The 117,353-nt window shown below is 39.3% G+C and overlaps 5 protein-coding genes across 5 annotated transcripts; 3 read left to right on the plus strand and 2 right to left on the minus strand.

Moving 5' to 3' along the window:
- Positions 1-1,579: 1,579 nt before the first annotated feature.
- On the plus strand, positions 1,580-53,378 carry FRS2 (fibroblast growth factor receptor substrate 2). The gene is made up of 7 exons (XM_014879743.2): positions 1,580-1,700; positions 34,699-34,804; positions 37,191-37,282; positions 39,122-39,308; positions 42,342-42,500; positions 43,310-43,473; positions 45,725-53,378. Exons 3-7 carry the CDS (start codon positions 37,217-37,219, stop codon positions 46,673-46,675), a joined length of 1,527 nt encoding a protein of 508 aa, XP_014735229.1. The 5' UTR covers positions 1,580-1,700; positions 34,699-34,804; positions 37,191-37,216; the 3' UTR covers positions 46,676-53,378.
- Positions 53,379-55,018: 1,640 nt separating this feature from the next.
- Positions 55,019-65,580, plus strand: CCT2 (chaperonin containing TCP1 subunit 2). The gene is made up of 16 exons (XM_014879730.2): positions 55,019-55,152; positions 55,931-56,005; positions 56,472-56,537; positions 56,636-56,747; positions 57,559-57,635; positions 58,337-58,449; positions 58,998-59,200; positions 59,392-59,492; positions 59,571-59,698; positions 60,116-60,219; positions 61,711-61,830; positions 62,399-62,527; positions 62,613-62,716; positions 63,673-63,772; positions 64,482-64,623; positions 65,259-65,580. The coding sequence occupies exons 1-16, from the start codon at positions 55,150-55,152 to the stop codon at positions 65,287-65,289; spliced, it is 1,608 nt and encodes a 535-aa protein (XP_014735216.1). The 5' UTR covers positions 55,019-55,149; the 3' UTR covers positions 65,290-65,580.
- Positions 65,581-67,495: 1,915 nt separating this feature from the next.
- LRRC10 (leucine rich repeat containing 10) lies at positions 67,496-68,332 on the minus strand. Its single transcript, XM_014879095.2, has one exon. It carries the CDS (start codon positions 68,330-68,332, stop codon positions 67,496-67,498), a length of 837 nt encoding a protein of 278 aa, XP_014734581.2.
- Positions 68,333-72,470: 4,138 nt separating this feature from the next.
- Positions 72,471-82,329, plus strand: LOC106855233 (cathepsin E-like). Its single transcript, XM_014879715.2, has 9 exons — positions 72,471-72,993; positions 73,172-73,349; positions 75,337-75,454; positions 75,938-76,056; positions 76,512-76,711; positions 77,375-77,497; positions 78,425-78,569; positions 80,963-81,061; positions 81,151-82,329. The coding sequence occupies exons 1-9, from the start codon at positions 72,938-72,940 to the stop codon at positions 81,328-81,330; spliced, it is 1,218 nt and encodes a 405-aa protein (XP_014735201.2). The 5' UTR covers positions 72,471-72,937; the 3' UTR covers positions 81,331-82,329.
- Positions 82,330-83,686: 1,357 nt separating this feature from the next.
- On the minus strand, positions 83,687-104,426 carry BEST3 (bestrophin 3). The gene is made up of 9 exons (XM_014879668.2): positions 104,275-104,426; positions 102,506-102,600; positions 101,711-101,944; positions 95,629-95,783; positions 94,856-94,933; positions 94,302-94,454; positions 90,976-91,056; positions 89,547-89,698; positions 83,687-87,622 (listed from the first exon to the last, which is right to left on the minus strand). Exons 1-9 carry the CDS (start codon positions 104,424-104,426, stop codon positions 86,734-86,736), a joined length of 1,989 nt encoding a protein of 662 aa, XP_014735154.2. The 3' UTR covers positions 83,687-86,733.
- Between the last annotated feature and the right edge of the window lie 12,927 nt (positions 104,427-117,353).

Here is a 117,353-nt window from a genome sequence, read left to right on the forward strand (position 1 = left end):
GAAATAACCCAGAAGAAGAGACACATCAAAACTTTGTTCCTGCTCATCCAGACACTGCTGAAAAGACTAGGGAAAAATTGCAAGGGACTACACGTAGTTGAATGTGCACTAACAGATTGGGATCAACAACTGCATCTGAACAGACTTTAGGGCAAGTCCTGTGACCTGAAGATCATAAGGAATCCTGCAGATGTTTAAGAAGAGCCGATTGCTTTGTAGCCTGTTGGTATATTATGTTTATGGCATACGATCACATACTGTACATTAGATGACAGTGTTTGCTACATGACCTTACCTATTACATAACTCAGATATAGAAAAATCCCATTTGCTCTGCTTTATCCATCTAGTCCTCTGGGTCCTGACTCACATGCACAGGAGTCAATAGCTGCAGTGGTACAAATGCTAAACCACAGCTGTGCTCTCTCCACCCTTTTCCTTCTAGGTATTACCACATTTCTAGTATGTCCATCTGAAGAAAACTTCTGCATGGACTTCAGCTTTTTCAGCTCTCACACAACCTACAGATTAAATGAATATTAGGATAGCAGAGTATTGTGATCCATTTACTTTCAACATTTCTGCTACAAAGCAGTAACTGTCCAGGGAAGGGAAGAAAGTGAGCAACTGTGAGAGCAACATTTACTATTCTCCTTATCATGAGGTAAATGAAATAGAGTCAAAAGAGGAGTTGCACAACCCCTGAGAAAGTCCAAGACATAGACAGACCTGTTCTATGAAGCAACTTGGTGCAAGGCATTGTTTGGTGAAGAGTTCAGAAGTTAGATTACGACCAAAGCAGGTGGATAACAAGACGAGACAAAGCTGAATTTTATGCAGGCTGCCGGGTGCTCTAACTGTGAGCAGTGTGTTTCTGTGTATGTTGGGACAAAACCTACACATTCAAGATTAATTGTAGACTACACTGTCTTCTGGTCCAAGACTAGTCACACATATTGGCCTGTAAAGAGGGAGCAGACACGGTGACACGGAGGTAGCGAGAACATGAACAAATGTGTGGGGTTTTTTGCACTGGCTAACAGGAGTGTTAAGCATTTCCACAAACCTGCACAGGTGTGGCACCTCCTCTGGTTCTCGTTTCCAACATTAATTGTGCTGTATCTGTGTTTTTAAAGTGTACAGCTCCTGTCTTTGCATTCAGTGCCATATAGTGCAACCTTACTAACACAGCCCAAATCCTGTAGGCTGTATGTGAGGAGCCACCGCGGCAGTGACACCGAGCGCTACAAAAGCTACGGCAAACCGAGCCAATCTTTCCCAGAGCTGAGCGCGCGATTACAGCTTTAATATTTTGTATTCACTTATTTTTTTTAAACATGGGGAACCAGTAAGACACACTTCGCGGCCGCCTCGCTCCCCGCCGGCCCCCGCGCCGCTCCCGGCGCAGCCCCGCGGCCGCCCCGCCGCCCGGGCGGTACCGGGGCCAGGGCCGGTGCCAGGGCCGGTTCCGGGGCCGGTGCCGGTGCCAGGCCCCGCCGCCCGCCGCGGCTCCCCGGGCGCTGCCCCGGAAGACGATCGCGCCGCGCTCCGGAAGCGGAGCCGGGCAGGGTCCGGCCCAGAGCGCGGCCCTGTCGCTGCCGCGGTCGGAGGCGCAGTCGTGCCCCGGCCCGACGCGGGGCCGCCGTCTCGCCCGTCACAGGCGGCCCGGCCCGGCGGCCAGCGCGGGGCTCATGGCCCAGGTGGGTGCTGGTCCTCGCCCCCTCCCCCGGCTCCTTCCCGCGGCGTGCCTGGCCGGCTCCGCTGCCGCCCCCTCCCAGTGGAACCCCCCGGGCCCCGGAGCAGCCCCTTGTGTGGCCTCCTCCCGCGGGAGCCGGGCTGGGACGCGCCCCGCGGTAGGACCTGCTCCTCCTTCCCCGTGGGTCCGGGCGCGGGAGCCCGGTGGCAGCTGGGCCCCCGCGGGCACGGGGGGCTCCGGCCCGGGGCTGTTTCTGGGCGGGGAAGGCCGGGCACGGAGGGGGATCGCTGCCTTGCTTTGGGGCTGGGGCGGGAGCGGCGGTGGACGAGCGGAGTGCGAGTTTAGAAACAAAAGACGAGGCGATAAATTTGTCCCTGCTGTGGCTATGTTGGAGGCAGGTCTGGCGCGGGGAGCGGTCCCGGCTTCCTGACCGCCTGCTCGTTGCTCGGCGTGTCTGATGGTTGTGTCTCATCTCGTGTCACCTGTCAAGCCCTCGCACCTTCCTCTAGGTCAGCTGCGTCCGTCACTTGCCTGCCAAGACAAGTGCGTTTGCTATTTCATATTGCTGAGCAAACCTGGGGGGCTTTCGAGGTGCGAGCCCTGAGATAATTGAGAGCGGGTTGGGACCCGTGGACAGAGCCTGCCAGGGGAAGGGAGTCCCCCAGGCTCTTGGAAGGGGTGCTGTGTGTATGAATGAAAGCGATACCGAGCTCATTTCCTCGACATTTTAAACTGCCCTTCCTGTGACTTATCGCTACACGTAAATTTAGCAAGGATAGATCTGAAGACACACAGACGTTAAAAGGTGTTTCAGTACTTATTTGGCTTGAGTGCTCGTCTGAACTTGAAATTTTTGAAGAAGATTGCATGTTTTTGCATCTTCCTGGTCACTGCATCTTGTTCAAAGTCATTGCATAAGATATGATAATCATGACTAGAAATCGCTAGAAATGTTGTTGGACTGTGATTTGAAAGTAATGCTGTTATTGCAATGAAGAAATAGTGTAGAAATCAAGACAGATTTTAGTAAGTGTTGAAAAAGTTGCCAACTGTTGTTTGATGTTAATATTTTTAACAAGCATTTTATTTGTGACTTTTAAATATTCCTGGATTTTTTTCTTAACTTTAAGGCCTAGTGACAAAATGATGTTTAGTGTAATGAGCAGAAAGAGTTCTCTGAATAAGTCTTTAAAAGTGTTAACATTAGCAATAATTCCATATCATGAACCTGTCATTTAATCTGTTCTGCTAATTCTACAGTATATTTGTATTTATAATTTTTAAAGATTTATTGCTCTGTTAAAATTGGCTTGGTATTAAGATATCTGGGTTCAGATCCAATAAGCATTGTGGTTCTTTGTTTAAATCAGCAGAACTGCCAGGGAAGTTCATTGTCTGTTTTCCTTGGTTAGCAAGTGCATTTGAACAGCGCATCTGTCTATGCCGGCTTGAAAGGAAACCTGTATCAGTATAAACCACCAGTTTAGGTCCAAGCTAAAGAGAATGAAATTAAGAACCTTATGCCTTGACTAGAGTCCCTGAGTTTATTTACTTCCATGTCAAGAATTCCTTGAAAATGCTTGTTGAAACAGTGTGCCAGCAGTTGTATGAATTTATGGTTAAATAGCTTTTCAGGATTTTGCTCACTTTCCAGTTCAGTGTTTTGTCTCAAGTATTGGTGGTGAATTGTAGTCAAAATAAACTGTTCTTCTCTAAAATTTTTATAGGCAGAGTACTTTGGAACACTTTTTCATCATACAAGAAATTTCTGTTAAAGGGAAGATCAGTTGTCTTAAAAAATGCTGCTGTAGGCAGGTGGTAGTCTGTGGAAGAATCTAACTTTATAAGAGAGTTTCATTAACTAGAAAAATACAATGTATGGCACTTGGGAAGACTGGTTTTCAGAAAAAAGCATCTGATTCTGCACTTCAGTTCTTGAACTATAGTGTCAATATGTCTTACCTTTTGAATTGATATGAATATATTTATTTTCTTTGTTAACTGGATGAATGTAAACATACATTTACTTTGCATGGAAATAGTTCTCTGCTAAATTTAACAATTCAGTTATAAATTCCATTGTTCATAAGTTAAAAAGATCGTGCTCTGTACTCCTACTTATGATACTTAGTTCAAAAGTTAGCTTGAAAGCTACATCCATGTTTATTAGATGTCTGATTATGACCTCATTGAAACTAATTTTGTTCATTCTGTGATCATTGGGACTTGTACTTTAAGCTAAACACCTTTTTGAATAATGGATGAAATTCAAGCCTGAGTAGAGATATTTGTTAGGTCTGTTGACTTTAATCACTAGAACCATCTAAACTCCTTGTATGTACTAAACTATGGTTAAGGTAATACTTAACATTGCTGCAATGGTTTTATTCCATGTATGTTCTTCTAATGCATGTATATGAGGTCATTTAATCAGTGATGTTTAAAACCATTACCTGGTAAAACTATCATTAAGTTAGAGAAACTAACGCAGTCTCTCTGTTTTATTGAATATGAAGGGTGGAAGTGGTTGATGTAGTGAACTGGCCTCACTTCTTGCTTCTTGTGCCCAAGTAGACTATGGCTGCTTAGGTTCCTACAAAGATTGGAATAAGGTTTAATCTTAGAAAAAAAATTATTAAAATAGTCACATTCAGCTGTGCAGGCAAGTTGAAATTTAAAATGTGGTGATGTCTGAGTGTTTCCACAGCATCCCAAGCTGATAGAAGTTGGACCTTCCACCTTCCCAGCATCCTTTCTCCTCTTCCTTCCTTGTGCTGGTAAGGATTGCCCTGGGAACTGGTTCAGGAACCTGTACTGGCTTAAAATTAGCAACTTTATTTTTTTTCTTGGTAGAATTAGTTTTCGGTTGACTGGCACCCTGAACCGACTCACCGGACAGTTGCCAGTGGCTGTGTGAGTGGAGGGCTGGGATCCCAGAGAGGAAGGGCAGGAGTGGCACACCATAGGCCTGGATCTGTGATGTTGGTGTTGCAGGACTCCAGCCTTCGACCTACTACTCCTGCTTTGCATTGGCATACAGCTGGCACAGACCAGCTCCACCATTGAAAAACATGGTCCTGTTTGCTTCCACCCTGCTCTGCTGCTTCCTCCTTTGTGCAGGCAAATACTTGTATGGCTGTGGTGAGCTGGGCTGAGGGTTGAGCTAACCTGGGGGAGGGGCAGGCAGGGAAGGGTTCGCTTTGAGCTGGATCAGTTTGCTGCACAAACATTTGTGCTGGCGCAGAGATGGGGATGGAAGCAAGCAGTAAGGGGAGCAGGGTGTGTCTGTTTCTTTCGGTGACAGTGACACATTATGCCAGTTTAAAGTATATTTGATACTGGCCTAATTCTGTGAAGTTAAGATAGTACAGCATTAAGAGTTTGAAGACATTGTTTGGTTATAGTTCATGGGAATATTTACATCTAAGACTCCCTAAACTAGGGTAGTGTGTGTCTGATTTCCTTCTGTGCTTTGAAGGAGTTTGGGGAAGAATCTGGCCTTTCTGTAGTAACTAATAAAAAAAAACCATGGTACCTATTGTTTCATAGAACTGGTGTTCATCAAATTACTGCACAAATGAATTTGTTCAGCATGTATACTGAATTTTTAAATTTAAAAGACTTAAATAAAGAAAGTTAGTGATCAGAGTGTCTACTACGAAAATGGCAACGTATTTTGCAGTAACAAGAAGATAAAGAAACAGAACAAATCTATGAAAATTATGAGGCTGATGAAAGATAAACATTCTAACTTCACACAGTTTCTGGGGAGGCAGTCTGTGACTTCAAGTAACAATAATGGTTAGTGGTTTGCACAGTCCGTCTTATTCAGCTTATCATGGAGGTTGTAGTTAACGTTTCAGAATATGGATAGGAATTGATTTTTATCTTTCTTTTTTCTTCCCTAATACCTGTGAGAATTGTAGATACAGTGTCCCCCATTCGTTTGTCTTTCCTTCTCTGCCATAGGTTACCATACGTAATAATCCGTTCTACCAGAGAAGCCATATGCAGTGTTACATGCTTTAGGCATAATCAGCCATTCAATGGCCAGTATTAGCTCAGCCTACCTTCACTGGTCAGTTACCTTGATTAATTTTTCCCAAAGTGGATTAGTGTGCTCTTACATGATTCACTCTGTTGCAAGTCTCTATGGGTGGTAGTCTTTCTTTGCTCAGTGGTGATGAGTAACTGGGCAGTAGCTACTTCTGGAAGAGATGACCTATCTGCAGCTCTTAAGTAATGTTTTCTGTAAAAATGTGATGGGTTTTATTTTTGTCTGCTGCTGCTTTTTTATCAAAACGATTTGAGGAGCTGTTGGCTGAAAACTACTGTCCAGAGATGTGTAATTTCATGTAAGGCATGCAGATGGTATTTAGTTTGTGTATAAGTTGTAGAACAGCAGTTGTAGTAGACTTTCAGTTTTCCCCTCCTAAACATCATCTTTTGCTGTTGGCCCTTCTGTGTAATCAGTGCTAGATGTGACGAATCTTTTAAAACTGGTGATAAACAGGTGTGTGGTGCTTTCTCATATAAGTATGTGTGCATACAAATGTCTGAGTATGTATGTCATGTATTCTCCAACTATAGTGCACTTTTCAGAGCTTCATCTTCACTGCATCTGGCAGGTTGGCAACAATCATAATGGTGAATTGAGTTCCCTCTTCCTGCAACCATGGGATTCTCCACAATTTCAGTTTTCCCCTCAAGCCTTAAATGACAACAGAAATAATTACCTCTTGGCTTAAATAAAAAGAACTAATAACTTATTTCTGATGTTTATACAATAAAAATTCATGATTATTGCATGCTTGGGTCTGACTATATGCATTCTTCTCTAATTAGTGAAAATGACATTGTGATTACTGACTGTTTCCTTCTCATGTCTTAGAGTACTTTAATTTCATGTTTTATTTTGTTCTTTTTCTAAAATGCTTTTACATCCATATGTGGGGTAGTGAGATGAGAAGGTCCTTGTCACAGGAGTGATATGTAATCTGTCACTGACTTCTCAGGCAGTCTAGGGTAATCCCTGAACTTTTTACTTGAATCTCAGTCAACAAGGTAGTACTAGTATCTGTGTTAGGCAGTGTGTTCCTCTCAGATACTGCAGGTGTAAAGTCATTGTGTTGCATGTCATTGCAATCATACCTGACTGTGCTGCATGGGCTTTATTTACTTCAGCTTCTAGAATCAGCCAGTTACTAGACCTGCTGTTTGTTCTGACAGAACTGGGGTTTTTGTGTTTGTTTTGTTTTTATTTTGTTGTTGTTTGTTTTTGTTTCTTTTTTTAAACAGATGTTTAGGTTCTGCTTTGGCTGTATAGAAACACCTCTGCGTTGGTACATTTTTGGACCAGGATTTAAAAAAAATACCCTAAATGTAGGTTTTAAGCTTATCTGCTTTCTTTCCTTTATTTATGATAAACATGTATCTTATGGAAAGGATGCTCAAATATATCTTGCTGTTCAACTTTTTCTTGTACACGTGTTTCTTACTTTTCCATTGAGAAAAGTCTAATTCACAAAAGCCGTATTAATTGTCTGTGCTTGTAGCAAATGTAAAATACTATCGGGCAGTTGGCATAACTGAGATGGTGATAGCCTGTTATGTTAGTATGTGTGCCCAAGTCAGGATAGACTGGAGCCCCATGTTGTCAGTCTGAAGAAATTACTCTTTTCCTTGGCTTTTCTTCATAGTGATTTTGGTCCTGGCAGGGTTGAGATGCTGCTTCTGTCATTCACACAGAGTGATGGTTTCTGTAAACCCCTGATCTGTACTGGGTGCTGCTGACTCAATGGTGAAAAGTTGCTTTAATTTCCTGCCTTTCCAAGGGTAAAATAAACACTCCATCCCATATACCCGTATTCCTGTGTTTCTAATGCAAGATACAGATCTTTGATCTCTCATGAGAGAGATCAGTTTAAAATAGTGTTGATATTTTCACTGTTCTGTCACTGCTGTTAAAGAAGTTAAATTATAGTAATTCTTATCTGCTGGGATTGCCCACCTTGACACAGATGAAGCATTTGTCTTCCACAAAGATTTTCTGAAATGCTTTGCACAGGGATATTATCTTCCTATGTGATAGTATGACACTTGGCACCATATGCAGATGGGGGCATTTCATTCTTACTATTACTTATTGGGCAAATATGATTGTAATAACACTACTGGTTGAGAATCATAAAATATGATTTGAAAGAGACTCAACTGTGTGGACATTGGAAAGATATTCATCATCACAACACTAGATGAATTTCTGAGATGAAATGTCTTTTTTTCATTACTTGCAAGATGTTTGACAGGGTGGAGAGTTGACTGGATTTGCCATGCTTTAGGACAGTGAGACATTTTTCCCTAATGGAGATTTTGAAGCAGTTGCTTTAAAAAGGGAACTCTCACTTTTCCTGTTTTTCTCCAGCAGAAATGCAAACTATAGTTTATATTTAAACTTGAAGTGAGAGATGAACGATCTAATGCTGTGTTCGATCTTGGTAGCAATGCTGAGCTCGTCTGAACTGACAGCAGTAGCTTTTTGCTTAGCAGCATTGCAGAGCAAAACTGAGTTGACTATGCAGCAGTTATCCTTCAGACATGGCTAAATTTTTCAGTCTATTTATGAGTATCAACAAACACTTTGTGCATACTTTTGCCATGCATTGAATGCTTCTATTTTCCTTTAATTTAGCTTAAAACTAGTAATGGAATTCCTGAGGTTTTGAAAGGAATAGCTCTTGGCAAGCATAGGGTTTTGAAACCAAAGGCAAATTAAGATACCAGGCAAACCCAGGGAGGGCTACTTCTTCAGGGCAGTATGCTAAGATTCTTCTGACATCTTAGCAATTTTTTTTTTTAATCTCTTTGAATCCCTCCTTTAAAGCACAGTTGTTGTTGTTTTTCTTTTAAGAAAATCTTAGTGAAACACAAGAGGACTTTTTTTCCCCCTTGATGTCACTCAACAAGTTTAGCCTTTTTTTGGGAACCATTACAGGTAGAGGATATTAGACTACTTTCTTTCTAGATTTCTGTATTTTTCAGTAACTTCACACTGACTGCAGCATGTAGCTAGAACACAAATTTTAGTTTAAATAAACTTGCTTTTAAATCACCACAAAAATTGAAAGTAGTTGCTGTTGTGCATCTGTCAGGTGGTACAACAATGCAATTAAAAAATTAAATTTAAATTTTTCAAGTGCAGTTGGACTTTTTATAAAATGTGTAACTAAGCTGCTTTAGGCTTGTGGGAATGAGAGGACATGATGTAGGGAAACTTGCCTGCCTGTCACAGCCTTGACCCTCTCCTGCCTTTGTGGTGCTATTTGCTGCAAGCATCTTCCCACTTTTGCACCCTCTTCCCACTAATCCCAAAGTGTGCAACGTTCATAGAAATTTCTGCATCCCCAGTATTTAGGGTTGCTGTAAACTTTGTAGAATTTTACGGCTCTTTGTGTGTTTTCATTCAGTCCTGCATTTCCTTTAAGTGTTTTTTATCATCATAAACATTTTGAATGTTTCAGAGCTCTTTATCTTCTTTCTCGAACTTAACTAATTTGCCTGCTATTTGCAATGCTGCTAACAGTGTAATAATCCTCCCTCACCCAGGGTGGGCACTTGCTTGGGAATTGCCCTTTCTTTTTATTCTTCTCCTTGAGTCCACAGTCATGTTTTATTCATATACTCCTTCCTTGTCCAAATAACATTTTCAAGACCACATTTTCTTTTTCTGTCTTTGCAAATGAAGTTTCTGTATCTGCCATCTGGAGTACTTCAAGTACCTTCTCCCTCTGCTGATATTTCTCTCTCTGCAATCTGTTCAAAATACAGCTGCTACGATTTTTCAGTAGTGTGACTGCTACTTTCCTCATCAAGCTAAAACTGGCTTATTGTCTTTGAACTCAAAGACCCGCGTCTTGTATTTCTGCATCATAGTCTTTTGCCTTGCTACTTTTGGCACTTTAATCTTTTTTTTCTTATCCTCCCCCCTCCTCCACTCCATGTTTTTACTCCATGTCATATACTTGGATTTACAAAGCTTCCGAGATGTTATATATATGTTAATACTATTACAAGAGAAAATTACTTCACCTCTGACCTTTCTTCTTGGGTATTAGAGCATCCTGTTGTCTCTTTGCTTATACAGATAAATAACATTTTAAACTATGTAAGCAGACAAGGATACATGCCTTTGGATCTTTTCTTATAGGTACTTGGGAAACGTATGTTACTGCATATCTTTTAAATTTAATTTATTTGCCCAGTGATTTTACTTTGGAGTAAAGTGCAGCGGTGGCACACTTTAAAATCTGTGTTGAATACAATGTCATATTTTGTGGACATTCAGTATCATGTGTGATTTCAGTTAGTTTTCTACACTTGGCAGGTTTCTATGGTGAGCAGATATGATCTGCAGCTTTTATTGAAAAAATATAAGAATGAAATTAAACTGGCAAAGTAATATTAAGTGCTATGTCATATACTTATTGCAGAACTAATGCTAATATTAACAGTAATAATTTTTTTGTTGTTGTTAATAAAGAAAGCCAAGTCACTCTTAAATATTTTTCCATGTTTCATGAAGCTTTGGTTGCAAGGTTTCTGTGGCTTGTGTTTTGCATTTTGTTTGTAATTTTTTTGGTGGTTTATTTTGGAAAAAGGTTCTGTGGCTACTTGTAATTTGAGATTTTTGGCTGGTATGAAAAAGCAAACTAGTTATAATAGATAAAATAATAAATTTTAATGTATAGCATGCTGTGTGTGTCTTAGAAATGTTTTAAGATAATATAGTTAAAACATTATAAATCGCTTCTGTGTCATGGCAGCAGCCTTATGTTTTCTTCTCTTAAAATCTGCTGAGTAGCCTTTCATAGCTTGAAATTTAGAATGCAGTGTATGTGTTGCTCATCAGTTTATATTGCCATAAATGTAAAAGGACCAGAGTAGTGATGGCTAGAGTGTTAATTCTGTCAGCTACACCAATATTAGTACTAAAGTAAGCTGGATGTTTCCTGTCAGACTATACTGTATTTGTGCAGCTAGACCGGACAAGTCTTAAATTCTTAAATAGTTGTTTGCTACTTTAAGGCTACAAAAAGCATTTAATTGGCAAATATTCAGATCGCAGTATGAATGTGAATGCTTGCCTTCTTATCTCTCTGATAGGTATCTCTTCATTTGCTGTGCAAGTTTTAGGTGATGGTATTTAGTTCCTGAAAGAGCTTCCTCTGCGCCTGCAGAAGCTAATATTAAATCTAGTCCAATAAATTGTTTTCTAAGCTTGAGCTTTGTGGTATTTATTTATTATATTAACAATATTGTTGTCCCTATAGTTAGAGAAATTCTGAGTAATACATGCCAATTGGTCAGTTCTTCTACTTCATTCCTAAAAATTGCTGGACTAGAAAATAATGTGTTGAGGAAATTAAAAAGGGAAGGTGCTACATAGACCTCAGATGAACTATTTTATTTTTTATGTTTTCTTCACTCTTCCTTTTTTTTTTTTTTTTTTTTTAAGTAGAGAGGTGAACCTTTCTTGTGCACTACTTATATTCTCCGTCCCTAAGTTCCAGAACTTTTTCTTATAAGAGGTTGGGAGAGCATTTCCAGCTTGTCCTGTGGCTCTGTAGTTCTAGAGCAATGTGTGTTTTGTCTCAGAGGTACAACATATACCAGAAACTTAGATAAGCTTCTAGTTTCTGTAGGACTCTTTGGGTTTAAGTATACATTATGACTCTTATTTTAAAATACTTATGGCCACTTAGGGTCTTGAAATATTTCTACTAGTAAAGTGCAACGAAGTGCTCTTCAAAATGTAAAGTTCCAAGTTATTTATCTTGGATTTTCTTTGCCTACAGTGTTATGTTGATCATCTGACCTTCACAAATGTGTTTTCTTTTATAATGATTTTAGTCCCAAAGTGTCAGTACATTTGCTTAATAAATATTTATTTCTTTCTGCTTAGAGTTCATTATTCTGTTAAGTCCGTATTCACTAGTGTTGTAGAGCACAACTTCATGTATGTCTGCTGAATTTAAATTTACTTCTCTTAAAGAGTTTGTATTTTTATGTCAGCTGTAATGTAGAATTCTACTTGTTAAATGGATGTAACTTACTAATTGTAAATAGTATGGTTTTAAAACAGTTTCATATCAAAGTGAAAAGCAGTTTAACACTATCACTAGTATCACGTTAAAACTACCTCTCTGAAGGTTTGATTGTGTCATTAACTATCAGTTTAGCATTACTGGTTATAAGCTCTCCATAGGAAGGATGTTTTTGTGAAGTTGGAGGATGATGTCTGAAGAGAAGAAACATGTTAAACTGAGGCCTTCAGGACAGACTGAAGTACTTAATGATAAGTGGTGTACTTTGGGGAAAGCTCTAAGTAACGATTAGAAGTTGACTAGCAGGAGATACTTTATGCTGATAAGTAGAGCCAGAATCAGTTGTTATGTGACATGCCAGACTGCTCTTGCAGTGATGACTGAAAGCAGTGATCCTGTTCCATTGGTGCTGACTTCTAAAGCGAGCAGTGCTGTGAGGAGAGTGCGCTGGATTCTTAGCAGTAGTGTCCTATCATACTGTATTACTGAGCTTGTAAAATAGTTACACTTCAGGTTTATTCTGTATGAAATATTATTATTGAGTGTGCTAGGGAAATGCACCTTCTATAATTTTGGCTTCAAACCAAACAAGGATGTATCACAGAAGAATGCTTCTGATAATGGAATAATAAAGTCTAGCAGTGGTGAACAGTAGAAGTGGTTTTTTACGTAGTTCTTCTAACAGTAAGTATTGTGATCTGACAGTGATTTCTGAGAGATCTTGGTTTACATTCATTACAAAGGCTTTCTATGAATTAATTCCAATACCAGACTATTTCAACGAGGTCACATAATTGATTACCTTTCAGTGTGAATCAACTGTTTTGAAGTGGGTAGTTATAGGAAACTTTAACTACCTAGCAGCAGGTAAAAAGAACCTAAAACTAGAAAGAATAAGGGACTGTTGTCTTTGAAATACAAGGCTAGAATTGTGAATAAAATGCAACTAAAAATGTTACCAAAAATGGTAACCAAAAATGTTTGATGTTAAATTTTATTTGTTAAAAGCTATTTGCCGAGCTACTGATAGGCTAATCCTAATAACAGATTTTATTTAAACATTTTTGGGCTTCAAATCTATATTAGTGAATATATTACTCTTATGTTAGTGGTGAAAGTACAACCATTGTTAAATGGAAATTTGGCAAAAATCTCAGAAATCTAGAAGCTGGATATCCTTTATTCTTTGCTAAATATTGTATAATTTGGGACCAGAGACTTTTTTTTTTTTTTTTTTTTTTAATATTTTAATACAAACACTTTATTTCCAAGGCTTGAAAGCTTTGTGCTGGTGCAGATGCACAGGGAGTAGATCATCCCCCCTTTCTCTAACTGGATTTTTAATTTATTTGAATAGCACAGTTCTGTCCAGCAGCTGTACACTTGGGTGAAGTGTTAACAGCTAAACCGGATATCGGTAGGTTTGGGATTTTAAGTCAGAAGTTATGGTAGCATATTTTAGGGCAGGTAGTGCACTTTTTTCTGTAGTTAGTTTTGCAGTCCTTTTGCACATGCATGATTAAACTATTTGTAAATGGGTGTAGAGTATGGCCTTATGGTAATTTTTGTTTGTTTGCTTTAAGAGGCCATTAAGGTGTAAACTGCAGCAGTTTAGCAGCTGATTCTTGAGTGGCTCAGTGTTTGTCTCCTGAAAAAGGTGGGGATTTTGGTGGGGGGTTGGCACCTAGTGAGTACAGTGAATTTATCGGCTGGCTTCTTGGTGATGGTGGTTGCTACTTCCCAGAAATTCATTTTATTTCCAAGAAAACGAAATGCTTCTCTATGAAGTGTGTGCATTTACAGGCACACATTAGACCTGTGTCTAATATAATGAATTGTGCTAGTGGGTTTTGTGGTGCATTTCAGCTTTTCGTATGGATTTTAAGCATTATTTATAAATTATTTTAGTGCTTTTTTTAACTAACAAAGCTACTAGATGTGCTTCAGCTAAGGTCATATTTCACAATTGATGGCATAAATCTATAGCAGTGACTTGGCAGAGATTTTAAACACTTAAAAATGTAATGAGACTTCTGAAAAGTGTCCACTTTTCCCTTTTTCCCTAGGGAAACTCTCAATCGAGTCATGTATAGTACCACACAAGTAGCAGACTGAGTTCGTAGAATCCTATGATTGCTTCTTGTTCCTTAGGCTATCTGATGAGCATCAAGGAAGCCTAGATATGCTCTTGCTTCAATACTTAGTAAGTTACAAAAGGCTAAAATTAAAATAACCATACGAATTTGTTCTATCCAGTTTGGTTGCAGTTCAGTGAATATAACAGACAAAGTGTATTGCCTCAGCAGTCAAGAATTAATGCAATTTAGGTTGAATAATAGAAAAATTACACCACTGAGGTTAATTGATTCATGCTGCTGCTGTATGGGGCTGTTAGAAAGGGCAGAGTTAACATGCTCATGGTCCTGTTTGAAGGTGTATTAGGGCTGCCTGCAAAAGTCACTGCTGCAGTAGGAGAATTTGTATCAGCCTGCAGCACTAGGCAGGTTTCAGAATTTGACAGCAGCCCTTGCATCATACTACAGGCTTTTACTAGCAGGCACAGCAGAAGCAAAGTATGAATATAATCTTCTTGTGGTTCTATCATGTATTATTTAAAGGCTTTCTAATTGCTTCTTTTTTCTTCACTACATTTTGCTTCCCTCTCACTTGAGACATTACACGTGTATATAGGATGATTGAAATAATGTAAATTAAAAGTCCTCCTTCTTAAATAGTATCCACTTCGAACTAAACCAAACAGTTTTCTCCTGCTGTAGTTTAGGGAGTAATGTACAGAAATCAAGCTGCATATTCAGATAGTTGACATAAATGGGTTGGAATTTATGAAGAAGTGTAGGGATGTTAGTTTACTAATATTGAAAATGTTCAGAGTCAAGTAATTTACTTGGAGTTATACAGTAGTATCAAAGCACATATGTTTACAAACACAGTAATAATTAGCTTCTTTTAATGATCAGCTATTAGAGAGAACACATCCAATTCAAATGTAGAAGTGGACTTGTGAAAACTTGCAGCATTTCGCATAGGTGAGCAGCCTAAAGGTTGGTGGGTTAAAGCAGAAGTTGTAGGAGCTGGGCAAGATAAGGTAAGGCAGTGAATCAGCACAGGGAATTGATGTGGGAACTGATAAAGAAAGGGGACATGAAATCAGTTAGGAAGAAGCTTGATTTTGGGGAATTTTGTGTGCTTGCTTTAATTTATCCTAATCCCGCCTATTACATATAGAATTTGAATTACGATGTTTTACTGTCTTAGCATTAGCTAATTATCATGTTTCTTAGTTCTAAATTGTTTTCAAAATACCTGCAATATTTTTAGTCAGGGATAAGAGGCTTCTGTGCTTTTGGGTGTCTTCCAGTGTATACAAAAGGGTTGCCCTAAGTGGATAGTGTATCTGGGATTAAAGTACACTGTGAGTAGCATAATGATTATTTCACACTGTTTTTGTAACTGCATCTAAACTTCCATCAGTTCTTTTCTATTTCTGTTCTAGAAAATAATGCAACTTTTGCAGACTTTATTGTTGGGTTGCAGTTTCTGTAACATACTGTTGTTGACTGGTTTCATTATTGATGATAATATGTTGCTCTGACAGAAATTTGTGTTTTGTTTACTTGTACAGTGTTAGACACACCATTTTAATTTGCTTTAGAATTTTTATATTAACTTTAAAGTACAGAGAGAAAGAATGGGAATCATGGTTTATCTTGGATATCCAAACTTGCTTTGGGACATTACTGCCAAAGGCAATTACTCTTAGTGATTATTATGTTTACGAAGTTGTTATATTTTCTCAAACCACAGTTCTTGTAAAAGGATAATTAAGTTAAAGCTTGGGCTATTCTTTGCAGATTCTGTGCCAGTGCCAAAATATTTTCAGACAATACATAGTTATCATTTCAAAGATATCCTTTTAACTTGCAAGTTAAAAGCTGAGTAGTGTAGTAAGTTTTTAAACTGGTATTCAGTAAACTAGGACAGTAGTAAGTGTAAGGAGAAAGCAAATCATTTATTTTGCACTGTCATTAGAAACCAGTTGTGAAATGTGAAGGCTTAAAGTTTATGTTCTTGCTCTGAATTATTTTTTCTCCTATTTATCTTTTGCAGATGGGAGGGCAAAAATCTTTCAATTTGTAGCTATGCTTGGTGAATACTTTAGTGAACAGGTTTAGCAAATGACAAACTTCCAAAGCTTTCATGCTGAGTGTTTATGCAAAGTATAACTTAAAACTTGGTATCCGTAGTTGACTTCTTGAGGAATTATGGGAATGACTTCCATCAGTCAGCTGAAATGGCTTAACTGTCAGGAGCTTAGTCTTAGCTTGTACACTTAAATGAGGTTTTGTGTTCTTATTTTAAACAAAATGCAAAATTAAGTTCACTTCTGTAAGAAAACAAAATCTGTACTGGCTAAATTGTCACCAATCCTGTTCTTAAATATTTAGGAATTTTTGAAGCTGTATTTGTGCAGAATTTTTGACACTTACACTGCAGTGTAAATGGAAGTTAGAAATAACACTGTTAGAAGTTGTAAAATACCAAGAATCTGCATGTATAAGTCTAGATTTAATAAGTCTTATCGATACCATTTTTGATGTTGCAACTGAAATACTGTACTTTTTATGTATAAAGCTTCCCAATTTTTAAGTAGATTTACACTTTGCACATAACTTCGCCTTTATATGAACTTAGCTTTGCATAATGTATGTTGAAAGAAAGCAGTTTCAGAGGCTACAGATGGATTTCTTTTCCCTTAGATTTTCTGTAGGATTCTGGAGAAGTGATACACAGGTAAATTCATTTTAGCAAATTCTGGTAGTATTGTCTTAGATTATAATGAAACTTTATTTTCATGACAACTTTAAGATGTTTGAAATGTGACCCGCTGTGAAAAAAGAAGGGTCTGATTTCTCCTTAGGCATCCTGGCCCAGCCTTCCTTTTGTTGGCACTGGTCACAGTGTGGTCATTTGATCTGCAAGAGCAGTGCAGTCGCTGGGATGGAAGCTTGTCTGGCTAATCAGAATATGGCCAGAGCAGGAAAGATGATGTCTTTGGTGCTGTCACCTTAGATCAGCTGAGGGGAACACCAAATAGCATTCTGAGAAAAAAAAAACCAACCCGGTTAACTTAAAATATTCCACCTCACAATGACTCTTAAATTTATAAAAGTAAAGCTTCACACTACTTGATAAACATACAACTGTTTTCTATACATGTGAGGAAATGATACACCCTTGTTATGAACTGACTTTGTATTGCTTCAGAAACATAGGCTTGGTTTTAAAAGAGATGATTTTTTTTATTACCTCTTACCTCTTATTATGTCAGTTCTAGTAGACTAATTGCAGTAGAGAAAATTACGACTTTTAAAAATAATTATTTTTGGCGTTTTTGGGGGCTTTGGTGTCAACATATAAAGAAGAACAAGTGGAGTAGGACATAGGTGTGTAAATATTAGTATTGAGTCATTTGGACTTCCCTGTGATTTCACAACAGTGGTAAAAAATTAGTTGTTTTTTTTCAGTCAAGCAGGCAGAGGTTGGCAGTGTAAAAATTTATGGAGCAGCCCAACTTAATCTTTAGTGAGAATTACACAACTGTTTGACTACCAATATTCACTGTTTGGACCTTTTTTTTTTTTTCTTTTAAAGTTGTACATCATCTTAAGTTACTCCCTATATGTAACTAAAGTCAAATGCTGTGGTTAAAGTACTTCTTATAGTGAAAATTATATTGAGTAGAATACAGCTGAATTTCTTCTGTTTATGGAATTTTTATGTCCTTCTTCCTACCTCCCATTAATTCCTGTATCACATGTACTTAAATATGGCTTCTGTGACACACTTACTGTCACGTGTTTGTTTGTTTGTTTGTTTGTTTTTTATGGAAGAGAATATTTAAAAGAAACTCAAAACTTCTAAAAGTTTAGCTTTAATCTTGAGTATAAGGTCAAAAGAGCTTTCACAGTTTCAACTGTTTGAAAGCTGTCTGGCTGTAATGGTCAAATCTTTGACAAAGAACGTTGCCCTTATTAACATGAACTTTTAGGAGTAGAAAAGGCACACATTTTCTTTTAATCTTTGTATTTCCTTTTCAGGTTAAATACTTCTTGGTACCTGCAAAGTAATTGAACTTTTGGGTACGTTCTGCCTAGATTAGTGTTATCCTTGAATGTGCAGAATATATTGAAAAGCAGAATTATTTGGGATTTCTCCTCACTTTTAAATTCAGAATGATTGAAAGATTACTACAAGAAACTTAAATTTTTAATGTTAACTTGTAACTTTTCTGAATGTGAGGGGTATTATTATACACAGCTGTTCATCACTTATTTTCTCTATTCTTCCCAGAAACATCCTATCTATCCTGGTTTCATGAAAACACTAAAAACTCCAGGTTTCTGGGGTTGCAGTGAATCAGTAGGAACCTTGTGGTGTTAATTAAATGTTATTAACAACATCTGGCTTTGCTATTTGTACTCCTTTTTTTTTCTGTATAGACTAAATAAGCAAGTCCACTTCAGTATTTTGAATTTGGAAGAATCCGTTTCTAGTAGTTGATGATGTGGCTTTTAAGAATGGCTTGGGAATAACTTTAAGGAATAACTTGGAAAACACATTTAAATTTTAATGGCATCTCTTAATGGTTTATATTGTGTATATATGTAAATTTTTATGGGAAAATGCAGGGTGTGGTATACATGGCTGTGCTATTGTTAATTTGGTTGTTTTTAAGTGGTGATTTGAGGGGACTGTCTCTTAACTCAGTATGAAATGATAGTTTTTCTCTTAGTTCTCACAGATCTGGTGCAACTTTTTGGGGATCCATCTTGAATTTTACAGGTGGGAGGATTTATCTGGCTAGCACAGGCAGCAATAGCAGTGGTGAGATGGAGGCACAGGCAGGCAGTTGGTGCCTTGGAAGTTTATAGAAAGCTCAAAGAGACTATTCCTTTTTATGAAGTGAAGACCAACAACCTTTTTCAGAGTTAGGAGAGCAAATACTGGATTTGTGTATGGTAAGACCACATGTACAGTCTGCCCTGCACTGGGTAACAGGAGGTTCTGGTGTGTAGTAAAGCTTTAGAAAAGAGAAACTGCATGCTCAGGGACTCTTCCTCTGTATCACCATGCTGATGAGTACAAATGATCACATCCTTCTGCTAGTTTATTGTGTAGTTTGGGTAAGGATTGAACTTTTTTACCTGGAATAATTCCGTGTATTTTGGGAGTAGGTAATTAATAGATATTTCAATACAAGTAATGACCAAAGTTTTTTTGAACCAGTTAAGTATACTTGCTGGTGTGTTTCCAAAACATGCCTATATCCAAAACTACAAGTTTGTTGGACCACTTGGGCAGATTGATGAGATAATTTTTGTGCATTTGGTCATCCTAAAGATTTACAGTGTAATCCATACTGATTAGTGATCAACTTCATTTGCCATGCAGTAAGTTTTTTGAAATGTTTGATGGGTACACGTTCTGTTCACTCGCCTTTTCTCTTTGCCATGTAGGCTTTGTATTATTAAGCCTTCAGATTGTAAGGAAAAGTTAGGCTTTGTGACAGAGTGCCTCTTTTACCTTAGCATGTATGAGCAAAACTCTAAAAACAGTTACAGAAAATATTCTAAGTACTTTATTAATATGTAATATTTAAAATGTTTAATATTTAGGACGTGATTGAGTCTCCTAAGTATGGACCTTTGGACATGCTAGTCGTATTATCTCTAAGAACACAGTTTCTGTAAGAAGAGTAAACTAATGGCACCGCATGTATTGAGAGTCTCTATTTCAAGGTGTTCCACCATTATGTTTTCTTCCCTTGTTTTGTGAACTATTGCAGAGAAAGTTTTTAAACATAAAAATAAAAAAGTAGATTTGTCAGCACTGTGCTGACTGTAAATAAGGTGTAGCTATAGATTCTTAGGAAGGTTTGTTTAAGCCAAGTTTACTGACAAACTGTACACTTTCCCCTTTAAAAGCCTGTGCCCATCAAATATGTGTTTGGTGCCTTTATAGTTTAGGGTTAGAAGGGTTATAAGCAGTACATCAGGTAATACTTCTGTAAGTGTAGAATCGCACATGAAACCCCCTCAAAACTTGTATGCAGATTAAGGATGAAGTACAAGGCACTTAAACTGTATTGTAAGCATAACAATGTTTTAACATAATTGAAATCAATCTGCTCATTGCCAGTTCTTGGATGGAGAATATTTTCATTGCATGGGAACAGACAAAAGCTGTGCCATGAAATGGGGAGGCCAGTTTACACTGGTGGAGGTGTTCCTGTCGAGGAACTGTGGCTGGACTTAAGAGTTTTTTGTCTATTACACTGTATGTAATGATCAGCTGCAATCACATCTCCTATGATAGCTGCAGTATAAATATTAGGGCAGCTATTACCAACTGTTTTTTAGAGTACTGTCTAAATGGGTAAAATAGGCATGCAGAACAAGAAAACTACAATATATAAGTGATTGTAGATTGACAGTAATGGTGGTAGCAAATTCCCAGATATGAGCTAGGAATGAGCTGAACAAAGAAAATGGAGAAAGAGGCAGATAACTGAGATGAGGTGTCGTGAGAGGAGAGGGTGCAAGGAATTGAGATGAGGACTGTAACAGAAAGAAAACCTCTCAACAACGTAGGTAAGACCATCAGTGAGCTGTACAGAGATTCTTTCCAGTGTCCTGGAAACAAAAGGTCTGGCCTTAGTTGCCTCTGGTCGTGCCACCTGGCTCCATCTGACGCTGTCTCCACTGGACAGAATAACTGGCAGTGTGGTGATTATTACTGATCACCCTACTGATTTACTAAACCCCTCTAAGTTGGTACAAAAGGGTCAGTTGTTATTTTCGGGGTGTTTGCCAGCAGAGGTGTATGTGGAGGTGAAATGCTATAGAAAAAACGAGAAAAAGTAACTGAGGTAGACAGAAAAGGAACAAACACTATGTTCAGTAATCATGTTTTATGGGTCAGTTGTCATATAAAATTGTTACCTGAACTGTTTGCTGCTGGAAAATCTCCTCTTAGGGAGTCCAGTGATATTTTCTCCTTTAGTGAATAGGTGAAAGTCATTAGAAAAGATACCAAAAAAAGTCATTAGAAAAGATCAAAAGTACCAGTTATATTAATGAAACCTAAAAGTTTACACTTCGAACTTTGTAGCTTTGCTACATAGCAAACATTGTCATTTTCCTATCCAAACATCCACATACTTTTAAAGTATTGATGTTCATTGGTTTTATTTCCATGGTTCCGTTTTTTAAGATCCTCAGTAATCACTTCCATAATTTATGTCAATCTAGTATGTCACATGGTGTTATGCTAGAATTTAGTTCTTGCCAGGAATATATTTCAGCATGAAGTTCAAATGTAGTTTTTATTCTGAAGCTGCTTTTGAAAGTCGCTAAATATCGGAGAAAGGGTTGTTTTGTTTTTTTTTTGGTTGGTTGGATTTTTTTTAATGCCAGTGTTTATTCTTTATTATAAGTTGCTTAAGACTAGCATGCTTGAACCTATCTTGACTCCTTTGTGTTCTGATAAGACACCACATCTCACCCATTTATTGCAAGCTGTTAACTTTCCACCTAATTATGTATTCCAGAAAGTTTTTTAACCTTGATCTTGGAGCTCTTCAAGACATCAAAGCTCCACCAGTTTTCTTGTCATCTTATTGCAGACATTAATTACCATGTATTTATTCTGTGTTTAATTATTTGGTAATTTTTATAATTATTGGGTTTAAAAGATTTTTTCATTTTCAAACATTCTATCAAGTTATCTCATCTTGAAGTGTAAACTTTTTTTTTCCCATGTAGCCAATAATTTTTGTGTGTAAATATTTATTAACTGTAATTTCTAATCCTAGAACTTGTTTAAGATAAAACAGCTCAGGAATCTGGTAATATCCCATATGTCTTATACACAAGAGAACACCTCAAAAATGACTGCATTTCTTCACACAATAAAATACATTGGTCTCAGGTGGCAGGGTGTTCCGCAGAAATTACTTTTAAATTACTATATTTTGTTATGATAACTACTAAAAGCCAGCCCTCTCTGTGGACAGTGGTAGTTCAGTGTCACTGGTTTAGACTTTTTGTGTATCATTCCTTGGACTTCCCTGGGCAGTTGAAATGTGCTATAGGGAGTGAGAAGATCCTGTAACTACTTCACAGGGGTTTGAATATTAACAGTGATAAGAAGCAATTTCCCTTATTGAAAAAAAATCTGATAAAATATATAGTTCACTGCAGAAATGCTAATAAGCTGGAGTAGAGAAATACAAGGGAAATCAGTACTTTATGTATGTTACTTCTTTGAGTTTGCACCTAGACAGTGCTTAGTAAGTCAGTTATCTGTTGGATTTGGTTTTTAGCTTGCATTCCTCTGTACTTGAAATCTAGTTTAAGATGTTGAGTCATGTATAAATACTACATATAAAATACAAATCCAGTTCTTAGAATTGAGCGAATTAGAATAGATTTTGTTTCCTTTCCACTCTTTTCTAAGTAAGTGCCAGCAAGCTTTATGGGCTTGTTATTTAAATGGGATTTGTACCAAGTCATATTACATTTCATGTTTTTAAACAAGTGGTGCTGGTTTGCTAGAGACTGCAGGGTTTTTACCCACAAAGGGCTATACCTTCAGCACTTGAGAATGACTGGGTTTTGTGTCCTTTTTGGGCAGACTTCTAATACTCTGATGCAGCAAATCGACTAATTGAACTATCTAAACTAAACTTATCTATCCTCTTCTAGATAATTGTTGTGTTGGACTGGTATCCATTTTGCTTGCTGTAACTGCTTTAAAATTAAGCTCCAAGTCCTGTGGATTGATCAGAACCATAAGTTTCTTTTAATTATTCTGTTAAAAAGAACCTGCCTAAATCTTTATTCTTCTTTATTCTGTCCTTTCTTTCAAGTTTTTTGACTTTTCATTGACAGTAAGATGTGACTGATTACTTAATAGGAACATGGAATAAGTAACTACAAAGATGTATCTGTAGGCATGGTTTCAAAGAACATTTCTTTGTGGTGCTGTCGGTGTAAACAGTGCCAGCCCCTGACTTGTATTTGAGTGTTCATGTGGTGAACCTTATCAGGAAGCTGGTCCAGGTTAAAAAATAGCTGAGCAAGGAAAACAATGATTATTTTTACCCAGAGCAAATATGAATTTTGAGTGACCTGCTGATGTTTGGAAGTGATGGGTAACTGAAAAAATATTTCTAGAAAGGAAAACCTGAGACAGATGGAATTCAGGTAGGTATGAGATTTTATTTCTCAGTTGCAATAAATAGTATTTTACATACATTTAGGTAGAGATGTATTAGCTGGCGGAGGAACGTAAGTCAGTTTATCCCCCTTGCAATTCTCCAGTGCCTTGAGCTGCTTGAACTGCATGGGAGAATAGGAGGGATGGAAAGATGAAATGAACCTTGGCATTGCAAGCTTCAGTTTGAGGATTGCTGGTTTAGGAGATGGTGGCTAACTTATGAATAGGGACACTTCATAAAGGAGACAACTCATCTGCTTTAGCCAATACTGCCTCAGAATCGACAACTCACATGGAGGTCTGCAGGGTTTTCAGAGCATCAGTATTCTGTTTGTTTTGGTTTCTTGTTTGCAAGGCCTTTTTGAAGTTTAATAATAAAAAAATTAACAGCAGAGCTACTGTTTGGACCTTATAAGCTAATGTGCTCTGCCAAGTGGTACCAGTTCACTATCCATTAAATAGCAGAGCTGGCATACAGTAACGAGAGTGTGATCGGTTTGAGTAGTGATTTGTGAAAGAGAGTATCATATAAATATGAAGAATTAATGTAGTGTACTCTACACATGCCGGTGCCCTGGCTTCAAATGTATATGTTTTTCACTGTGGAAGTTCATCAGGAAAAAAGCACAAACTGTGTAGCTGTGGAGGGTAAATTTTGGTGACTTCAGTTCCAAGTAAAGACAAGACCCTGTTGTGTAACTGATAGCATTTTTAGAGTGCTGTAAGTGCTGTTTTGATGTAGTCGTGGTTAGTAATGGTAGTAAAGTTTTGGCATCTTCGGCAGTTTCTAGAATTAATTCTTTATGAGAGAAAATGGGCATTCAATAAAGCCATCAGATGCTAACAAAATGGATGGGCAAGGGCAAGCTTGTTCATGCTAGCTATAAATCAAATCAGTTTGTTTTCCATATGCAAAAGTTAGAGCTTTAGTGTGGTATTTTAAACTACATCAACCTCTTTTTTATTATCTAGAAGTTACAGAAATTTGCAGCACAAAAGATTGAGTCATAAAATAATACAGAAACATATAGCCAGCATGAACTCATATGTAGAGATTACCACTGAATGCAGTTGTAGAGAAACAAAACATCTGTATGGAGCCTTTGAGGGCTATAGTGTTTCTGGTGATATTTGACACTCCACAGTGCTTGAAATTCCCCATGGCCAAGGAGAAGAGAAGGTGTGTGAGGTTTGTCTGAGGTTGAAACTTAAGGCTACTGTGCACTGGGAAAGTTCAGGGCACTTCTTTAGGCCTTTCATTTAGGAGGCTTTTTAAAAAAAAAAAAAGGGTTGTGTCACTCTTGCTTATTCAGTCTTCATAGGTACTTATGAATCCAAATCTTGGATATGACTGCTTTGTGAGAGCATGTAGTGCACACATTCTGGCATCATAGTTGTTGATTAGAAAACATGCATGTATTATGAAAATGAAAATCCAAAAAGGTTGATTTTTATCCTTAAATATCTGCCACTTACGACAATAGATAATTTCAATACAAGAAAGTGAATATGATTTTTCTGTGTAGTCGAATGAACCAATGCTTCTAAATGTCATGTGACACACAAAGTTGACAGTTTAATCTTAAAAACCTCCCACAGAAATTATTTTCTAAATGATACCTATTCAGACTTGTTAATAGAAGGAATCTTATGGAAGGACTTGTTGAAACAGAAGTGTATACATATATATACACACACACGTGTGCACACACATACTCCTAATGAATATATATATTTATTTATTCTCTCTGGTGAGGAAAGCTTCATTTTGTTGTAAACATCCTTTCTTCAAAATGGGCACCTTCACCGTACAAACAGTCTTTCAATCTAAATATATGGGACAGTAAAGTGTCTGAAGGTTAAGCTTCAGTAATGTCTTGGGAAGAGTTAAATTTTACAAAAAGAAGAAAAATTTTATTTTTTAAGAAAAAATAAATTTTATTCTTAAGAAAAGATTTTTATTTTTTTTCGCCTTTTCCCACCATCTCAAATGCTGTCATCCCGGGCCATACTCTTCCAGGAAATAGAGTTGGTAATAGAAATTCTGAAAGATAACCCAGGGAAAAAAATTAATTATTTAATAGTAGCAAATAATGAAGCTTACAACTGATGTTATTGAGGAATCGAGAATTGAGGGTTTGCAAGCCATATGTTCCTTCTTATAATACAAATTATTATGTGGAAAAGTAAAAGAGAGAAAATAGTTACTCAGGCTAACTTTGTAATGAAAGCAGTGGTTCTATGACAGTTATTTTTCCATAAGAATCAGATATTTATTTTTATCTTTTTAGGAAGAATGGCATAACAAAATTCAGTGCAAGATCCTATGGTAGGGCAAGATGATATTTGTTTCTCTGATCTTAAAGTTCCCTGAGATGCATTCTCTGACAGATTTGATTTGTTTGCACTCTTGTGTCCACTTGCTTACCATGCAGCTGGACTTGTGCCCAGGTGGTTTAGCCAGGATCCTTTGTGAGTGACACAGGATAAGAAAAAGATGTAAAATCTTAATGACATCTCTGGCATCCTTATTGACTGGTAATGTCAAAATGATTTTTGCACGGTCATGATGTTTTAAAATCATCATGAGATGTTGTGATATGCTCTTCTCGATCTTCAGCTTCTATGAGTCATAGGAGGGGTATCTGTTAATTTTCTGTTTTATTTATTTCATATGTTTTAAATATGTGTTAGTAGTCTGTTTTGGGGATGTGGTAACAGGAAAAGGAACAATATACACAGTAAGATGCAAACTTGTGTTAGGCTGCAGGGTCTTCCAGTGACTGTTCTGATCAGGCCTTGCTGCTGGGAGCACTCCTGTGGGAATGGTGCTCTTCCTTACCAGGGCAAGCTGAGCTTTAATCTTTGTCCTGCTCCTTGTTCTGCTGTGTAGATATTGACATGCACATGCACACACTGACATCCACATTTCTGTTGATACATATTCTCCCAGTATTACTTTTGGAGAGCTATCTCTTTAAAATACTAAAAGGACAGTTATAGAAAGCAGACAGTATGGATTCTATAAAAAGGTACGTTTATTCTTTGTTAGAACAAAATGGTGCCTGATCTTAACAGTTGTCAAATGTGATGTAAATCATCCACAACAGAATAAAGCTTTGTAAGGCTCTGTATTGAGAGAACTAGGCTAATACAGGCGTTTCTGTAGTGTTTCAGCAGTGATCAAGAAGGACACATTTTCTAAGACCCTAAATGGAGCTTTCTAAAAACATGGAAGTATAATACAAGGAAGTGGACCTTTTAGGGGTGTTAATTCTAGGGGACTATGACTAAAGGTTGTTTTGTGTAATGAAACTTTGCTCTCCGTTGTACAGGTAGATCAAACTAGTTTTTTTTAGTAGCTTCCATCTCAAATAGGAAAATAATTTTTAGGGCATAGATCAACTATACTAATGGGGAGGGTGTTAAATCACTAACAAAGAAGTAAGTAAAATGTAGTTGTTTATTTACATAAAATTGACTGTAAGAGATTCAATAATGAAGAAAATAATTGCAGAATTGTGATTATAACTGGATTTTACTTAAATCTGCTGTGCACATCCTAACAATCAGAATTTTAATGAGTTGGTGTAGCCCAAAGCACAGACAGACATCTAGGCAATCAAGTTACCATGATTTAGAAAATCAGCCATGTTAACTAAATGTTTCTATGCTCTTCTTCACTATGAATACAAAGAAAATAAATTTAATTTAAACCTGCATTTTGGCAGATGCAGTTCAGTGGTGACAAAAAATACCCTAAGACTGTGGATTTTACTTCGGTGACCAATCTGTGTAGTTTTGATTTAGAGGTGTAACTAGCTGCTGTTAATATTTCCCTTTTATGTAAAGATTTGGGGCCACAGGGAGCTAAGTTTAAATGATTATTAGAGTGTCTCCTTAAAATGGGAAGAAAAAAATGTACGAGAAGCACATGAGAAGATATCTAAACAGAACTAAGAAAATGGTGAGCCTTTCAAAAGTCATGGGAAAGAGTTCTGTGTGGAAAATGGAATACTGGTAAATAAAGAAGGCAAGCTATTTTTTTAATAGCTTTAATGTGATCTTGGGAGGATTTGGTTGTCAGTTTTCTAAGAAATAAAAACCATATATAAAAGCTTGATGTTCAGGTAAGGCCAGATTCCTTGTATCCAAGTGCTAAGAACTTGCTGATAGTGGAACCAATGGATAGATGAAGAAGGGCACATATTGAGAATACATACTGAAATTATATACATACTGTGTTCATTTATTTATTTTAATGAAACACAGTGGCATGGCCTCAGTTTTGATAATTTCTTACTGAATCTGCTTAACATTTCAGTAAGAAAGACCTCATAGGCTTTCCAGAGTTGTTTCTATTAATGTAATAGAAAATTGTGTGTAAAACATGTCAAAAACATAAAAGCAGAACTTAACCCTTCCTGAAATGTTTGAACAAACAATATTTCAAAGATTAAAATATTACAAAATATAAACTCGATGCCATTTACTTAATTACAAGATTTGGCACTTTGCTGGCTTTGAAAACTTGGCAAGATCTGCAGGTCTCAAGTTGTAGGAGGCATTTGTGGTTAAATATTGGAGAACTGACTCACTATTTAAACAATTTCAAGTCAAGCTTCCTTTTCAAGAATTAAGCTAAATTCTCTCTTCTTCCTCTGCCCCATTACTTAATTATTGTAGCCTTCCACTATATTTTCCTGTCACCTTGCCTTACTCCTTGATCCTGTATCCAAAAAAGCATTTCCATAGCACAGGTCTTAAAACTTCAGTCCCATTTCTGCTGGTTTATTGTTGTGTGAAAATGATGCTTTCAGTATATGCTAGTCCTTTGAGGATGTTTTAAAAGAGATTCAGATTTTCCAAGAATAAAATAATTTATAATGCTTGCTTGTTTAACCTAATGTCATGGTTTGGAGTTTGATGTTCTGCTATTTCTTTTAAAAGGATGCAGTTAATCTGGCAGACATTCACAGAAAACAATATGGTGGTGTGGATCTGGAGAAATTGTTTTACTAAGAAATTGAAAAATATTTGCATGTGTGTAAGTTGTTTTAAAAATGATACCAAGTAAAACATAAGTCTTGTTTCTCTGGAAGTTTAGAGTAAGAGGATCGTTTCTTGGAGAGTGATTAAAGAGTAGAACAAGCAATGATGTCCCACATCCTCAGAGGGATTAGTGGGGATGATGAAGCAAACAGCTTTTGTGCTCCTGTTCGAGATTCATATTCATTAAAGACCTAGAGTTTTCAAAATACACTGAGGTGAAAATTTGAAACTCTGTTTAAGGCTGTATGTGTCTATGTACACTTTTTGAATAGAATAGTTGTATCAACCTAGTACCTGAATGAAATATGTGATTACCCTTTATATTGCATTGGGACATGCCAAAATATGGGGGTTCTGCACCTCAGGATAAGAGAGTGCAGTTCTTAGAATGTCATGCTAGAGCGAAGTGGAGAGGTGTAGGATTGGTGTTGAATAAATGGGTCTTGAACGCCATGACGTGTTTAGTGTTGGCACAGCATTGCTGCCTGCTGCACTTCCCTCTCTGCTCATCTTAGCTCAGCTACTTGACCTGCTCTTTAATCTTCACTTCTGCAGTAATTGTGGTGAATATAAGAGGTTTTCTGTCAGAATGAGCATGTTTTTTTAAGGATTTACTGTTGAACTGTGTTCCTGCAAATGTTTAACTATCTCACCTAAATTTGAGCATTTTGCTGAAATGAACACTTTCCAGGAGAACTGTAGAGAATTAATTTAATAGTAGCATACCTTTCAAATTTTTGCATAATGACTCTTGAAGATCAGTGTCTAGTTCTGAGTTTAAACAAACAAGGCTACAAGTTTGCTTTTCCTTATGTTTCATTTTATTTCATTTTAGTTTTATTAAATGATATTGGCTATTTTTATATAGCACTAATAAATATGAAATAAAAAGTTGCTGTTCATTTTGAATCCAAATCTATGGAAACATATACAGCAAAACGGGTCAAGTTGTGAGGTGATCTGAGTGTTAAAAAACAGGAGTAAGAAGAAAAGAAAATCTGTGAGTTTGAGGAGCAGGCAGTTGGCTGCAGCAGAAGGTGCCAGCAAAGGAATGCTGCTGAGAGGGCGAGTTCTGCTGTGATCCTGCATCAGCCTCCTCAAGACGTGTTCAAAGAGGGCTCTGAGGGCACTGCACTGAAATGGCAAGCTGGTCTGCTCAAGCTGGTGTGTGGTTGCAATAATTTTGTTTTCACTGGAGCCAGAAAGCTTTTACAGTTTAGCTTGGGTTCTGTAAGTTTTGTTGTTTTGTTTTTGTTTTTTTACTTTGGAAAGGGCTAAAGAGAGAAAAGGGGTGTACATTTATTGCTATGTTTTAATCATAAGTCTGACAACATGCTCATTTAATAAAAATATTAAGGGAGAACTCCACCTGTTAGCATAAGCAAAGTTATAAACTAGATTCTGCAGCTTCACCTCAACCCTTCATACTTTGTTTTCCCTAATTGCAGCCAGCGGCACCAAACTATTTCTCAGCATGTTTAGTTTCTACTTGGATCTCCTGCGTTGTAGTTTTTAACTCTGTTATGGTTTGTTAGTACTGCTTTTTTCATCCTTCTAAGGTACTGAGGCACCTTCAATATTAATTTTCTTAGTAATCGTTGCCAAGTGGATGAAGGGCAAGGTCTGTGTCTGACCTTAGTTCAGTTTGCTTTATTATTAAAGCGCCTTCTTCCCAAAGTGCATTTGCTTCTTGGGTGTGAATTGTTGTTGTTAACGCTGTTGTTTGTCAGACTGTGCAAGGCAAGAGCCTTCCAGAACACCTGAAAGAAGATGAGTGGATTTGAATGACGGTGGCAGATGCGGGCAGGCAAGGAGAACATTTTGTGCTTCTTTTGCTTTGTTTCTCATGTGTTTCTCCCTGTTCTTCTGAATACTCATACACCATTAAACCCCTGTTTTTTCCATGGGAGAACATTCCAGCTTTGGTGCCTCTTTTGCCTGTTGTGTCTACAAACATTCAAGTCAGTCTTTGCTGATGTACAGATTTTGTTTTTTTTTTTCTCCTTTTGGTAATTATAAAGCAAGGAAGTCCATTTTTTGACTATTGGGGAAATAAGGCTCTTGGATTTTAAGGCCACACTCAGTAATTACTAGCTTTATTTTGGTGCTTCATCTCTTATGTGCATGTGAGGTCTGGTATATGGGAGTCCTGTGTACCAGAAATGTTTTGTTTTTCAGTTGAAAAACTTGGCTTCATGGCAGTGAAGATATGCTAGCCAAAATAAACAGAAGGTCAAAGTATGGGTTATATTAAGTCCAGTTAGGATACCAGGATTCTTAAATCATGTAGAATTTGCCAGCATGGATTACATCACGATTCTAAGGACCCAGGATATATCACATTAGGTACAGAGGTTATCCATTTAATCTATGTCATTAGCCAGTGAAATGGGTAGTTTTCAGCTACCAGCAAAATTCAAAGGACTGACTGCAGTACCATTCAGCATCCTTCACCTATATTCTGAAATGAATAGCATGCCAATAAAACAGTCATTGTTTTACTAAATAACATTTTTCTTACATGGTAAATTGGTTTCTTTTATTTGTCTGTTTGCTGTCTTACACTTTCATACAAAGTTTGTTTTGTGTAGAAAGCTGAAAGCTGCTTTGTTGTAGTGACTACTCTGGTTCATGGGCAGAGGGTGTAATGAGTTACTTAGAAATTTTCTGTGTATAACCTGAAATTTTTCAGATTTATACTCTCAGTTTCTATTTAATCTCTGAGGTAGCACTTTCCAGGTGAAATGATCACCTGCTGTAGAAAAACCATTGACATCAACAAGTGCTCAAAAATGGAGATGAGAAAATTAGTTGTAACCTATCTGTAGGGATTTGGCTGTGTTTTCCTCAAGTATTTCCAATTCACATGTGAGATTTCAGGATGTACTGGGCAGGTATACTGATGGTCATTGGAATACTAAATTGGGGCTACTTCTCTGAATCCCTCTAGAAACGTAAACATCCAAATTCTTGAGGGCCAGGAATTTTGAACTTTGGGAGGAAGTTATCCAAGTTAGTTTTGCCTTCTTCAGTGTGTTCAGTTGTCTGGCACATTACTTGCAGTATTTGTTCCTAGTGTCTAGTTTAGATGTAGTTTAGACAACCAACATTTGGACTCTGTTTCTTGCACACTAAATGGAAAGACATAACAGAGGACCTGGCACTGTGGCAAGCTAGTGGTTTGGAAGGCCACTTTTTCGTTTGAAAAGACTCTGCAAAAGATGGGTTAACAGACAAGGCACCCTTGCTTCTACCTGCCTCTTCTGAGGTGTGCTATGGGGTTTTTTTCCCTCCCTGATTTTTAGGAGGTTTGTGAGAGAATTTATGTGTACAGAAAATATCTCCGAAAGTTAATGTTTGATTCTGTAACCAGAGCATGCAAAATTAAGTTAAAACCAGCTTTTAGATGGGCTTTGCAATCATGAGCTGACTTGAATGGGGTGACTGTGAGCAAATGAGGAGTATGATAGCAGCATGTCCATGTGGCCTTTCTTGCGCAAGGGGAATGCACACCTTGTTCAGATCATTGCCAGCCTGGGGAGACTACAGAATTGCAAAAGTTAGAAAATCTGCAAGCTTTTGATTGTGTTGTTCTTTTTAAAGTATCTGCCCTTGTTTACACTGATGCCTTGTGTTCCTCGACTTTTGAGAGATTAGTATAACTTGTTGGCCCTGGTTAGTCTGTGAGGGAAAGAGCCACCTTTTACTTCACAAATCCAAGTAATAACTCCTAGTGAAGTTATGGCAGTTCCTACCTTTCACCCACATTAGCAAGGTTTAGATGAGTGCTGGTCCTGGTTCGCCTTGCTTGGAATTTTTACCTTGCAATGCAATAATGAATACGTTAGTGAGAAGCAGAAAATATTCTCCATCCCTTTCCCCCCTCCTTGCATGACTGCACCCGACCACCACTGATGCTTTGTGAATGGGAAATTACAGCTACTAAATTTGACATTGTAGACATAACTTAGGATTGTGACTGTGCAAATGTCTACTTCTTTTTGTGTGTTTAAGTTTGGGTAAATATTTTGCAATCTGGGAAAATTTAAGAAAGTCCCTAACTGAGTAAATAGCCAACTTGTAATTGGAAGCAACTGTTTGGAGAATATTGTTATTGCTTTACATTTAAAAGAAGCTAGGTGCTGCAAGTTTGTGTGTTTAATCCATTATAAAACTCTGTTTAAATTGTTTAAGAATAATTCTTAGGTAACTGAAATAGGCTAGTCTGATTTAGGTAGCCAAACCATGTAAAAGGTTTAAAACTGTGCTTGAAAAATACCAAGGTAAAGACCAGTGCAACATAGCTGCATTAGGATAGCTTGCCTATGAACATTTTTATTTTAATTATTTTTCTAATGACTTCCTCCTAAGATTTCATCAGAGTGGGTGGGTCAGGTTTTCTTCTCCCTCTTTCCATTCTTCTGTTCTGAAAATCTTAGCAGGGAATTTGGTAAACTTCAATCTCAGTAGTTAGTGAAGTGGCTAATTTTTCTGAAAACTGGGTAGATGTGTCTAAAGCTGTGATTCTGTCCCTAGCTGCCTTTGACACTTGCTAGACTCTCTGCTAGCTGTTTTCCTATGCTAAGCCAGCAGAAATTTAACCTGACCAAAATGACAGTTTAATAATACCAGCTAGGTTGAGTAGGGTCATCCCATAACCAAAGCTTGAGCTTGCAGAGGGATAGGTGCACAACAGTATGCACAAGTACGTATCTGTCAAGCAGTTCAATAAATTTACCTTTCAGTATCTTTGCCAAATCTAGGGTTTAGTTTCAAGTTAAGTGTAAGTTGTTAATTATTTCCTTTATTTAATGTCTAATGGCAGAGCGCTTACAAAGTTATGATTGTGTTGTTGTCATCCATGAATGGCTTTATTGGGTCACGCTTGGAAGTATCAGTTTGTCCAGTATCGTGTTTCTGATAGTAAATAGTAAATTCAGACAGCCAATAGTAAGTACATAGGGAAGGGAATAGTAAGAAGGAACATTTTATGATCATTCCTTAAGATCCTTCTAAGTATCTGCGCCCTGGAGACTTTTTGAGACTGATAAGGCATCCTTGAGTTTACAAGTTCCTTCGTGGAGCTTGCATTTGTCCTATTACTTTCTAAATCTTTAAAATTTTGGGACTCATTCCCACAAGACATTGCAGATCACAAAGTTTATCTACAGACCATGTGCAAAAAAATTTTGTGTGTTTGAACCCCCCTTAATAATGTCAACTACTGTTCCCTAATGGTTGCATTTGGAAAATAGTTGTGCTTTATTTATCTTCTCTTTGCTGCCTATAATTCTGTACTTGTGTTTTCTGTTCCGTGTGCTCCCTTTTTTCAGGCTGAGCCATCTAAGTAGCATATTTCTGCTTTTACTCTCTCTTTTTTGACCGGGGAGGCCTCATGGCATACATTACTGCATCTCTGGGTACACTGTGGATTCATACAATAGAATTGTATTTTTGGTTTGGCACTTTTAAGTCTTTCCAAAGTTTTGTTTCATTTACTTTATGATAGCTGTCCAGCTAGAGTTTCTGTTGGACTGCATGACTATGTGACTGATCTTTCCTAACACAGAGCTCCTTTGCTAGGAGCATTTTTGCATTTGCCAGTGTTGAATTTCTGGTAATCTCTTGCACAATCCTTTCACAAGTAAGAGGGTTCTGCAACTGGTATAATCATGCCTAGGACCTGGGATGAAATTAGGACTACATTACATGTGATATTATGCAAAAATGCAGAGTGCTTTGGTTTGCCAAGGTGATTTTAATCCAGGGGCAAGACAGAGGACAGCTGATGAATACAAAGAAGTGCAGCAAAAAATTTATAAGCAAAACTGCAGTGGTCTCAAAGAAGTTTGTATAGATATAGTATTATTCTGAGAAATTAGCCCTTCTATTGAGTTTAATAAGCAGCATCAAATGAAACATCAAGTGCTTGTTTGGCAATTTTACAAACAGAGAACAGAGACTGCCAGCTGTTACCGTGATGGAAGCAGCAGTTAGCTTTCAGTGTTAAATGTGAGCGCATAGCTAGTGTGAGCATTATCCGGGGGGTGGGGAAGTCAAAGTAAGCAATTTATGGTTAATGTCATGGAGCAAGAATCATGAGGAAAGCAGAGAAAGGGTGATGTGTTAGCCATACAAGTCAGCATTTGTGTATGTTCAGTAGGATAAGCAAGGGGGAGTTAAACAGAGTGAGTTGTGCATGTTCTTCTGTTTGTCTGCTGTGGTTTGGTTTGGTTTGGGTTGGTATGCACTGAGGATAACAGGAGCTTTAAATCTGTCATTTCCACACCGAATTGGGTATGCAGTGACTGGAGAATGAATGGAGTCCCCAGTGTGATAAGCTACACTGCAGAAAGGAAGGCCAGGTTATTTGCTTTTAAGGCATTGAAATGCCAGGGCAACTCAGAGATCAGTCTTACCTAAAACATCATGAAGACCTTGCTTGACATAATACTCACAAAATAATTGTAAACAAAAGCATTGTTAGTTTACTAACTAGCATCTTAAAAACAAGAAAAAAATTGACATTTTTATTTACCTTTCTAGTTCTAGGGCCAATGATTAGTTCTGTGACAAGACAGCATGACACTTTGAGTATGACAGAAGCCCTGATACTGCAACAGAGGGTGGGAATATTAATGGCCAAATCTAGGTGAGTGATTTTTAATTCTGCCAATTCCCTAGCTGTTTAATTTCTTCCTCATAGCCTTGGTTCACATCTCTCCTTTGAAGCAGCATTTTGGTTCTTGGTTTTCTGAAATATTATTATTAGAACATATTTGAGACAAAATAACAAGCTTGTATGATTATTGATTACATACTTTTCCTTTGTTGTTCCTGAGATACAGAGGCTGTGCCTCAAACATCTTCATATACTACAGCTTTCTTCTTGCAACTCTAAGGATTTTTTTTTTCTCCAAAGTGCTTTGCATTTTAAGTTCTGGGATTTTTTTAAAAGTTTTTTTAGAGAAGCAGGCACCAGTCTTCAACAGACTTGGTCAGTTATTTCATGCTGAATGCATAAAAAGTCTGATACTGACAGCATGCAGCTATGTAGTTCTGTTTGCACTACAAAACATTTGAGGAGATCTAAGTCTGGGCTTTATTCAGTGCATGCATTGGTGCTTGAAGGCTGCTAGAGGCATATGCAACTATGTTGTATGGACCAGAGTGTTCACTGTTAATCTGCATTGAGGCTATTGTCACCTGTTGTTCTTCATAGCAGGGGATTCTCAGGGTAAATAGCACAGTGTCACAATATCTGAAAATCACTGTAGTGAGGCACTGTGGGTGCCAGGGCAGGAAACCAGGAACAGGTATTATTACCTGTATCTCCCTTTCTAAATAGAAGAGGTAGAAGAACTACTACTACAGCTACTGCAGTACTGCTATAAAAATTTCAAAATTTCAAATGCAGAAAAAAAAAAGTTGTGTGTAGCATAGCTTCTTTCTACAACAGTAGAAGCAAACAAGCAACCCCCAGTTTCATTTTGAATTGGGGAAAAAAATCTTTGTTAATATAATGCATGTTTTCATGTTATGGCCAGAAATTACATTAAATAATCCATGATTTTGATTAGGTGTCTAGTATTTTGCCTCTTTATGACTGGATTAATTGGAGCAGTGTTGTTATTTCTGCAGGGAGTTCTTGGTGGCTGATTTACACAGTCTCCAGAGTTAAGAGTATCTCTTTTGGATGGCTTTTCTGATCAAAAAAAGTGGAAGAGTTAGCTGCACTTCAATGTATTCTTTGCACCTCAAACCTTAGCAGACTAAAGTTCTACATGGAAACTACTGCTTCATGCTAATAAAAATTACTATCTAGAAACCAAGTCATGGTTTTCTTAAGATGACACTGGATTTTTTTCCCCTCTAGTTAGGAAAACTTGTCAGCCTGTTCTGTATTCTTCCCTCTTGATTTCTAATGTGAAATCTGTGGTTGACTTAATAGCTCTCTTCTAGGATTTTGCCCCATTTTTCATTTGTGTAGTGGAAATTTTAATTCCTGTCCAATATAAAGATGATGTAAATGGGTAAAGTTTTCTTTTGTCAGACTTTCTTGTATTTAAGAAATATGAGACTTAACCCCTTTTTCATGGTGGGAGAGGGTGAAACAGCAAGTTGTGAGACTTCATTCTGTGAACATTTTATCATACTGTTTTGTCAAAGTTTTGCCATACACACAGAAATCTTTAAATTAAAATACCAAAAATACCAAGCTGGTTTTTTGGGTTTCATTACTTTAGCCATGCTGTTCAGTGTTACATGAGTATTTTACTGTTTTAAAGTGAATGTGTAACACAATTTAATCCAAATGGAACTTAATAGAAATAAACCCCAAGTTTTAAAATATTTGTGTTGAATCTGGGGTTTTTTTTCCTTCCCTTGTATTTGATGACATAGTTTGATAGACACTGCTATATGGGGAGTTTTCAAAATTGGAAGCACAGAGCTTCAGTGCGTGGCTGCCAGCACAGGGCTCCCTGCAGGCCTGGAACGCCTCCACCCAGGAGCTGCCAAAGCCAGGGCAGCCTTTCAGGATTGCCACATGGGCTCTTTGTGTTGCCTGTGCCTGGTAACCTGCTACAGCCCAGGGCTTCTGGGGGCGTCTCTAGTGCTGTGCTTCTGAGCCAGGGAGTGCTCATTTAGGTGGAACTGGAATTCAGATAGCAGCCTTGTGTAAAAGCGTGGTTTAAGAAATGAATATCTCACACAATAAGTATGGTTGGGTTTTGTTTTCCTCTAAGCTGCAACCATGGGAATTAAGGTGACAAATCAAATGAGTCTATTTGGTAGTAACCTCAAGCTGAGTTATTGGTAGGACTTTAACAGCTCAGTGTTGCCTCCTCTTACTGTCAAATCTAAATTAATGATCATATTTTAGTATCTATGTTGATTTTTTTAATTACATGTGACTGGAAGATTCATTATGAAGAATTGTATGTCAGAGTAATTTGCATTGGGTTGTTTGTTGATGTTACTTCATTTTTACTTCAACTTAATGATCATTTTGTTGGTTGTTTTTTTTTCCCCTTTAGAGATCAGATGGTCTTCTAAAGAAGTCATGGGTAGCTGTTGTAGCTGTCCAGATAAAGAAACTGTCCCAGATAACCACCGAAACAAGTTTAAGGTATGCAAGCTGGTGTGATAGGCTGTGAACTATTTTGTTGTTTTCCTTCAGACTAGGTCTGTGATTAAAAAAAAGTTAATGAAAATAGAGTGCAAATTTCTGAACAGTTGAAACACTGCAGAGTTGCAGGTGCCTGTGGCTACAGGTTTCTCTTGTGCCTTTGAGAAACCCTTTCTTATTAGCAGTGACAGGAATTCCCTAGATAGAGTAGGCTTTTTAGGACCGTTTTGATCTTCAGGAAAGAGAAGAAGCACTGTGATTTTCATCCATCTCTATTTCAGATGGTAGAGCCCCAGTAAGTGTTGTTGCCTATGGAAGGTTATAGAAGGTTAAATTAGGAAAGGAGTCCTTAGCATAAGGGAATAAATAGCTTTTGGGGAAGTGTGATTATGAACCTGAAAGTGGGGCCATCAACAGAAAATTTTGGGACTGCTGATTTTACTTGAAGGTCGCTGCTAATTACACATTTTGAAAACTTGTCCTTTATGTGGAGAAATTTTATTTCTAAGTGCCCTTTTATCTCATATATTTCCGGAATTTATAAGCTTGCGATCACTCGTTCATGTGCTTGATAAACTAAACATGAAGCAGCTGAAGTCAGTGACTGTAAGTCAGTGTACCTTTGCATAGGTCACAGTGTTAGATTTGCTTCTGTGATCCAAACTGTCTGTGTGAGTTGACAAAGGAATGTAATGCTTCCATAGTGAAAATTGATTCATGTCTTGCCTGCGGGCAACAATGAAATGAGCTTTAAAGCCATGGGAACTTCTGGAAATGTTTAATATTATCAGTTAAGAAAGCTGAAGGATAAAATATTTTTCTGTTTTCTTGCTCTTTATGCATTACTTTGTGTAAATAGTTCCTATTTTTCTCCTTGTAGAGCTTCTCTGTTGTTTGTTTAGCAGTGGGGTTGGGGGGGTGGGGGAGGGAGAGATGAAATAATGTAATCTTTCATCATGTAAAAGTGAAGAAAATGGGCATAAGCCTCACAGGCAGGTGAAACGATTCCTAATTATTTTAAATTGACTAGATTTCAGGTTGAAAATGTATTTTTAAGAGTAAAATTAATTCTGTAGGGAAATTTTTTGAATCCTTTTTTATTGATTAAGAAAGAATCCCACTAAAAGCAGTATTGTGAGGTAAAATAGAGGGAAGTATATGTTGACCAAATTCTATAAAGGATGCAGATGACCTCAAAACTGGCTTAAAAGCAGAAAGAACAAGAGTTTAGCTTTATACACATCTTTTCACACAAGATAACTATAAGGAATTTGAATTATTTGTTGACTTTAAAAAGGCAGCAAAATATTTAAAACTCTCGAGTGATTCAGCACAGTGCAAGGCTATACATGTATGTGAAGGAAGCTTTATCTTGGAGCCACTTACCCTTTCTCATTCCGTTTCCCAACTGTAAGTGGGGTTATGTGACAAAGCAAATATTTTTTTTTTTTAAACAAATGGGGCTCTAAAAGATTCCATTATCTGAGGTATGCCTTATCCATATGGGAATACTAGAATATGTACATAAAGCCAGTTAAAAAAATATTTAACTTACAAATCTCTTCTACTTTAAATTTCTCATCAGATTTTACAGTAATGTTAGTCAGCCTCATTTGTATTGTTTTTAAATAGGTATTATTTAAATTTTTAAAGTTCTGGGTTAGGGTAGCACAGGAACTAGTTTGTTGAGGTTTTTTTTTAAACATTCACTTCAAGGATTGTAACTAATATGATAGATGGAGACAGATGGAGTCTACCAGTCAGGCATTAAGATTATTAAAAGTTGTGTTGTTTCTCAAAAGAGTAATTACCTAATGCTTTTCAATTTCTTTTTTACAGGTTATTAATGTGGATGATGATGGTAATGAACTGGGTTCTGGCATAATGGAACTTACAGACACAGAACTAATTTTGTACACCCGTAAAAGGGACTCTGTAAAATGGCACTACCTCTGTCTCCGTCGCTATGGCTATGACTCAAACCTGTTCTCTTTTGAAAGCGGTCGAAGGTGTCAAACTGGACAAGGTATGTGGAAACGTTGTATATAGAGCTTTTTGGAAATTTATTTGATGTTAGAAGATATTTGCCAGTCCTTTGGCAAGAGTTATAAAGGCTATAGTTCTATATGTGAATGTGGTTTCTAGAAATAAATTACCTTATGAGGAATGCTCTTCTGGTAGAATGAGGATTTGAGTTGCACATAGTTTTTGGCATTTGCAGGTCTGCAGGACTTCAGGTTTCTATGTGAGTATTCTTCTGGTCAGCTTAGGAGGTGGTTTTGACAGGGAAATTCACCTGCCTCAGAGGTTGACTTGACTTCCAGGAGGAGGCAGTAGAATCTGAAACTGTGGAGGAATTCCCTCAGAATTCAAATAATTCTCTATTTTTAAGATTTTAAAAACCTGGAGCACTGATATGAACAGGATGTTCCCACCTTATTGTCTTCAGTAACACACTTGTGTTTCATCCTCTTCCTAAAGCAAATACCCCTTTCATTAAGATGAGTGATGTAATTCTCAAATTTTGATGTTTTTGTATGAGGTGTGTATACTTCAGCTATGCTCAGTTATTTTTTGAGTGGCTTTCATTGGAAAAAGATGGTTACCTTTCCAGTACCCAGACCATGCCTGCCTTGGCCAAGGTTGGCTCCCTGTGAGAACATTCAGGTGTTTCTCTCTTCCCTGCAGCAGTCCCCAAGGGAACAGCTGCTTCTGCTGAGCTCTCACCCTCAGTTTGCATCTTCCTTCTGTAAAATAGCTGTGGTTAGAATTCCTATGCATTCGTATGCTGTCAATTTAAGTTCCAATGTTCTGGATTTTTGGCATTTACCAGTGTTCTTATCAATAATTTTAGACATTGAGAAATTGTAGGTTTTGTTTTTTAATTTCACTGTTAAAAAGTCAGAAAGATGGAAGAACTGGATCATAAATAAACCTTGTCAATATTCATTGTCCAAGCAGAAGTATAGGAAGAGAAGTTTTTTTTTAATGGGAATTTAAGATGTACACTCAGCTCATCTCCTAATGAGAAATGGAGATATTTTCAAACACTGAAGTATACTCCATACTAAACTAAATTTTCATAATTCTTAAAGTAATAAACTTTGTTTTGAAGATAATCACTTTATTGGGTTTTGCAGGTTTAATTTACTACTTCTTCTGAACATTGAAAACAGATACTAATAATACTTAATTGAAAATATTAATCTGAAGGTTATGTCTCTACAGTATACTAGCAAGTCTGCAAAATCTTACACCAAGTCTAATTGACTTCTCTGCTTTCCTTCTAATGTTTTTTTTATAAACAAGATTAAGCAGGCTGTGTAAGCAGCAACTCTTTCCTCCCTCTTTTGTTGCTTGCATTCCTTAAGTAATACTAAAATACTGTGAATATTGAGAAAAAAGAAATCTGGCAGAAAATGTTCTCTGCTGCCCTTTTGCAATGGAACATTGTTCCTGAGATCGACAGTGGGTTTTGTGGGCACAGTTGCAAAACTTCCATCTTCTCTTCATGGGATGGCCAAGGAGTTTTTCATTTGAGAATTCCCTGAATACTGCCCAGCAACTTCTTCTATTAGTCACTTTCTGATTTTTCTTTAATATCAAGTTATTTCTATTGATAAATTGTGAGAAGCAATGATGGTGAAACATTGAGTTTGTGCTAGGTGTTAAAAACCTTGCAGACATGTCTTGGGAGCACATCTGCCAGAAAATTCAGGATATAAAACCTAGAGAAGCTGGTATGTCACCATGTTGTGTGACAGATCACATTGTATTTAATACAAATGTATTTAAAGGCGACTGAATTTCTCAGAAACCTACTGGGAGCTTTTTAAAGTTTGTGAACCTAGATTTTAAAAAAATTCTGGTTTTGTCCATTAAGATTAAAATATCCAGTGTGAATGTTCAGAAATGCACAAAAATATTAAATATGGACTATTGTACATGGCTGGATTAGGGGTCAGGGACATATAGTAGAAGCTCTATAGCTGCAGTGTTGCAAACATGAAGCTTATTCAGTGCAGCAGCTGTAGCTAATAATTAATTATAAACTAATTAATTATTAATAGTAATAATTAGCGAAACATTGTTCCTCATAGCCCATTTGGTGTATTCCCAGCTGGGGTTGTGTGATCTTCTGCCATGTGAAGCATTTCTGGTGGTTCTGATCTGTCACAGCGCTTCATCCCTAAATAAATATATGATGATAGTAATTGCCAGCATATTCACATAACTGCACTTACAGAAGTGGCTGTATAGGTAGGTAGTTTTCAGTAAAGAGTGTTTTAAGATTGTAATACTCACTTTAAAAATGAGCACCTGCACCCACGTTTAACAAGCATGTCAACTTTAACTTCATGCTTTCAATGGAAGAATAATCCAAAGCTTCGACTTTGCTGGTGAGGGTAAGTTGGGACACTCCCTGCTGCTCAAAGGCAAAGTGGCACAATACACACGCAAGATACATGGTATTGCTGCTAACTTTGTGTTCTGTGTCTATCCTTTAGCCTAAAGCAATTAGTTTGTTACTGTCTGTTTCACACAGTTTGTCTTACTGGCTTTTCATTTTAGTCTTCTTAAAGAAGAAGACTAAAGACTTTCTGTTGTGCAGGTATCTTATTTTTATGGTAGTTTAATAGAAATCTGATTTAGGAAATATGACTTTGTAGCACCACTGTAGTTTCATTTAATGTTTTTTAAAATATATATTTATTTGACAGGTATTCTTTTATTCAGCTTTAAAAAAAAAACCCACCTTGTTTTTTTCCCCTTACTTAGCACTCAAAACTTAGTTTTGCTCCTAACTGAATCAGTTTTCTGTTCTAATTTAACTTCTGGTGCATGGGAACCTTATCCTTCTATTAGATAACCACTTTAAAGGTTGTCACAGTAATTTTGTGTGTTTTAGTACAATAAAAATTTCAATAACACTTTTGCTCCTTTAACAGGTATTCATTATGTGGATTCCAGTTCTAGTTCTGGAAAGCTATATATATTGCAAGGCATGTTTCTGAGTTAGAGGGTTTTGATTTTTATTTTTTTTTGTGTGTGTTTATAGGAATCTTTGCCTTTAAGTGTGCCCGGGCAGAAGAGCTATTTAACATGTTACAAGAGATAATGCAGAATAATAGCATAAATGTGGTAGAAGAACCAGTAGTAGAAAGGAATAATCATCAAACTGAGTTGGAAGTACCAAGAACTCCTCGAACACCTACCAGTAAGTATGGTTCTACTGTCAGATGACATACCTGAATGTAATGTGGTACTTAGCTGAAAATAGCATTTGATTTGAATTTAATCTTTTAAGTAATTAAAAGGAAGGCTAATTTAAAGCTAAGAGGCTAATTACCAGTAATGCATTCTCTTGAGATACTTGCTGAGGATTATCTTCAAGAAAAAAGTTTTGGGAACTTACTTGTTGCATAAGAACACTTATGAATACACCTTTTGAATTGTTTTATGATATATCAACATGCTTTACCTGTAGCATTTCAAATAAATGTTAATGTTGGGCAATGTTTCAGACTTCTTATTAGGGGGAAAAACACTGTTTAAATCACATGTGCAGTTGGTTTGGAATCTTTCTTTTGCTCTGAGTAGATGAATGGGTGAGTGAAGTATTTACCTAAAATTTTCTGGTATTTTTGAAATCCCAGGCAGATGGCTTGATATTTGAAACTAGGAATTCCAGTTATTGATGATTTCAGAGAAATGGAAGCTTAGGTAAAGGAATCTCTGTTTGTCAGGGAGAGACGTTAATGGGGGAAAGAGAAGCTGGAGGGACTTTACTGGGTGTGTAATACACCTAGGTTTCAGTGGTTGCTTCAGAAGTGTGTTCCAGTAAATACCAGGATACTGGTCTGTTTTCCATTTCCTGCCTTCAAGCAAAATTGAGCTTTGTGACTATTTAATATTATTTTACATATTTCACTTTCTCTTTTGAAAATTAATCTTAAGATATAAAGTATCTTATTCATATACAGTAAAATGTTCTATTTTAATATGGTTGTTTTCTAATTGAATCAGCTCCTGGGTTCAATGCACAAAGTTTACCCAACGGCTATCCCAGATACCCATCTTTTGGAGATGCTTCATCACACCCTTCCAGCAGACATCCTTCTGTCGGCAGCGCACGCCTCCCCTCTGTCGGTGAAGAATCAACACATCCTTTACTTGTAGCAGAGGAGCAAGTGGGTGTTTTTTTCCCTTCGTACAGCTTAGGTTCTACATTACTTCAGATTTTTCTGATGATTGTTCTGTAGGCTTTCACTTGCGTTTTCCAGTATCAGTGTAATGTATTCCTACAGTATTTTAACTACCTCAGAAAAGTGTTTGCCTTGCCTCTTTCAATTGATACTTTGTAGAATGGCTTGCTGAGGAATTTATAGTTCATATAAAGATACAGGAAGTATGTGTTTGTGTTATACTCTTCAAAAATTTCAGTAACTGTTTTTAAACATGAATAATTGAACATTATAATGAGAGATCCTGGTCTCTTTATACAGGAATTCCTGTATACAGGAAAAGCTTCTTTATATTAAGTCTTCTATTTGCCAAATAGAAATCATGGAACAATTTACGTTAGAAGGGACCTCTAGTCCTCTAGATTAAAGTTTTAAGTTAGAGACAGCTGCACAGAGCCTTGTGCTGGTCATGTTTTGAATACTACAGGCAAGGAGATTCCACAGAATCTGAGCCATGTGTTCCAGTGTTTCACCATTTTAGTTGTGAAATCATTTCTTTCTAATATGTTATCAGATTTTTGCCTGCTATATCTGGTGTTGGTTGTCCCTTGGCCTTTTGCTGAACATCCCAAAAAGGGTCTGGCTCTGTCTTTGCTTTATATGTTAGGTGGTTGAAAACAGCTATTAGGTGGTTCCCTGCCTTCTCTTAAAATGGAGCTAAGATGGTGTCCTCAGCTTCTCCTTGTATGTCATGTGCTTCAGCCCCTCTCTAGTCAAGGCCCTCCACTGGACTTGCCTCAGTATGGTGCTGTCTTATACTCTGGAGCTCAGGTTCAGTCTGATGAGACCTGAATTGATGGTAACAGTAACTTTCCTCAGCTTAGTGGCTGTGCTATTGCTAACACAAACCAGTGCATATTTGGTTTTCATTGCTGCAAGAGCAGACTGCTGACTCCCATTCCCCTTACCATCCACCTGGACCCCTGAAATTTTGCTGCAAGGCTGTTTTCAATTAGTTGGTGTCTAGCCTGTACTGTTGATGTTGTTTCATACCAAGCACAGGATTTTCTATTTGCTGTTGCTGAACTTCCTAAGGTTTCTATGAGGCCAGTTCTCCAGGCTGATGAGATCCCTCTCAGTGGAAACCCTGCAAGTCTGGATAGACTGAAAACTGTCAGAGTATGTTTCTCTCTCATCATTCAGGTTACTGATGAAAGTGATAGTCATGTGTGACAAGAAACAGTGTTGGAAACCAGAGAAGGTAGCCAGAGCAGAGTGCTCTGAACTATCTTGTGGGAAAAGATTTGTTAGGAGCCCTCACAGAAGAGCTCCAGAGTTATCATTGAAGTTACTGAATAGTGAGTTTAAAAAATCAGTGGAGGAGTGAAGTGAGCTAGTAAATGACACTTCAGCTTGCAGAGCTTGACAGAAGGGCTGGCAAGCTGCATGACTGCTGCTGAAAATGCTACTTTTGCTGTTTGGGTATCCAGACATAGAATTAAAGTTTAGAGAAGGAATCCAGTCTTTCCCATTCAGCCTTGTATTGATCCGCTGTGGAAATTGGAGGGATATAACCTCCTGCTTCTTTTTAATTCTGAGTGCTACACTTCATATGGAATTGTATATTTTTCTACTTGAGTTCCTGTTCTTAGGAGGCTGTTGTCTCTTGAAGAAAGAACGGGTAGTTCTTCCTGTAGACCCAACCTCTTTTTGTTTCTGGAGCAGTACACAAGGCAAGAGACTGAGGGTTTTCTTAGGTCTCTCTGTGGTTTTCTTTTTGGTTGTTTTTTACTTGTATGGACAGTAGATTTCCTTGCAGTTTGGAAGTTATGAACATTAACTTAGCCAAAGTAACTGTTGGTGTTGGTCACTGGTAAGGGACAGCAAAGTAGAGCTCTCAGTGATCTGCCTAGGTAAAGTAATGAGCTCAGTTGAGGCAGCCCAAGGTGGCCTTGATTAGAGCCAAGCTCTAGAACTAGAGCACAACTGAGATAAAACATAAAATAAAAATAATTATCAGTGTAAGAAAGAAATTCTGTTCCTTCATTAGGGGAATATAACTAATAACAATTTCAGGGAAAAAACCTAAAATTGACTACAGTTCAGTATAGTGAGAGGTGACTTTTGCTCTTAACACCTGCCATCACAAGTTTTTCTTTTCAGGTATTTTGATTAGAAGAGTGGAGAGTTAATACATTTGAAGGGGGGGGAAAGGCACAATAGCATTTGAATTTCTTCTCTTTTCTTTCCCTTTTAGGTGCACACTTACGTAAACACTACTGGAGTACAAGAGGAAAGAAAAAATCGATCAAGTGTGCACGTGCCACTGGAATCAAAGCTTTCAAACACTGAAACAACTAAAGTGAAAGAAGAACAGATGTGTACTGATGACAGAGATGCTCAGGTTCTCCTGGAGCCTGAAGGAGTGAAGTTTGTTTTAGGACCAACACCTGTTCAAAGGCAGTTAATGGAAAGAGAAAAACTGGAACAACTTGGGAGAGATCAAGTTAGTGGCAGCAGCACAAACAACAGTGAATGGGACACTGGGTACGACAGTGATGAACGTAGAGAGACACCATCTGGTAATAAATTGGTGTATGAAAATATAAATAGGTTATCAATCCCTAGTGCCTCAGGGGTCAGGAGAGGTCGCTTGACATCAACCAGTACCTCAGACACCCAGAACATTAACAACTCTGCTCAGAGGAGAACTGCGCTGCTGAACTACGAGAACTTGCCATCCTTGCCTCCTGTTTGGGAAGCCCGCAAGCTGAGCAGAGATGAAGATGACAGTTTAGGACCAAAGACCCCATCTCTGAATGGCTACCACAATAACCTAGATCTAATGCATAACTATGTCAATACAGAGAATGTAACAGTACCAGCAAGTGCTCATAAAGTAGAATTTACACGACGTCGGGACTGTACCCCAACAGTCTTTAACTTTGACATTAGGCGTCCAAGTTTAGAACACAGGCAGCTCAACTATATACAGGTTGACTTGGAAGGTGGTAGTGACTCTGACAACCCTCAGACTCCAAAAACCCCCACCACTCCACTTCCGCAAACTCCAACCAGGCGCACAGAGCTGTATGCTGTGATAGACATTGAAAGAACTGCTGCTATGTCAAGCTTGCAAAAAGCACTGCCCCGAGATGATGGTACTTCTAGGAAAACTAGACATAACAGTACTGACCTGCCTATGTGAGCCTGGGGAGCATTGAATCATTTGCACCTTTTGTGAAGTTTATAAAATTGAAGATGCGAGTACTTTGCATTTCTTAACACTAACGCCTTTTATAGACTAATAGAACTTCTGCATACTTCATGTACTTGTCTTACTAAAGGGAATTAATGTAGAGCAAGTATTCATTTTAGGTAACACTATTTCATTCTACAGTAGAAGTAATTACTGCATAGCAGCATCACCACCTTTCACAGTGCCTCTTTAATTGATTAGAATCTGAGTGACATGCCAGTTTTGAATTTATAAATATTCTGGTCTGGTGCCTATACTCATTAATGGCATTTATAACACTTTTTAAAGCCTCTTGATATGTGCATTATTAGCAGGTAAACCTAATCTTTCAGTATACATATCTGACGTTCGTTCCTCATTGAAGTGGTTCCTCCAGAAATAAATGTATGTAATACATTAATTCATTCAGTTTGACATACACAAGATATATTGGTTCATCTCACCACATCTTTTTTTTCTGTGGGCAAGAAGGCCTCTAATTACTGACAGTTTTCTTAACTTGTGTGATACTTGAGAAGTCACACTGACGATTGTTGATCAGAGCTATAAAACACATCAAAAAACAGCCTTAAGCTCCTTCCTTTGGAATAAAATTCCAAGTGACATATCAAATTCCCTCTGAAATCTGACAAAATTTTAATCTCATTAGAGTTTTGGTTTTTTTTTGTGAAGGAATTCACAGGTGGGCTGTATGAATCAAGGCTATCTTGTCATTTCTTATTTCAGTGTGCCTTCTTTTCTTTGCATTTGTGTTTCCTTTTTATTTGTTCTATAATGTCTTGTTTTAAAAGTCAAAATTTTGTACATAGCTTTAATTGTTCAGGGTCATCTTTGTATTTGTCTTACTCTGCATTTGACAAAGCGAGACTCTTGAAGGTAAAATGGTTCTCTTTGTCCAGTGTTCTACTTTTTTATGCCTGACAGAAATATTCCAGCTCTCCAGCAGCATGCATTATTGCACAACTGGAAAGGTTTATTATGCAGTTATTGTCTTCCTCTAAAGTATCAAACACAGGTTACACGGGAGGCAGGGTACTGGACTTGATAGTTCTTCATAGAAAGTTGTACGTTCTAGAAATGTGCATCCATAGGTGGTAGTGTACTTTTAATTTAAAAGGATACGTAGTAAATTATCTGAAGGTAGTATTATCTGTGAACATACTTGCTTTCCTTTTGCAGTTGGTGAATTTGGTTACAATGATGGCTGCTCAGTGTTACAGGTACAGCCAGGTAGAATGTTGTTTGTTGAATATTCCAGAGGCACCCTTAGAAGTGTTTTTTTCTGTTTATTCATAACTCTGAATAATCGTAGAATTCTGGCAGTATTGCAGGTGCACCTTGGTACTAGCAGCAGACGAGATTGCTCTTGAGCCCGTGATTGCAAAGGAACTGACACTTGTGTGAACTGGTATGATGTAAAATAACCCTTGAACTGTGAGGAAAAACATGCAAGAAAAGCCATTTGGAGATCTGAAAAAGCATTAAGGGTCTCCATGCAATATTTGAATTGAAGTTTTATAAAAACCAAACTACAATTACTTTCTGTCTTTTAAATTGGTGTGTATTTCTGTTCCTACAACTTTTTTCTTTGGTCTTCTCTCATTTAGTAGTGGCAGCAGTAGTAGCACCTGAAATATATGTCTCTTGCCATACCTAATGGTACCACCTTTTCACTCTGGCTTTCGTTATTCTTTACAGACTGTATGGTACTGAAATACCAGATGGACAAAGAAAATAATTTTCTGAAGTAAAAGATAGGAGTCATTTAGACCATTGTGAGGAACTTAAAAGAGAATTTTTTTAAAAAAACCTTAATAATTACTTCATGGTCAGTCTCTGCATATTCTTGTTAGAGACTGGCTGACTTGTGAGGAGACATTGGTACTCAAGAGGGTAAAGACTACCTAGAGCTAGGCATTTTAAATGTTGTAGCCAGGTAGGGGTTGGTTTCTTCTGCCAGTCAGCCAGCAACAGGACAAGAGGGCATTGGGTTAAGCTGTGCCATGTAGATGTTAGCAAGAAATTCTTCACAGAAAGGCTAATTAGGCATTGGAATGTGCTGCCCAGGGAGGTGATGGTCCCTGTCCCTGGAGGTGTTCATGGAAATAGTGTACATGGCAGTTGGTGCTGTGGTGTGGTTGACAAGGTGGTGTTCAGTCCTAGGTTGGCTTCAGTGATCTCAGAGGTCTTCTCCAAGCCTTACTGATTCTTTGATTCTGTAACTGCTCCCTCACATCTTTGTCATTGCCTCACCTTACGGACCTCCTGGTCTGTACTGAAGAGAAATTACCATGTATTGCAAAATACTTACTGGGTTAATAATATTGGTGTGATTCTTGTTCTTAGCGTACAGCTCACTTAAATTGGTGAGCTGAACTAATGCTTCAGCATGTGTTTTGAGGCAAACCTGTTTGATCTAGCTAGCTGCTTAGAAATATATGGTCCTCATCTGTATGGTTTGGACTAATTAACTGGACCCTTAAAATACACCTGTGAGGTGGGGAAGTAATAATATTCTTAACTACTAAATAGAGAAGCAGAGGCTTTGGGTAGATCATAAGTGACCTGCTGAAATTTTTACAAGCAGCCATATCCCTCCTTAGTTCCAGTGCACTGTCCTATGCATTTATTTTGAATAGTCTCAGATAAAAAAAATGGTCTGAGCAAGTTTTTTACATTGTTGCAAGTTTCAGAATGTTTTCTTAGCTCTGGTCCCCAGAATTGAGAACATACTGAAATTCAACTGTCTGTAGCCTTAATTATATTAAAAGTCTGATGACATATTTTCCAGGACTACTTTTTTTAACCTGTTACATTTTACAGGTAGGATATTGCTTTCTCGTTTTGTGTAAGCTGCAAACATACTGGGTAGTCCCTGTCACCCACACTACTCATCTTTAGCATTCCTTATTTTCTGCCCCTTGAAGTAGATGCAGTTGCAATGCACTTTACCCTTTGAGACTTGGTAAATATTTTTTCAATTCAGTCTCTCTTAAAGTCTGTGATGTTAGATTTAGTGTCTGTAATATAGGATTCAGTTTTCAGCTGAAATCTCTCAATGGAGTTTAGATCATATTTATTTTGGGCCCACAGGTGTATAGACTGAGAAACTAGAAATATGTAACCATTTTCTTTAGTAAATGTGGCATGTTGAGTTTACATAAACTAGGTCCTGTAAAAACGATAGCATCTCCATCAATTCTACTTTTCATCCATAACATACAGTTTATTGCTGCCCTTCAGATACATTTGACAAGGAGAAACCTTTAATTGTAGGTATTCCTTTAGTGCAATGATTTGGGAAAGACATACATTACTGTATCTTTTAAACAAGGGAACAGAGTTGTTAAAGAAAACAAAAAAGTGACCAAAAGTACATAATAAAGATAGTGCTAGAAATACAGGGAGTGAGAATTTATTCCATTTTTATATCAGGAAAATATTATTTTCCTCAAAATTATGTCAGAAGGAGGACCAATAGTTTTAATTTTTGTGGTGGTTTTTGCTGACTTCCTAAAACCATATTGAAAAAGACCATTCTGAAAACCATTACACTCATTAGAACATCTTTTATTTCCCCCAATAAGTATGTTTTGCATTTGACAGGGGTTGAATCTGATGATGTACATTGAAGCACTATTCCTATTAAAGTCTTCAGAGCTTTTATAGAAAATATAATTGCTGAAGTAGAAATTTCATATAACTTGATAAAATGTCCTTCTCCCCCCGATGTTTGGATATTTGTGTTTGCATCTCTGACTAGGGCTTGAGTGTAAAAAGGATCTTGGAAATATGTAAACTGTATGGATTCCAAACCAGTGTCAAAACAGGGCTGCTTTTTATAGGTGACAGACCAGCAGCTGATTTTGCTGGTTTTATAACACTGTGTATTGGCTCAAAATCTGGCTGTTCTTGTTCTTGTTTTATGTTTAACCACTTCTCAATTGGAGAGATTCAGGAGAGAGCAGATTGTTCTTGTTCATTGACAGTGAAGTAAACATGGAAATTCTGATTAATTCCAGTTACTATTTTGAGTATATAATGATGTATCTGATTTGGACTTCTATTTTTAAGCAGTATTCCTCGCTTCATGTAAGGTGAGATCAATGGTGGAATTCCATTTCTGCACTGTACTAATTTATTTAATGGCTGCAAATAAGATGAAACTAATGGAGTAGAAACTAGTAGTGGACTTAAATCTGAAATTCTATTTCCCCTAAAGGAGTCCGGTCCTTCATTGTGATAGAGTTAGGTATTTTTGGAATTTAATGATATGATCTTTCCCATCTCTTCCTTGAGGTAGCAATTCAGGCATTTATATTTGACAGTATTTACTTAATATAAACCTAAGTTCATTTATTATGTCTTTATTTTTAATTCATATACACTTCAAGGAAAAAAAATCCAGAAGAAATTCCACCACAAAAAACTGCGTTAAGATGGAGTCAGGTTTGCTGATGTCCTTCTTACAGAAGATTATGAAAAAGGAAATCATGTTGAGGTTCTTTCATGATCTTTAGGAATTACTTCCTCTTTTGGACAAGATAAGTGGATCAGAAGGAAAAAAATGAGCAACTTAGCATCTGCTACTCTGACCATGTATACATTATTTCTTGTTCTGTGCTGTGCTGTAAGGTATGTGACTAATTCTGTCAGATGTCTTATGAGGATATTTTCCTAACACGGTGTTTACTCCAGATTAACGCAGTATTTTGTTTGGAAGTATGTAGGTGTACAGGTAGAAACAGAATAGGAGAAATAAGGTTGATGAAACAAGTGTTGGACATTTCTATATTTTTATACAATTATGAAGGGCATTTTTGAAAATTTTCTTGCAGTTTTAGTAATTATTTAGTGTGGTAATATACATATATTGTGACAATGTTTTCTGCTATATCCATTACTTTGGTGTAATTCTATTTTATGTAGCAAATATATGTATATAGAAAGGAGATTATGTAAAAACTATGATTAAAAAATAGGTTCAAGCCCTTCAGAACAGGGACCGTCTTCCTCTGTGTCTATAAAGTACTAAATGCCTTGGGGTCCCAGCCAGAGCTCCCATGGGAGACCTGTAGTGACCGAATTGCCAAGTGAGGAATGTGGGGGAAGCAGCTCCTCTGCTTTCCATGAGAAGCCTGAGTATGAAAGGTGCCACGAAGCTCACCCTGCCAGTCGCTGGTGCTGGGGCTGTGCTGTGTATGGCTGTTCCCAGCACCACCTGCCAAACAACCCAGCGAGCCCAGGGCCCACATCTCCTTTGCTCCGGTCCTGCCCCTTGGCAGTAGGAAAGGAGGTCTGACAAGGAGCTTTGATGTTATCAGGAAATCTCCCTTGTTAGCAGGGTGATGCTTCCAGAGCTTGTTTGGTCTGCATGCAGTGTCCTTTGAAGCCGAATAAATGATTCCTGTTGACTTCAAGGGCCACTGGATGTGCTTCTGCAAGATCAAGTTCTGCTAATGTAACAGCTCTGTTATACCTGAGGACCTGGTTGGTCAAGTTCTTCAGGAATGCTCTAAAAAGATGTAAAAATATAAATATATTTAATTACATGTACTGAAAACCAAATCCTATTGGTTGTGGTCAGAGTTCAGATAAATATGGGAATTTTCATTTCTTAGTCATACTTGCATATATATTGCATTACCTATTGTGTATGAAAGAGGAAGTGATTCTAAAATATGTGAAAGATTAGGATTACACCTGTTTTTTAATGGTCACATTATTTAGGAATGGATGTCAGCGAATTTAACTCCATAATAATGCAGTTTTTTTGCATTGGAATATGTGTGTATATCATACACCCCCATTTTATATATAATATATTATATATTTGGTACTAACTTTGTATTTTGAAATTTTGCCAAATCGCGAAAACACAGATGTTCTCACTCGTAAGACTTTGGTACTGAATAACTGAATGTATAAGAAATGCTCTTCTGAGAGCACGAGAGGAAAGAGTGTTGTATGGTGTCCCACAGCCCAGATGGCTCGACCAGCAGGCACGTTGCCTTTTTCACGTCTCGCGTCATTGCAGCATCACCTTTGGTCTCTTGGAAAGCAGTCTGTGTCCCAGCCACAGCTAGCGTCAGAGCTGACTGGCAGTAGTGATACAGTAGTCACCAGTGTGCCACAAATGCGTTTATTAAATGCAGAAATAGACATTTCTACAAAGGCCAAAATCTTATGTTGTATGTTCCTTTCTTGTCATTACATTGTATCATATTGTAAGATTATTGTATGTCCTAATTTGCATTATAAAATGTTTTTTCCTACTTAAAGGCATAAATATAGCAACTTTGTATAAAGGTAGCTTTCTAGATTTTTATTTCTTTTATATAAAAAAGTCTAAACAGTGGGAGTACCATTGCCAAATTGTTTATAAAATTTCAAGTAATTTTCCCTGTTCAATAAATTTGTTTTTACAAACATTCCGTATTTCTTATACTATGCAGAAAAAATGTATTTTTATGCCATTCCACATTAATCTTAGAAATAATTTCATTTCTTTTAAGCTGTCATTATTGAGAAAGCTTACCAAATGTGCATTTAAAAACAAATGTGTTATGTACATTTTTCCCCTTACCAGTGCCAACTTCATTTGGAAAAAAAATTGTAGCATGGCAATAAACTATTGATTTTACATTAAAAATTGTCTGTGGGTTACTTCAGTAGTTTGCAGTGTTAGTGCCACTGTATTGTGTTTTCTGCTTTTCTTTAAATCATTGTTTCATGTACCTCTCTCTGCCCTCTTCCCCGCCTCCATACCCCACTCATTACTGAGTAGTAAAAAAACACCCAAAACTGATCATGGTGATCTGAAGTCTGTAAATTCATCTCCAAGATTTTGTTTCATTTCTGCTGGTTTTCTGTCACATCTTTGTCATGCACATCGATTGAGATTTTTTTAAATGAGGCATTTTTTTCTTCACATACAGTGCAACTTGAAAAATTGCCCTTGGTACAATAGAGGTGAGGGCACTGCACAGCTGAGAGAGGCAGGAGCCCAGAACCAGCACTGCTGCTGTATTCTTCCTATTCTAGTGTCGCTGCTTTTACACTTTGTGAATCATAGTTTAGCAATGGTCAAAAACCCCTTAAACAAATTTACTAACGTGCTGTAGTTTTTCTGTGAGCATTGGATCTTTCAAAGACCGTAACTTGAGTAAGTCTGAGGCATTTTAAATCTTCTTTCTCCCAACTCACCATAGTAGCAGCAAATGTGAATTAAAATGAATTATTACTTCAGAGCAAATCTTTATGAATGCTGTGATTCTGAGAGAAGCTGTTTACATTGTTTCAGTTTTATTTGCCGTAGCAAAACTTAAATAGTTTTCTGAGTAACTACGAGGAAAACGAAAGATATTTAAATTAAATTAGTAGTCTAGTGTTCAGAAGAGGGTTGTGGAGAGAAGCATATCTAACTCTGTGAAGAAAACAGAACAAAAAGCCTAATGTACTCAAGAAGTAATACTAACCATGTATTGACAAAATCAGCAATACAGGTGAGAGTTGGTAGAGTTTTAGTCGTGTTCTTTTTTGCCGTCTCCATTGGGATAGATCCTCTAGCCAGTTTAAATCTAGAACAAACAACTTTCCATATATCCTAAGAGTTTAGCAGCAAGAAGAGGGATACCAGCTGGAATTTTCTTGAGGATGAGTCATACAAAATAATACAGATTGGTTTGGTTGGTTTTTTTTCTTTTCATATGACCAGGTAATGGGCTTCTTGTGTAGAGGATAAGCAGTGACAAAGCAAGGTTTAAGTGTTGACTGACACTGGCAAAGCTGCCAGGGGAGTAGTTACGAATTTATTTTTTTTTTTTAATTGCAGAGCGTATTGAGTGTGATTGCTCCGGGCATCTCCTGTTCACTGCTTGTAACTGGAGACGTGGTCTAAGAGCATCTATCTGGGATGGTCTGTCAAGCGCACTGGAGGCCACAAGCACTAACTAAAAATGCTTTTGACCTGTCTGAGAATTGACCTCCAGGAATATCACAGAACCGCAAAATCATAAAATAGTTTCAGCTGGAAGGGAACAATCATCTAGCTCTAAACCCCCTGCCATGGGCAGGGACACCTTCCACTCGACCAGGATGCTCAGAGCTCTATCCCACCTGGCCTTGGCCACTGCCAGGGATGCGGCACGCAGGCTTTCTCTGGACAACCTGTTCCAGTGCCTCTGCACCGAGCGAAAGGAATTTATTCCTCACAGGTCTCCAGAACCCATTCCCGCGCCGAGGCCGCGGAGCCGCGGAGAGCGCCGGGCGCGGGGCCGGACTGCGGCTCCCAGAAGGCCACGCGCCGCCGGAAGCGGCGGCCGCTGTGACGCCAGTTCCGGAGGAGCTCGTGGGGGCTGCGGCGCGGCGCTGGTTCTCTGCTGAAGGAGCGGCGGACGGCGGGTCCCGGCGGCACCGGCACCATGGTGAGCGGCGGGGCGGCGGCGGCGGCTTGGCCCAGGGCAGGGCCGGGGGTGCGGCGAAGCCGGGCGGGCTGCGCTCCACGCGGGCGGGCGCGCGCGCGAGGCCTGGAGGCCGCGCCCTCTCTTTCCCCGCGCGGAGCAGGGGATGGATGGCGGGGGGGCCCGAAGGTTCTGGAGCCGGGGCGGGGCGGGGCCCACGCGGGGTGACCCCCCCCCCCCGATCCCGCCCTGATACACGTGTTCTGTATTTGATCATTGTTCATTTAAGGCCTTGGGTGCTCTGCGAATGTTAGTCCTTAAAGGCAGATACTGGTTACTGCTCTGACTAGTTTGCATTGATACGCAAAAAATAAATGAAAAAAAAGAGACGAGTTTAGCTAAGGTATCAAAATGCAGAATGCCAAAGCCTCAGTATGGTCAATAAATAGGTTTCTTTTGGTTCGCGCTGGTTGTGCCTGCCCTCGGGCTGTACAGAAGGGCCGGCTGGTGGGGCGGGGCAGAGCAGCAGCGCACGCACAGCCATGAAGGGATGTGCTGGTAGCAGCCTGGAGTGCTCTGCCAGCAGCTGCGCTCGGTCTTGTAATCCCCTCACAAGACAATGAGATGGCAAGACAGAAGAACCTTGACTGCTTCTTAAATATACCTATACCTAACAAAATGGGGTATGGAAGTAATTTTATTAATAAAAACATTATTTAAGTTGGTAGTGTCAGGAATTTGCTTTTAAAACACATAGTTTTATTGAAGCTAGAACAATATTCCTACATTAACTGTATTTTAGGCATCCATTTCCCTGGCTCCCGTCAACATTTTCAAGGCAGGTGCAGATGAAGAGAAAGCAGAAACAGCTCGGTTGGTAAGTTTAATTCTCTAAGAAACTGCTAGAACTTGAGGTGATTAAACTTGATGTCTTCCACTACTAAAAATATTTTCACTATATTATGATACGGAACTTCTGTCTCTAACTGGCTTTTCTTGTTGCATGTCTGTGAACAGAAGGGAGGAAGAGTGTTGTTTATACTGAAAATTAGAAAAACTCTCAATTGTCAAAAACCAAAGTACCTCTACTGGAGCTCAGAAGATTTGTGGTTTTTTGGGTGGCATTTCTTCTGGCTTTGAGACAGACTTAGGATTTGTGGGAGATTTAGGTATATTTGATCTGGTTATCGAAATTTAGCAGTTAAAAACTTGCCTTAAGTTTAGCCTCCATTGAAAGAAGTGGAAGGGGTTGGTTAAAACGTTGAAAGCTGTGTGATAGTGTATAATTCATGTATTACAGTATAAATAAATTGCTCCCTAAGATATATTTATTTCCATTTCAGTCATCCTTTGTTGGTGCCATTGCCATTGGTGACCTAGTCAAGAGCACCCTGGGGCCTAAAGGCATGGTAAGACAGCTACAGGCTCTCAGTAGTCCTACCTGTTAATTTAGCTTCAATAGTTACAGGGCGTTTTCAAGCAGTATTCTAAATCTTGCATCTTGTAGGACAAGATTCTTTTAAGTACCGGGAGAGACAGCTCTGTGACAGTTACCAACGATGGTGCAACCATCCTGAAAGCTATTGGAGTTGACAATCCAGCTGCCAAGGTCTTGGTTGGTGAGTTCTTAAAGGCTTGATATTTTTTAGTTAGTAACTCTGTTACAGAGTTTTATATGTTCTTAGAAAAGTGTTGTTGAAATACTGTAAAAAATTGAAGGGAGTGAGAGCAGAAATCCTGAAGTAAGAAGGGCAGGGTGCTACAAGAGTTGTGGCATTCTGCAAAAGTAAAATTGTGGTGTATGCTGCTCTTCAAAGCTTTTTTATCTTCTTTTCCCTCAACGCTGCTTTGTCCCAGGAGTCAGAAGGGACAAAAGACAGCTGTGTGCCCTTTTTTTTCAGTGGGAAAATTTGGAACAGAAATCTGTGCAGCAACAGAAGTTCTCTCTGTTCTTTCTCCTAGATTTAAATCTCTGTCACTCAGCACTTCTGTACAGAGTTTACCATTGTGAGCAACTGTTTTACTGTGGCAGTGGTCCACTACTGGGGACAAGCAGGAGCCTGAGCTACTGGGTGTCAGGTTTCCTAATGATTTTGTGTTTGCTGCATCCCAGTTTATTAGCAGTTCATGGAGCAGACCTGTTATTATAGTCTCTGATACCTTAGAGCTTCTATCCGGCTGTACTTCCTTTTGATAACCTCTTTAGGATGGGGAGCAGAGGGGAGCACCTTGACCATCACCAGGCTGAAACTGGTGTCTAGGTTGCAAATAAAGAGCAGGAGTTCGAAGGATGCTGAATTTAATTTTCACCTCTTGTTTTTCTGGGGTTTTTTTTAGAGTTCTCTCTTTACACGAAGAGTAAGATGTCTTTTTCTCATCCAAATTAATGCATGAGAAAAATAGCATTAATCCTGTGTTTTCCTTTTTTAGATATGTCAAAGGTTCAAGATGATGAAGTTGGCGATGGAACTACATCTGTCACAGTGTTGGCAGCTGAATTACTGAGGGTGATGTGTAACTTTTTTTCAGATGTTTGTCAATGTACTTCTGTGATACCACCAGCAGGAGGTGTGTTATCCTGTGTTTGTGAAAGGGCTCTCAAAGCACAGAAAGGAATAGCTTGCTCTGTTGAGTGTTGAAATTGATAGGGAAAAAATCCAACCCTTAGGTATTGCGCCATCTTTTTTTGGGGTATTGTTTTAGACTATTATTCCTTATATTATTTATGATAAACTCTCAAATATGTAAAGTTGACTCTTACGGTTCACTTACTGGCTATTGCATTGAGCAGTGTGCAGCACTGCTTAGTTGTCAGGCTCAGTCCTCTGAAATGCGTTTCCATAGAAAAAAAATCCTGCTAAATTCTGTTCTTTGCCTGAGACCTGAATTCATATTGTTCTTTGAACTCTGTATGGATTTTATGCTTATGGAAGAATTTACACTGCCTAATTCTAAACCTGAAATTACTATGAAAGAGATTTGAGAAATGAGTAATTCTTCCCTGTGTGAGAAAGTCTGATCAACTCAGATGCAGGAGCTGCGATCAAGAGCATCTTAAGCCATGATCTATCAACTTAGCAGGTTCCTCAGAAAAATGAAGATAGTTTTTTTTCAACTGTACTTTCAGTTGCATCCATAAATGAACATGTCTTTTCTAGTGTAAGTGTTCTTTCCTGGGGGGAAATAATTATTGATTTCATTTGAATAGGAGGCAGAATTACTGATTGCGAGGAAGATTCATCCTCAGACCATCATTGCAGGCTGGAGAGCAGCCACAAAGGCTTCTAGAGAGGCACTTTTGAAAGCAGCTGTGGATCATGGGTTAGTAGTGGCCATTGGTTCTGACTCTTCTTAAAACACTACTTGAGATCAAAACATCAGTGCAAATTGCAGTCCATTTGTAAATTCTTTGCTCTTATTAAAGCAGTGGGAAGGCTGAGTTAATGATTTTAACTGAGAAAAAAATACTGGTTTATTTTCAGATGAGTTAAAGAAGCTTTATGATATTCGATATTACTTACGATGTGCAGAAATGAAATACAAGCTGTAATTTGCTCCCTGTAACAACAATTGGCGCTGCTATTTCAGATTTCATACTCATATTTTAAATGTAATTATTTTCCCATGCCCAGCACTTTGAGAGCACAAACTGTCTAAAGCTGAATATGAAAATTCTCCTAACAAAACTTGTATTTCGAATAGAAGGTTGTGTTCTGGGCTAGTGGAGGGATTCTGTGCAGCATTCCTTAGAAGAGAGTAGGGTACATATAGATACAGGCTAGAAGAAGTGGGCAAAGGCTCATGGTGGTAGCTAGTAGTAGCTAAGGCTTTGAGACTTTCCACTTTAACTGTACTGTCTTTTATTTTAGTAATGATGAAGTGAAGTTCCGTGAAGACTTGATGAACATTGCAGGAACAACTCTTTCATCAAAATTACTTACTCACCATAAGGATCACTTTGTCAAGCTCGCTGTAGAAGCTGTTCTTAGGTTGAAAGGTTCTGGTAATTTGGAGGCTATCCATGTCATTAAGAAACTTGGTGGAAGTTTGGCTGATTCCTACTTAGATGAAGGTAAGTCTTTGAGTGTTGACTGTGTATGCATTTGAGAAATAAAGCTCCTAAAGGTTACACATTATGTAAATTTGTTGTAGGAAACACTGTTATGTTGTTATTAAATTGAATATTAAAGATAGAGGATTTCGTAACTAGTAATTGTTCTCCTTTTTTAATCTGAAGTTTTACAAGACTTTCTGTTACTACAGGCTTTTTACTTGACAAGAAGATTGGTGTAAATCAGCCAAAAAGAATTGAAAATGCAAAGATTCTTATTGCAAATACTGGTATGGATACAGACAAGATTAAGGTATGTAACAGAACTACTGTTGACAAACTGTTTCTGTAAATGGAATTTTGAGATTGAGCTCTATTTTCTTTGATTTAGATTTTTGGCTCTCGTGTTAGAGTGGACTCCACAGCAAAAGTGGCAGAAATAGAACAGGCAGAAAAAGAAAAAATGAAGGAGAAAGTGGATCGTATTCTTAAACATGGAATAAATTGCTTTATTAACAGGTATGTATTTCTTGGGAAAAGGGGAGAGTTACGTTACTTCCCATGATCTTCTAGCTCACTCTGCTAGGAGAGGCAGTAAAGTGCCCAGCAGGCACTTAGGATCAGAGAACTTATACCTTAAAGCATATGGCTGCCTGTGCTTAGTGTGATAGTGTTTCTTCAGAGAAAGAGTATTTCAAAAAGCTTCATAGTTTGAATTGATTTCTTTTTCTTAGCTTTGCATGTTTTCCTGTCACTGTGTTTGTTTCTGTGTTGTGTAACATTCCATGTATGGGAGGTCCCTCATACATAGACTGCTTTAGTACCTTTCAGAAAGCTGTCCTGTATCCATCCTACTGAGAATCTGGTGTCTTTGGTTACTGTGTTATTTTCAAAGGTTTGTTCTGTGTGTGATGGTGAGATGTGTTTGAATTTTAGACAGCTGATCTACAACTACCCTGAGCATCTCTTTGGAGCTGCTGGTGTCATGGCTATTGAACATGCAGACTTTGCTGGTGTAGAGCGTCTGGCTCTTGTCACAGGTGTGTAGAGTATGTTGTATGAAACTTGGAGGGGCACGTTATTTGTTTGGTCATTAGTAAACATTAAACTGACTTAAGCATACTTCTTTTTCTCCAGCATCTGTGAATAAAGGATCACAATGCAAAAATGGTATATAATTTAACACGTTAATGTCAGTTAGGAATTTTCTTTCATATCTCAAAAATATTTTCAATTAAGTTCCTGCTTAGCAGGAAATTTAGCAACAGAAAAAATAACTCCAGAAGTTAATCTTGATTCTGTGATAATAACACTTGGTTCTAATGGCTGTTGTTTGACTGTAGTGATAGAGAAGGGTAAAGAGTCATCCTTTGCTAAAAATGGGGGCCTGAGTTGTTGACTTGAGGTGGACCTCAAATGACTTGAACAACCTGAATATTTTGAGTAGTGATCAGCATAAATGTGATTCTACTAACTAATGAAAATAAGACTTCTGGAATGCTACAGATAATTCTCATTGCTGAAGTTAAGAGATAGTTAACTGGGATGTCAGAGTTGATTTTGCAAGTGATGAGGAGGGTGAATTTGCTTGTCAGGAGACAGGAAAAGACACTGACTTGTTTATCTTAGCAAAACTGAAGTAGCAATTGTGTAAAACTGTCAGTAGGCACATTGACACAGATACATGTTTGATTGAGAGGAGCATTGCTCACATTCTGGAATAAATTCAAAGCAGACTTTCTATGTGAAGCAAATGGGCCTTAGACCACACTGGCTGGAATAGTATGGCTGAAAAAAAGACAAGTTTTTAATATACACAAACTCTGCTACAAGTCTTGGTTTTCCTTGTAGTGCTACAGTCACACAGTGCTGCAAGCTACTGTGGCATAATTGAGAATGCATTGGGAATGCATGCATGTAAAGAGTTTCCTAATAGGAAGGGGAAAGAACTAGAACTAGAACAACGTCATCTTCAAAGACGTTTTGGTCTTTGTAATGCTAGTTTTGTTTATGATATGGCAGTTTACAGATCATGCACAGTACTGCTGCTACAACATGGAATGAGTCTTGGGATGCAGGAGAATGGTGGCCACTGGTTCTCAGCCATCACCAGGCAGGCAAAATGAATACTGTCACAAGCTCAAGTTTTAAAGCATAAGAGACTGCATTTAGTATTTTATAAATACTTAATCAGTAAATACTGTGAAAACTTGAAACATACTGACATTTTAATGCTAGCAGAGATGAATGTTTATTCTGTTATCAGATACAACTCACAAGCATTTTAGTCCTTGTGATGTGAAACAAAACACTGATGTTTTAAGGATTTGTCAGCATTGGTTAAAGGTTTCTGGTACCACATGCTGACATGAGAAAGTCTTGGCTTATCAGTATTGTTAATTTGAATTTATTTTGGGGCAATTATGAGGACGATTTCTTTCACACACACCCCCCCACCCCCTTGGTTAGACCTTGCCTGAAAGGATGCTTTCGTTGTGAGCTCTGATTTCTTTATGATCTTACACTCGTAGGTGGTGAAATTGCATCAACCTTTGATCACCCTGAGCTAGTAAAACTAGGAAGCTGCAAGCTTATTGAAGAAGTCATGATTGGAGAAGATAAACTCATTCATTTCTCTGGAGTAGCAATGGGTAAGTGTTTTATCACTAACGGTGGAGTGTAACATTTGTGTCAACCCTCTGCTAATGCTGCTCAGTTTCCAGCGAGGCATAGGAATTCTGTAATGATTTATGTAACTGTTATTATTAAAGTCTGGCTTTTCAGTAAAAATCCTGTACAGTTTCATGGTTGAAACTGTGGCTGTTTTGTGTTATGTAAATGAACATAAAATAATTTTTAAGGATGGGAACCAAGGTTTCTGCTTAGGGAAATTCAGTTGACAAGAAAAGTAGCAATATGTCGTACTTAAAGAGCTTGAGAGCTTGTTCTAATAAAGTCCAATACTCTAATTTTTCAAGGAGTTTTGAGGTGAGATTAATTTTCTGTTAAATTGAATAAGGTATTGTAGAACTAAAGCAATAGCACTGTGTACATAATTTCATTCTATCTTTGAAATGTCATGATGCTTTCTTTTACTCCCAAAATTAAGTAATACAGATCTTGACTGCAGTCATAGCAAAACCATTGTAAATGCTTTGTGATAGCCCATTTTTGTGTCCTGGTTTCTCTTTTTAATCCTTTTATATTCGTGCTTTCTAGGTGAAGCTTGCACCATAGTTTTGCGTGGAGCCACACAGCAGATTCTAGATGAAGCAGAGAGGTCTTTGCATGATGCTCTCTGTGTCCTGGCCCAGACTGTGAAGGACACAAGAACTGTGTATGGTGGAGGTGAATATCAGGTTCTTTGTACATGTCACACATTTTGTATTAGTGAACATCAGATATATAATAGCTGTGTGTCTTCTGTGAATAGGTTGTTCAGAGATGCTGATGGCTAATGCTGTTGCAGAACTTGCTGTCAGAACACCTGGCAAAGAGTCTGTTGCAATGGAGTCCTTTGCTAAGGCTTTACGAATGGTAGGTTTATTTAATCAGATTGCTGGATTAAGAGACAAAGTTTCATGAAGTTTACTAACTTGTGACATCAGATATTTGTTTCACTTTAGAAGTCTTGATTGTCTGAAGTAAAAAAATTAAGTTTAGCAACACATCTTGGATAAACAATAGGGAAGTTGGTTTTTTTTGTCTTAGGAAAAAGTGTTGATGTTTTAGTAATTCTGCCTGTTACAGAATTGTGAATTTTCATATGCTAGCCCTCCTCTAACTGGTTCTTGCTCACCTTATCTGTAAAAGTGCTGCAGAAATAGTACATAAAAATTTCATCTTACATAATTGACAACTGATTTAGAAAAAAGCAACCCTTCTGTCCTATTAATGCTCTAGTGCTGTTTGGGTGTATTCATACTCTAGTACTACCTACAAGTTTCTAGTCTTGCACTGGAGAATGCATCTTAGTAGGAGATAAGAGTGTCACTAGAAACATTATTAGAGTTGTGCTAACAGGCTGTAAGTTTGAGAAAAAATTGACTTTCTGCAATTTAAATTAGGGAAAACCTCCCAAGAAAATTAAAGAGCATAGTAACACTTGGCATTACCTCTCAAGTCAGCACATGCAAGTTTGCACTGCTGTCACAGAAACAGTGAACAGAATGATCAGGTAGTTAATGCTTACCAGCAGGCTTGTGCTTTTTAAATGAAAACATTTCTCCAGTTGTAGTCTGAAATGATGTAATGACAAGATTATTTTTTTTTCTTTTGTCCATGTAAAATGAACTGACGAATCTGCTAGCATGCTTCTGTCCTCTTAAGTACTTTCTTACAACAGGGTCTTGAAATTCTTAGAAAGTTAGTTTGGATTGTTTCTGAAGAATCTTCTTGAAATTCAGTTGTAAACTAATAACATCAAAGTATATTTAATGTTTACTAAAAATTAATCCCTGTATTAATTAAAAACAACCTGTTTATCCCCTTAGATCCCAACAATAATAGCTGATAATGCTGGCTATGACAGTGCTGATTTGGTTGCTCAGCTCAGAGCTGCTCATAGTGAAGGGAAGACTACTTATGGACTGGGTAAGGGGATCAGTTTTACTTCTGTGTTTGAACTGCTCTTTGGCAGGTCCATTAGGCTCATTGAAGTTGTTCATGTATGTCTGTCACATAAATTCAACAGGAAGAACTGAGTATGTTGATGTGGTAGTTTTGCATAGAACTTGGGTGTACAGCACTACATTGCTTTTCTGTTCTACCAGGCTTTTGACAGTAGAGTGAAAACCCTTGTTTCCTAAGTGAATGATTTTTGCATCTAAAAACCACTTTCCTTACAGTGAGTCTGGTTATAGGAAGCTTGAAAAGAAAAACATTGTTTTAAAACCAGCAACCACCTAAACACCCAGAAGAACCAAACATCCTTCCCTTTGCCCCTTCCCCCCCCCCCCCAAAAAAAAAAACCCAGACAAAACCCAACCAAACAACAGAGTTGTGGAGAAGAACCTTGAAGTTATTATATATTATATGTGAGGACATAGTTCTGAGAGTCATGTTGGGATCTTGTCTCCTCATCATGATGTATAAAGTTTCTGTTATTAATTGTTTGTGTTTAATTGCAACATTAGGCTTAAATCAGGAGTCTTGAGGTAGATGACTTTATTTAATATTTCTCTATCAGTATAGTTCATTTGAGCAGATAAGTTACTATGCTCTCAGCTTCTTGTAATTTCCTTTAAAAAAAGTTTAAAAAAACCCAACAAAAAACTACCTCTTAATGCATTTCTTCTTCCAGATATGAAAGAGGGTGTCATTGGGGACATGTCAGTTTTGGGAGTAACAGAAAGTTTCCAGGTCAAGAGACAAGTTTTGCTGAGTGCAGCTGAAGCAGCAGAAATGATTCTTCGTGTAGATGACATCATTAAAGCAGCACCGAGGTATGATCAGAGTATCTGCATGGTCAGTCACAGTGGGGTAGGGTAAACCTCCTTCTGTTGGAAGGGTGCAGAAAAGTGTTGTTCTAAAAATGCTTTACTTGAAATGAACCTGATGTGACATGCTGATGTTTGTATTAGATAATTTTATTGCATTAGCAGCATCGTCAGGCCTTCAGAGCCATCAGCCAACTTAAATTGCTGTGCTTGAGTAATGCCTAGTTAATCTTAGGTTACCACTCAACATCTGTACAAGTGGGTGACCAAAATGTAAGGGATCATGCTTTCTTTTTTCTTTCGGCAAGAATTGTAATGAAGTGTCTAGCTGCTTCTGAGAATCTGCAGCTAAAACAGAAACATGTTTATTAAAAGGTTTGAGAAGAGTTGCCACTGATAGGCAGGTTATCCCGTGGGTGCCTGCTACCAGGTAGTTTTCACTGCTTTTTGAATCACAAGGGTTTTTTTTAGCGTGGTCATGGGTGGTGTGTTAGCTTTGAGGTGGTACTGTTTTTTGTGCTGTGAGATAAAGCTGTCCTTGAATACAAAATACTAACTAAAGATTAAAAATAAGGGTGGGTAAGGAGGGATTGGTGGACATCAATGTGGTGGGAATTTATGATTTTTCTTTTTCTCCCCAGAAAACGTGTACCAGACCATCGCCCCTGTTAAATTTTCTTCAGTACCTGAGGATGTGTGGACCAGATCTCACCTAGTATTTTTTTTTTTAATGGTCTAGTTTTTGTGAGGTTATGGAACAGAAGTTTGAGACAGAGATCTCCATCAATGACACTTGTCTTCAGTTGGTTTTTACTTGCTGGAGCTTTTATGTGTTGTGGGGAAGAATTCACTTTCAGGGGTGTATAAATCAGGGGTTTTATACAGCCCTATTCACTCTGTTCCTTCCAGGTTCCACTTAAATACACAGAAATAAATAAAAATAAAAAATTCAGATTCCCCAAAGTTGTATTTCTTTCTGTAGACCTGGAAGGGCAGATCCATTATGACACCTGCTGTGCCCATCCTCACCCTCGTGGTTCACTGCTTCGTGTTGACCTGCTGTGTCAGTGTCACTGGTGTATTCCTGTCCTGGCTGCATAGGTTTGAGCTGGGGTCCTAGAAATAGGCTCTGAAGTTAGAGGGTACCTTTTTCTAGTGATGCTGGAGTATTACTGTTTTTAATGATGGTGGAAGGGAGAGTGGAAGGGCATGCCTGCAAAGCGGAAAGATTAAGCTGAAATGAGTATGTGTGCAAAGATTTTTCCTCCCTTAAATTTCTTAAAATGAAGGGAATCTGCTTACAGACTCGTCCCCTTAACTCTTGACAGAGACTCTTCAGCTCTCCAGAAGTGACAGTACTGTGTGTAGAGGGCTGAGTGAAGCACAAACCATTGATAAGCCAGTGAAAGCACGCTTTTCCCCATACCCTCAGATAAGTAAATTATCAGCTCGGTTCTGTGGGACATGAAACATTGACCTTGGATGTTGAAAAAAGTGCCCCTAACTCATGTCTTGCTTTCCTTTTTGTAGGAAGAAATTGTTGGAGCAAGACTAGATAAAAAATTTGTTGTTAATTCCAAAGAAGGATTTTTTAACTTGGCAAGATGCTAGTATACTTTTATTTAATTTGACTAGTAGCACACTACATGGGTGCCAGCCAGATGCAAATTTAGACTTAATTTAACAAGACAACAAGCGCTAGCAGAGTATATATATTTCCAGATAATTTTTCAAGCATGTAGATTACATTAAGCAGTCATGAACTGGCATGAAATAAGACCTTTTCTGGGAAGTCAGCTGCCGTTTCTGCAGGCTGCACTGGTGAGACAGTGTTACTTGCAGAGTGTGCCACCAAGGGCTCTCCACCCTTGTTTAAAAAGCTGTCACCTAGTTGAACCCTGCTATGGAGTCTAAAGTTTAAAATACCACTTTGAGCCAGATTTCTGTTACTCAATTAAATCAAAGCTTAAAAAAAGTGCATTTTTAGGGGATCTGAACTGGTCCAAGTTGCAAGCTCAGGAAATACTCATTTGAAATCAGCTGGATAAATTTTGCCTCGTCAGATTATGTGCAAGCCTATGTGACAGCTCACAGCCCTGGATTTTATTCATGCAAATTTACCTTTGCAGCTCTTGTGGCTTTTCCTTTTTTGTCAGGCTTTGATTTTCTTCTTTGCTCCTGCATGAAAACTTGTCCTGTACAGCTGCCCTTAGAGGCAATATTGTCAGTAACAAAACCCAGCAGCAAAGCCTACAGCTTTACTCACCATCATTTGAATCCTGCTTGCCAGTAACAAAACAGCTGTCACAAATTTTGCAAGAAGAAAGAGGAGAGCAATCCCCTGTACATATGTGCTTCCTTGATAATCAGCCTGGACTCTGCTACCACTTCCCACTCAGCAGGCAGGGAAACCTTCAAGGTGTTGCCGCATTTCAGATAAGTAATTTGAGACCAATGCTGTGGGTGGCATTAGAGCTGTGATCACCTTGAACAGTGGCTTCCAGCTGAGCTGGGACCCCTTAGCAAGGTGGAAGGGAGAAGAGTGAGCCCATGGATGAGGAGCAACAAGTCCACATGTGCTCCATGCAATCCACCCTTGGCAAACATCTAAACTGTTTTCATCTCTGTGAACTGTTCGTGGTCCCAGCATGGGAGGAGCAGGAGAGGGAAGAAGTCTGTTCTAGGGAGAGTACTGGGTGCTGCACAAAGGTGAGTGTCTGTACAAGGGTTTGCTGTCACTATCTCCAAGCTGGTGCACGTACTCCTGCTGACGGCCAGGTGGTGTGGTCCTCCCTGGACATCAGCGAGCAAGGGAAAGGTAGAGGTTGGGCAGTGGTGGGAGTGTGCTGCCACCTTGGCCTAAAGGGCCAGTTGAGCATCAGCAGGGCTCAGCTTCTGGCTCGGTCTTGGCTGCAGGAGGTAACAATGGTTTGTCGTCGAGCGCAATTTCTATCACAGCCCCAGAGCGCTTGCGGGGCTCTGGGCTCTCCTCTGACCATCTGCCCACCCTGCGCACACCTTTGGCCACTTTGGGTGCATTCCTGCAGGGGTTGTGGTCATAGATCACCAGCTTCAGGCCGGGGAGGTGAGCGAGGCTGGGGAAGTACCGGATGGAATTGCGATCCACGTCGATCACCTCCAGGAAGGGCATGTGCAGCAGCACGGGAGGGAACTCTGACAGCAGGTTTCCTGACAGCCAGATGGTGCGCAGCTCCTGCAGGCACTGCAGCTGGGGAGGGAGGCACCGCAGGGCGTTGGAGCCGGCGTGCAGGGTCTTGAGCAGGCTGAGCTCGCACACCACTTCGGGCAGGTACTGCAGGCAGTTGGACTCGATCCAGAGGGTCTTGAGGTTCTGCAGGAGTCGCAGCTCGAGGGGCAGGCTGCAGAGCTTGTTGTTGCCCAGGTAGAGAATGCACAGCTGCTTCAGCGTGCACACAACTAAGGGCAGTGCTTTGAAGTTGTTGAAGTCCAGTGCCAAGATCTGCAGGTTTTGCAGCTGCTCCAGCTCGGGGGGCAGATGGTTCAGGTTGTTGTCACTCAGGTACAGCTTAACCAGTTCCCTAAAGGAGCAAATGTGCACAGGCAGCCGCCTCATCTGCCTGCCACTCAGATCGACCATTTTATCCACTGGCATCTCTTCTAGGTCTTCTAGGAGGTACTTCTGGCACTTGTTAGAGGGCACAAAAACAAGTATGGCTTTCAGACTATTGCCCATCTTGGGATTTTGTTTTGGGGTGGCTGAGACTGAGGGACAGGAGCCTGCCTTGGTCTTCTGCAGCACACTGACCTGTTGGTAACTCGTTCTTCCCAATATAAGGCTCTGTTTACATGGCACCAGCCATTAATCTCAAGGGCTCTGAAATGTTTCTGATAACTGAATGAGTGTTTGGTGACGGGGATTATAGACAGGGCGACTCAGGGCCCAGGTCTCCCTCTCTCACCCACACTACCCACCCCCCCGAAAACAACATTCCTTTTTTCCTCCTCTTGCAGCTGTAGAGCTGCTCCAATGCCCCAGCCCTTCACTTCTTGCTGCAGCTGTGCTGTCTGTGTAGCCAATGCAGGCAGCCAGGATGGGCTTGGGAAAGTAAACACCATAGCAGACCAAAGTTTTAAGCTCAGATGTTTAACTTATATGAAACTTTCAGCAGAAATGTTGGATATAATCAAATTGTTGTAAAAATACCTGTCAAGACTTGACTGACTTTTAAGATGAGTGGCACTTTCAGGGATGTATTTTGAAAGGTGCCAAATACTTGGATTTCAGAGTGTAACTTGCCACCCAGTACTTATCTTAAAGCTTTAATGCAAATACTTGGCAAACTGCTATCTTGAGCGGTTCTACTGTTTAGGTTCCTAATTGAATGGTATTTGTTATAGCCTCTGGCACTCTTGACTGTGTAGGGCCTTTTTCATTACATTTTACTTCTTGTCTGTAGGGCCTTTTTCATTATGTTGTGTTTTACTCCTTGTCTGAATCCCAAGGTAATGTGCTATCACAAATTGCCAATGTTGTTCTTCATCTGCTTTCCAACTGTGCTACTGCAGTTCCCGTGTCTGTACCAAAACCTGTCAAGAAACTCCCATGGATTTAATTCCATCAAGATTCTCACTTGTTATGAGTGAAGTAAGCCCAATTTTGAAAAGTTATGGCTATTTAGATGTGACAGTGTAAACTGTTTTCCTCTCTTCAAGACCCATTTTGCTATTCAGTTCTAGTTTCTAGGAGCATTCCCATGTATAGGAGCTTCTGCATAGTTTGACATGTTGAGCTGCTGCTATTTCAAGCTTTCCTGGGGACCCATATGTGTCCCCACCCGTGCAGGGGGGTTGGAACTACATAATTTTTAAGATTCCTTCCAACCCAACCCATTCTGTGATTGTCTTGCCAGTGTATTTGCCATGTCTCTACCATGAACTTTGGATGTACATGGAAAGCTGGCAGACTGTTTTAAGGTAAAATAGCCTTTTCAGCACCCAGCTCTTTGCTTTGATATCTACAGCTCATTGCTCTCATTTTGCACACTTACTGTAATTTAGGGAGAATACTTCGAACGATCTGCAATTGGTTTTGGGGTTTTAGGTGCTATACTGCTAAAATCCATGACTGCTGAGAGCCACACACTCTTGAAAAGCAAAAGGCAGAGCAAACAGAAAATTAAGGAAAAGGCACGACTTAAGGTGGCCTCTGGATTTCTGGTAAAATCTAGTTATATAGCGCTCTCTACTATCACTTGCTTTCAAATGTAAAGCAGCTCATAGCTATCAATTAGGTATAGGGTATAGGATATTTATGAGCCTTTTCCCCACAAGATGACTGGCTGTGCCATGCAGCAGAGATGCTATGAAATGTAGGGAGGAGAACAATGGGGAGGGCATCTGGGAAACAGTATTGCAGCAGGACAGAGAACAGTGAGTGCTGAGACCTGAGTGCCATAAAACAAGTTTTGGATGGAGAAGCTGGGCAGACTATCAAGCCTGGAGAACAAAGACAATGTCACAGTCATCTGTGGTGATGCTGTGGAATAGAGGACCTGAAAGTTCTCTCTCTGATGGTGGGACGTGCTATGCATGGCATCCCAGAAGCAAGAAGCCAGTTTGCACTGCATGAACATCTCCCTTTAGACGATTCTTTACTGCTTTGATACTCTGTGCCCTGTCAGAGGACCACTGTGGGAATGTGTCAGAAGAATGTTTTGTATTTGTTTTTCATTTCTAAACAGCCATGGCACCTTCTGAAAGCAAGAGTCCCTCCCCTTAAGGCACTGTAGGCTACAGGTGTGGAAAACCAAATGCATTTGGTGTAACTAATAATGAATATACATCCACAGCAAAGTCTTGTCTTTTAGACAAATTTTTTCAGACAACCTATTCATCATAACAACATAAGAGCATAGCTAAGAATACATTAATGATAATGTTTAGGTATATTTTTCTCAATAATCCATATGCAGACAAGTAACTTTGCAAAGTACCTTATGTCTGCAGATACAGATAGGGATATATATTTTTTTCTACTTGAGTTATTTCTCCTTAATGGAACTTTTAAGCTGCAGATAACTATTTCTTAGGGATCCTCTGCATGGTAGTTTAATCATTATTCCAGCTTATCAAAAAAGGTCACGATGACCTTTTGTTGCTGCATTTTGTACCTCTGCTAACTAAATTAATGTCTGCTTGGAACATAGAGTGAGATCAGAGAATTTGGGAAATAATAACCTTTGTGTGTGGATTAATAAAGGATTACACTTGCAGTAAAATGAACACCTCTTTCTGAGAATCAGCCTCTCAGTGAAGGCACTAAGGCAAAGGCAGTCCTCACAGTAGACCCAAGCAGTTTTGAAAGCCACTTCATGTCTTCAACGTTACCGTGGTGCCCTCCAACACGAACATTATCGACTTCCCAGAAGCATTTGTAGCATTTGAGGAAAAGTTCAAGTGATAAAGGCACTCAGCACAGACATTGTCTTGCTCTTGTCAAAGCACACTGCCCTACCCAAGGGCATGACATCTGCTCTGCTGTGCATCAGGTGACAGGTGGGGGCTCCTTGAGAAATGCCTTTGCTTTCTGGAATTTCACAAATGGTTACATCTTTGTTCACCATGCCCATTTCCAACACCCAGCTCTTGCATCTCAGTGGCTGGGATGATTCTGGGACAGAAAATGTGATTCTTTTCTGTTAACTTGTGTAAAACCTCTGAGTCCAGCAGAAATGGGGAATGTTATTCAGAGATAGATATTTGAAAAAAAAATATAATAAAATAGAAATCAATATAAAAGATGCATTTTTGAGATTCTATTATTTTTTTAATCAAGCTGTTATAATAGAGATGCTGGTGCTTTTTCAGATCCAAATCTCTGCCCACAACTGTCTGATGACACCAGGCTCAGCCTTTGCTGAGTTTTTTTGGCCCTTACAATTTTGGAGATACATTGGAAAAAGCAAATTATGTATTTCAAGATCCAGAACTAGTAAATAGACCTCTAAGCTTACTGATTTTAAGGCTCTCATACCCCTCCTCAATCAGTCTGACACAGCAATGGAAGTGACTTAAAGGAATGACTTTTTTTTTGCTTTGTATTTATTTAAAGTCTATGGCAGGCATTTAGACTCCTTCTTGGCTCACAAATGCTGTGTGTTTGGGTTTTTCTGCTGTTTTTTCTTGACATTGCTGCTGGAGCAGAAGATGACAACTCCTGCCTCCTCCATGTCCTTTGGCATCCACTCCTTGCTGTGCTGTTGCACTTCTGCTCTCTTTTGTGAGTTACTTAATTCCAGTCCACCTTTGCATAGTGAGCAGTTTACTTTAAATACATGATGTGTTGTGAGGAGCACAACGTGGTTACTCTTTTCCCAGCATCCTACCATAGCCTTTCAAATAAAAATGGCTGATTATTCAAAGTTAGCTTTAATATATGCTAGGCTGCAGTATGTGGTTGCTTACTGCTCTTTCTTGTGCAGAGGAAAGACTCAAAAAGTCTTGTAAGTAAATTGCAGACTCAGTGTTCAGCTTCCTCCTGGCAGCTGATGGGTTGGGGATTGTGCCCTGTCAAATCAGCCTTTTTTTGACACTGTTATTTCTCTGTGGGCTTGACTTCAACCCAAGTGTCAGGCAGGGGTGGGAGCCACCAACCTCAGAAAGCTTGCAGGAAAATAAATCCAAGAGAGCTTTTCCAAATGTCTTGCTGAAATGTGTGAAAAATTATTGCTGGTTTTTACTGTGTGTTGCAGTATTGTACTGTTGTGTTTTTTACTGTGAAGATCCATTTTATAGGGTGGCAGTCAGATTTATGTTTCGACTACAGCTCTCCCATAAGTAGGGAATTAAACTTCAGCTTTTAGGGGGTGACTTGTCACAAGCCCACCAAATGTCTGCTCAGCCCTGCTGAAATGTCTCAATGCAGAAAGGAAATGGTTATGTGTTATGTCCTCTTTCCCTGCACTGAACACTTCTGAGCAGCATCTCACTAAAGCAAGCTTGAAAAGCAGCAAGTCCTTGGACTGCTTCCTCTTTCTCATGCTAACAGGAGCCAACCTCACCCCATGTATTATATTTATGTAAAAGACATTAAGGACTGTTAGTTAAATGTCTGTTTGGTCTAGACTGTGCCCTGGTTATCTGTGCCTGAGTAGCTCCACTGGACATCACTATTTGCACAAACCAGCGGTTAGTCTGAGAGTAAATTGATCAGTTTTCTGCCAAAGCATTGACCTCCTGTGATTGATTGACCTGGTGAGCTGCCCTCAGCTGACAAGAGGCCATAAAAAAGGGACTTCTGAGCAGAGGAGTGTCATTAGACTCTGAACTGCCTGGAGCCATGAGGGCAGTACTGTTGGCTGTGGTTTACATCCCATTCATCGTGACTGTGGAACGGTAAGAAAACACGTCTGGCTTCACTGGCATACATCTCAGCTGGCTTCATGGGCTGACCTGTGCTTGTTGCTACTTGAGGTCTCAAAAAAAGAAACCTTTTTTTTAAAAAAATTGAGCATATGATAGTTCTAGAAAGGACAATCAGGGGTTTTTTTGTGTGTTTATTTTATTTGCATAGAATCCCCTTGATTCGATTCAAATCTATCAAGAAGCAGCTGAAGGAAAAGGGAGAATTAGAGGAGTTTTGGAGGAATCACCACCCTGATGTTTTTGCCCGGAGGTATCTGCATTGTTTCCCTGCAGTTATTGATTTGTCAGTAGGAACTGCTTCAGAAAGGCTGTATGATTACATGAATGTAAGTACAGTTTTGGTAATGCAATCATAAGGACTCATCGTTCGACTGAAGGCAGTTTTTTTTCCCAGCACATTTCAAATCTAGTCTGTCAAAGAAATTATAGGGCTTGTGCTGTCTTGTTGCTTTATGCTATAAATATTAGATCATAAAAAACCACGTTGCAATCTGCAAAATAAAACGTATCTAGATCTAGGATGGCATGGGATCTGAGTAGAAAGCTGATGTAGAGTAGCAGTGGTAGTCCTGTAACAAGTTTTATTTTTGTATAGATTGGTACTGGACTCTGTTGGGTCCCCAAAGAAATATGGGACATTTGCCTGTATCAATCTTGGTGAACTATAGGGTTTTCCATAGCAGAGTCTGATTGCTTCCTTTAGTCATGTTCTATTTACCAGACACTTGGATGCTTCTGTGTTATTAAAACATCCTCCGAATCTCATTTAATTGATTGGGTGGAGTCATAAATTAGTGATAACAAAGTAGAGCTTATTATTTTTCTGCTTATATCTTTGGAATTTAATATGTATTAAATATTGGAGAATGACCTGGGAGGATTTACCATCTAAACTGAAAAAAGAAAAATATTAATTTCACTGCATCTCAGACAGGCAAGCCAGCAGGTCTACTGTTTTGTAAATTGTCCTTCCTGGCTTTAGAATTTTGACCATTCGAATGATCTCTGTTTTCTGTTTTACTGGATTTTTCTGCTATGCTTATCTCAAGGGAAACTAAGCTTCAGAAATGTTGTGAAGTCTTCATCTGAACAGGGAATGGAATCAAAGGGAAGGCCAAATTCACTCAGCAAGAACTTACTGACACTTGAAGGCCATAAAGAAATAAGTATGTGAAGAAGAACAAAGGACACTGAAACATTTCAACCTGGTTGAAAGCTTATTTAAAAGAGGGATAAATGAAAATTTCAAAACAACAAAGCAAAGCCAACTTCCTCAGCATATTCAGGTAGCACCAGGAACACTTTTATTGCAGTGTGTATGTAGGTTTTCTGGTTGTATGTTCTTTTATTTATTTATTTATTTTTTTAAATGAACATCCCTTAGGTTTGTTTAATGCAGGAATAAATAGAATCCTACAGTATAGTTGGATATTCTCTTAAATGGCATGCTTGCTTGCCTTTTCAAGATTATCTCATTCAGACTGTATATTCTGGGGTCAGAAACATCAGTGTATTAATTAACAAGTATGCAATTGAAGGTACATATTCAAATACGTGTATTGTTGAAGAAAGTTTGGCACTAGCTATTGCTTTCCTATCTATGGTTGAATTCCAGAAATGCCTCTTCCTAAAAATAGGTCTTTTAATGCTGAAGTGCACTTCCAGGGCCAGATAGGAGCACTTAGACACTTGTATAAGGGATGTGGATAAGCACTTCACTCCAGCATTCACGTGTTCACAGATTATCTCAGTCTCAATTGGTATCCAGGGATGGTCAGTGGTTTCTTCATCTGCTGGATGAACTTTGTCCAGTACATCAGGAACAGTTTGTGCAACACAATGCTTTTTGACTTGCTATAATAGCTGCTAGTTACAAAGGAAAAAGGGCAGCCACATAAGACAGTGTTTGTGCCGCTGGTCGGAGCCCTCTGAAGCTGGCAGAGGCAGGTCATGCTGACTTCACAACACTGATCTCTTATTGGCATCAGTAAGGAACAGCCTCAAAGTCTGTGTGTTCATGTGAGAGTTTCATCTTGAGGATGACCTTGCCACCTCTGCAGCCAGTCCAAGAGGGTTTGTTGACTCCATAGGGAACCCAACTGAATGTTTGCTTGGAAGGCTTCAAAAACGCCACACCGTCGTTCGTTCCGCTGGAGTCAGACCCGCCGAGTGAAGGACGGGCACACCTGCCGTGCTGTGCGTTTCCATTGAGCCGGAATTGCACAGGAGCTCCTGAGGGAGCCTTGGCATGGCTGCCCCTCAGGGGGAGCGGCTGGAGGCTGCCCGGGGCTGAGCGGGCTCTTCCCCCTGCAGGCTCAGTACTACGGGGTCGTGAGCATCGGGACCCCGCCCCAGCGCTTCACCGTCGTGTTCGACACCGGCTCCTCCAACTTCTGGGTCCCGTCCGCCTACTGCATCAGCGAGGCCTGCAGTAAGACATGCTCTGCTCCCTGCTGCTTCCCTTGGCCTGGGCCCAGAGGCCTTGCCCAGTCCTCCTTTCCCAAGGAGTTTGCCCGCAGCAGGGATCTGCAAGGGCAGGATTTGGAGCATCCCTTAGGGCCGCTCTCCTCTCCCCAGTTTGCTCCTCTGTCCCTCATGTCTCTGCAGACAGGGACCCTCTGCACATGAGGGAAAAGGCATGAAAATAGACCTGGGAGACCTGCCAACACAGGTGGAAATGCCCATTTTTGCTCTAATTTTTTCTCTAAAATGCAAAATTACCTCTCAGATACAGAACAACTGGGGTGTCTGCAGGGGAACTGAGTACTGCAGTACTGCAGTGCTTCTTCAACACTTTTCTCTTGAGAGAAGCAAAAATCTGGCTCTCCTACATCTCATCTGGCTCTGTGTAGGGGAGTGGGTGGGTTGCCAGGACCTCCCCTCAGTGCAGAGATGTCATTTTTTTTTTGTGTAGGGGTGCATGAGAAATTTAAGTCCTTCAAGTCAGATTCATATGAGCACGGAGGGGAAGCCTTCTCCTTGCACTATGGCTCAGGACACCTTCTGGGCATTGCTGGCAAAGACACACTGCAGGTGAGTGTCCACTAAAATGGGGATCAGGCTCCACATCAGCTGTTTTCAGGTCCGTTCAGGTGCTGATTGTGCCCTGGAAAACCTTATCTGCTTTAGGCAAGGGCAGGGTGAGGTCCCACCAAGCAGAGTGCTGAGGGGTGTGAGTTCTGCTCCAGCTTTGGGCTGCCAACACAAATGCCTCAGATTTTATTTTTAATTTCTGCTTGTCTTCTTGGATCCTCTTCTGAGCTTACAAAGAAGCAGACACATAATTAAGGCATTGTAAGGAATCAGTGCTGCCTACCTGGCAAATGGGCACGTGCTATGCTGATGCAAGTCACACATTTATAAATGGAATGAATCCATTTATATGGATCAGAAATATGGCTAATTTATTGTTATTGGTGATGTCATTACTTTCAGTTGTGGTTGTTCTTTGCTTGGTTGATTGTTGCCTCTTTTTTTTTACCACACAGATAAGTAACATCTCCATCAAGGGACAGGACTTTGGTGAGTCGGTGTTTGAGCCAGGAGCAACGTTTGTCCTTGCCCACTTTGATGGTGTCCTGGGCTTAGGCTACCCCTCCTTAGCAGTGGGAAATGCTCTGCCTGTGTTTGACAGCATCATGAACCAGCACCTGGTAGAGGAGCCAATCTTCTCTTTCTATCTGAAAAGGTCTGTCTTTAAAATGACACTGCTAAAAAAGAAGTAAATCTATTTTAACTGTTGATAGAAACAACTGTGCATCTGTATAAAGCTGCAACCCTAGGAAGAAATTTTCCCCATTTTTTTGATTCCTTGTGTTGTTTTTTTGTTTACAATTTGACTTTGATATTATGGCATGAAAATTAAAAATATTATGAGGAGGACCATGACTTTTTGGACAGAGATTTATTCTTGTTGGAGCTGGTCGTAAATGAAAGAAAAATTCCCAGCTCAGATTTGCCATGTCTGTTGCCAGAGGTTTCCCTCAGGCCCATTCAGATGACAGAAGTGCTGTGCTACACACAAATAGCCACATTTCAGAAAAATACTGTTCTCTAATCTGGACCTAGTTGCAACTCCATCTATTTCTCTAGTGTTTCTTCTGAGCAGAGAGTAGCAACTGGCTCAGCCTGCTCCTGATGCCTACCTTGGTGTCTACAATAGGTCTTCTCAGAGATTGTTTGGAGAGTCTGAGTTGGAACACATACAGTGATAATTTAGTAATAATCCCTTTCAGCCATCCATATCTGAATTTAGAAAGGGCTGTGATTTGACTTTTGTTTTTGAAGTGTAGTCTCATTGGTGCATTCTGGTACACTCCCATATCTGTGTTAAACTGTTTTCTGCTTTCAGAGGAGATGACACTGAGAATGGTGGTGAGTTGATTCTGGGGGGAATAGACCATTCTCTCTACAAAGGCTCAATCCACTGGGTCCCAGTCACGGAGAAAAGCTACTGGCAAATACACATGAACAAGTATGTATGGATGGATGTATAAATAAGCTGGTGGAATTCACCTCCCTAGGTAAAACCCCAGGGACAGAAACACCTGGTGACACAGATGCAGGAGGACTCAGCTGCAGTGTTTTACCCCCAAGCCCCTCAAAGAGGGGTTCCCAGGATGAAACTGGGGTTTGTTAGTTCGCTAAATCTGCTGTGACATGGGTAGGTGGTTTCTGGGAGAACACATTAATATGTATCAATATGATGCACCAGTGGTCAAGATAGGTCTTGGTGGACTGTTCAGTTAAGAGGTTAAGGCACCCAGGAATAGAATCCAGCTCTGGGTCCTGCTTTCATCTGTCCTGCTAACTTTGGTCAAAGTAGCCAGTGTTCTTTTGTCTCACCTCTAGCACACTGCCTAAATTGATGAGAACACATCAGTTTGTCCTCTGGAGTGAGGACAATTCATCAGCAGGAAGCACATGATTAGAGTTGTAGGAGTCTCAAGAGAGAAAAGTGGGTCCACAGACATTCTTGGCTTTAGCAAAGCTTGGCAGTGAGTTTTAATCATAGAAACACAGAATCCTTAGAGTTGGAAAGATTAAGATCATGGAGTACAACTGTCAACCCAGCACCACTACCAAGTACATCACTAAACCATGTCCTCAAGTGCCATGTTCACATATTTTTTGAACACTTCCAAGGATAGTGACCCTACCACTTCCCTGGGCAGCCTGTTCCAATGCTTTACGATATTTTCTGTGAATAAATTTTTCCTAGTATCCAATCTAAATCTACCCTGGTGCAAGTGGAGGCCATTTTCTCCTGTCCTGTCACTTGTTGTCTGGGATTAACTTCAGTCAGTACTCTGGTATTTTAGCTGGCAGTAATATGGTGTTTCAGTCACAGTGTATGTGCCATTTGCTTAAAGCTGCCTTTTTTTTATTTTTTTATTTGCAGTATAAAGATCCAGGGCCGGGTGGCATTTTGCTCCCATGGCTGTGAAGCCATCGTTGACTCGGGCACTTCTCTTATCACCGGCCCCTCTTCACAAATCAGGCGATTGCAGGAATATATTGGGGCAAGTCCATCAAATACTGGAGAGGTAAAAAATGTACAGCCAGAAAACAGCTAGAGAGGAAGAGAAACTGGTATATGATGCAAAGAGCTGGAAAAGAACAGAAATGGTTGCTTAAACAGGTGTCAGCAAAAGCCTTGTTTCCAGGAGAGCACTGAGGTCTGAGCCCCACTGCTTTTGACCTATATGCCTTGTCCCAGTCTTCTTCCCAAATGTTCACTTCCTCTTCTATACTGGTGTGTAAAGAAATAATGGGGACATATGTTTGAGGAATTAGTATGTACTCTGCATGAGAGATAATTTTCTTTTGGAAACTCAGAGGATTTTCAAGGTCCCCAGCTCTAGCTGTTGGCTCTCCCAAGCCAGGAGGGATTTGGTGCTGATGGCCAGCTATGTGAGCATGAGATGGAAAGGGAATGGTATTTCACTGACAGGACCTCTCACTGTCAGCTTGCAGTGGAGCAGTTGGTGTCATGCCAGAGCTCCTGGGAGGGATGCACATCAGTGTCACTCACAATGCTGGCTCCCTGCAGATGAGTCACAGGGCACAGGAGCAGGCTTGCTGGCTTTTACTCTTCCTCCTGAACCTTACCCCTCTGACCCTTTGCTGGTTTTCCTTTCTTCTCTGCTGCTATATCATGCATCTCCCTTGCTGACACTCCTCACCACTCCTTCCTGTCCCTGCCTCCAGGAAAAGAGCAGTTTATTTCTACAGTGCCTATTGCTGGTCCTTGGCTGACTCCCACAGGTCACTAGCACCTTGCCACAGCTCCAGTGCTCAAGCAAAGCTGCCGTGTGTGGCTTCTGTTAACTTTGCATTTCACAGAATATTCGGAAATGGAAGGAACCCACAAGGATCATCAAGTCCAACTCTCAGCCGAATGGCCTGTACAGGATCAAACCCACAACCTTGGTGTTATTAGCACCATGTTCTAAACAACTGAGATAATCTCAATTTGTCTTGATCCTGACCCAAAACTACTCTTGGAAGAAAATTAAGAGTATTGCAAGTACCTAGTACACTGGACAAAGAGCAAAGACAAAAATCACTCTCATTTGTAAGAGGAGGACTTGCAGTGACCTCTGTGTAATCCCTGAGGCTCCTGATTCTTTCTCAATCACCTTTAATCTTGATTTTGTTCAAATTTTTGGATAAATGCCAAAGAGTATGCTCTGATAACGAGTTGATTTTACAATGGTTCATGCTAATGAACATAGATAAAATATATCTTTCCAATGTACTTATACTAGCCTAATACAAACAAGGAATGGGTCATTGCTGTGCAGGTTCATAAATACACCAGTGCTGACCTAAGAACATTCATCCAGCATCTCAGATTTTGCAAAAAAGCATCCTGAAAATAAGACTTTCTGTGACTGATTTTTAGCAATCATAGACAGACTGCACATATTTGCTCAAATTTATCCCAGTAAAAGTGAGTGTATATATCCCAGATTTTACGAGAACTTTTATCTCTTTTCAGCAAGGCTTGATTTGTTCTTGATGTACTATTCTGAAATAGCTATGTAACAGAATTATGTCTTCCTTCTTGTATCCTACAAATCATTTTACTGGCTTTTTGTACCCTTTTCCTCTGTATCCCATGATTTGTTTTGTTCTAATGGTGTGACAGTTGGTAAGTGTACACAAGATTGTGTTTTCATAAAATACATTGTAAAACAGCAAAAGCAGATTCTTCCTTCTAGGAAGCCTCCAAAACAATGACTTAAAACACGACAGTTTACAGCAAAGATTCCTCTGGGACTTGGAGCATTCTGCAGTGCCATTTCCCACACCAGTTGTTTCATGAAATAATAGAAAGGCCGGGAAATTACCTTCTCTGTTACTGTAACTGAATATATTATTGACATTAATGACCATGCCAGAGTTTAGTCCTTCTACTCTCTAAATCCCACTCCAGGGCAAAATATAAACATAAAGTGCTGTATTCCTCAGTAGCTTTTTTCCCCTAAAGTGATGGTATTATGGGAGGGCCTGGGGCGAACTGCACCCATAGGGTGCTCCTTTGTGGCTGGAGCAGCTCCCTCTGCCCTGTCAAGGTCAGAGCATTGGAGAACTTTTGCTCAGCAGACCTTGCTGATGTAGTCTTGCTGGGGCTCACACGTTTAGTTTTTCCTTTGAGTTGCATAGGGAGGATATCAGAGCCCCTTCACCTCCTTTCTTTTGGGACTTGCAAGGATTTTCACCATCCCTGGGTCCCTAGGTTGTAGTGGTCTGGGCTGCTGGGCTGGTTTGACTGAGTACAGGAAAGCTGGAGGGCAGTATTAGGCTGTAAGTCAGCCTGATGCTGTTTTTCTGTAGTAAATTCACTATTACCGACTCCAAAAGCCTTGAATTCAAAGAGCAGTAGTTAAAGAAAGACAAAGGGATCCCATCTCAGCCAGTGCATTGTGTCCAGTTTCTCGTAGACTGCAGAAGATTGTCGAGCTTGCCTCACATCAGCTTCACGATCGGACACCACGAATACAAGCTGACAGCAGAGCAGTACATCATAAAGGTGTGTATCCACCCTGCCCCTCCCTGCTCCTCACTCCCTGAGCTGGGCATGAAGCAGGCTGCTGCAGGAACTTGTGCTTTCCCTTCCAGGACTCTATTGATGACCAAACCTTCTGCATCAGCGGCTTTCAGTCTCTCGACATCCCCACTCGCACTGGCTCACTCTGGATTTTAGGAGATGTCTTCATGTCTGCATTTTACTGTATTTTCGACCGTGGCAATGACAGAGTGGGATTTGCAAAAGCTGTTCACAGGAAGGATTACTACTGAGCCATAATAGCATTTATTCTGTCTTAAGTTAATGTAATGATCTTCAACACATGTGTGAAGAAGAGCTTTTACTGAAGCTCTGGACATAAATGCACATTGTGTTGTCCCCCTCCAAGTTTTAAGGACTTTGCAGTGATCCTTGTCCCAGATGATATAGTTTGGTTAAATATCTATATGTTTACAATGGAAAAACTATTTTTCCTGAGTAACTCATGGACACTACAGCTCTCAGGATAAAGCAGCAGAGAAGCTCAGCACTGAGATTTGCAAAAGATCAGGAAGAATAAAAATGCTGAACTGTGCCAGGCTGAAAAGATAGCAGCTGTGTGTGGGGAAAACTAATCCTAGTCCTGCCTGGTCTGGCTATCCTTTTTTTCTTCTTGTATGCTAGTTTCCACTTCATTTCCTACAGCTTTCCTTTCCATCATTTTTTTTTCATGGTTTGGGTTTTGTTCAACTTTGTTTCCTGAGTGCCATGGAAATTCTCTTTAGATTAGCTTGCTCCAACCAGCTTATATAAAGGAGAATTTGACTGATGCCTGTTTGACCACTAATTTCAACTACTGTTCCTTGCACGATATCCTTCTCCTTACACCACCTCTCAAACCTGCTTTTTCCCTGTGATTCATTATCCCTTGATAATTCTCCTTTTTTGGGTCTCAGCATTTGACATCCATGCCTGAGGTCAGATGCTACTTTTAGTGCCTGATTCCTCTGTCCCTCGGTGGTGTGAGCAGCTGGAGCAGCATCTATTCACTTTAAGAAAACCCAGACTGCAGCCCGTGCGAGGGGATACCAGTGTTCCTCCACCTCAGATGAGTTATGGGATCCATGCACCAGCACTACACATCCATTGCTCCTTGCTCAGTCGCTTGTCAGAAGTGGCAGGAGTTTCAGATGAAACAGCACAGGCAGCTGCGCTGATTTGGCAGAAGATGCACCTAAATTCTACTCATTTGGAGTATTTGTTTGGATTGCTAAAGCTGATACTGCCCCCATACACATGAATAAAACTAAACAAAAAAAGAAATCTGCTTTGATTTTAATGCTGTTTTAGTTACATTTTATGTTTCTTTACAGTGGTTCCAGTGCTGGGAGGAAGGGGAGTTCAGGGTGGAACAGCAGTTGAAAATTCAGGTTGCTCTCTGTCCTGGAGGAAAAAAAAATCATGCGTTGGCGTGTTGGGGCTGCTTGTATCTTGCTAAAGCCAAAAAATGCCTGCAGTCCCAGCCATGTGCATGGGGCACCTCCCCAGCAGGGAAGAGCTGTGGGGAGATGGAGATTGGCCCCATGGTGACATTGCTGGGACACAGGTTGGTGGCCCCCAGGTACTTGGTGCTGCTGTCTGTCTGGATGTGCCTGGCACAGACCAAAGGCAATGTCCATTGCTGGCCTTGGCAGTGCCACAGTCACAGCCCCTTAGATTTTGTTTTCAGCTGTAAGACTCAGTAAGTATTACAAAAACAGGATGGTTTTCATGTAGGTATCTCTGAAATACTGACCTTGCCTTCCAGTATGGAATAATCCTTCTCTCTGGTGCTTGTTTTCATGACTCTATTTACAGCCACATTGTGTTACACTTTTGGCATCCAGGCTATCAACCTCTAGCAAAGGAGACTCTCCTGCCAGCTGTCTCTTTCTGCAGACGAGACTGAGCTGTGTGAAGTTACTGTGTACTTCAGGCCAATCTTGCCTTGATTCCCCTTTGTCCATGTCACTCTTAAGGAATGGATTGACCATGAGCTAACTTATTTGTCTAGAAAATGTCATTTGTTTGGTCATGAACCAAGACAAACATCTTAAAGCCACATCCTTCATTTAACAGCAGTAGGGTATTCTTGTTTTCTCTCCTTTCTCTAAGCAGCATACTTAACACTCTAGTACATTTTCATTATATATAAAATATGTATATGTTCCTCAAATATGAGTTTGCAGTCAGAGTTAGAGATCTGTTATTAACAACAGAAGATTTTAAGGGTGTTGGGACATGTCCCCACAGCCAGTCGGCCCCAGCACTAACATCTTGGCTGTATGAATTCCAGTGCCGAGTGTGAACACATTCTAGAGACAGGTGGAAAGTCAGGCAGCATGCACAGGGACTAGCCCTCTCTTTGTTCTCATATATCTGATCTTGCTCATGATTAACACCATCTGATGGGAGCAAACTGCTGCTCTGACCTGCTTGTCCTGGCCCTGCTCTATCCTTGTCCAGCTTTGCCAGCTTCTTGCTGTTGATTTGTATGATAGGTCAAACCCTTGCCAGAAGTGCTTCTTGAGAGTTCAGTACAACCAGGATGATGGTGTTTCTCATGGTGCCTTTATTCATAAAATAATTCAACGTTACTTATACCTGTGAACATGACTTGTAGATTTTTGGGTTTACTAAAATACTCAATTTACCATGCTAAGGCAAATAGTTTACTGAGAGAAGTGCATAAGAGAGTGCATAATCTTGAAAGACAATTTAATACAAATTAGAGTACGCTGATGTTTACCAAAGTGAGATAACAGATTAAATGAGAAGAAATTTTTCTGATAACTCATCCCAGCACTAGCTTCTTCAGAAGCAATGAACAGAATACTGTAGCTAACCTGAGCTGGCCCACTGTGTGAAACGTTGGCTGTGTATTACAGATTGCATTGCGTGACTTCAGAGCTGTAATTCCTAATTTAGCATGCATCTACATGTGTAATGGACACCTCTGTGGGGCTTAACTGAAGCTCTTACCTACCTAATGGCTGCTGTGTGGCCACCCTTAGCCTCCATCAAATAATGAACACAGTTGCAGGGCCAGAGAGTGCTGGAAGAGTGAGTGGGAGGGATAGCAAAATCATTGCTGATTAGATGTCTAATGGAAAGATGTATTGGTGGAAAGCAGCAGTTTGCATCCTAGGCAGCAGCCAGGCTGAGAAGAAGATGAGCAGAGCTGGATGATGAGAAGCTGGGAAGACTTTTAATGTCTATCTGGGATGAAACAAGCTGATGTCTGGGTTGGGGGCAAAGAGCACTTTGGTCCAATACCTTAAGCCCTGGTGGAAGCTGTGTGAAGGTTTAGAGGGAGGAGGTGTGGTGGGACTGGACTCTCAGTGCAGATTTGGGGTGGACACTTGAGAGTCATCTCTAATTTCCAGCTTAAGTTCCCTTACAGTGTAAAGCACAGCTCCTCAAGCTTATGTAGTGTGAGGAGAGAGCTAGATAATGGGCCAGGCTTCCTTCAAAGCTGTTGAAAACCCTTCCTATACATGCATGGCCGGGAGGAGTGTGGCCAAACTGCCCAGAAACTTGTACTGCTCTCCTGACTTTAACAAAACTGCTATAGAGGAGAGCAGCAGTTACTTTTACTTTGTTTATAGCTGTGTGACTGGAGCTGTCTGACTTAAAATGTATTGTTCCTACTTAAAATTAGCCATTTATTTAAGGTAACCTCATTGGCAAATTAAGTTCCTTGACAATTACAGATGCTATTAGATTGAGAAACATTGAGTTGAAAATTGTGGCTTCAGCTACAAGAAGAAAGAGGGAATCAGAAGGAAAAAGGAAATGCTTCCAGAAGTTGCATAAGGGCCATTCAGAAAATCAGACTGCCAGGCTAAGGCACTGTTTATTCCCATATAATTTCACTCCATAGAATTTCTCATTTTGTTGGTCAAACCTGAACATAGCAACCTGAATTGCCTGGAGACTTGTTGTGGAGTGGCAAGGGTGAGGTTGCACCAGAACACCTGGCTCCAAACTGTGATCAAATGTCAATAAGCTGCTGTCAGACACCAGTGTCACCTCCTCTCATGGTGTGAAGAAGTCCTTCCATAGGTGCCTGGAAAATCTGTGCTTGGCTTCCCTGCATAACTCGAATTCACATAATATGAATTTAAACAGTGCTTCCTTGGGCCAAGTGTCCTCTTCTTCCTAAACTGATGGGATACATGTGTTGTTGTTTAGTGTCTTTGGAGGATTTGAGGGTGTGGCTCTGCTCAGACCCTGCCTGATAACAGCAGCAGGAGCCAATTTCCAGACGAAATAAAGCTGAAAGAAGTACAAGTGGGGAGGGGAGTTGATTTTTGTTCAAAGCCTACCCAGATGAGATCGAGTCCTGCTGGACGTGATACTGGCTGGAAGGGATCCTCACCTAAATTATTGGCTGTAGGAGCAGGATCAGGCAGGTCTGTTCATTCCCTTCCCAGGTTCAGGGAGTCCTGAAGTCTCCCAGGGGCCACTGGTGTTACCAGTTACCATGTTAGAGAGGCTGGTTTGTTTTCTGAAATGCAGCCTTCTGAGCAAGGGTGGACTTGCTGTCCATGCAGTCCATGCTGCTTTTGCTGGTTGTTGCAGACTCAGAACTTTCAGTCCCCCCCTCTGTCTGTTCTTTCAGTCCCTGAGCTACCTTGTCTGTCCTCTACTTGGATACTCACTGATGGGAGAATGTGGGCAACACTCTCCAGACTGCACTTTTATAAAGGTGGGTGAGAGCTAAATCCAAGTAGCTGTGGCTGCTTTCCTGGAATGGGGGAGAGGTTTAGGAAGTAGAGGACAGTTTTGGTAGGAGTCATGGGCCTCTTTGTTGTCTACCTGGGATGACTACAGTCTGTGCACTTCCAGCTGAAGACCTCCACAAGAGTGGAACCCTAAGCTTAGTTGCACCTGCAGCTCCATCACGTCTTGAGAGTGTGCTGCAGCCCTGTCATCACTAGGGAGACCACCTGGGAGCCTCATTTTACAGTAAACTGTCACTGGGTATGCCACATATGTGCTCCAAAACATCCCATGCTCAGCTCATCAGCTGTTTTGCACCTTCCATTTCTTAAAATTAAATGAAACATTTAATCCTTTTATTTTTTCTACTCTTTAGTGGCATAGCTTCATCAGGAGTGGGGCAGAATACTGTCCTACACAAATGAGGGGCCTGATTTTTCACGTGTTCCTCCAGGCAGTGAGAGATGGTGGGCTGAATCTCTCCAAACTGAGAAAGGAATTAAGCCCACATCTTGCCTTTGAGCTACTTGAGTAGAAACCAAAACTATTGGTAGATCTTACAGGGATGTCATGCACCTTAAGCTGTTGGAGCAGACAAAGGCAGCAGAGTTCAGTGTATATCCAACCCACTCTTCTGATAACCTTAGTGTTTCCTCTAGTAATGTCTACACAGTTCACTGCCATATACATCCTGAGGCTCCCAGTTCTCCCTGTAAATGTATTTCCCACAGGGTCACAGATTTCAAGTCAGTGACCAAGTAGCTTAAAGTATGTCACCACAATGACACCATTTAGGTGCCCAAATCCTCTGTTGGATCTTGTTCATGACTTGTCTGAGTATTGAGTCTGCCCTTCAGCACTTTCAGCAAATTTGAGTGAGAACCATGTTCAAGAGAAGACAAGAAGTTCAGTCAAACCCAGAGGAAGAATGGTCAAAGTTTTCTTCCACTCTCCTCATTAGAAAAGTCTACTATGGCTGTTTCTTTACTGCCTAGGTTTTCCCATAAGTCCTGCATCTCAAATGTTTGTGGAGCAGAAGCAGAAGTAACGTTTTTCCCATCACTGAATGTCCTTTGCTGTGAAGTTGTCCCAGAATCTGTTGAAGGTGATGCAGCATCAGCATTTGATGCTGTACTAGGACTATGGAAGCTTGGTAAACTCCATCGCTGAAGGTTTCTCTCCTGATCTGTTATGAGACCAGCTATGTTACTAACCTGGGGCTCATGTTTGGGCTCTCCTATCACACTAGGAAGTGACTGATGCACCTCTGAACTTGAGAAGTATGGAGTCATTTCTGGGGGGAAAAAGGGTTGGTTCAGAAGAGCCACGTTTGCCTCAGCTAAGATCCTTTGGAGCTTCTCTTCTGGCACGCTTGAGGAGCGCTCTGTTGGCACATCAGGTTCAATCTCCTGGGCTTCAGAAACGATGACCTCAGGAACTGGCTTGGTTGTCTCAGATGAGGTGTCACTGTCATCAAACTGTGCCTCGTTCCTTGATGTTTCTGTTATGGGTCCTAGCTCTCGGCTACTATGAAGTTTGTTACTTCTGCTAACTCCTTCATATTTCTTCTTGAAGCTTGAGGTAGAGTGCCTCCCTCTTGTGTGCATTTCCTGCAGCCGTCTGATGTGCCCCTTTTCATCTGCTGGGAAAAACACGGAATTCTCACTCGTCTGCCGACTGTAGCGCTGGTGAGTTGGGTATGAAGGGCCCTCATGGACACTGAGAAACCTCTTGACTCTTCTCAAAACCGAATGCTGTCTCTGGTGTTTCTCCTCTTCCCAAGGCCACTCTTCCCCATAGAGGAATTCAGTATCAGCCAGCCTGCCAAATAAAGCCAGGTAGTAGATGTCACTTAAATATAGGAAGCATTGGGTATCTATCCACATTTATCCCATGTCTCAGATATAGACCCAAGGCCCTAGTGTGTCTCTAAAGAGAAGGAAGAAAAGGATGAGGGTGACAGGAAGGAGTGTCTGTGCCTTCGAATCAGCCAGATCACACAGAGAACTTTCCACATCCAGATGTCTCTTCTCCCAAGGACCAGGCTGGAGGGCAGTCCCCTAACCATGGTTAGGCTTGTGCTCAGGGTGAGGGAAAGGGGAGAAAGTGCTGTAGTTAATTTTTAGGAGAATCCTTCAGGCAAAAATAGCAACACTGAAAAGTTACTGCTGGAAACCAGGACAACAGTTTCAAAAAACGTTGAAATTACTCAGATGGCCAACTCTCACTTACTTAGCAGTGGTAGAGGTCCCATTCAAATTCAGGTTAATCGCTGCCCTCTTAAACTGCTTTGGGCAACCTGTTCCAGATGTTAGCTTGAGGTGACTGGAGAAGACTTTGGATTTGGGCTCAAGTTTTATATATTTGCTTTGGACTTGGAAGAATTTTTAGAGCTTGTTTTTGAAGTTTGTGTAAGAACTATCCATTATTTTTAGAGATATTAACAGAGAAATGTTTCAGATGAGAAGATAATTAATAAAAAGTCAACACATCAGAGCTGTTTGCATTCCACAGGAGCTATCAGGGAGCTACTTTTCATTCATTCCTTCCTTCATTTTTTGTGTGAAGTACTTCTTGTTAAAAAATTGTTTGCAGACTTAATGATGTTTCTTCTTTGTCACCTTTACCCCCCCTAGAAATTTCCTTAAAATAAATTATATTCTATGAATTTTTCTTCTTTACTTTTTTTACTTTCTTCTTTACTTTTCTTTTTGCCATTTTATAGCATTTTCCAGAAGGAAATAACTTCTGAAAAGGCTGTGTGTGATAAAAGGAACTCATATAAACCATTGTCCTTTGTAGTAGAATGTATGCAAAAATGAAAAAATAAGGGGAATAAAAATGAGAAAACCACAATTTTGAGGCCAAATGAAACAAAAAATTAAAGACATTTTATTTTGGTAAAGGTGGGAAATGATGGGAAAATTGTAAATATCTTGAGATAATTTTTAAAGTTAAAAAAACCAGCTTTTGTAAAACCTTAAAGAAGGTTTTCAGATGAGAACATCTACTTGCCTGTTATTTTTTCAGGTATGATGGTATTTACACTTATTGACCTGTCTATATATCACAGGTATTTAAACTGACAGCTTCTAAGCTAACTGGCCTGTCTCTGATTTCTCATATAGATCCTGACAACAGGGGGCAATCCCATACCCTCTGTTCTTTGTAACCATCGTTCTTTGTTGATCTTTGTAAATAAATCCCTTTTGTACCTTCACAAAATCTGACCATTTCAATTTCTATGCCAGGATTATTGGTCAATGAAAAGTTATACAACATTTAAGATTATTTCTTCTTGATCTTCATAAGAATCTGGACTGATTTCAACTGTTGTCTGCTAACTAAATGAACAAAGGAATAGCTGTTTTGCTACCTGGGGATGCATGAAGAAGCTGTAGCAAAGCAAGTATTATTAAGAAAAGTCAGTGACTGTCTTCAGGTATCATCCTGTGCTCAGAGACTATCAATAAATGTGTCCAGAGAATATCAACAAACCCTCCCTGCAAATATGCTCTATTTATTGATTATATAATTTAAGCTTGGATGAACACATGGACCACTGGAGACATCCTCCCACCAACACCAGCCTGTCCACTCCCTCCTAATTTCTTTTCCCATTTCCATTTTCTCTGCTTGCAGTGTTGTCAGAGCCCACATCCCTGCACTGACTGTCTGCCAATCAATGCAGACTGTCAGGGGGCTCATCTTCCTCATGGCATTGAGGACCCTTAGTGCCACTCACCCCATTTCAATAGTCGATCCAAGAAATGAAGGAATACAGTAATCAGCAGCTGCTTTTGTGTAGGGTGGCCGGGCAGAGGTATCATTCCAGTAAATATCTTTCTCCATCCTTGGCAAGTTCATGTGCATCTCATCCACTGCCAGAAGTGAAACCTTAAAATTTTTTGCATAAATCATGTCACTTTCAACATAGTGGAGGATATGAAATAGTCTACTTTATACTCCCTGGGTCAACATTTCTTCCAGGAACCCTTTAACATTACTGTGTATGACGACCTGGGCATTAGGAAGAGACTCAGTATTATAAAATTAAACCCCTATATCTGCCTGCACTCATGAAAGCACAAATTTTACCATAACTTGAATCTTTTGTACTGCAAAGATATTTGTGCCATATTGAAGTCCTTCCCACACATATAATGGGTTAAATGTGATCCTTTATGTGCTATGAAAAGTCTGTGTAAAGTATTACACATGTGCTGCTTAAAACGTCCAGAGCTCAAGAATCTTTCTGATAGGCTTCATTGCCATTTTAAGACATTCTGAATTAAGTATGTGAACATCCTTTCTAACAAATTTTACACAACAGGCTCTAAGGCACAGTAGCGTGAGTGTCTTGCCATGGTGCTAAGCCATAGAGCATCTTTGTCAGTGTGAAGTGCTTTCCCATTCTTGCATGGCTTACTTTGCTTACTTTGCTAATTTGGTGGTTTATTTGGCCCCTGCTCCCCCGAACTCCTGGGCTCTGCTTTGGTGAAGTGGGGACTGACAGCAGCCAGTCCCGTGCTTGGCTCTGTGCAGGGGGAGCAGTGTGTGCTGTGGGACCTCCTCATGTCTCTGATTTCCTTGACAGCACAACAGCCAGGCCTCATTGGGAATCAGGGGCAACTGGAATAAAACTACCCTTGTCATCTTACAGCCCCTGTGACTGGGGACACTGGCTCCTGTGCTGGCCACAGTACTGCCGTGGGTGGCAGCATCTGAACATGAATCCTGGCACTGGCCCTGCTTATTAGCTCTTAGGTCTTTTTACTATTTTTGCTGCCTTTCTTTTTAAAGGAATGTTCATATGCAATATTTTAATCTCGAGACAGATTAGTAAAATGTGTTTTTATCTATATGGGAATGACTTTTGGCTTTTGCAGGATTGACCTATATTACATGTTTTTCCAGGCATAGAGTGGTTTTATAATTTAAGGTCAGCTGTTTGAATGTTTAGTCAGGCATTGTAAATGCCAAATACCAAAATCAAGATGAATTAGCTTGTGAAAACAAACTCTGTGGATCACAGCCACAGGTAATTCTTCAGGGAAAGAATATGTTTTGCTGGCACTTGTTGCCCTGATTTATTCCTCAATATAAGACATAGTATTAGATGTGATGATAACCTATGGTAGAGAAAAGCTGGAAGTCGAAATAACAACAGCAACCTGTAAATTTCTGTCGATGCACCAGTTGGTTTCAAAATCATCATCATCTTCTCCAAACGGATTAATGAGCTGTTCAGCGACCTGGAAAGAAAACGAGACACTGAAGAGAGGTTGGCATGCCATGTCAGGACTACTGCTGCAGAGAAAGTAGGATTGGATTTTTCTCTCTCTCCCTGCCTGTCACTTGCAATCATAGCTTGAGCTCCTGTGTGATGGTTCTGCCAGCCTAGTGAAGGAACAGCTTGCTTTCACTGTAGATTCATATCTCTGTGCCTCGCTGCTGCTGTCAGTCATAATCATCAGCTGGCCTGCTGGGAACTGAGATATGTCTGGGCCAAGGCAATTGTCACATCCAATAGTCTTTACCTTTCCTTACTGTTGTCTGTGGCTCATTTAAATGAATGGTTTAGCAGCTAGAGGCTCTGCTATTGCACTGTTGTCTGCAATAGTCCACCAGCCCATGGGGTCAGTATTCCCAAGCCTTGCAGCTGGAGTCTGCTGGAGGGAGTAGAGCTCATCTCTCCACTTCAGCCCTCAGTCCCTGCTTCTTTATCAGCATTAACCCCAAAGGCAACCTTCCAAGGCTCTTGAGGAAAAGAAGCCTACAAAAAAAATTTGACTCAAATCAACTCTGTGCATCATGCTAGCCAAATCCCAGCGACAGAATATGAGTGTGTTCTTTAACTCAGCCTGCTGCCTTGGGTTTTTGTATCTGAAGTGGTTGAAACTGCAGGGCAGAAGCTCATCCTGTGGAGGGTACAATGAAACAGTGAGCTCAGACACATTCGTGGTGAGGTACCTTAGTCTGGAAACTAGTCTGGAAAGGGAGCCCTCTCTGGCTCCCCATATTCAGTGAAAAATCCCCAGAAACTGCCCCCCACCCCTGTGATCACTAAAGTACATTGTGTGGAGAGTAAGCACATAGCTGCTGATGGAGGAAAAAAAAGATTAAACATAATTTATGTTTTTTTAATTTTAGAAAATTCAGACTACTTCTCCATTTCCTAGTTTCTTGGTACACTGACATTAAATATCCTCTCCCCTCCATTCTTTTCTCCTTCTGCTTATCTTTTCAAGCCCTGATTTTGAAGCTGATCACATTCTTGATGACCCTTCCAAGCCTCCCTTGTGTTCACCAGGGCCAGCAGTTAGATTCTTGGTTTAATGTGAATATGGGTAAAGCCACTGTATGATTAAACAGTCCTGTTCATTAACCCCACTGTGGATAGCTATGATCTAAGTAACTTATAGCTGTAAGGCAGTTGCTCCCGGGATATTTTTCCTATGTCCCTCAAGGCTGTACCTGTGGATAAGCACTTCCTGATTCTCTGAGGCCACCACTTCCCAGGCTAGCATTGGCACACAACAAAAGAACTGCTGGGTAGATTAACACTACAGAAACACCTGTAAGGTGGGAGCAATGAAAGGAGACAGGGGTCACCTATGCTCATACTCATTGACATGGTATTAAATTTTGGGCACAGCTATGAAGGTGCTGCAATAGGGAGGAGCCAGAACACAGTCTGTGTTGTGGCTCTCCAAGGAAAATATGGATCAGCTTCCTGTAAACCAGCAGACCCCTACCCAAAAATCCACCATAAAACCTATCACATGACCTTAAAAAAGTAAGGACTGGGACAAAGGAAACAGTGGTGGTGACTTTTTTTTGGCTGACCTGGTCCTGGCATGTGAGACATGACTTTATTCTCCAGAAAGGAATATAGTGCTGGACAACTAAACTCTGTATTTGGGCAGTTCATCTGTCCCTGTAATGAAAATGGGGATCTAGAAGTGCCTCTTGTAAATGGGAAAATTTGGCCCTGTATTATAGGTGTAACAGACCAGGCTTGAGGCCAAGGAATGAGCTCAGTTTAATAACCCATTATTTCTGAGGAATTGCCAAGTTACTGGAAGTCAAGTCTTCAGGGCCCTTTTTGCTGCCTGGCAGCAAACACACTCGGCAGGAAACTGGCTGTAACCTTCAAGACAAAAATATCCTGACTTGGGGCACTGAAGGTTTGGACGAACCTTCAGTCTGAGGAAACTCTGCTGATATTAAATTAACTTTTAAAAACTTATTCTTCTCCCTTTCATTTTCTAATGCAGAAGATTTTTCTGTTACAATGGCATCTCATACCTGCCACAGCCAGGAGTTGGCTGGAAGCTCTGAGCCTAACAGGAAGAGATGCTATAAACATCCTTGGGTGCTGAAGAAGGAAAACCCGTTTCTCTCAGGACCACTAGCAAGGTGGTCAAGAGGAACAGCTTACAGTTTGTAACCCTCTAGTATAACTGGAAGACACTGCCTAGAGATAAAACCTCACTTTTCTCCACCGTACCAGGCTCCTTTCCTCTCTCTCCTGCTCCCACCCAGGCTAGTCCCTGTGCAGCAAAATCCTTGTCCCTCTCATTTCCTAGGACACAACACTAGAGGAGTTTGTCCTGCACACACTTTACTTTTCCTCACAATCTGCCACCTTGGTGTGCTGCCTTCTCTACTCTGACCTTTGGAACTGGCTGTTGGAAGGTTTCTCTAAAACTGGCCAACTTTGTTCAATTTATATTCGAACAGAAAAGTTAGCTCTATGTTTCCAGCCGTGAGTAATAAACACAAAAGGAAATCTAATGTACATGGACCCCAATGAAACTTTTTCCAGTTAGTCTATTGCAGAGGAGAGAACCACCTTGATGTATGTGGCTTAATTACTCAACTATCAGATTGATTGTGATATGTTAGCCTAGCAGTCATCAACAGGCTGATGGGCAGCATCCAATTCCTCTATAATTCTTCCTTTTTATGAACATTTTTATGAAGTGGAGTTCTAGCCAATATTGTCTGCCACTCTTTTATAGCCCTCTGGGATTGGGGACCTTTAATTGCCTGCATCTGATGAGGTGAACAGCAGATACTGCCAGCTTTGATCATAAGAAGAAAGTATCATTCAGTCCCTTTCAGCTGATGCCAGGTCTGCAGCCATAGTTCCCCACTGAAGGATGGAGTGGGAGAAAAGGTTTTTAAAATCTCTGTTCTGTCACTTTATAGTTCAAGTCCTGAGACCTCGTGGGGGTAATACTTCCTTGGGGAGCTGTGGCTGCATTGGTGCTACTAAAACAGGCTCTTTCAGATTCACAACCATTTCTTACCATACGATCTGACAGGTAGAATTAAAAATGTATTGCACGATATTTCTATATGACCACAGAACACTTCAGGCTGAATTCACCTCTTAATTCATTGGTGATTTTACATGTGTGTCACAGATCTGACACCTCGACCAGCCCCCCAAGGAGAGTTCCCCCATCACCTGTCCAGAAAGCCAGTTTACCTTGAGCCATCCTGCGTAGAAGAAGAACTGCAGCAGTGTGAAGATTGGAATGTAAATATCTAAGTCGTGTCCCTGATACCCTTGGTCAGTATCCAAAAATTGACGCCCTATCAGGCAGGCAAAGAAAAAAGTATAGACTGCAAGAGTAACAACCTGCAAAGAACAGAACTTCATTGAAATAATGAACTAATACAATCATATGCATAAAAGGCAACACATACCCAAAGGCCTTCATCTGCCTTTTGCTATATAATTTATAAATCTGTAGGAGGTACTGCAAATATAGGCCACAGGAAGAACACTCAGGAAACAGAAAAACATTTCAGTGCTTCCCTCCCCTCTTCCAAATTATGCCAGATCTTCAAAACATCTCTGCATTAAAAACGCCTTAAATAGTTAGCGAGGTCCCCATGATCCTGTGTGAGTGAGCCAGTGCTCAGTATCTCAGAGACTCTGGTTGGGACTATGAATGTTTTATACTGTGAATGTTTGGTACCAGCCCCCCTTTTATGGAAATTGTATTTTGAATTTTCTGCAGGATAGTAGCTCAGTACCTGGGTATAGACCAGTGGAATTCCAACCCAGTCATAACCAAACAAAAGGCTACACCAAGACCGGTACTTATTCATCTCCTAAAAGGGGGAAAAAAAAACCAACCAGCAAGAAACCATAGCAAAATAAAATTGCATGGGATACAATTCTGAATTATAAATATTTTGTTGCAGTTCATTTTTGCACATATAAAAGGACAGGAGAAAAGAAAGTATAATATATATAAATTGATACTATAACTGTACCCAGCACCTCATTTGAATATTGACTTGATTTATGGAGTTGGAGTGCTTAGTATACTTTGTATTTCTTCACAATTGATCATCTGTTTCTATCTTAGTCACAGTCTAGTGATACATGAAAGAGAATATATTACATCATAAAAAGGATATTTTACCACTTAATGAAATATTCAGGGAGATTATCTTCTCTGAAGCTGATAATAAAATCTTCAAAATGCCAAATTATTCTAATTTCTCATATTTATAGCAAATGGAACAAGTATAAATGTAGAGTGATATTACAATAATTTTTTACTCATCAATTTTTTTTCTTCTTTCAATACCTTCTTAGTCATATTATAAAGAATCCCAGTGAATACTGCTGTGTGTGTTTAAGTGTACATTGGTGCACAAAGAAAAGTGGGATAAATCCTGAGTAAGGTCATTTAGATGACACAGGAGATCTGTTCATACTAAATAAAACCAATTATGTAAGTAAAAAGCAACATAGCAATTTCAGATAATCTTTTTGTAGATTTCCTTTTTCTACTTACATTCATCAATGTCTGCAGATCCACACTGTCTCGAATTCTTCCCTCTTTTCGTGCCTTTGATGCCAAATTTCCGAACCAGACAAATGGAACCCAGTATTTCAGGTGGGGAGACTTAAGGTCATCAAAAAGTTTTCTTTCATATTTTGTCATAAAACCTGTTTACCAAAAAACCAAACAACCTTCATTTATTCTGTGCTTTCAGTACTACTGATACTATAAATTTGGAATATGTTTCTATCTGTTTATGTAATATTTGCATAGACACGACTTACAATTCTAACTATTAACCTCCACTTAAAAAAAAAATTCTGGGACAGATCTTGCTTGAAAGAACTTCTTTTTGCATTAATTACCTATGCTAAATTCCTCTTTACCAATATAGGCAATAATTTGCTATTACTAGGTTCTCATATTGAACTGCTGACGTGGTAGATACACAGAATACTAAGAATTGTACAAATTACTCTCTAGTTGCATATTCTACTTTCAGAAAAATAGGGAACTGGATATATAAGTCAAGAAACATTTTTCACCAATGATGGCTTTCAGAAGCATTTTGACATATATTGGAAGGGTAGTTACATGACCTTCTGATTCTGATAATTTTTTTGTTATATCTGCTAAGCAGTGAGCAAGCAACAGAGGGTACAAGCACATGCATGAAACAGAGCCCAACAGAGTGTGTGCCTTCTGCCAGTGAAATACTTCCCTGACAGATTGTTCCATGTTTTCTTTGGGGTTATGAAGGCATGCAAAGAGATGAAGAGGGAATGGTGCACAGAAATCCCGCTGCTAAGGGGACACTGGGCCAGGTGACTGCTGTGAGGCTGCAAGCTGAAGCTGCTCTCTGCCTGGAGATTTGCCTTGCTGGGCTGCTGGGAAGGTATTGGGTTTCCTGAAGAGTTCCCCTGCCTCCTGAAGCCCTGCTTCCCCCTGCTGCAAGCAAGTCCAAGGTCACATAACCAGGGAGCCAGGACTGTGTGTGACAAATCCTGCGCCAGAGCCAGGCTCTGCCTGGGACTGGCAAGGGAGCAGCTGGCTTTTGGAGCAACACCTCTACCCCCCTGGGGAAGAAAGCTCTGCTCTGCTGTCCTCCTTCCATCCAGGCTTTGATAAAAACAATCTCAGGAAATTGACATTTTCCTTTGTCCAAATCCTGGATTTTCTAGTATTGGAGCAATTGTCATGTTTGGAGGATCTTAGATTTTGCTCAGGTGTGTGACATCTATCAGGGTGAGCATAAAGCTTCTTTTGTTATATTGACATTAGTTCTGAAATAAGACAAAGTTTGTAACATGACAGCCCCAAAATAGGGGGCTCAGCCAACCAATTACAAGTGTGAATGCTGAAAATTCAGTAAGGGAATTGACATTAGACTCTAACCAGTAATTAAGTATATGCATAAGTATAAGTAACTAAGAATATGTCCATTACGGCTAATATTGCTAAAGATACATGACACAACAAACAAATAAATATATAGAAACTCAGTTCTGTTGCACAGAAATGTGAATTAAATTAAAGGAGATTTGCTAGACACGGTTGTATTAAATATTCTGTTGTTCAGGAAAATGTCACTATTGTACAGTTGGGACAAGCCTACACAGGAGGTATGAAATACTGCAACTACTGAGAAGGAAGGCAAGGACAGGACATAAAACACTGTGGAAGAGAAAATATTCAGTAGCAAGAGATAGTGCTTGTGCAGTATCATAGAATTTCAGAACAGAATAAGACAAAGCTTTTAAGAATTCCCTGGGCATTTTGCAGCCACCTCTCACAATCAATTTCACAGAAATAATCAGGCAACCAGACAAATTAACCTCCTAATCATGACTCCTGACTCCTAAAAGTCAGTCTTTCAGGCTGCCTTTAGTTTTCATCCTGCCAGTCTGCTTATTACAGGACAGGAAAAGATGCTTCTGTCAGGCTGAAACAGACAGAAAAACAAAAAATTGAGTCTGGAGTAAAGACTGGATACAAGTCACTTGGAGGGTCTTGAAAGACACAGCTTGAAGGGGTCACAAAGAACAGCAAGGATCAGTTCAGCTTTTCACTGAAACTGGGCACCTTCTGTTCAGAAAGCTCAACAAAGTCTGTTTTGTAAATTATAAAGTTCAAATTGGCATTGAGGTTTTTGTGTTAATATAGATTAAATATTGTCTTTGATGAATATTAATAATATCTAGTATTCTTATTACAGAAAATGCTAATTCTGGATTGCTCTTAATACTGGCAATACAGACAACAAACAGTTCAGAATAGCTCACTGTTATCGCAGTGGTAAAGAAACACTTTATATTACATCAATTATGGAGGAAGATATCAAACTTCAGTTATTACAATTACATGGTTCTAAATATGGTCGTGCTATTTTTATTTAGGAGTATTCAAAGAATTAACCAAGAAACTCTAAAAACAAGAATACTGCTTTTGACAAGCACTGGAAGACTGGAGGAGCTCCAGAAAATGGGAAATATTTGTCAAATATTGTGCCAATATCTTGAAAAGGAATGACAGGGCACTGAATCCTTGTGAAAGTATCAAAAGAGTAACACAGAGTGCAATCAATAAATAATCAAAGGATACTAATGTGAACAATGTCAGCCAAAGAGATCTTACATGAAAATTATTGATGAGAACACAAGCCTGGATGGAAAAAATCACTTATGCTCTCCCTTAAGTGATTCAAAGAGAATTCAGTTCTGTCAAAACTCGATGGTTTGAGACAACCCTGGTTCAGGTTATTCACATTAAATATTTTTAATGCTAGTGGTTAGAGAAGAAGGAACATGATCAAGTAGATAAAAGTTTCATTTTCTGCTGTGTTATATGGGAAAGGGTTAATTTAGGTGCTTCCTTTCAGTAGAGGCTTTGGGACTTCAGTCTTCAGCCATCCATAGGTATTCGTGTCGCTGAGCTCACACCTCGAGTTTCCCTTCAGTGTTTCCCATCAGCTCTTTTGGGGTGCTCTCTGCTCAGCTGCTCACTCATTACTCTGTGTTTTAACAGTTGTGCTCTTGAGCATCCAACTTCCCTCTTGCACCTTGCAGCCAACAGGATTGCTGTGCTCAGGGTGGCTGCTGGGCATTTGACACAGCATGTCTGCTCCAGCAGTCAGTGTCATAAAGGAGTGAATCTACACTGACCTACTGCCTACAGCTCATAAAGAGTGCTAAAACATGAAAAAAAGTCAGAAGGAAGGTCCAGCACTCAGGAATGTATCCTATAGGGACAGACTAGACTTGGTGAAGCTCCTGAGTTTCATTCAAGCCTTTATGCAGCCTGCTAACTACGTCACTATTGAGGGAAAAACTATGTTTTCTTCTAATTATAAAAAGAACTCAAACCTATTACAAAATCCAGTGAATAGAAGATAACATGGTGCAAGTTCAGACTGAGAATGTCACTCTTCAACAGCAAGTTTACTGTTGTGAAAGTCTGTTCACCTAGGATGCAGTGTAGTCTCCAGTATATCCATCAGAATTTTAAATCTGGGCTGATTACATTACTAGAAGGTATTATAGCTCAATCAGAAATTGCAGCATGATAAAAGATGCTGCTAGCAAGTTTTTGTGCCTGGTGTTATGGATGAGTCAGACTAGATTATTGTGGCACTGTTCTCAAATTTAAAATCTATGAATTTAAGGAGTTCATTTGCTGAAAAAAGAAGTGTGTAGCAAAAGTTATGTCATGGCTGTTCTCAGTTTGACAGCAAAATGCAAAATCGTCATTAAGTTGTTTCAATGATGACTGTGCTGTAAGTATCAGATTTGTGGTGTTCACATTCATATTAAATGCCTCCCACCCATGCAGTCTGATATGCAATGCCACAGGGAGATAGGGAGGGGATGATTGCAGAGTATTGTCTAAGTCACTGGATGTTAATAGCAGCAAAATATGCCCCAAAAAGCTTGGTACTGCATCGATAAAAATTCTGCAGTACAATATGCATTAAAACCTACAAAATAAGTACTGAAATCCAGAGATGACTACACTATCTATACTTATATACAGAGTTTATAGTAGAAGATTTTTAGTAGAAGACTTAAAAAAACCACAATCAAAACTTGCTTTCCAGTCTACAATTTTGGTACAATGGTGTGACATTCCGTTTCTTTGGAACAGATTGTCTTTAGCAATAGGGTGGCAGAGCTGGATTAGCTGCCTGGAAATGTTGTAATTTTCCAGTGTGTAGTAGAAGCAGATTGCTGGGGAGAATGACAGAAGCTTCCTTGACCTCTCACAGGCTCAGGTAAACAGTTTTGTTGCACACCACAAGGAAGAGCTTTAAAATTCCATGAATCCAACATAAATGGTTTTGGGTTTGGTGTTTTTTTTTTTTTCCCAGTAAGATTGGTGCATACTGCCTGGCATTTATTTTTTTAATATCCAAAGCTTCTCACACATATTTGAAATGTGTGTATATGTATATACACACTGTATATTTTAACTTGCTAAAGCTTTGCTTACTAATCTCTGCCAAGGGAAAGATTTTAAGAAATTCAAGATATTCAGTAGCAAGTAAGACTTCTATTTGGAACAGACCCCCATATCTTGGCATTGCTGTTCTACCTCTGACACTGACCATGCCAGTCAGAAGGCACAGTGCCACACCTTGCCTTTAAGTACCGAGCAGTCAGTCCTTGATAGACAATCAAAGTGTTACCCAATTGAACTATCTTCACCATCATTACACTCACTGTGTAATTGAAAGAAACAGAAAACAAAGACATAATAATAATAATAATACTTAGTGTATTTAACCTTGAAAAACTAAGTTTAAGGTAAGTTTTTCAATATAAAGAAAAAACCCTTGGGGCTGAGGGGTTTTTTTGAGTAAATCACAACACTTAAAATGTGCAATCTATTTAAAATGCAGTCTACCTAAATAAAAATTGAGATAAAGCTGTACTTGTGAAGTGCTTGCAGAGATCAATCTCTGATACACCGGACCAAGTGAAATCCCAGACACTGAGGCAATGCCACGTAACAAGTCACCATTCCTACTGCATCATACTATATTGCAACTTTGGGCTTTTTTGTGCTTTAGAGAATGTTGTACCTGCTCCATATGGCTGAGTGTTTGGGGCAGGCCTATTGCCTCCATGGAGTCTGAAAGCAGATTCACATAAGACTGTCCAACTCGTTTGATTTCTATAGTGTTGCTAAAGACTTTAAGAGCATTAAAGATGCACTCTTAAGGTTATGTCGTTTAAATCACTAACAAAAAGGTGATTGCTTTGACGTGGATTAGTGTGAAGTTAGTACTCCGGGTGCTCTTAGGCACCCAACTTGTCAAAAACATTGTTTTCTTCAATGAGCCAAGCAGCTAATAGTTGCTATAAAGTTGTTTATTGCAGAAGCACATCAGTCTCAAAAGTCACAGGCACTAAAGTCCATGCTAAGTTTTGGTATCAAGTCCCAAATAAAAGCAGAAACAAAACAAAAGCAAATAGCAAAAAGCAAATGGCAAAAGCAATGGCAGAAAGCACCAGCTCTCCACAATGCACATTCTTATATAGAAACTTCCCAACTAGCTAAGACACAAACTTGGACCACTACTTTTTAACCTATTGGAATTCTAGTTTCTTAGCACGCCAGGCTATGTATAAACTACGTGTATGGTCTACCTTGTTCTATCTGAAAAATGTAAGCAATATTCTTACTATAGCTTTATTATGTCTAAAACTATGTTCTTGGAGCCTCCACAGAACTCCTAGTATCTAAGACTATGTTTTTCAACCTTCACTGGAACTCAAACGTCTACACTGTTATCTAAGACCTTTTACTTATTAAAAGCACTTAAAACCTGTTCTACTTACTTACTTGCTTGCTTATACTAAAACTTAAACTTCTACTTTATGTGAGTGGCTTAACATGCTTCAATCCATCCGAGGGCTTTAATTCAATCCCTGCACTCTGATTTCTCGCTGAAGAATTCAGAGAGACTCCTGACTTACTGATTCCAACAGATTAGTATGAGGACACAGGAAAGCAAAGATGAGGCTGGCTCCTTCCCTCCCCGAGCCCCCACTTCCGAGGGAAAGGCAAGCAATTTTGGGAAGGCAAAGTGCAGTACCTGCTCCTACCACATGGTCCATGGTGGGGAACCTTTTGTACACAGCTGTGCTGACAGAGCGAAAGATGAGCAGCGATGTTAAATTCACATAACGCATGAGAGTCCTCCTCAGCAAGCGCCCGTACTCATCTCTGCCCTGCACACAGCTGGAGATGAGCAACATCAGACGGTCTGGCCACGGCAAGTTCACAAACTGGTTCCACCAGCGATTCACCACCAAAGTAACATAGAAACCTGAGGGTTGGAAGGAAAAAAATATTCCAGTGCCTATCAGGATTTCAGTTACTTTAATTTTAGTTTGCAGAGTGTCGTTCATATCACTAAACTGCTAGATTTCCCAGAATAAATGCAATAAGCCATGTCAAACCCCAGGGTGCAATAAATACTAATTATTTATTGGACATTGCAATGTAACAGTACATTCCAGCTGAGCATCTCATACCCATGGATTTCCAAATTTCCTCTTCTGTAGTAAAACTTAGGGTGAGTTTAGTTCATTGGAAGATCAGCTACAAGGTATCAGTGTTAGTGGGCACGATCTCGATCTACATATATGTATCTAGCTCTAGATATATGGAAACCTTTTTTGTTAGTATATTAAGAACACAAGCATAAATGTTGATGTGACAAAACCAACTTGAACTTGAGGAGACCTGTTGGAAGTGGATGATTTATTGTGAACCTCTAACCTCCCACATGCCCCTCAGCTCTGAAATGCTTCCATGCACCAACATTCACAAAATGCCTGAGCAGAGACAGAATTGGAGAATAATTTCACATTTAACTGGTACTTACCAAGCACAAAAGTTACTGGGATTTGTTCAGCATATCTGTCACAATAAATTGATAGTTTTTCAAAGAAACGTTTTTGGCTACCTGTAAGAAAAAATCTGCAGCAAAAATAAAATGTATTTGTCCTTCCATAATATTCTGGCATACTAGCTACTAAGTGCAAACACATATAAATAATCAGATATGTGCAGTGGGAGCAACCTTGGCTAATGCCCTCAAGCAAATTCTTAAAGGCAAAGGTCTGAACACTTTTGGCAAGTATTAAAGAAGCTGGAGGAAACAGCAATATTATTCCCTGGTCTTTTTTGTTTTCTCAGGACTAATTTGACTGACACTACTAATTGGATCAATATGTCTGGAGAATCAGTTTGCTGTCCCACACAGACCAAAGATGACAGCAAGCTCTAAGTCTGCAAGTGGAGCTTACTCTCCTTTTTCAGAGTGTAATGGAAATGCTCAGGTCTGCTTGAATTGCAAAAAGTTACCAATCAAATTCTTCTGATTTGAAAATGTTACATTTTTGCAACAGGTTTGTTATTCCTACTCCTATGAAGTTTTTCTTTTTCACAAGATTAAAATGCAACTGTATTTATTATGCAATTAGGAAAATATTCACCAAATGATAGCAAATGGACCATGGTATCAGCTTCTACCCACAGGAAAAAATACTTGATGAAATACAACAAGCTTCAATATAATTTTTAAAATTTGTTTTACCGTTATTCTTTGATTTCCTATACAAGGAACATACAACAAAGATTTGGTGGGTTTTGCTTACAATTGTGCAATAAAAATTGGAGCACATATAGAAAGCTTTCTGTGGGGTATTTACCATGGTCTTCAACTGCCTGACATTTCAATAAAACTAGATTAATTTTAATAACTCTGAGACTTTAGTGTTTCTTTACATATTAATGCTATAATTTTCTTTCTTTGTTTACAGGTACAGATTACTGAACAAAAAATAGTGTTTAATCAGAGAAAAACTGTAGCTCAATTTCTCTTTGCTTCCAATAAAAAGCAGTGACCTAATTAGAGATCACGGTAAGAACAGAACCATAATTTTGACACTTCTATGTAATCTACTTCATCAATTAAAAGTTTCACTGTACTAATTGATGCATTGTATCTGTCATACAGTGTTTAATTCACACCTTTTGATAAAAAAAGCAATTCTTCATCTAATGTGTTCCTCCCAGGTGCTGGCTGACACACAGATAATAACCATGTCTGGCTTCCATGCAGTTTTCCTTGGTTCTTTCCAAGCTTAAAAATCAAGTTTGCATGCTTTCCTAGCTTGAAGCAAAACTTTGCTTTTCCTGGCTATATAAGTTCACTCTAAAATTATTACCTCTCAATATTGTTAAATTCCCACCAAACAACCAAAGACAGAGTCCTGCAGAGATAACAAAAGGTCTATACCTTTGATCTAAAGCAGGGAAGCATGCTTACAACTGACAGCTCAATGTCAGAATGACAAAAGCTGTATAACCTAGGCTAGCCCTGAGTTTTTATTTAGTCTAACTTCAATAAGATGTTTGCTCAATGCTAGACTAAAAGTAGGATCAGCTGAATATGATAAACAGTATTGACACTCTACATATTTCCTCTGGAACCTTAAAAGAAACATGGAAAGGCAAGCATATTAGAAAATGTCCAAGGAAAAGACAATAAGTAAAGAGTAATCTCCCCCCATCATTCATCAGCCTAACACTAGGAAGTCTGAAACTTCAGTATAACAATTAATGAGATGTGAATTGGAAAGAGTGTACCTGTATAATACACTTATCGCTGTGTAAAGAGTAGCAAAAACAATAAATTCTCTGTACAGCAATTTGTAGATGCTGCCTTTCCACCTTAGGAGTAATCTGTGAAATCCAAAGAAAGTGGCATTTGCTACTTTGCTGGAATAAGTGACTGTCATCGTCGTGGCAGGCTGGGCCTAGAAACAGTAGAAGAGAAGCAGGACACCAACAACATTTTAGACAGTGTATCCTAACCTGAATGTACCCTTGTATAGATAGATACACGGATATACATGTAAATTTCAATATATAATAGTATGTGTACACAAATACATGGTGTTTGTATTCGTATATGCATAAAGAGAGGAAAAAATGAAAATCTTGCCGTTCCAACCCTGTTGAGACCTACAGATTGACTGACACAAGTCTGTATTTGGGCTTTATGTCAAAGACCACCCAAACCCAGCACTTAGCACTGAATGTGCCCACCTTTCTGGGTGGCAGTGGCAGGGGCATGTTAACACATCTGAAGTCTCTGCTTACTCTCAGTTTGCTCCATTCTAGTGTGAGCAAAGAACGGGAAACAAATTTGCTTGACATTTTTTTCAAAACTTTTCAGCTTCCTGGTAAGAGAAGTAAAGCTAAATTCCACAAAAACATGTACATCACCGGCCAGTATTTTTTAGCTGGCTGTGGTAATTATAATAATTAAAAAACCAAATGAGATTTGGAGACTGACTCTTTCATTAAGAGTTACGACAGCAGCTGAAATCAGCTGGGGAATGCTGTTATTTCTCTCCTTGGCAGCTAGAATCGTCAAAACTTCAGCATTACATGGCCATGCAAAACAAGCCATGAGGCTGCTCATAGGTAGTGTGAGACACAGCATAATTAAAGTACAACTGAGAATACACAGGTAAATATTTGGTGCTGGGTTTGGTACTTGCTTACCCAGTGCAGGGAGATGCTACAGGAATTTTCATATGCTTACAAAACAAATCCTTGCTCCAAATGTGAATGAAAGCAGTTTTACAAAGCATGCATGAAAGAGAGTAATTAAGACAAGCACAGAATCTCAAGGAAGTTACTGTGTATCACAAATACGATTCTTGTCTATATTTTTTGATGCCACTGTAGCAAATTTATTGGGGGGGTGGGGGTGAAAAATCTAACTCCTAGTTAATAGGTGACAAGTATTTGTGCATCTTGGCTGTGTCTCTGATGCAGAGCATTAAGTAAGGCATTAAAATTCACCTGTAAAAGTGCCACTTTTTATTTTAGACACCATAAGCCTTGTCTTGCTGACAGGTTGTCTCTTCCTCTGCAGAATGACTGCTTGATATTTGCCATGGGTCTGAAGATTTGGGGTTTTTTTGTTGGTTTTTTTTTCCCCTAAAGCATGGGTTTTGGTCTTTAGAAGCTAAATGATAGTTTTTCTTTTCCTGAGCCTTGGCACAGACCTTTACATTTTTGTTGCCATTGCTGTACTCCAAGAAGTTCAGTGCAAAAGCCAACTTCTCTGACTGGCATGCATGGAAATGCAGTCCTGTCTGCTAAAAATCTTATGGTCAGGATGCAATGCTTAAGAAAACGGAGGCACAGATGTCCATTCTCCAGCAAAAATGGGGCTTCATAAACAATGAAAGAAATCTGTGGCTGGGCTATAGGTAAGGAATGGGATAAAAATCACATACTTCAAAATATACTTTGTTTCCTGGAATTGCTGTAGGAGTCTTTAGATCTTGGCCATTGATGCTGTGGAGTATGTGTTTAAGCCATACCACCAACAAGTGTATCTCTATCTCCCCATTAATTAATATCCACTTTGTAATGTAAATCTCTAGTGGGAATGACTGATGTAGGGACTTAGATCTAGAGAAGATGTCTGATAATGGGAGGGCTCATAGCCTGGCAAGAACCCAGACCCTCAGCATAACACAGGGCCACAACAAGAGGATGCAGTTAGACAAATGCAGGATGAAACAAAACAAATTGCTAACTGTGGGGGCAGCCAAATAGCAGAACAGGGGATTGGATAGTCACCCTGTTGTTTAGGATCTTTAAGCTGAGGGTAAATTGTAGGACAGAAAATGACCTTCAGGAAGAATTCACATAACTGAGGCAGTGGGGGCTGAGGGCTTCTGCTGGTCTCCCCTGGTATCTGGGCATCTGTAAAACTTTCTAAGAGAGCTCTTCTGTTGTGGTCCACAGAGGCAAAAAGATTGCTTACAGCACCCTTCCAGCATCTGCAGGAAGGCAGCCATTAGTATCAAAAACATGACTCTCAGTTTCTGCATTGGAGGTTCAGGAAGGATTCGTTCCTCCCAGCTATCAGAAAGTGGAAAGTGCCAGAAATTGGTCAGTAGCTAAGCTGGACAAAGTGGGTCTGCCTTCTCTACAAACCTAAAGCAAATCCCGTCTTGCAAGGCCTAGTAGATGGGCTTTGCTCACAAATGCAGAGCTGTAGTGATAACAGGAATTAGGATTAGGAATGTTTCTCCATGCATTAGACTGGGAGAATAGTTTTATCCATGAAATGCAAATTGTCTGCTTGATTCTAGCAACTATATTTCACTTAATCACACTCCAGCCATCTCTTAGCACCTTATTCAATGCCCTTGACTCTGAATAGAAACTCCTGGAAGACACTGGATGCCCCTGCTTTTTCTTTCTGCCTCTGAAACAGGGCAAAGAAAAGTGGGTCTATTACAGCAATTTTAGGCTTTGGTTTCCTTGCCTTTCCTTGCTTGTAGTATGCTCTGTTTTATCTTCCTGCTAAGCAAATGCTTTCTTTAACATTTATCATTGGGTTCATACAGGAACTTCAGGATAATATAATTCAATGTCTTAAAATATACATAAGGTCAGGTTAGGTGATTACAGAACAGTTGAGACTATATAAAGCTATGAAAAACAGCTATGTGTTTGGTTAGATTTCTCAACTCAGCAAACGCAGATTTAAATCTGCATTTGTGTTTTTTTTCCTCTGGGAACAACTACGACCATTTAGGTATGGCCTCCCCTTGCAATGGGAAGTTTTGGTGTAAAGCCTTGTGCTGACTCTGGCTCTTGCACTGTGGTCCCAAATCCCTGGTTCACAGGCAGCATGTTGGCAGAGAGTCCTTCCTACATTACTTATGGCCACAGGAAATTAAAAAGCTAAAACTGAGATGGACAGGAAGAACAAAGCATAAGGATGCCCCCCAGCACATTCCTCCCTGAGCACTCTTTTGGCCAGGGCTGAAGAAGGACAGAGTACATTAGATCAGATACCACAGTCACTGGTGTCATGAAAAACATTCCTAATTATCATGCTGCCCTTAAATTCATCAGCAGATATAGGGCTAGGCTTTTTGCTGGTATGGATTTGTGAGTTCTGAGGGCATAATATGAGTTATGCTCATTTGATGCCTGTAGAGCCATTGACTCGTATCTATGATGCTGCTTTTTCTTTTACTCAGTGTTTATTTCATTTCAGAAACTTTCTCAAGCACAGACTGAAATGTGAATTATATATTTCTCCACTTTTGCAGAGATCATCAGGCATAAACAGCTAAAAAGATAATTGTGTCCTCTCCATTAATATTGAACCTAATTGTAAATGGGATTTTTGCCTGGCTGAGAATTTCAGGATGCATTAGGATTCAGAGAGAAACCACAGTACAAAAAAAACAGCCATCAGTGTTTCCTAACTGATTACAAAAGGCTCGTTGCAGAATGTATAAATAAATAGTACCTCTATGCAGACCTACCCCTTGTCATTGTTCACCTTATTTTTTAGTTTATGGCATAGAAGAGAAAGTGAGCGAGAGAGATTTGAGTTAAGCCAACTATAAAGACATATTAAGTTTATGCTGTATCCACTGACCTGCTATTTTGATTCAGCAATCCAAGCCCGAAGGCAAATCCTGGACCCTTCCTCTTTCTCAGACGTCCTAAATCAAGTCCCCTTCAGATCCACAATAATCACCTTGCTCTTCCCTTAACCTGAAGCAAGGGGTTGCTGCTGCTGAGCCCTAAGAGGAGTGGACTGACAAGAACAGGGGTTAAAATGTCTTTCCACTTCTGGAAGGCTGTTTTTGCCAAGTACTCTGTCCTGTCAGTTACACAGGGAACAAACGCAAGCAGCAGCAGCAGCAGCAGCTGCTGATCTTGCTCTTTTCTAGTCTATAATTATAACGCCACTTGCCATCGGAAGGACCTCTTTCATTTGAATGAAGAATCTTGCAATGGTTTTGGTTGGCACATACAGGGGTTTTTTGCATTTTATTTCCTCCAAAATGAGATGGACAAGAAGGAAGCATTTTGCTCTGTGCCTTGTCTTGAAAAATGATATGTCTCTAACAGAGTCCTGTGAAGACACGTCAATGTATAGCACTGATCAACTACATCGAAATAGATGACCCAAGACAACCCCACCAAACCTGAAAATGTGCCCCAGCTGCACCTTGGTCCCACCCTGAAGCACAGCGTTTGCAGCATTTCTGCCTTGCTAATTTGATTTGAGAAATCAGGTCTCTGGGGCATGCTGTAGAAATCCCTCATGCCTCAAAACAGCCAGACTTGCTGCTACCAAAAGTCTCAGTGGACCTATTCACAATTGTATATTTCAGCACGTGAAAACCCTTCTGCAATTGGAGGTTTTACACAGGACTTCTTTCCCTCTTCTCCTTTGTAAAATGAGAAAAACTCTGTCTTTTATGACCCATGGCATTGAGTAAGCTGTAAAAGGTGATAGACTGTGAAAGGCCAGGAGATATCATATAATGTTGTCATAAACTTCAGCAGAGAATGAAATAATGTGACTGTGAAGTAAATAAAAAAAATGCAGGGGGAGAGAATAAGCAAGATTTATTGATTTAATTCATTCCATGATGAAAGGTTTTCTCCCTGCCTTAGTACCATTAAGCTATTTGAGGCCATTTATTTAATTAAAACTCTCCCAGAAAGAATGGAAGTTTCTGCCATTGTTTGCCTTTCTTCTTGTTGTTAATGGCCGAAGGAAGACACTTTGATGTCAAAGCAGGCGAGATATTAGACTGTGGCATGTGTGTGTCAGGCAGTGGCCTGTGGCGAAAGATGACAAATCATTTTAGCATTCAGTGACTTGGCATGAAGAAACATACTGCCTGATCCTATTACAGAGACTGCCTTGTGCAAGGAAAATTCTTAACAACAGGGATATTTTAAGGTCACTGGTAAAATAATTACTTAGACCTAAAACATTTTTCTTTGCTGAGCATAATCGTTTGCTGGTCTCACTGAGCAGTAAATAATAGCACCTCTGTGTGTCAGGGGGTATCAGGTGGTTTTCCTGGCGGCTCTTCAGTTTTCCTGCAGATTGGAGTGGCTGAGATTGCTCTACTGGCCCTGAGCTGTTTTGCAGAAGACATGAGATTTAGAGCTCCTGTGTTTTCAGAGGCAGAAATAAATACAGGTTTCCATCTGTGTAGTTCCATTGGGACTGATTTTGTATGAAGTACTCCTTTTTATATCTCTAAGGTGTCCCTATTTCCTTGTTGCATATTTCCAAAGATAGGCAATGTTTTTTACCTCTCTTCCTCTGTTTCCCTCTAGGGAAATGTGGTTTCATCTACAAAAATAGTTTTCAGAAGTTCCTTTCTGTATGCAATTCTACTAATGATCACCGATAATGGTGTAATTTGCATTCATTTTCTCTTGATGTACTTTGAACACATACAAGAAACAAAAACATTTTAGCACTGTGTAACTAGACAGGTTTCTGCTAGTATCATCCATGGATGTTTTACAAGACAGTTGAGTGCAACAGATAAAATCCATCAAATAAAAGTTATTTAATATATTTATGCTTTCGACTTCTCTTTCCTCTTGATTTTTGAGCCCATTTATACTGGAAGATTTCCGGAAGAGACATTAATATATATTGTGTGCTAGCGAAGCTTCAAACAAGCACTTCAATATCTGTAACAACAACACATAATGCTAATATTCAAGGAAATAAAAAATAGGCTAAAATGTGGTCTGAACAACATGAAAGAATTTTCTTATTGAAAGGAAGTGAATAATTTTAGTGTTGGGAAGAGTGCAGTACTAAAGAACCTGCTGTCAGATTTTCTCAAATGAGAATATATTGAGTTTTGCTATACTTTTCTACTTACTGTCACTTACTGCTGGAATTCCTGTCTTAAATAAATCACTAAATTAACATAAAATGTCCTCTGCCCATAGGATTACTGTGTAGAGACCTGCTGTGCTATCTTACAGTCTCTTTCATGAGAGAAATTGCAATAATTAAAAGTTAATCGAGTAGGAGAGATACCACTGTACTTAGCATCATTCAATGTGGGTTATGGAAATATACTTTAAAGGAGGCTCTTTTATCTACTGAAGTCACATGGTAGAATACTTGAGAGGATTACAAATGAATTTGTCTGCAGGATAAAGCCTGCTGTCCTGACAGATTAATTCTCTGAGTACTGTAAAACTGCAATCAAAAATACTGTGCTTTGCCACTTCCTTGTAATGAAATAAACATCCTTTGTTATGCAGTAGTGCTGAGTTTGCTATTAGAAATATTATCACTGTGACTTTTATCAGCCTTAACAATCCTTTTATTGATAGAAGCCTCAGACATACAATGTCACCATGGGACTTATCAGACAGAAGATGAGATCAACAATGCATCCAGGAATAAGGTGTCCAGGAACTGGATTCAAAAGCCAGTGCCTGGATTGACTGGGAGAGCTTTCTCATGACTTAAGACTTATGTCTCCAAAGTGCTCCATATCATGTTCATCTGAAACAGTCTGGGTAGGTTATTTAATATATGCTAGCATAGTTTAAGTGAAAGCTAAATGGTTAAAAGGCAATCACAGAAGGAGAGGTGCTTGATTTTCCTCTATGGATTGGCTTTTCTGAAGTCAGTGTCATTCTACTTTGCAATATGACCAGGGTTTCGAAACTTCTTGTACATTATTAAATGTTAGATATTAGACAATTTCTTTACTTACCTAAAAATGCAGCGGATTGCACCACCATTTGCATAATCATTCTGTTTTTTACATGCAGATGCTGCAAAACTGTAATTTCTTTTCCTTTTAATGAAGAAGTTATGTTAACAAAATTTTGTATTGCTCTGAACATTGAAGAATACTGATGTTGATAGTTTGTGCTTCATAATATATACTAATATCTCCTGCATTTTTTAGGGAGTTAAATTAGAGAAAGACAAATATTTTCTCCCATTTAAATGTTTATTTTGCACCACAAATATTCATCTAATATATTCATATTAGAGTTAATACTGCATTTTTGTGCTCTCAGTCAAGATTTTTGAGGTATCACTGGAAGCCCCATAAATTCATGCTCTTTATGGCCTAATGGCCTAAGTTTTCAGTGAGGGATGTTACATCTCAGAATAGCAAATGATGACCCATGTGCCCTGCATGGAAATATAATAATAACAACAACAATAATAAAAATAGTATGTAAAAATGGACAATACACATAACACTAAAACTGAGCCATTCTGTTTCTCCCACTTTACAAGGACTGCTTTGCTTATTTGGAGAAATTCTTCATATGATTGTATTTTGGTTTGCTTTTATGAAAATCCACCTACAAGAATGATAATCCAGATTAGTGCAGTGCTTAAGATAATAACACCATGCAGTGATGAGTGATACAAAACTGTGGAGCAAGTCACCCTATATAACACTGCTAGAGGTGTGATTTTACCACGTGGCAACCTGATGGGATAAAGTACACCCTTCATTATTTCTATTCAAATTAAAGGGGACCTCAACCCAAAATTTAATCATGGTACTAGCAAATGCAAATGGGACTTGTAAGGATAGAGGATTTAGAGTTGTCTTTTGGGCAGAGAGATTTGTTGGAGTATCTGCTTGTATGAGAGACAAAAAGAAAGATATGACAGAAGAAATTCCAAGAACAAGAAAGCAACTAAGCACAGAAGAGTATTTCCGGGGAAACGTGTCTAGAAACGGTGAGTTCTTTTGTGTTAGTTATTGTGTGGAAAGAATTTGGAATAGTTGTTGTTGCTGTATTTGTAAGAATAGGATTATTGGTATTTGTGCTAAAAAGGGTTATATCAAGATGGTTAACCATCGTTAATTTATTTTTGTAAAGGGAACAACTCACATGAGTTTTATCTTATTTAACTAGTTTTATTTCAAAGAGCCCTAATAATACATTCTGGTATTCAAAGCAGCAGTAATACACACTGGAAAAGGATAAAACTGAGGACTTTACTCCATCAGCCAGGTGGTCCTGCCAGTCCTGTATTAAAGCTAACTCTGGCTTTCCTCTCTTGCATAGTTCAATGCTATACATTTCCCTCTGAACTTCATTTGTTCACTTTTTAGATATTGCTTTAAGAGGGGAAAAAACAGAAAGAGTGTAAAAAGAGTAAGTAGCATGTAGGAAAAAGAATAGCATGTTTAGCGAACCAAAAGAGCTAAACAACTAACCTTTTTCTATGGAAAACAAGCCTGATCATTTCAACTTGAATTTCAATAAACCCTCTCATTCTCTGCTCTCTGTAATTTTTCACTTAGAAAAAAATGCCTGAACAGCACCTAAAACCTCATTGTACTCCTAGACATGAGGTTCAATCAGTTAGCCAAGAGCAGATGAAACAAACCCTCTGCTTGTTGTACTGATGCACAGAACACTCTCAGGCATTGAACAGTGCTAGCTGGGGAATTTATCCTTCACTCTCCTCTGGGTAAATCCATGCTTTGACTATTTTAATGAGGTGACAGAAAATGTTTCCTACCACGGTGAGTGTGAGAGAACATTTCCAATCAAGGTAACAGAGATGTATATGATACTGTAGACTAGACCCTGGGAGGCCTAGCACTTTTAAGGTCACTTTGGGAAGTGTAACAGCAATCCCTGTCTTTTGTGCAACTGAAACTGCTCTGGTTTCAATACTACTTAAGCATTTTTTACCGTCTACGCAACTGAGTAAAGAATTCAGATTACTCTTCAGAAACGCCTCTCTGCTGTGCTGAACTTGCAGAGCCTTGGCATCATGAGTGCTGAGCTCGAGAAGACAGAAGAAGACAAGGAGAAGAAAAGGCCACTCTAAACTGGGAGGCATTCCTATGCCCAGTGGAGTGATGCCCGTGCCAACTAGGTGACTCTAAACAGAAGGTGAATAAAACGGTATTTCTATCACATAGGGAAATGGTTGGTACCTGTAGAAACTTCTCTGTGAGATCAGCTTCACCTCATAGAACAGAGCTCAGCAATAACTGACAGGCTTGACTGAAGTCTGATTTTTGAATCTCTGTGTTATTGAGCAAAAATAAAGAACAACCAGCCCATTAAAACCACATATTCCCTTTCCATAGCAACTTCAGTCTGAAAGAATGAAGCACTTTGAAAAATTATTTAAAATTTATAAAGTGAGTACGTGTTATGAGGAAGGAGGAAGAAGTTTCATTAATTTCATTTAGAGATGGAAAAACTAAGGCACAGGGAAGGTATCCAGGTCCAAAGCAGGCTTGTGAATAAAACACAGGATTCCTGACTTCTCACCTGATGCCTTTCACTGCTTTTTATTTTCAGTATTTGGTGGAGCTGTTTTTGGAGTCTCATCAAGTAAAAATTCTTGAGTTTTAGCAACAGGTTTGTTGGGGCTACAAAGTTTGTTTGGATTATTGGAGAGCTAACTTTCATGTAAAAATGTACTTTGTATCTTTATTTTCTGATTTCCGAATTCAGGTTTGGTATCTCTGCTGTCTTCCAGCTAGGGATGAACATGTTGTACTATTTTTAATCACACTCTGGATCCGTCCCTGGCTTGCTTATAAGGATAAATGAAGCCACATGTCAGTACTTACATAAGTTGGTAAGCCCATTTCAGTTGTTATGTTTCTCCTACTTAGTATTGTTAGGTTTCTTCTACTTAGTATTGTTACATTTATAAGCACCTTCTAAAAAAAATCTAGAGGCATTATTTATTTCATATTCAACAGCAGAATCTTGTCTAGTTGGGCAGCTTGTTTGCAGAATCAGTCTTATGGTCAAAGAGGACAATTGCAATCTAATATGCTTGAATAGGAAATTTCTTTTTAATCCTTGTCATTTTAATAGTTAATGAAGAATTGATATTCTTTATTAATTTTTATCTTCCTTTGTTAGGCTGTGTTCTGCGTATTTATGAAACAGTGTTGTTTTGGTTTTTTTTTAATCTTTAAAGAATGCACCATTGTTTTAATATTGTCAGTGAGTTCTGCTGGTTGTATATAGATACATGCTGTGTATAAAAGGAATTTAGTTGCCAAGTTTGTATTTTTTAGCATTCAAGCCTTGACTTTCAATTAATGAATATAGGGCTTTAATGAGCACTTTCTTTTTAGAAATCATTTAAAGCTCTTGTTTCTGACATTAATTTAGTGCATGGACAACAGAGGTGATAACATTGATAACAGAGGTGAAGACTATGAAGCAGTTTGAGGTTTTGATGCTGCAACATATTTGTTGATTTGACCACATCATTTGAGGACAAATGGGAAAGAAACAATATATGTGATACAGATAGAGTTTGGTAAGGCTTTTGAAATTCCCTCCTGTGACATCTCAAAAGAAAGTGAGGGGCATGTTGTCCAGCATAAACTACTGTAAAAACAATACAAGAAAGATATGACAACCCCACTCAAACCATGGTTTTAGAAGGTCAATTTTTCAAGAGGAGCATGTCAGCTCAGAGGATCATTCTAGATCTGGTAACATGTAGTATTTTAATTAATGACTTGGATGATGGAATTGACAGTGCACTTATCAAATCTGCAAGATAGGAAGTCTTAAACTTTTTTGGTTTTTTTTTGGAAGATTAGCATTCAGTAAGAATCAATGGACATAGAAGGAAATTCACAAGAGAGGTCATACACAAGCTGGAGAAAGACTGGTTAAGCAGTGTTCTGCTGCCATAGGAGAAAAAGAAAAGGATCTCTGGTGGGATGTATAAACAGATGTGTGATGTCTTAAAGCCAGTGCTGGTCAGACTTCAGCTCGAGTGCCGTGCCTGGAACTGAGCACTGTTCTGACAAACACCCACAGGAAGAAACCCGAAGAGAACAATTTAAAAAATTGCAGATCTAAAAACCTTACCTATCAGGAAAGATTAAAATAATTCTTTATTATTTGACAAAATTGATAGTATAGATGATGCTATCAAATGCCCTGAAGATTGCTGCTTCCTGTATCCACTGAGATAAGCTCATTACCTCTTCTACACTGCAGCATAGGAGATGAGGTTAGACTTTAGAAGATATTTGTAACCCCAAGGTTAATTCAGCACTGGAATACACTGCTTAGTGGGGCTGTTTGTCTTTCACCAGTAGAAGTTTTGAGAAAGAGCTTCAAGAGCCTTTTTTTAGTGGGTAAATTTGAAAAATAACACAGACCTCACTGTTTTTAACATTCTGTTAGTTAAACAGGGAGGGCAGCATAGAGGTAAGTTTTAGGGCTCCAATAAGCTGGAAGATTATTTATGCCAACGTGCTGATTGGTTTGCTTTCAAAATGCATAGCTAAACATTGAAGAAACATGCCTGAGTGGAGAACTGTAGCTCCCAATACTGCTAGCACTGGTTCAGCTGAGCTAGTAGAAGGCGGGGGGGGAATTTCTAAAATAGATAAGACTTATAGTCTCTGTACCTTTTTTTGTATATAGTGGATCATTCTTTGGTTTTTTTTCCCACTGTACTATGGGGTTTCAATGCATATGTGACTACTACTAATAGATTCATCCTTTGACTTTCTGAGTTTATTGTTTTATAACATCTTGACAAAAAGGGATGTAATAAGTACAGTTCATTCAATATTAAAAAAAATAATAAAATAGCAAGTAAGAAGTACCATAGACAAGTAGAAAGTGACATTTCAAATTTTTTTTGCTTTATTTATCCATGACACTGTTGGGACATCCTCCCGTACTAAACATTTGAACATCTACAAAGAGAACAATCATCTTTTTCTTTTATTCCTCCCAACCTGTAGGGGGAAAAATTACATTAGCTGGCATTTGTGCTTCTGTGTAGAGAGGAGAAACTTTAACTACATTCAGATCAAAGAAAAATTATACTCTTGGTTTTTACATAGTCCTTCAGCCATCCTTGCCTTCAAAAGAGAGCCCTGCCGTGGTCTGGGACTACCTTCTGTGAAACAGCTTTGTCTCTTCTGTTTTCTCCTCCCTGAAACAGGTTTCTTAGGTTGAATGGACTGTAACTGTTAGGAAAGGAAACAACCCCATTTGAAGATACAGTCTCTCAGACAGATGGTTCAAATGTGACAGAAGACACTGACAGATAGAGCAGCAGTTCAGGGGGACTCTGTGCAGAGCAGGAACTGTTTGCATTGGTTTTTATCACACCTTCCAGCAGTATGACTGGAGAGAAGCTACACAAGTGAGACTCAGTTTTTAGTAAATAGACTGCTCCAGCCAGGTCTGTGCAAGATACCTATTCAGTGTTCTATCTAGCTGGAGAATGGGAAATTCTGTTCTGGGGCATTTAACCACACTAGGGAGCTCAAAACAAACAGACAAACCATACTCTATCTTATGTGAGTCTGTCTTGGATGATTCTTCCTTGGATGAGCCTCAGACCAACATTACAGGTTTAGGTCCTCACACAGGTCATACAGGTCTCCAGTATTGCCTCCTGCTCTTCCTGACAAGACTTCTGGAATGGATCCTGGACTTGATTTGACCATCTCACCTTGGGTGATGGTCACTGGTGGGTGGCAAAGCTCGTTGCTATTGCCACCTGGCCCTGCCCTTGGCTGTGCCCTCATTGGTGACCTTGGCTCTCAGTTCATGATGCCTGGAGGAGTACCTCTGCCCTGAGACTGATGTGCAGCTCAATAAGGAGCAAAGGGCTGGATAAAAATACTCTTTTAAAATATCTTTTTCTTTTCCCCCAGCCCCACGCAAACTACTCCTTCTTTTATTTATGACTCTGGATTTAATTCAATTTATTTATTCAATTTATTTTAGCTTTTAATTTTAATAATGTAAATTATGCTTTCTGTGATTTGTTGCTGCCTGACTCTTTAAAGTATTATACACAGCAAAACACAGGAGTACTTTGACAA

Source organism: Sturnus vulgaris, chromosome 5 (genome assembly GCF_052056855.1).
Source record: "Sturnus vulgaris isolate bStuVul1 chromosome 5, bStuVul1.hap1, whole genome shotgun sequence".
NCBI classification, from domain to species: domain Eukaryota; kingdom Metazoa; phylum Chordata; class Aves; order Passeriformes; family Sturnidae; genus Sturnus; species Sturnus vulgaris.

Bases quoted from the DNA above. Each gene is read 5' to 3' on its own strand.
- LRRC10 (XM_014879095.2), bottom strand. From the start codon at position 68,332: ATGGGCAATAGTCTGAAAGCCATACTTGTTTTTGTGCCCTCTAACAAG.
- BEST3 (XM_014879668.2), bottom strand. From the start codon at position 104,426: ATGACAGTCACTTATTCCAGCAAAGTAGCAAATGCCACTTTCTTTGGA. The intron at 95,784-101,710 runs GTACTGCACTTT...TTTGGTAAACAG, and splicing joins GGACCATGTGGTAGGAGCAG to GTTTTATGACAAAATATGAA. The intron at 94,934-95,628 runs GTAAGTAGAAAA...TCCCCCTTTTAG, and splicing joins ATCTGCAGACATTGATGAAT to GAGATGAATAAGTACCGGTC.
- LOC106855233 (XM_014879715.2), top strand. From the start codon at position 72,938: ATGAGGGCAGTACTGTTGGCTGTGGTTTACATCCCATTCATCGTGACT. The intron at 73,350-75,336 runs GTAAGTACAGTT...TTCCCCCTGCAG, and splicing joins GGCTGTATGATTACATGAAT to GCTCAGTACTACGGGGTCGT. The intron at 77,498-78,424 runs GTATGTATGGAT...TTTTATTTGCAG, and splicing joins TGGCAAATACACATGAACAA to TATAAAGATCCAGGGCCGGG.
- CCT2 (XM_014879730.2), top strand. The intron at 56,006-56,471 runs GTAAGTTTAATT...TTTCCATTTCAG, and splicing joins AAGCAGAAACAGCTCGGTTG to TCATCCTTTGTTGGTGCCAT. The intron at 59,699-60,115 runs GTATGTATTTCT...TTTGAATTTTAG, and splicing joins ATAAATTGCTTTATTAACAG to ACAGCTGATCTACAACTACC.
- FRS2 (XM_014879743.2), top strand. From the start codon at position 37,217: ATGGGTAGCTGTTGTAGCTGTCCAGATAAAGAAACTGTCCCAGATAAC. The intron at 42,501-43,309 runs GTAAGTATGGTT...TAATTGAATCAG, and splicing joins AACTCCTCGAACACCTACCA to CTCCTGGGTTCAATGCACAA. The intron at 43,474-45,724 runs GTGGGTGTTTTT...TTTCCCTTTTAG, and splicing joins TACTTGTAGCAGAGGAGCAA to GTGCACACTTACGTAAACAC.